Consider the following 144,179-nt stretch of genomic DNA (forward strand, 5'->3'; position numbering starts at 1 on the left):
GTCACCGTCTTGTTCTCGTACAGTCACTGTCCTGTTCTCGGTGTTTCCGTACACTCACTGTCCTGTTCTCGGTGTTTTCGTACACACTCTGCCGTGTTCTCGGTGTTTCCGTACAGTCACTGTCCTGTTCTCGGTGTTTTCGTACAGTCACCGTCCTGTTCTCGGTGTTTTCGTACACTCACTGTCCTGTTCTCGGTGTTTTCGTACAGTCACCGTCCTGTTCTCGGTGTTTTCGTACACTCACCGTCCTGTTCTCGGTGTTTCCGTACACTCACTGTCCTGTTCTCGGTGTTTTCGTACACTCACTGTCCTGTTCTCGGTGTTTCCGTACACTCACTGTCCTGTTCTCGGTGTTTTCGTACACTCACTGTCCTGTTCTCGGTGTTTCCGTACACTCACTGTCCTGTTCTCGGTGTTTCCGTACACTCACTGTCCTGTTCTCGGTGTTTCCGTACACTCACTGTCCTGTTCTCGGTGTTTCCGTACAGTCACTGTCCTGTTCTCGGTGTTTCCGTACACTCACTGTCCTGTTCTCGGTGTTTTCGTACACTCACTGTCCTGTTCTCGGTGTTTTCGTACACTCACTGTCCTGTTCTCGGTGTTTTCGTACACTCACTGTCCTGTTCTCGGTGTTTTCGTACACTCACTGTCCTGTTCTCGGTGTTTTCGTACACTCACTGTCCTGTTCTCGGTGTTTTCGTACACTCACTGTCCTGTTCTCGGTGTTTTCGTACACTCACTGTCCTGTTCTCGGTGTTTTCGTACACTCACTGTCCTGTACTCGGTGTTTTCGTACACTCACTGTCCTGTTCTCGGTGTTTTCGTACACTCACTGTCCTGTTCTCGGTGTTTTCGTACACTCACTGTCCTGTTCTCGGTGTTTTCGTACACTCACTGTCCTGTTCTCGGTGTTTTCGTACACTCACTGTCCTGTTCTCGGTGTTTCCGTACACTCACTGTCCTGTTCTCGGTGTTTCCGTACACTCACTGTCCTGTTCTCGGTGTTTTCGTACACTCACTGTCCTGTTCTCGGTGTTTTCGTACACTCACTGTCCTGTTCTCGGTGTTTCCGTACACTCACTGTCCTGTACTCGGTGTTTTCGTACACTCACTGTCCTGTTCTCGGTGTTTCCGTACACTCACTGTCCTGTTCTCGGTGTTTTCGTACACTCACTGTCCTGTACTGGGTGTTTTCGTACACTCACTGTACTGTACTCGGTGTTTTCGTACACTCACTGTCCTGTTCTCGGTGTTTTCGTACACTCACTGTCCTGTTCTCGGTGTTTTCGTACACTCACTGTCCTGTTCTCGGTGTTTTCGTACACTCACTGTCCTGTTCTCGGTGTTTTCGTACACTCACTGTCCTGTTCTCGGTGTTTTCGTACACTCACTGTCCTGTTCTCGGTGTTTTCGTACACTCACTGTCCTGTTCTCGGTGTTTTCGTACACTCACTGTCCTGTTCTCGGTGTTTTCGTACACTCACTGTACTGTACTCGGTGTTTTCGTACACTCACTGTCCTGTTCTCGGTGTTTTCGTACACTCACTGTCCTGTTCTCGGTGTTTTCGTACACTCACTGTACTGTTCTCGGTGTTTTCGTAAACTCACTGTACTGTACTCGGTGTTTTCGTACACTCACTGTCCTGTTCTCGGTGTTTTCGTACACTCACTGTCGTGTTCTCGGTGTTTCCGTACACTCACTGTCCTGTTCTCGGTGTTTTCGTACACTCACTGTCCTGTTCTCGGTGTTTTCGTACACTCACTGTCCTGTTCTCGGTGTTTTCGTACACTCACTGTCCTGTACTCGGTGTTTTCGTACACTCACTGTACTGTACTCGGTGTTTTCGTACACTCACTGTCCTGTTCTCGGTGTTTTCGTACACTCACTGTCCTGTTCTCGGTGTTTTCGTACACTCACTGTCCTGTTCTCGGTGTTTTCGTACACTCACTGTCCTGTTCTCGGTGTTTCCGTACACTCACTGTCCTGTTCTCGGTGTTTTCGTACACTCACTGTCCTGTTCTCGGTGTTTTCGTACACTCACTGTCCTGTTCTCGGTGTTTCCGTACACTCACTGTCCTGTACTCGGTGTTTTCGTACACTCACTGTCCTGTTCTCGGTGTTTCCGTACACTCACTGTCCTGTTCTCGGTGTTTTCGTACACTCACTGTCCTGTACTCGGTGTTTTCGTACACTCACTGTACTGTACTCGGTGTTTTCGTACACTCACTGTCCTGTTCTCGGTGTTTTCGTACACTCACTGTCCTGTTCTCGGTGTTTCCGTACAGTCACTGTCCTGTTCTCGGTGTTTCCGTACAGTCACTGTCCTGTTCTCGGTGTTTTCGTACACTCACTGTCCTGTTCTCGGTGTTTTCGTACACTCACTGTCCTGTTCTCGGTGTTTTCGTACACTCACTGTCCTGTTCTCGGTGTTTTCGTACAGTCACTGTCCTGTTCTCGGTGTTTTCGTACAGTCACTGTCCTGTTCTCGGTGTTTTCGTACACTCACTGTCCTGTTCTCGGTGTTTCCGTACAGTCACTGTCCTGTTCTCGGTGTTTCCGTACAGTCACTGTCCTGTTCTCGGTGTTTTCGTACACTCACTGTCCTGTTCTCGGTGTTTTCGTACACTCACTGTCCTGTTCTCGGTGTTTTCGTACACTCACTGTCCTGTTCTCGGTGTTTCCGTACAGTCACTGTCCTGTTCTCGGTGTTTCCGTACAGTCACTGTCCTGTTCTCGGTGTTTTCGTACACTCACTGTCCTGTTCTCGGTGTTTCCGTACACTCACTGTCCTGTTCTCGGTGTTTTCGTACACTCACTGTCCTGTACTCGGTGTTTTCGTACACTCACTGTACTGTACTCGGTGTTTTCGTACACTCACTGTCCTGTTCTCGGTGTTTTCGTACACTCACTGTCCTGTTCTCGGTGTTTCCGTACAGTCACTGTCCTGTTCTCGGTGTTTCCGTACAGTCACTGTCCTGTTCTCGGTGTTTTCGTACACTCACTGTCCTGTTCTCGGTGTTTTCGTACACTCACTGTCCTGTTCTCGGTGTTTTCGTACACTCACTGTCCTGTTCTCGGTGTTTTCGTACAGTCACTGTCCTGTTCTCGGTGTTTTCGTACAGTCACTGTCCTGTTCTCGGTGTTTTCGTACACTCACTGTCCTGTTCTCGGTGTTTCCGTACAGTCACTGTCCTGTTCTCGGTGTTTCCGTACAGTCACTGTCCTGTTCTCGGTGTTTTCGTACACTCACTGTCCTGTTCTCGGTGTTTTCGTACACTCACTGTACTGTTCTCGGTGTTTCCGTACACTCACTGTACTGTTCTCGGTGTTTTCGTACACTCACTGTCCTGTTCTCGGTGTTTTCGTACACTCACTGTACTGTACTCGGTGTTTTCGTACACTCACTGACCTGTTCTCGGTGTTTTCGTACACTCACTGTCCTGTTCTCGGTGTTTCCGTACACTCACTGTCCTGTTCTCGGTGTTTTCGTACACTCACTGTCCTGTTCTCGGTGTTTTCGTACACTCACTGACCTGTTCTCGGTGTTTTCGTACACTCACTGTACTGTACTCGGTGTTTTCGTACACTCACTGTCCTGTTCTCGGTGTTTTCGTACACTCACTGTCCTGTTCTCGGTGTTTTCGTACACTCACTGTCCTGTTCTCGGTGTTTCCGTACACTCACTGTCCTGTTCTCGGTGTTTTCGTACACTCACTGACCTGTTCTCGGTGTTTTCGTACACTCACTGACCTGTTCTCGGTGTTTTCGTACACTCACTGTCCTGTTCTCGGTGTTTCCGTACACTCACTGTCCTGTTCTCGGTGTTTTCGTACACTCACTGACCTGTTCTCGGTGTTTTCGTACACTCACTGACCTGTTCTCGGTGTTTCCGTACACTCACTGTCCTGTTCTCGGTGTTTTCGTACACTCACTGACCTGTTCTCGGTGTTTTCGTACACTCACTGTCCTGTTCTCGGTGTTTTCGTACACTCACTGTACTGTACTCGGTGTTTTCGTACACTCACTGTCCTGTTCTCGGTGTTTTCGTACACTCACTGTACTGTTCTCGGTGTTTCCGTACAGTCACTGTCCTGTTCTCGGTGTTTCCGTACACTCACTGTCCTGTTCTCGGTGTTTCCGTACACTCACTGTCCTGTTCTCGGTGTTTCCGTACACTCACTGTCCTGTTCTCGGTGTTTCCGTACACTCACTGTCCTGTTCTCGGTGTTTCCGTACACTCACTGTCCTGTTCTCGGTGTTTTCGTACACTCACTGTCCTGTTCTCGGTGTTTTCGTACACTCACTGACCTGTTCTCGGTGTTTTCGTACACTCACTGTACTGTACTCGGTGTTTTCGTACACTCACTGTCCTGTTCTCGGTGTTTTCGTACACTCACTGTCCTGTTCTCGGTGTTTTCGTACACTCACTGTCCTGTTCTCGGTGTTTTCGTACACTCACTGTCCTGTTCTCGGTGTTTCCGTACACTCACTGTCCTGTTCTCGGTGTTTCCGTACAGTCACTGTCCTGTTCTCGGTGTTTCCGTACACTCACTGTCCTGTTCTCGGTGTTTTCGTACACTCACTGTCCTGTTCTCGGTGTTTTCGTACACACACACTCTGCCGTGTTCTGAATATTCCCGGCTGTCACATGCGCGCCCCCGCCGCTCTCGCTCGCACAATGCGCGTCCTCGCCGCGGCCTCCTCCTCACTGTGCGCGCTCCCGCCTGTGCCGCCGCCCGCGGGGGCTGCTGGGATCGCTCGCCGCCTTGGTAATGTCCGCCATGTTTGCCATGGCGCAGGGAGCGGATCGAGCCAACAAAACCCGGATCTAGGCACGAAGACCCGCCGCCCGGAGCGCCTCTTTCCGCCCCTCACCGTGTCTCGGGGGCCCCATGAGTCGGCGGGGGGTGAGAGCAGGCGGTTTGGGGGGGCCCTTCTGACCGACAATTTTAGGTGTTTTTTTTTTTATTTTTTTATTTTTTTTTATTCCTCGCGCCCCCCTCCCTCTCCCCCGGCCGTGGCGACAATGAGTAAACTGTCGTTCCGAGCGCGGGCACTGGATGCTGCCAAACCGCTGCCCATATACCGGGGCAAGGACATGCCCGACCTCAATGACTGCGTGTCCATTAACCGGGCCGTGCCGCAGATGCCCACGGGGATGGAGAAGGAGGAGGAATCGGTAGGTAATCCTTTTGTCAGACATTTGCTATTCAGGAAAGGCACTTACGCCAGCCGGCTGCGCAGAGCGCGCTCTAGCCTGCCTGGCTTACGTCACGTAGGGGAGGTGGAGTGCCCAGGATGGCGTAGTTGGCGGGAGCCGCCATGTTGTTGCGTCCAGAGTCTACGTCACAGTGTGCGGGCCGCTCTGCGTCTGCGTAACATGCGCTGTGAATAGGAAGTGTGCGTAACTCTGCCCGGCAGGTTTGATAACAGCTGTGAAGGTGTGAGCTGCTGCTCCTGGCCCGCCTGTCAAAGATGCGCTGCAGCAGCACTGATTAAAAGTATTCATTGGCTCATGACTTATACATGCTATTCTGGCTTTATTTCAGTTGTATCTCTGCTATAATAATATTTAACATGAATGTGACATAGTGGAACTTATGCCTGGACCAATGCAGTGCCCACCTACCTCTGTATAATGCCGCTTTCATGCAATTTCACAACTTTTTCTTTCAATGAAAATTTATTGAAATATTGGGATGAGATTTATTAATGCTTTAACCCTTTCAGGAAAGGGTCATTTTTTAATATTTTTTTTATTTTCCTTCCTGCTCGAAGAGCCATAACTTTTAAAAAAAAAAAATTTTTTTTTATATATATACATTTTTCAATACAAATGTTTGCTTTTATTTTTTAGGAGACCATTTGGGTTAGTTTTATATTTTCATAGCTCTGACTTATATGAACACAACAATACCATTTTATTTTTACTCTTTTGAATTTGAGAAGGCAGATAAACTGATTTAAAAACGTATAATTTTTTTAAATTATTTTCTTAGCCCACCTGGATTGCGTTCACTTGAGCTAACATTGACAATTGGCCGACTTATCAGGCTTCATGGAAGGAATGGAAGGACCAAGAGGGCAGCGACAGGGGCCTTTATTAGACCTCGAGCTGCCATTGCAACCCATTGTCATTCAGCAGTCACGTCGTTAGTACTCACCCATTTAAATGCTGTAGTTAGTGATTGACTGTGGCATCTAAATGGTTAAGCTGCTGGCACCTGCCCAGTATAGAGCGGGTTTGCTCCTGAGCCCACTCTACACATGCACCTATACAATGGTGTGTAAAGGGGTTAATCTGAAGATCAGAGCTACTTTATTTTAGTGGTCTAATTCCTAAATTATGTAGGATACGACGACTGATATTGGGGTGCATTCCACACTGATTTCTGCAATTCACAAGGGCATAATTTTATTTATCTCTGTTCCATCTGATCACACAGATTTATTCTCTGTGTCGCTGTGGAATTTGCAGCCAATTATTATTATTATTATTTTTTTTCCTCTATCCTAAGGGCTCGTGCAGATGTCCGAGATCAGACCCCAATGCACAGGCTGTCCGCAGCTCTCCATACATAAGAGCAGTCCTACTGCGGTCGGGAGATCCGCGATCAGTTCGTGCATTGCTGTTCCGATTTCGGACCACTCTGCATGGACATCTATCTGAACGAGGCTTAAAGGGAACCTGTCACCTGAATTTTGCGGGACTGGTTTTGGGTCATATGGGCGGAGTTTTCGGGTGTTTGATTCACCCTTTCCTTACCCGCTGGCTGCATGCTGGCCGCAATATTGGATTGAAGTTCATTCTATGTCCTCCGTAGTACACGCCTGCGCAAGGCAATGTTGCCTTGCGCAGGCGTGTACTACGGAGGACAGAGAATGAACTTCAATCCAATATTGCGGCCAGCGGGTAAGGAAAGGGTGAATCAAACACCAGAAAACTCCGCCCATATGACCCAAAACCAGTCCCGCAAAATTCAGGTGACAGGTTCCCTTTAAAAGTGAAAAGCCACAGAAGAAATTGATATTCTGTGGATTAAAAATCCACACCACAGGTCAATTTGCGCCCAGATTTTTCCCAGTGTGCATATGATATTTGGTAAAACTTTGTGGAGTGTCTGCTCCTTGTTAACAAACTCAATTGATGCCATCCACCGAACGCAGTGTGGGTGAAAAGTTGAACAATAGCTTCTGACAAAATCCTAGCATCTTGTGGGACACATTGTGGCTATTGTTAGGGTATGTATGGACATTTCTGCAACTGTCCTAGTCACCTGAATGAGACTTGCACTAATTACAAATTTTAGGTTTTATGGATGTGCGATATGATCACATGATGATACCGTATATCCTGTTCAGATTTCTGGCTGCACCACTGAAAAACAATCCACAATGGGGAGTGAGTGAGAAAAAAAAGCTGAGGTTGCTTAGATTGTTCACCCCTGGAGACAATTTTTTTTCTACTTTAATGTATGTATTTGGATCTAAAAATCATTTTTGCAGTTTGGTTTATTTAAAACGTTGCAGCTTTGCTTTTAAAGGCCGAGCGTGCGAGTTCACATGCACAACCTCTGGCGTGTATTGGGACTAGAGTTGAGCGAATATGTTCGGGTTGCTTCTTACTCCGTAAGCTATATAGCACTTACCAAATAAGCTGTAGAGGGAACCCGGCTACCTGAATCGCGCCGGCCGATCAGCTGATCTGCGCCGCCGCTGCATGTGTGACAGTCATGACAGATGCAGGGAGAGCCTGTTTGTTGGGCCTGTTTGTTTGGCTCTCCATGCATGTGCTGTGACTGTCACACAGCCGCTGATCGGCCAGCGCGATTCAGGTAGCCGGGTTCCCTCTGCAGCTTATTCGGTAAGCGCTATACAGGTGCATCTCACAAAATTAGAATATCATTAAAAAGTTAACTTATTTCAAGGGAACCTGTCACCCCGTTTTTTCAGTAGGAGATAAAAATACCGTTAAATAGGGCCTGAGCTGTGCTTTACAATAGGGTATTTTTTGTCCCCCGATCCCCTACCTATGCTGCTGAAATACCTTACAAAAGTGTCCTTTTTCGCCTGTCAATCAGGCTGGTGAGGTCGGATGGGCGTGGTCACAGCGCTGTTTCTTCCTCCACATCTTGCTATGTTCCCGTTGGTGGCGTAGTGCTTCTCGCATGCGCAAGTGCCGAATGCACTGCGCAGCTGTAGAAAAAGAGCGCGCTCGCCGCTATTCAGCGGTTTCTCAGTGGGCGCGGCCATCTTCCTGAGGCCGCGCGTGCGCAGATGGAGTCTCCTGCTTCCCAGGGCTTCAGGAAAATGGCCGCTGCGATGTCCATCTGCGCACACGCGGCATCCCGCGGCCATTTTACTGAAGCCCCGGGAAGCAGGAGACTCCATCTGCGCACGCGCGGCCTCAGGAAGATGGCCGCGCCCACTGAGAAACCGCTGAATAGCGGCGACTGCGCTCTTTTTCTACAGCTGCACAGTGCATTCGGCACTTGCGCATGCGAGAAGCACTACGCCACCAATGGGAACATAAGCAAGATGTGGGGGAAGAAACAGCGCTGTGACCACGCCCATCCGACCTGACCAGCCTGATTGACAGGCGAAAAAGGACACTTTTGTAAGGTATTTCGGCAGCATAGGTAGTGAATCGGGGGACAAAAAATACCCTATTGTAAAGCACAGCTCAGGCCCTATTTAACGGTATTTTTATCTCCTACTGAAAAAACGGGGTGACAGGTTCCCTTTCAGTTCTTCAATAAAAAAGTAAAAATCATATAGAGTTTTTACAAACAGAGAGATCTATTTCAAATGTATTTCTGTTAATGTTGATGATTATGGCTTACAGCCAATGAAAACCAAAAAGTCATTATCTCAGTAAATTAGAATGCCTTACAACGCCAGCTTGAAAAAATGATTTTAACATCTGAAATGTTCGCCTACTGACATGTATGCTCAGTAAATGCACTCAGTACTTGGTCGGACTCCTTTTCATCAGTAATTACTGCATTACTTTCAATCAGTATTACTGCATCAATGCGGCATGGCATGGAGGCGATCAGCCTGTGGCACTGCTGAGGGGTTATGGAAGCCCAGGTTGCTTTGATAGCAGCCTTCAGCTCGTCTGCATTGTTGGGTCTGGTGTCTCATCTTCCTCTTGATAATATCTCATAGATTCTCTCTGGAGTTAAGGTCAGGCGAGTTTGCTGCCAATCAAGCCCAGTGATACTGTTGTTTTTAAACCAGCCACAGACTGATCCGCCTCCATATTACGCCTCATTGATGCAGTAATTGATGCAAAAGGAGCCCCGACCAAGTATTGAGTGCATTTACTGAACATACATTTCAGGAGGCCAACATTTTGGATGTTTAAATCATTTTTCAAGCTGGTGTTATAAAGCATTCTAATTTACTGAGATAATGACTTTTGGGTTGTCATTGGCTGCAAGCCTTAATCATTAACAGAAACACATTAAATAGATCACTTTATTTTTAATGACTCTATATGAGTTTCACTTTTTGTATTGAAGAACTGAAATAAATTAACTCTTTGAAACTCTAATTTTGTGAGATGCACCTGTAGCTTGCCGAATAAGAGGGAACCCCAACATATGCGCTCAACTCTAATTGGGACTTATTTCGCCTGTGACCATAAACGGCAGGGACACTTTAGTCACGAAAAATCTGCGCTTTGATTTTCAACCATGATGTGTCATTAGACCAAGCCATTCAGCTTCACCTGATGTCGACATTGATGTGTGACTGTAGGTAAAGAAATACTTGCAATCTGAAGGGAGGTTTTCCAATGTTAGACATTTAGGACGTAACCACAGAATATTCTATGGCTATATTCACACTTTGCGGATTTTGCTGCGGATCCGCAGCGGATTTGACCGCTGCGGATCCGCAGCAGTTTCCCATGAGTTTACATTTCAATGTAAACCTATGGGAAACAAAAAACGCTGTGCACATGCTGCAGAAAAATCCGCGCGGAAACGCTGCGGATTACATTCCGCAGCATGTCACTTCTTTTCTGCGGATTTTCAGCTGCTCCAATAGAAAACTGCAGTTGAAAATCCGCAGAAGAAAACGCAGTAAAAACCGCGATAAATCCGCTGTAAAAACCGCGATGGGTTTTCACTGCGGATTTTGCAATTCCGCTGCGGAAAAATCCGCAGTGGAATCTGCAAAGTGTGCACATAGCCTATAAATGCCTAATGGTTGGTTCAGTCATTCTCTTGATGTGTTGGGGGGGATCCAGACATACGACCCCTTCTCACTTGTCGTTTCCTGTTTAAAATATCATTATTCTATTATGCGATAATTCCCAGAAATGGACTGCAACTTGGGGAGTATTATCATTGGCAAAGACTGGTGTGATATATAGATAGATAGATATATTTATGCTCTTGGACAAACAGTCGTTGGGCCCATAGCTATCCTCGCCATATGCAGGACTGATAAGCTCGGTCCAGCACTCCTGCATTCTCTGTAATAGCCGCTGCCTGATTCCTCTGCCGGAAACTTATCTCTCGGAAATCCAGTCTGCTTGAAGGCCCTCATACACATTAGAGTCAGCTAATAATATCTACTACAGATTGTTTGGGGGTCTTCAGTGCAAATGCACTTTCGGAAAACTTTTCACATGTTCGAGAGACATCTCTGAAGTTTTGATAAGTGGGATCCGAGTGCTAAAACGTTCACTAATCGTTAAAACAAATAGGATTTCCTGACTTGGCTCTTCTCTGTGAGTATGGACTTTATAAACTTTCCTTTTCTCCAGTCCTTATTAGTCTCTGGGAAGAATAGTATTTGGCTAAGACCCCCATACACAGACACTGAAAGATGTCCGAACCCGCCAGCCATCTGATATGTACGGGGGCAGTGACTTTTTGCTATTTTCTCCTTAAAAAACACACTAATGATCAGCTGAGGCAAGTGCTCATGTGTATGGGGTGAGGCAAGAGAGGTCTATTTGCTGAATGAACACTGGGCCTACAGTTGATGGTGGCTTTTTTTTTTTTTGTGCGTGGCGAGTCTTGGTGCCCAGACATTCAACAATCAAAACTTCAAGTTTGTGACCCCGTGAAAAGTTATTCTTCTAAAATTGCACTTTAAGGACCTTTTTATCTTCTTGAGTCAAATAGTGGAGGTGAATGGCAAAAATTGGGTAATCGTCTATTGAAGAATGATGGCATGTGTTGCTGTGAGGAGTAAACAGTGTCTTGCTCACTATCATGTACATTTAATAATGATGGATTTCTGGTGTTGAGCACTTGGTATTCTGCAAAAAATGTTTGCCATGTTGTGCCTCTAGATGTTCACAATCACTTTTCTGAAACTTACCGGTAAATAACTTTCTTTGCTTTTATTTTAATCGTTAGATATAGTCTTTATTAGCTGCTATTGAACAGAGACACGGGTCACATTAAAGCAGTTTTACCATCTTCTTTCTTCAGGAGCTCACCGCTCCTCTAAATCCCAACTTCTTGCTTGCGAGGGAGGTGGGGTGCCACTTCTGGTTCGGACCTGTGGCATAGTTGCGCCTCTGGTCTGAACTGTGCTCGATCATATCCAGTTGGCAGAGGCAGCTTTTCCTCTGTAGCGTCAGACTTGAACCGAAAGTGAGCACGTGCCCACACTTTGCCAAGGAAACCGACCACTCTAAAAGATGGTAGAGGTGGCCAGTAAAATGGGCAACAAGCAGTAAACTCTAGAACTAAAAATTCCTCTATACTTCAGAATGGAGAGGATTTTTAATAAGAGGCACATTTCAAAGTTGCTACATTTTTACAAGCATTTAATTATATCCATTTAATGAGATGAGACAACCCCTTCAAAGGAATCCTGTCAGCAGTCTTTTATTTGCCATGTAGTCTGAGAGCTGCATGATGCAGGTGCAGAGACACTGCGTTATCACTTACTGTGCTGCTTGCTGTAGTTTTGATAATCTTTCTGATAAAACTAGTAACCTGCTGCCAGTTAGTCATGCATATCCATGAGCCTCCACCCCTGATTGTCAGCTGTGTACCCTCTACATGGGCTTGGTGTCGTGGGCAGGGGTGTACAGATCTCAGCATTTAGGGCCCTGCTAGATGTACAGTAGATGAAAGTGATTTTATCAAAATGTCAGCAAGCAGCTCAGTAAGTGACACACTGTTGGGATCAGGGTCTCTCACTCTACATCTTGCTGCGCTCAGATTATATAGAAAACCCTTTTGACAGATTTCCTTTTAAGCTTACCTCTCAAAGCACCACTCCAGCATTTTTCTTTTTCAGTGCTGGAAAGCAGCACCTAATATTATACCCGCGTCTTCAGCTCTTCCCCGCTTCGCTCCGGTCTTGTGCCGTTATCTTGTGACAACATCTTCTAACTGACCGGAAGTCAGAATTAACAATCACAAGCTCTCAGTATAAGTCTAGGAGAGCCTCATTCTAGTTTTGTTCTGGCTCTCATAGATTTGAATTAAAAAGTGACCACTGGCTCGCCCAGCAAACAGTGGAGCGATCCGACCGGTCATAATGTGCTGGAGACTGACCGGAGCGGCACCAACAGCAGAGGAAGGCGGCTTATGAGTAGAGTTGAGCGAATTTGCTCGGGTTCCTGCTTATTTGGCAAGCTATAGCGCTTACCGAATAAGCTGTAGAGGGAACCCGGCGTCCTGGATCGCTCCGGCTGGTCAATTGTGTGGCTCCGCAGCTGCATGGGTCGCGGCTGTATGACAGGCATGGAGAGCCCAACAAACAGGATCTCCATGCATGGCTCATGCCTGTCACACAGCCGCGACACATGCAACTGCGGAGCTCATCGGCCGGTGCGATCCATATATCCGGGTTCCCTCTGCAGCTTATTCGGTAGACGCTATATACCTTGCTAAATAAGCAGGGACCCGGGAAAATTCGCTCAACCCTACTGATGAGCATAAGACCGGGAACAGGGACCACTGCAGTGATGCAATAAAAAAAATGCTGGAGTGGTGTTTTAATATTGTTCTTTATTCAGAACAGTTAAGTTCTTTTCTCCATTACATTCATGCAATGATTATATCTCTTCAATTCCAGAAAAGATTTTAATAGTTTTATCACAAAAAAACATTAACTTTAATTATGTCATCATGCTGCCAAGTAATATCACTTCTTGCATGTTTGTAACTATTTGGGATGTATTTTTCATACTTCAGTATAGAAACTTTCAAAACTAAATTGCACAGTGTGACAACATATCCACGCTATCATGCATGATATCCTTCAGCAGGAGTGTGTGGGGGCGACATAATAAATGTTTTTTTTTTTTTTTCTAATTTGTGCAAAAAACTGCCCTGACTTTGTAGATACGGTGCATTTCCCCTCTTCAATGTGATGTCCTTTTTGGAATCCAGTGAAGACCTGTTCTGTGGCTGGAGTCATAGATCAGTCCTGGATTGAGAAAAGTACACCCCTCGCCCTTTTAGGTTTTTATCTTGTGTTGATGTTAACAGAGACTCAAATGTGATTTTCTGTGTGTGGTGGCAGTAATGCAACATTGTTGCAGACATCATAGTGTAATTATTATTGTATTGTGTCCAGGTGTATACATGGTAACCAGCTTGTGATGGTGCTGCCTGCAGAAGTGCAGCAGGATTGTGTTTTCACATTACGTTTTCTTATGTTCTGGTGGAATAAACTTTGTCACTTTTTCAGTCTTGTTTTATTTCAAAGCATTCTGGATTTTGAAAGAAAAGATAGAAATCCTTTGGCTTCTACAGGTCTAATGCGAGCATATGTTTCTATGGTTATGTTCTACAAACCCTGATGTAGTCTGATCCCAGCAGTCACATCTCCCTGCCACCTATCCCCTAATTCTTAAAGGGGTTTTCCGCTGCCGTTTACCTCTATATCGTAAACAAGCATCTCTGACGTTATGACCACAGACACGATTGGCAAGTATTGGGCTCATGTCCTAATGAAGAGGTCAAATGCACATGTCCCAGCAGGTTTATTAGAAACTCATGTAATCTGCAACTGCTCACCCCCACTACGCCAGTGAGGCAGGATAAGCCCTTTAATAACCTAAGGAAAGTAGAAGAAGGGATAACAGCAGGATGCACAGGGTCTTTATAGTTTCTAATCTAAACATCTAGTTCTGCACAGGAGCTGTGTGCTCAACAGATCATTAACATCTAGTTTACTATACATTTAGTAGGCCATTAGAAATATATGTATGTATGTGTGTAATATATCTCTCTCTCTTAAAATATATAATATAATCTATTTTATCTCTTCTCTCTCTACCAGTGTTCTCCCGTAGTATAACGACCTAAGGCCGGGGTCACACTTGCGAGTTCAATGCGAGAAACTCGCACATCAAGTCCCGGCACTGCCGCCGGCACTCAGGACCAGAGTGTGCGGCTGCATAGAAATACATACAGCTGCATGCTCTGGTCCCGAGTGTCGGCGGCAGTGCCGGGACTTGATGCAAGAGACTCCCGTGAGTTTCTCGCATTGAACTCACACATGTGACCCCGGCCTAACATAGACATCCTCAATCCAAACCTCTCACTCCAAGACATCTCTTGAGCTGCACCAATTCTCCTGAATGTACTACCCAGGACTATTGGACTCTGTGTGAATAAAACTTCAATTTTATTAATATCTAAAACAATTAAATACAACAAAGTGAATTAACACCAATAAACTAAAATACAGAGGCACCCGGTGGAGGTGCCTGTCCCTATATAACCTATCTCATCCTGCCTGACAGCGGAGGTTGGCACCCTATGACCTGGGCTTTGGCGCCCCCGCTCGTCGGCGGCTCTCCCTGTCTGCCCTAATTGATCCTAAAAATGGCAGAGAAGTGAAAAAGGATGCCTAAAAGGGTGAGAAGGTAGTAAAGGAGATATGGAATTTGGCTCTTAATTATTAGCTCCTTAGTAAAATAGAACTAGATATAGCTTGTTTCTTGGCTAAGCTAAATAGATATCATCTTTTGTGAACACCTAATCACTGGCTTCAGAGTTGGCTCTTGTTAAATGGATATCTTCTTATATGGATACCTAATAACTAGATTCAGAATCCTTAATGGTTCAAACCAAATGCTATTCTAATTTGCGAGCCTATTATTTACTATATGTCTATAGATAGACGAAACAGAGCAGAGAAGACTCGACCTGGTGCACGTTTCTGTTTTTTAGGATCAATTAGGGCAGACAGGGAGAGCCGCCGATGAGCGGGGGCGCCAAAGTGCAGGTCATAGGGTGCCAACCTCCGCTGTCAGGCAGGATGAGATAGGCTATATAGGGACAGGCACCTCCCCCGGGTGCCTCTGTATTTTAGTTTATTGGTGTTAATTCACTTTGTTGTATTTAATTGTTTTAGATATTAATAAAATTGAAGTTTTATCCACACATTAGAGTCCAGCGGTGATTACAAGATTAGAACCTCTAATTAGCTATTTCTGTACTGTGAAATTACTACCCAGGACTAGATTAATTCCCAGTAGCCACAGTTTTAAGTGTGCCCTAAAAAATGCATTTCATTAGACTGGCCTATCACCTAACCTCACTGTTCCCCTCTTTGCCTTTGCTAAATTTTCCTCAGAATCTGGTACCTCATATCGTCTATTTACATAGTAACATAGTTAGTAAGGCCGAAAAAAGACATTTGTCCATCCAGTTCAGCCTATATTCCATCATAATAAATCCCCAGATCTACGTCCTTCTACAGAACCTAATTGTATGATACAATATTGTTCTGCTCCAGGAAGACATCCAGGCCTCTCTTGAACCCCTCGACTGAGTTCGCCATCACCACCTCCTCAGGCAAGCAATTCCAGATTCTTACCGCCCTAACAGTAAAGAATCCTCTTCTATGTTGGTGGAAAAACCTTCTCTCCTCCAGACGCAAAGAATGCCCCCTTGTGCCCGTCACCTTCCTTGGTATAAACAGATCCTCAGCGAGATATTTGTATTGTCCCCTTATATACTTATACATGGTTATTAGATCGCCCCTCAGTCGTCTTTTTTCTAGACTAAATAATCCTAATTTCGCTAATATATCTGGGTATTGTAGTTCTCCCATCCCCTTTATTAATTTTGTTGCCCTCCTTTGTACTCTCTCGTTCCATTATATCCTTCCTGAGCACCGGTGCCCAAAACTGGACACAGTACTCCATGTGCGGTCTAACTAGGGATTTGTACAGAGGCAGTATAATGCTCTTATCATGTGTATCCAGACCTCTTTTAATGCACCCCATGATCCTGTTTGCCTTGGCAGCTGCTGCCTGGCACTGGCTGCTCCAGGTAAGTTTATCATTAACTAGGATCCCCAAGTCCTTCTCCCTGTCAGATTTACCCAGTGGTTTCCCGTTCAGTGTGTAATGGTGATATTGATTCCCTCTTCCCATGTGTATAACCTTACATTTATCAGTGTTAAACCTCATCTGCCACCTTTCAGCCCAAGTTTCCAACTTATCCAGATCCATCTGTAGCAGAATACTATCTTCTCTTGTATTAACTGCTTTACATAGTTTTGTATCATCTGCAAATATCGATATTTTACTGTGTAAACCTTCTACCAGATCATTAATGAATATGTTGAAGAGAACAGGTCCCAATACCAACCCCTGCGGTACCCCACTGGTCACAGCGACCCAGTTAGAGACTATACCATTTATAACCACCCTCTGCTTTCTATCACTAAGCCAGTTACTAACCCATTTACACACATTTTCCCCCAGACCAAGCATTCTCATTTTATGTACCAACCTCTTGTGCGGCACGGTATCAAACGCTTTGGAAAAATCGAGATATACCACGTCCAATGACTCACCGTGGTCCAGTCTATAGCTTACCTCTTCATAAAAACTGATTAGATTGGTTTGACAGGAGCGATTTCTCATAAACCCATGCTGATATGGAGTTAAACAGTTATTCTCATTGAGATAATCCAGAATAACATCCCTCAGAAACCCTTCAAATATTTTACCAACAATAGAGGTTAGACTTACTGGCCTATAATTTCCAGGTTCACTTTTAGAGCCCTTTTTGAATATTGGCACCACATTTGCTATGCGCCAATCCTGCGGAACAGACCCTGTCGCTATAGAGTCCCTAAAAATAAGAAATAATGGTTTATCTATTACATTACTTAGTTCTCTTAGTACTCGTGGGTGTATGCCATCCGAACCCGGAGATTTATCTATTTTAATCTTATTTAGCCGGTTTCGCACCTCTTCTTGGGTTAGATTGGTGACCCTTAATATAGGGTTTTCATTGTTTCTTGGGATTTCACCCAGCATTTCATTTTCCACCGTGAATACCGTGGAGAAGAAGGTGTTTAATATGTTAGCTTTTTCCTCGTCATCTACAACCATTCTTTCCTCACTATTTTTTAAGGGGCCTACATTTTCAGTTTTTATTCTTTTACTATTGATATAGTTGAAGAACAGTTTGGGATTAGTTTTACTCTCCTTAGCAATGTGCTTCTCGGTTTCCTTTTTGGCAGCTTTAATTAGTTTTTTAGATAAAGTATTTTTCTCCCTATAGTTTTTTTAGAGCTTCAATGGTGCCATCCTGCTTTAGTAGTGCAAATGCTTTCTTTTTACTGTTAATTGCCTGTCTTACTTCTTTGTTTAGCCACATTGGGTTTTTCCTATTTCTAGTCCTTTTATTCCCACAAGGTATAAACCGCTTACAGTGCCTATTTAGGATGTTCTTAAACATTTCCCAATTATTATCTGTGTTCTTATTTCTGAGGATATTGTCCCAGTCTACCAGATTAAGGGCATCTCTAAGCTGGTCAAACTTTGCCTTCCTAAAGTTCAGTGTTTTTGTGACTCCCTGACAAGTCCCCCTAGTGAAAGACAGGTGAAACTGTACAATATTGTGGTCGCTATTTCCTAGATGCCCAACCACCTGCAGATTTGTTATTCTGTCAGGTCTATTAGATAGTATTAGGTCTAAAAGTGCTGCTCCTCTGGTTGGATTCTGCACCAATTGTGAAAGATAATTTTTCTTGGTTATTAGCAGAAATCTGTTGCCTTTATGGGTTTCACAGGTTTCTGTTTCCCAGTTAATATCCGGGTAGTTAAAGTCCCCCATAACCAGGACCTCATTATGGGTTGCGGCTTCATCTATCTCCTTTAGAAGTAGACTTTCCATGGTTTCTGTTATATTTGGGGGTTTGTAACAGACCCCAATGAGAATTTTGTTACCATTTTTCCCTCCATGAATTTCGACCCATATGGACTCGACATCCTCATTTCCTTCGCTAATATCCTCCCTTAAAGTGGACTTTAGACAAGACTTTACATAGAGACAAACCCCTCCTCCTCTCCGATTTTTACGATCCTTTCTAAACAGACTGTAACCCTGTAAGTTATCTGCCCAGTCATAACTTTCATCTAACCATGTCTCGGTTGTTCCCACTATGTCAAAGTTACCTGTAGATATTTCTGCTTCTAGTTCTTCCATCTTGTTTGTCAGGCTTCTGGCGTTTGCGAGCATGCAGTTTAGAGGATTTTGTTTTGTTCCAATCTCCTCGCTGTGGATTGTTTTAGAAATGTTCTTACCTCCCATCTGAGTGTTTTCCTGTGTCTTCTTTGTTCGAGTCTAATGTTTTTCTTCCCGTCCCCTCTTCTTCTAGTTTAACGCCCTCCGTGCACTTAAGCTATGTTCACACGTGTAGTTTTTCTGCAGGCAAAACCTGCTCTCTTTGGAGTAAAGAAGCTGCTTACAAAAAACCCTTTTTGCTGCATTTTTATAGTCTTTTGCATGCCGATAGTTTAGTGACCCCCATCCCCCCCAAAAAAGAACATGATGCAACTTCCTTCGATTTTCGCACTAAAAACGCAGCCAAACCTGATAACGGTGGTTTTTGTTGCATTTTTGCATTTACTCGTTGCTTTCTATGTGTGAAAAAAAGCTGAAAGAAGTGACATGCTACAAGTCTTACTAACAAGAAAAAAAATGAATGGCAGCAAGGTAATGCTGTTAGCCTGTTATGGTGGATGACCGGCACTTTAAGAACAGCGATGTGAGCTCCGGGTATAGGTGCACAGCATGAACAAAGACTCCATCAAAAATATAAAAGCAGGAAAAGATGCAGCACTCACCCATGAGCTGTGTAAACTAAGTCCTTTATCGAACCATAAGCGGTCTATGGACAAAGTTTGTGGGACAAGTCAGTGCAGGAGGAATGCGGGGAAGGGCTTCAAAAGGCTGAATAGTGGAGTTATTCGGTGTTTTTCTTTTGTGCCTCATACTTTTAATTTGAGCCTTTTCTTTTTTTTTTTTTTTATAAAGCTATAATAAATATTTTATGCATGGTCACCATTGTGGTTGGAGGGGAGGGGGGGGGGGGGTTGCATATTTTAAAGGGAATATGTCACCACTTTTTTGGCATATCCTGTAAAAATCTCATTCAATTCAGTGCCAGCTCTGCATTATACCAGCGCTTTTCATACCCCTTGACTCCCCACCTTTGATCAATAAATACTGTTTATATTCCTCCCACGGTGTATGCAAATCAGCTCTGTCCGATGGGCGGGGCTTATTGTCTGTCTCTCGCCCCTCCTGGTTTGCTTTACGCATTCTTTTCGGGGAATTTGTGCGGCCGCGTATAGTTTTGGCGCGTGCGCATTCAAATGGCCTCTCGCGTGTGCGCAGTGTGCTTTACCCAACTGTGGGCAAAGCATAAAATCATTATTGCGCATGCGCCGGCATACGCCATGGCTTTCTATGGCCCGGAAGTACACAAGTATACTAACGGGCCACAGAGCGCAATCGCTTATACTGGTGTATGCGCAATAATGTTTTCGGCTTTGCCCACAGTTGGGTAAAGCATACTGCGCACGCGCGAGAGGCCATTTGAATGCGCACGCGACAAAACTATACGCAAATGCACAAATTCCCTGAAAAGAATGCGTAAAGCGAACCAGGAGGGGCGAGAGACGGACAATAAGCCCCACCCATCGGACCGAGCTGATTTACATACACCGCGGGAGGAATATAAACAGTATTTATTGATCAAAGGTGGGGAGTCGAGGGCTATCAGAAGCGCTGGTATAATGCAGAGCTGGTACTGAACTGAATGAGATTTTTTACGTGAAAGTGGCGACAGATTCCCTTTAATGTTTTGGATGTTTTTATATATATATATATATATATATATATATATATATATATATATATATATATATATATATATATATATATATATTTTGCTGATGCATTAATTTCATCCTTTTCAAAATCCGCAACATTTTTGCTCAACTGTTCCCATTCCCCAGAGTGATTAAGAACAAGGAGCCCTTTTCCCCTTGCGTTGTTAAAAAGTTGCAAAGATCAAAGACAGGTTTTTGTTTTTTTTTTTTTTGTTTTTACAAGAGTCATAAACGATGTTTAAAAACATTAACGAATTCAACAAGACAAAAAAGTGAATCAAAAAGAACAAACTCTTATTTGTTGCTAAAAATAGGAATCGCTCTGATTAGCGAGCAATAATAATAGTGTCCCCTTACCTCTGTGTGATGGACACGTGCAGCCTGTGGAGGCAGAGGATCCATCCCAGGTGTTGCATGCTGGGAGTTGTAGTCTCGCACCCGCCGGGGCTGTAGGCAGCAGCCGGTGATATTGCGCTCGGCTCCCGCTGTCACATGTAGCGGCGCCGGCTGTCATCACGCTGTGTGTAGTGTGGGGGGCGTGGCCCTGACGTCATCGGCAGTTGTAGTAAGCACTTCCGAATGCAAAGCCTTGAATGAACGCGAACCCCGCCCTGCCGCGCCGCTATTGGCTAGGAGTAATTGTTTGCTGTCACTAGTGACCCCGCCCCTCTCACGTGACCCGCGCCCCTGGGATTGGCGCACGAGAGCTGTCATCGTGTTGTTTTTTTCCGGCCTGTGATCCCAGGCGATCCGATTACTGCACGAAGTTACATAAGTATGTGCACCCCCGGCGGGTGCAGGACGCGCACAGCTCCGCTGCATCGTAGCAGGGGCAGCTTGGCCTCAGGTCTAGTGTGCGATGCTTTCATCAGTCTTTTTGCTAAGAATCTGTGCCTGTATTTTGTGGGTTCTGATTGCACTTCGCATTCAGGATCTGATCAGCCATCATCAGAACCCAGAGCAAAATCTGGTACCTCCTGCCGGAGCCTGGGCTGTTTGATAATGGCCATAGCATCTGATTAAAAGCTTTGGTCTGTGCACAGATAAATGAGCGACAGCTGCATTATAGGGAGCAGAGATGTTGTATTTCTAATATTAATCTTTATATAGCGCCAACATTTTCCGCAGCGCTTCACAGTTAAACCGTTTCAAACACAACAGTCATAAGTAACGGCGGTAACAATAATATTATGATTGAAGCAACATGAGCCGCCCCTGCTCGTGAGAGCTTCCAATCTACAATGAGATGGGGGAGATACAAAGCACAGGTGTGTATTTACAATGATGTATTTACAATGATGGCCCAGCCATCTTCAGGGGGTGGGGGATAGATGGGGATAGTGAATGGGCTACACACACACAAACATAACATGACTTTGATTACTGAATGTGATAGGCCGCTCTGAACAAATGTGTCTTGAGGGAGCACCTAAAACTATGCAAATTATGGATGGTCCTAATTTCTTGGGGTAGAGCATTCCAGAGGATTGGCGCAGCACGGGAGGAGTCGGTAGTGGGAGGTGCGGATTAGTGCAGAGGTTAGTCAAGAGTCGTTTGTAGAGAGCAGCGGACGGTTAGGCCGATAGGGAGGAGATGTAAGGGGGGCCGCACTGTGGAGAGCTTTGTGGGTGAGAACTTGGATCTTATAATGAATTATGACTGATTACAACAAATAAGGAAAACCAGAATCTTTCATTGTAAATGGCGACCTTGGATAAATTTCATAATTTAAGATTGTTGTGATTAGACAGAAATTGGTCAGATGTGTGTAAAGGCTCCATTAGGCCTCGTTCAGACATCAGTGTACGCAGAATACTGTCCAAGTGTCATCAGTGCTTTGGATCACAGTTTTGTCAGTGTTAGTTTTTACCATTCGTGTTAAATTAGTGATGTTCACATGAAATAAATGGCAAAGTTTCCCCGATACATTGCAAAGTTAAGGTTTTTTTAGGACTTTAATATTGATGGCCTGTCCTTGGGATAGGTTGTCAATGTCTGATCATGGGGCTGCGACACCAGGCACCTCCACCGATGGTGTTGGCAGTGGCAGGAGCTGCACAGCAGAGCTCCTTTGATGGAATAGGGTCACAGCGGGGTGCTGCAGCTCTGTCCAGTGAATGAAAAGCAGGCCAGCTCCACGTAACAACAAAATTCTTTATTTAGTGTGAAAGAGTACACAAAATCCAGCGCAGGTAATAAAAATACCATGATATAAAATAAAATATTGACTCATTTCGAGTTAATGAAACCGACCCCTATTGATTTGAATGAGGGGTGAATCTTTAGGCCATGGCCACTATTCCGTTGACAGAGCTGTGCGGTGCAGTTCTGGCAGCCGCGAACATGGGGAACAGCTGATCAGCGGTGGTGCCAGGTGTCACTCCCCCACCGGTCAGACATTGGTTATCTACCGGTATCCTAAGGATAGGCCATCAATGTTAAAGTCCTGGACAACCTTTTAAATCACAATTGACAAACTGATGCCATCCTCGTGCTGTCGGGGATTTCTCACGAACCCATAGACGTGTATGGGTAATATTGATCCGTGACTCCAATCTAAAACAGACATGTCACGGCCTTAGGTTGTAAATGATAACTCTATTGGATTCACTTTTTATTTTATTATATGGGTTGTCTAGTATTTAAAAACAGATATTGTAAGAGCAGGGAATGTGGGAAATAAGCAGTGCTCACCTGTTAAAGTGCCTTTTGCTAAATTATTAATTTCTGCCAAGTATCTCCTCCACATTGCGCTGCTCCGCTGATTCTGGAACAGTTTTTTTTCTTCTGTGCCCCTCCTTTCCAAAGTTATACCACTCCTAGTAATAAAGATGCACTATTATTATTATTATTATTTCCCTTCATCCAACTGGGCGTGTACAACGGGATCTTCTCTGTGGGCGTGGCCATGTTTTCATTGGCCAGTGTTCCAGGAGAATAAGCAATTTCCTGCAAAGAAGTAATGGGGTTTACGCCCAGTTAGTTGAAGGGAAAACTGTCCCAGAACCAGCGACAATTGGAGGAGATACTGTCAAGACGCCCGAGCAAAATGTTGATTTAGTGCAATGATTTTCAGTGCAGTTGTTCTGTCAGCTTAGAACTGTGGACGGCCTGTGTGAACAGGCTTGCACATAGCTGATCAGCGGACGTTTAATGGCCGCGGTAAGGCGGTGTAAATTGGGGCAATACATCCTCTGCTTCTTCAGCACCAGCACTACATTTGGTTCCCATTCGTCTGTTGTTGCAGTGAACAGAACAAACATTTGCCGGCCTCCCAGCTGGTGGTGACTGACTGCAGTGGTCACATAGATAAGCATTACTTCATAGTCTCTAGAATGACAGAGAATGGTTTTGTGTGGGTGCCATATTATAGTTACAAACATAACGGATCCCTAAAGCAATAGTAGAGGCCCCTGGTGCCGGTCTCTGTGCACCATGCATTCGCTCAGCTCTGTCTGGTGTTTCAGGAAAATGTAACAAACTCATTCTGGTTCTCCCATCTATAATACCAGATTCCTGGTAGTTGTTGCCTTCACCTATACAACTGAACAAAGCTGATATATCCATTGTGTCCACTATATATACCGGCCCTGTGGTATATAGGCTCTTCTGTCTGCAGGGTTGTTTCTGTAAATATTTGCCGGAAACTTTTCTTGTGATGAGTCCCATACCAGGACTGTAATCCTCTAGTTCTGCAATTTTCTTTGCTCTTTCACCTTATACAGTGAAATCATGTTTTACAAGTGTGCAACTTTTGTGTTTGTAATTGCCGCCTGTATAAAGCCAGGGTTGTGGGTGCCGGCCTTCCAAATTTCAGCACCTGGTCCTATTGTTCCCCAGGGAGGCTAGCCTCCACTAGAGGTGTCAGTGGCTGACTCCGCTCTTCTAAAAACTCATGTATGATAGACTCCGAGGGCCGATTTCATTGCAGTATGTATGCTAGAATTCTGTAATAAAGCTCCTTCTAAATATCACGAAACTGGGACATTTGGCATTTTTTACACCAGTCCTCTCCAGGTTTGCCAACGTGATCTGAGCTTTGGGCAGGATGGGGTGTAGCAAAGCCTGTTCAGCAAATTAATCAAAAGTTACGCCACTTATAACAGCATAACTTACGCCAGAAATGTTACTCTGGTCCCTGACTGGAGCACATCTTTGGTGAAAACGCACGCCAGTTGTAAGATGTGCCTAATTCATGAAGTGATATGCGCCTCTTAAAGAATTAGTTGCATCTTATTCCAGCGACTTACAAAATGTCAGTCCTAGCGAGACCTGAGCATGCATGAGTATGAGAGCTCAGGTATATGACAAGCTTAATGGGGTTGTCCCCCCCCCCCCCCTCCCCCTGATCAGGCATTAGCAGCTCTGGATATTACACAGGGATTGGAGCTGATGTGTTTTTGCTCCGTTTATTGTTTACATTCAGCCACAACTGAAACCAGCTGATTGGTGGAGTGACAGGTGTCAGACCCCATTCATTTGATATTGATGACTTCTCCTTAGAAAAGGCCATCAGCATCGTAAGGCTGGGAAACCCTTATAAGTGGGTTGTTTGGTGAAAACAGGAGATGTTATAACTTGTTGATCGGTGGAGGTCTAACTGCTGAGATTTGCAGCGGTGGGCCGAACGGGGCACTTTTAACCCTGTTAGCATTGAGTGGCAGTGTTTATGGCTGACTTCAGCTCCAATTATTCCGTGTGGTGCTGCTGGGTGCGTCTTTTTCCTGTAGCACTATAGAGAATGAATGGTGCCTTCGGCTGGACACCCACTGATCAGCAAGTTATCACCTACCCTGTAGAAAGTCGCTTAGTATATCGGCACCTTTTGGGCTGTACATTGATGTGCTTTCGCGCTGTTTACTTTAGTATTTGTAAACTAAAATATGTTCCCTTTATTGAGGCTTCTTCATCATCTCGTGATAAACTGACTTTTCTAGCATCTACCTTGATCTCTAGGTCTCTTTTAAAAAAAATGTATTATCTTTTTATTGATGCTAAGAAGTGTTTATTTGACTGTATATGAATAATTTGTATGTGTGTATGTATGTATATATATATATATATATATATATATATATATATAATTTTGTACAGTATGTGGGCATACAGAGATGATAGCTGTACTTACTGTTATGAGTCATTGTGTATTGCCGCATTTGCCGCATTTGCTTACATACCTGCATGAGCATTTTAGGATCTGTTCACACCATAGGAGCCGAGTGTTGGATTGAATGTCGGGCACTATTGACTTTAATGGGGTCCTGTCATTTCCCTGGAGTACATAGAGCTGTCCTATGTTGTGCTATTTCGTCCTGCCTTTTTGGAGATGTGTGGCGCAGGCTTTAAGGCTATATTCACACGGGTAGTTTTATTTTTTCTGCTGCTTGTTATAGTAGCAGCACTTTCAATGATATTGCATGCACTGTCATCCACATGTGGAGGAGAATATCCACAGTATATTTTTGCTGTAGATTTTCACCAGGGAAATTAGCTTGATTTGCTGTGGATTTTGCTTCTGCACATTCACAATGGTGGTGACCCCTTATGGAACCTTTAATACAGATGTCAGCACAGAATTATTATAAAAATGGTTGACGGCCATACAGGATGGTAAGTCCGAGCTTCTGAGCACACGTGCAGCTTGGCAGCAGCCCTCCAGTCATATTAATGAAGACCTGTCACTCCTCCACACATGTTTGTTTTAGGATTTACTTGTATTTCCCATGATTCTACAATTCTAGATCCTCTTTTTAAATAACTTCATTGTGTCTTTCTTCTTTTATTCCTCTTCTAAATGTAACTGGGTGATAGGGATGTATCCTACAAAGTCCCAGACCGGCAGTACTGATTGGACAAACACTTTGTAGAAACACTGACCTGGTAACACCCAAAATGTAAATTTATTTATTCATTTTTAGAAGGAACAACAGCGGAAAGATGAAACGCCATTCTATGAAAATGTTACTGGTTTGTTATATAGTAGAGTTGGCCGGATGTCCTTTGAAGTTAAGGCAATGATAAACATTTTTACTCTTACTTGGGTGCAGAATTTGCGTTTTGTGTCACGGGACTGGTTCCAGTAATTGCATAATCAAGAAACACTGGTTATGTAATTCTGGGTTCATCCGAGGATTCTCGGCCCAGATAGGAAACGCGAGTCATCACAGCAGGCCGCACATAGATCTGTGACCCAGACAGTGGCCATACGGAGTGTGCGCGATACCCAGTCTGACGCCATAGATATGGGGGTAACGCTGGCAAACTTTCCTCCCCTTCATGGCTGAATGTAGCACGCTTATTATATAGATTATAGGCTATCCTCTCCATCAATACAGCATAGAACCCTATGTATGGAAAACAATACCTATATACAAAGATGGAAAGGAGAAAAATTGGATGAGAAAAAAAAAAAAAAAAAAATATATATATATATATATATATATAAACAAATTTTATAAAATATATATGAAGACAAAAGGTATAATATAATAAAATGCCTTTATTAAAATATATATATATATATATATATATATATATATATATATATATATATATATATATACACACATATACATATAATGGGCAATAAATGGTAACAGCAGAATGTGCCTGTAGCTGGAGGAACAAATATACAAAAATAGAAGCAAAAAATAGCAATAAAGAACGGACGTAAAAGGAGGGTAAGTAGATACAGGATTAAAATACCATATAATGGCTGGAGGTAGAAGTGCTCTGCATAGGTTATACGGAATACAAAAAAGGGTTCATATAGATTGTGTATATAATAAATATATATATGTGAAAAAGGTGTGCAACACACTATGAAAGTGATAAATATAAAAAATGGACATATGCTGAGTATATACAAAAGAGTGCTAATCTGGGCAACTAAATATATGTGTAAACAATATGTGTAAAAATAAGTGTACAACCAAACGTGGGAACTGAGCTAGAAATAGCTCATTAGTATAAAGTGAGCTGTGCAAAAATTAATAAAAATAATTATATAAAAATATATATAAAAAAATGAATGAGTGCAATAATAAAGTAAATACCATGCGCAGTAAAATATGCAGCGCCTAAGAACCAATGTGAAATACACTGTCCATATAATTAAAAAAAAATATATATATATTTATATATGTGAAAGCCGTAGCAAAATGTAGTGCACAGCCAACTATATGCAACCAAAGGTGTGGGGCAGGCAAACAAGCGTAAAGTGCAGTGTGCATATATACCAGGTCAATGGCGGACATTAGTGATACAGCATGAGCCAAAGACCATAGGGCCAAATGCAGAGTTCCATACAAAAGTATATATAGTTACCTCCTCCTAAAAATAGTCCAGTCCTCCAGGTACAGAGCACCCCGACGCGCGTTTCGGACTGTGTCCTTCGTCAGGGGGTGACACAGTCCGAAACGCGCGTCGGGGTGCTCTGTATGGAACTCTGCATTTGGTGTATATATGTATATATGTATATATATATTTCCTCATCCAATTTTTCTTTCCATCTTTGTATATAGGTATTGTTTTCCATACATAGGGTTCTATGCTGTATTAATTTACCGAATGGTCTGCCATTCATCTATTAAGTAGTGGTCTCTCTCACGTGTCTCACTCGGACACATATATAATTTTTAGTCTCTATTATTATTGGTTTTATTTCGCTCATTTGATCTATTATTGTCCGCTACTTTTTCCTATCCTCTCCATTACTAGATGTTTGACTGTATTTTTTTAAACATGTTGGATATTTTAACTCAGTCATTATCTATTTTCTGCTCACGCTCTTTATTGATCGGATGAGTCTGGCTACTTAATGGGGTTTTCCTACACTCGGTAAATGATGTTTAATTCACAATCTGCTCAAGCTGTAATATGAGCTGTTTCCATGTGCATTCATCTCTGTTGAGGCGGCTGTGGAAGTTCTGATAAATTTTTCATATAGGTTGGATGAGGAACATGTTCAGTTGTGGCCAAAAGTATTGACACCCTTGCAATTCTGTCAGATAATACTCAGTTTCTTCCTGAAAATGATTGCAAACACAAATTCTTTGTTATTATTATCTTCATTTAATTTCTTAAATGAAAAAAAAAAACACAAAAAGAATTGTCCTAAAGCCAAATTGGATATAATTCCACACCAAACATAAAAAAGGGGTGGACAAAAGTATTGGCACTGTTCAAAAAATCATGTGATGCTTCTCTAATTTGTGTAATTAACAGCACCTGTAACTTACCTGTGGCACCCAACAGGTGTTGGCAATAATTAAATCACCCTTGCAGCCAGTTGACATGGATTAAAGTTGACTCAACCTCTGTCCTGTGTCCTTGTGTGTACCACATTGAGCATGGAGAAAAGAAAGAAGACCAAAGAACTGTCTGAGGACTTGAGAAACCAAATTGTGAGGAAGCATGAGCAATCTCAAGGCTACAAGTCCATCTCCAAAGACCTGAATGTTCCTGTGTCTACCGTGCGCAGTGTCATCAAGAAGTGTAAAGCCCATGGCACTGTGGCTAACCTCCCTAGATGTGGACGGAAAAGAAAAATTGACAAGAGATTTCAACACAAGATTGTGCGGATGTTTTGTAAAGAGCCTCGACTAAGGGTACCGTCACACTATACGATTTACCTACGATCACGACCAGCGATACGACCTGGCCGTGATCGTAGGTAAGTCGTAGTGTGGTCGCTGGGGAGCTGTCACACAGACAGCTCTCCAGCAACCAACGATGCTGAGGTCCCCGGGTAACCAGGGTAAACATCGGGTTACTAAGCGCAGGACCGCGCTTAGTAACCCGATGTTTACCCTGGTTACCAGCGTAAAAAAAAACAAACAGCACATACTTACATTCTGGTGTCTGTCCCTTGCCGTCTGCTTCCCGCACTCAGTGACTGCCGGCCGTAAAGTGAAAGCACAGCACAGCGGTGACGTCACCGCTCTGCTCTGCTTTCACTTTACGGCCGGCAGTCACTGAGTGCGGGAAGCAGACGGCAAGGGACCTGACGGACACCGGAATGTAAGTATGTGCGGTTTGTTTGTTTTTTTACATTTACGCTGGTAACCAAGGTAAACATCGGGTTACTAAGTGTGGCCCTGCGCTTAGTAACCCGATGTTTACCTTGGTTACAAGCGAACGCATCGCTAGATCGGTGTCACACACACCGATCTAGCGATGACAGCGGGAGATCCAGCGACGAAAGAAAGTTCCAAACGATCTGCTACGACGTACGATTCTCAGCAGGATACCTGATCGCTGCTTCGTGTCAGACACAGCGATATCGTATGGATATCGCTGGAACGTCACGAATTGTACCGTCGTAGCGATCGAAATGGCACTGTGTGACGGTACCCTAACATCCAATCAAGTTCAACCTGCCCTGCAGTCCGAGGGTACAACGGTGTCAACCCGTACTATCCGTCGGCGTCTGAATGAAAAGGGACTGTATGGTAGGAGACCCAGGAAGACCCCACTTCTTACCCCGAGACATAAAAAAGCCAGGCTGGAGTTTGCCAAAACTTACCTGAAAAAGCCTAAAACGTTTTTGAAGAATGTTCTCTGGTCAGATGAGACAAAATTAGAGCTTTTTGGGCAAAAGCATCAACATAGAGTTTACACGAGAAAAGAACACGGTCCCTACAGTCAAACATGGTGGAGGTTCACTGATGTTTTGGGGTTGCTTTGCTGCCTATGGCACTGGACTGCTTGACCGTGTGCATGGCATTATGAAGTCTGAAGACTACCAACAAATGTTTCAGCATAATGCAGGGCCCATTGTGAGAAAGCAGGGTCTGCCTCAGAGGTCATGGGTCTTCCAGCAGGACAATGACCCAAAACACACTTCAAAAAGCACTAGAAAACGGTTTGGGAGAAAGCACTGGAGACTTCTAAGGTGGCCAGCAATGAGTCCAGACCTGAATCCCATAGAACACCTGTGGAGAGATCTAAAAATGGCAGTTTGGAGAAGGCGCCCTTCAAATATCAGGGACCTGGAGCAGTTTGCCAAAGAATAATGGTCTAAAATTCCAGCAGAGCATTGTAAGAAACTCATTGATGGTTACCGGAAGCGGTTGGTCGCAGTTATTTTGGCTAAAGGTTGTGCAACCAAGTATTAGGCTGAGGGTGCCAATACTTTTGTCTGGCCCGTTTTTGGAGTTTTGTGTGAAATGATCAATGTTTTGCTTTTTGCTTCATTCTCTTCTGTGTTTTTTCATTTAAGACAAATTAAATGAACATAATAACACCTAAGAATTTGTGATTGCAATCATTTTCAGGAAGAAACTGAGTATTATCTGACAATTGCAGGGGTGTCAATACTTTTGGCCACAACCGTATTTCCCTTGTTAAGTTGGAATCCGTTAAGGGTTCGGCACAGTGTAGCGGACGTTCAGACGGCGGGTTCATTATGGCCGCACTCACGTTCTTGCCTTGAGGCTTTTTCAGCCTTTTTTGGTTAACCATCTTCTCCAGCTTGCACCTTCTAGACCTCACTTGCCAAACAAGCAATTTCAGGCTTCCATCTCGCTGCCATTGTGTGCGCACCATGAGTCACTATGACCCAGGACACAATACTCTCCAAGTTATATAAGCCAGCAAGTAATGGCCCAAGTATGGAGGAGAGCAAAATGCAATTAAAGAAAATCTCTGAGATGAATCATTGTTTTAATTCTATGGCAGAATGATTGGAAATGTGGTTTTCTTTCCTTTTAAAAACCTTTTTTTACGGCTCATGCACATAATTCTATTACAGAACAGCGTGTACGTCTCCACTTTTGGTGATTCATGTCTGATTTGTTGCACAATGGGACCTCTGTATTTTCTAAAGTTGGGGGTCCGACGGATATTTCCAAGTTTTTCGTATGGTCATGCCATAATTGTGTCATCAGATTATCCCTATAATCTAGGGATTGCATAGAAAGTTTTAGCCCGTTTATACATATCGCCCACATCTAAGCGAAGCTGCAGCTTCCTGTGATTTTACTTGAGCCGCTGCGCTCCATGAGATTGATGCCGGGTCTTGTAAGGCGATTACTAGTTGCAGTTTACAGAGTTGTGATCAAGGACTTCAGGATGTCGGGTGACCTTTGTGTGCACGAGTTCCAAGCAGAAATTATTACTTGAAAACTAATTTAATATAATTTTCAATAACTTAACAAAAAAACTGTCTTTTTTTTCAAGGACTTTTGACAACTAAAATAATTAGCCTGATCCTGCAGACAACCTTTCTTCCATCTGCCCCCTGTATATGTTGTTGTCTGTTACCATGGAAATGCATTGGACTGCAGAGGAGCTGCAGGAACATAAAGATAGGATATGGGCATTTTTTATCAGTAAAGTTAAAGAAATGTACTTGCACCCTGGACCTGCGCCGCTGCTTTGCGTTCAGCCCTGTGTTCCCTGCCGGTCTTGTGGCATAAACAATATCATGTAGCTGGTTTTACCACAATGTGTCTGTTTTAGATCTATCAGGGCACTTCAAGACTGATTTTTGCATGAACTGGGTTTTCTCCGCAATTGTTCATTACCCTGGTCCATATACCCATTCAACTATGCAGGAACTTGGGTTTTTATGACTGACTCAGCCATGAATTCTGTCTAGCCACACCAAACATGCTGACAGGTGACAATACTGCCAGTCTGTAACCCAAGTTTCTCTTAAATTTTAAGAATTGGATCCATGTTTGATCTTAACAAGCCCTAATGGGCCAGACATGGATGCAGTCTACTTACGGTATATGTAAAAGGCTGGTTTCTACAGCACTATCACTTTTTACCATCCTTTTGGTCAATATGGGTAAGTTTATGGAATATTTATCAGCTAATAAGCCCTCATATTTTCATCATAACGAAAATTATTGTAGCAGCCTGATCGGTTGATGTGGGTAGCTTCCTTTGTACTTGGAGAACACAAAGTGGTGGTTCAGATTCCTTTTTAAATGTACTGTAGATACAGATAACCTAATTGACAAAGGAATCAAAAAAATTAGTATTTTTTTTACATTTTTATTAAATGAGAACATTTATTTAATACCATGTCTGTAAATTCTTCCTTTCAGCATCTGATATGGCGTCCTCGTGCAGCAATAACTGCATCTAAGAGAAGAGTCAGGCGACCATACAACTCGGACTGGGATCACAAAGCAATGGTCGGACTGGCAGTCTGCTCTCTACACTGGAGTGTGACCACTACATTGCGTTGCCATCTGTGTCAGTTAGGCTACTTTCACACTGGCGTTTTTTTGGAATACGTCGCAATGCGTCGTTTAGGGGAAAAAACGCATCCTGCAAAGTTGTTTGCAGGATGCGTTTTTGCCCCATAGAGTAACATTACCGACGTATTGACACTTGACACACGTCGCAACCGTCGTGCAACGGTTGCGCCGTGTTGTGGCGGACCGCCGGGAGCAAAAAACGTTAAATGTAACGTTTTTTTGCTGCTGACGGACCGCTTTTTCCAACCGCGCATGCGCGGCCGGAACTCCGCCCCCACCTCCCCGCACCTTACAATGGGGCAGCGGATGCGCCGGAGAAATGCATCCGCTGCACTCGTTGTGCGGCGTATCAAACGCTAGCGTCGGAATCTCGGCCCGACGCAATGCGACGGGCCGAATCCGACGCTAGTGTGAAAGTAGCCTTATGCGGCCGTCTGACTCTTCCCATATTCCAGTGATTGTCGATTGAATCATTCCTCCCTACAGAAAGCTTCAATGTTTTTGGATGGGTTTTGTCCCATGGACCGCTCGCTTCAGGTCCTTACACAACAGTTCATTAGGATTAAGGTCAGGATTGTGACTTGGTCATTCCAAAATGTAACCTTTTATCCTTCTTTAACTGTTCTTTTGTAGAACGATTTGTGCCTTTGGGCTGTTGTCTTGTTGCATGACTTACATTCACTTAAGATTCAGTTCCTGGACAGATGTCCTGACGTATTTTTCTTTTAGAATTTGCTGATAAAATTCAGAACTCACTATTTCATCGATGAAATGACGATGGCCATCCTGGCCAAGATGCAGCCAAAAAAAAAGGCCCAAACCATGATACTACAACCACTGTTCATCATATATGATATAAGGTTTTATTCTATTGTGCGTTCTTTTTTTCTTTCTCCAAATATAATGCTTCTCATTTGTCTCCTCCATCTACAAAACATTTCTACAATATCCTTCTGGCTTGTCCAGGTGATCTTTAGCAAATTGAAGATGGGCAGCAATGTTATTTTTGTGGGGCAGCGGCTTTTTCCTTGCAATCCTGACAAACATGCTATTATTGATCAGTAAACTCATGAACATTAACATTACTTAATGCGAGAGGCCTTCAGTTGCTTAGAGATGACCTTGGGCACCTTAGTGACCTCGTGAACTATTATACGCCTTGCTCTTTATTATTATTAATATACATTTTTATAGCGCCATTTATTCCATGTAGCGCTTTACATGTGAATATGGGGCAAATATAGACAAATACATTAGACATGAGCAAATAACAAGGCACACGGGTACATAAGGGGGGAGAACCCTGCCTGCGAGGGCTCACAGTCTGCAGGGGATGGGTGAGGATACACTAGCAGAGGGTTGGGCAGGTTGTGCGGCGGTTCAGTAAGTTCAGGATCACTGCAGGTTGTAGGCTTGTCGGAAGAGGTGAGTCTTCAGGTTCTTTTTGAAGGTTTCTATGGTAGGCGAGAGTCTGATGTGTTGGGGTGGAGAGTAATTGCTTGAAGTAATAGCTCTTTGATGGTTGATCACTTCTAGGGAGGGAAATAATGGCCTTGAATTCCCTCCACTTGTTCACAAACTGTGACTGTAGATTGTTGATAGAGATGGGTTTTCCAACCCTTCCCACCTCGATGGGCATTAACTTCTCATCTTCTGAGGTCCTCAGAAATGTTCTTTTATCTGTGCCATGATACACTTCCACAAACATGTTTTGAAGTTCAGATTTTGATAGGTCCCTGTTTTGTTTTCCTTCTCTCTAAGGCTGTGTTCACACGTTGCGGTTTTTTCGCGTTTTTTCCCGATAAAAACGCTATAAAACTGCAAAAAAAAAATGCATACAATAAGCATCCCATCATTTAGAATGAATTCCGGATGTTTTGTGCACATGATGCGTTTTTTTCCGCAAAAAAAAACGCATACCGCACAAAATCCGGACATGCTCTATCTTTTTGCGTTTTTTTTGCGGATTTCCCACTCCAAAATGCATTGGGAAGTGTCCGGAAAAAACTGCGGCAAAAACGCGTCAAAACCGCGGCAAAAACGCATGCGGTTTTCTTGTGGATTTCATGCAGAAAATGTCCGGAATTCTCAGGAATTTTCTGCATGAATTCCTGAACGTGTGCACATAGCCTAAAGGTTCAAAACCGGTATTATTGCTACTCACAGATGTGTGATAATTTATTTTCCTCATTTAAAAAAATTAACAGTCTAATATTTTTGACAAAGTGGAAAACCAGCTCACCAATGCAGCAAGATGTCCTCCAGAGCCAGAACACAACCACTGCCATGGACACCAAACGGTTAAGGATAGAGGAGATTCAGCTCAAGACGGATTAAGAAATGTCAGATTTTATTGAAGTTTATTGAATCAATGTGAACCATGATTAAGGATGCCATACACAGCAGATACGCTTAGGTGCTACATGCTGATTGGTGCTTTTTTTTCTCTTATGTTATCACTATTTTAACACCGTAAAGCCTGGAATTTTTCACTCCGTCTTGTGCTGGATCTCCTTTATATCCTAATATTATTTACTCTATTTGATTTGGTACTTTATCTGCTTTTAGAACTTGTGTAACAATCTGGTTTTAGGTCAAATTTATGCAGAAATACCGAAAATTCTGAAAGGTTCACAAACTTTCAAGCAGCACTGTAAAGAAGAAAGGCTACGTTCACATTGGCGTTCCGCCAATGTGCGTCGCTGTTGCGCCGGCGACGCAGCGGCGACGCGCCCCTATGTTTAACATAGGGGACGCGTGCGTTGTTTTGGTGGCGTTTTCGCCACGTGCGTCGTTTCCGACGCTAGCGTCGGACGCAAGAAAACGCTACATTGTAGCATTTTCTGTGCGTCCGATTTTGGTCAAAAACGACGCACGCGTCGCAAAACGCGCGCGTGTTTGCGCGCGTTTGCGCGCGTTTTTACGTGCGTCGCGCGTTGCGTCGCCGACGCAGGGCGGCGCAACGCTAGTGTGAACCTAGCCAAAGAGATTAATCCGGAGTTGTGCAAACAGATTGGAAGAATAACCCTCAGGAAGTATAAAGCCACAATGACATCGGTTATTTCACTATTTGGCTTAATGGGGTATTCCCATCTCCAAAACCCTATCACAATATGTAGTAGATGCAATAATAATATTAACAAATACCTCCAATTAGGAATGTAGTATAGTTTTTCTGATTCGCTATGTCTCTTTCCTCCTGTGCAGGAATTGCAGGACCTTTGGTATCCATGGTTACAACCACTGATCTAGTGAAAGTTAGCTAGTTGCTGGTGGTCGTAACCCTGGATACCTAAGGTCCTGCAATTCCTGCACATAAGCAGAGACACAGCTAATCAGAAAAACTATGCCACATTTCTAATTGGAGTTATTTGCTAATATTATTATTACACCTACTACATGTAGGGATAGGATCTTAGAGATGGATAAACCCCTTTAAATCTTTGACACCTATTCTACAGTTTTTCTTTTTATTTTGTTACATTCATAACCGCGGCTTTTTAGCATTTTCACGTTTTGTTTTTATGTTTAAAATATCACAAGCAATAATGCTTTGTAAGTAATGTATTTTATAATTCACAATAGACTTTAACCTCTTAGTGACCAGGCTAATTTGATTTTTTTTAATTTATTTTTTAGTGGTTGTTTTTTTCATTCTCACATTCAAAGAGCCATAACTTATTTGTTTAATTGACCATACTTTTTTTTTTTTATTGATATAATCTTGATGTATGAGGGGTTTTTTTTCTGCAGGATGGGTTGTATTTATTACTACCGTTTTGGAGGAGATATACTTTATTGGCTAGTTTTTATCAATTTATTGTTTTGGGTAGGAAATACAAAAACAGACAACATAGCTATAAGGGTCCTGACTACGTATAGATAAAATGTAACTTTTAATGATAAGCCTTTTAAAATTGGATCCGGACCATCCACATACGTGACACAAAATACCAAAAGAAAAACATACAAAGTGCTCGTGTTTAACAGTGCTCAATAAAAAAAAATGGTCTGGTCTCACCACATCTCATCGTCCCATATTGAATCCACCATGGACAGGAGCATCTAAGGCAATTTATGTTTGGGGAAGGGACAATATCTAGTCTTCCCTGTCGTGCCCATGCATTGCTCCTGTCCTGACAAGGACAGTCCCCAAACATTTCTATTTATGGGGTACCCACCATGGCCTAGAGTATTGTATGCAATCCCTACGCGTTTCCTCCCTGATAGAAGGGATTCATCAGGGGAATCTAATCTAATATTAGGTATCCAAAGAAAGTGGGAGTTCTATGTATAAGATCTAGTAATAGGGGACTGCAGTGGCAGGTCTCTCCTCTCCCGGCGTGACCATTTGTGTCACCGGCCCTATTGCAAATGTGGCATAGTTAGGAAATACAAAAAGCCTAGAATTATGTATGTAGTATGGTAACGGTAAACAGCCATGGTTGAGTAGGAATCAAACAATACCGAACATATAGGGTTTTTTTTTTTTTGTTTTTTTTTTAATTCAATTAAAATGTTTTGTGAGGCAAAAAGGGATGTTTGTGTTGTTGCATCTTGAAGACTAAACTTTATTTATTTTTTTACCACTGAAGTAGCTATGAGTGCTTTCTTTTTATATCCCCAGTAGTAGTTTTATTGATGCCATTTTAGGGTGCATATAATTTATTGACTTTTTTTTTTTTTTTTTTTTTTTTTTTAGAGGGATGGATTTAAAAAAAAAAAAAAAAGCCACTATCTTTATTTTATTGCCCCGAACCACGGGCAGTCGGGTGTTTGACTCTAGGACGCAGCGATATTTCAGAGAAAACAAAGTTTCATGAGGTGGCTGAGTTGTCAGAGGCAGGTCCCCGACCAATGTCTCCCCACTTAGGACCAGATTACTGACCCCACCTCTTCCTAGGGGTGTGTGATATACGTATATATGCATGATCGTGGATTGCTATGACAGTCGGGGTCTGCTGAAGACCTTGAGCTCTTCTGAAACTCACCCTAAAGCCGGGCTTCAAAGGAGACCCGATCAGCGATTACAGCTTCAGACGATCTGGAGATTGCGGCTTCAAATAAGCTAAGGGTATGTGCACATGTTGCAGATTTTTTGTGCGGATTTCTTCCTTTTTTTACCCCTGGAATGGTTGCAGAAACGCAGCAGAACTGCACAAATGAAGTGACATGCTCCTTTTTTGAATCTGCTGCGCTTTCAGTGCAGATTTTTCTGCACCATCATTTTTATTATGCCATTGATTTACATTGTACTGTAAATCACTTGCAGATCTGCAGCGTTTCTGCGCGGAAAAAAAAGCTGCAGTTCTGCAGGAAATCTGCAACGTGTGCACATACCCTAAGGCTATGTTCCCACGATAAGTTTTTGCTGAGTTGTTTTTATGCTGCGTATTTTCGAGAGAAAAAAAATGTACGGTAAGTAACCCATTTTACTTAACAGGTGCAGAAATGATGCAGAATATCTGCAACATCAATTACTCACCAAAAGCTCATTGTTGGAAGGTAGCCTAAGCAAACTAACAAGAACAGTGAAAAGTGCACAACCCCCGCCCCCTCCCCCCAAAAAAAAGCGTATGTTCAAATCACCCCCATGTTGTCTCGATAAAGAACAAAACTATACACGTATTGTCGCCACTTTTAGAAAGTTCGATCTGTCAAAATATAAAAATAATTAACCCATTCTGTAAACAAATAAAAAAAATTGTTTATTCGGACTCCCATGACAGCACTACGAGAGAGGGGATCCGCCCTTCAGGAACAGGAAACCTACAGATACAAAAGGGCGGCACCTCTCCCCCTGCATCAGTTGGTTTCCTGTTCCTGGAGGGACAGGATCCTACAGATTTCATCTCGTAAGGAGCCCAGGCCGGCCGGTCGAATCTGGTAGCGGGGGGGTCTCCTACCTCGACCGGTGCGGAAAGTCCTGGAGACGCCACGGTGGTCCAGGCTGGACTGCACGTCAGTGGCGTTGGCAGCAGGGAGCAGGGTCCGGAGGATTCCTTGTCTCCGGAAGCCGGCGTTGGTAAGTTTCATTTCCCCCCCCTGAGCAGACGGCGGCAGTGAGGTGCGGTGGTGTGGTTGCGGCGTCGGAAGTGGGCGCCGTCCGGAGCACTGCTGGGCATTCCCGGCGTCCTGCATCGCTCACTGAGCGTTTCCGGAACGCTGGGGCGCCGGGGGTGGAGCCGGCAGGCGCTTCCGGTTTGCGGGTTGACTGCGCATGCGCGGTCTTTCCAAGATGGCGGCGCCCATGGTCCGGTCGCCGGTTCTTCTGTACTACCACCGCTAACCTCCCAGCTGCAGCCTGATCATCAGGAACCAATGGGGACACGCCAGATGGCCTGCTGACCGGAATACAGGGGGATATAAGCAGGTGTTGGCGATAGAACCCTGCTTTTGGCCACAGCTTCATCATGGCAGATGATGGTGAGCAGCAGCCTCAACTTCTGGATAAAGTACGGCAGGAAGCCGTGGGAAAGGATATCAGAAGTGACCAGTCCAGCCGTAAAAGCTCGTCCAGGCAAGGATCTAGAGCTTCGACTGGCAAGGAGCCCCCTCGTGTTCCGGTACCTTTCTCTTTCACGTACACTGGTAAGTGATCTACGTGAATGTTCACTCAGTGACGCGGGCCCCTTATACTTTGTCATTCTAGGGGAAGAGAAGTGCAAAGTCGAAACATAAGGAGTGTGCCCTATGTGAAGTTCCCTTACCAGATTCCTACCCTAAAAAATTGTGTGCCTCCTGTATACAACAGACGGTGAGGTTTACAGGAGTGGAAGGGTTGAGTGACATCAGGCTAGATAGATGGTATCTCCCTTATTGTCCTCCCCTAGGTAGCGGAAGAATCTGCTTCTACGGCTAATCTGCGTGAGATGATCCGTACAGAAGTAAGGGAATCCCTGCGGTCTATGTCCCAGGCGGGAAGTTCAAAACAGAGAGCCTCGGTGATCTCTGATTCGTCAGAGGAAGATAAAGAGGAAGGTTCTTATCGCTCAAATCTCTCTTCCTCGTCATCAGAAGAGGAATCTGGCCGATTCTGTCTGCCTCTGGACCGGGTGGATAAGTTAGTCAAGTCGGTCAGAGGTACGATGGGCCTAGAAGAGCCTAAGACTCAGCTTTCCCGTCAGGAGCTAATGTTCAGCGGCTTGGAACACAAGAAACGCAGATCCTTCCCGGTGATTGATAAGATTCAAGACCTGATTCTCCGGGAATGGAAAAAACCGGAGAAGAAAGGTTCTTTGCCACCGGCTTTAAAGCGCAGGTATCCCTTTGAAGATACGGATGTGGATACCTGGGACAAGGCCCCTAAATTAGATGCGGCGGTGGCGAAGGCATCTAAGAAAGCAGCTTTACCTTTCGAGGACATGGGGTCCCTTAAAGACCCTCTTAACAGGAAGGCGGAGATCTTCCTTAAGGGTACGTGGGAGATGGCAGCCGGATCCTTGAGGCCAGCAGTGGCTGCGACTTGTACAGCCAGATCCCTAATGGTCTGGTTGGAACAGTTGGAATCCCAGCTTAAAGAAGGCGCCTCCAGGAATTCTATTCTAGGTGCGCTTCCAGTGATTCAGGATGCTGCGGCTTTCTTGTCGGACGCGTCTGTGGACTCGGTCAGAATGGCGGCCAGAGCAGCAGGACTCTCCAACGCGGCTCGTAGAGCCTTATGGTTGAAGTGTTGGTCGGGGGATATCCAGTCAAGATCCAAATTATGCGCTATCCCATGTAAAGGGGAATATCTCTTTGGGCCAACCTTGGATGAGCTGCTCGAAAAGGCTGGAGATGATAAGAAGAAATTTCCTAATTTGTCATCAGCTTCTTACCGGCGTCCATTTAACAGAAGGAGATTTGGTCGTGGAAGGAAGCGCGCATCCTCACCCTCTAGAGAAAATTTTAGATGGGAGGATAGACGCAGGAGAGGTACGGGTTACATGTTTCGCCGTTCCTCAAAAGAACGTAAGAAACCAGACCAATGACTAGCAATCCCTGTGGGAGGGAGATTGTCAACCTTCTCTTCCGCTTGGACTAACATCACGAATAGTGTCTGGGTCCGAGGTATTGTATCGGAAGGCCTAAAATTGGAATTTGTTCATTGGCCTCGTGATAAGTTTATGTTAACCCCCTTGCGTTCCTCCACTATTGAGCAGACGGCCTTAGAGTCAGAGGTCATGACTTTATGCCGTAAAAATGTACTGATTGAGGTTCCGGAGTCAGAGAGAGGAAGAGGATTCTACTCTCCTCTTTTTTTGATTCAAAAACCAGACAAGTCGTTCAGGACTATTATCAATCTTAAATCCCTTAATGAATACCTGGTTAATAACACGTTTAAAATGGAGTCAATCAGTTCTGCAATAAAGATGTTGTTTAAACACTGCTTCATGGTAGTTGTGGACTTAAAGGATGCATACTATCATGTTCCTATCCACGAAAACTTCCAGAAGTTTCTACGTGTGGCGGTGTCTATGGGAGGTATTGTTCGCCATTTTCAATTTAGAGCCCTTCCCTTCGGCCTCTCAACGTCTCCCCGGGTATTTACTAAAGTAGTTGCGGAGGTTATGGCGCACTTACGTGAATCCGATATTCTCATTGTTCCTTATCTGGATGATTTCCTAATAGTGGGGAACTCAGTAGACCATTGCCTGGCTCAGGTTAAAACAGCTATATTTAAACTGGAAAATCTGGGCTGGATCATAAATTATGATAAATCCCGATTGCAACCCCTAAAGACCCAGAGGTTCCTAGGGCTGCTGTTAAATTCCGAGTCCCAACAATGCTGTCTTCCGCCTGATAAATTGCTTCATATCCAACAACAGGTGTTAAAAGCAATTAATAAACCATCCATGACCCTTAGACAGGCTATGTCTTTGTTAGGTTCCCTAACTTCCTGTATCCCCGCCGTCCGTTGGGCCCAGTTCCACTCCAGGCCTTTACAGTTTGACGTACTACATTATGATAGGGTCTTACAGGGTTCCTTGCAGGGTCAGATGACATTGAGTCCAGGGGTTCTTACATCTCTTAGATGGTGGCTAGAGGAAGACAATCTGTCAGCAGGAGTTCCCTGGGTGACTCAGGTGACTCGGGTAATCACAACAGACGCCAGCCCCACGGGGTGGGGGGCACACATGGGTGACGTGGTAGTCCAGGGTCTATGGGACCCCCAAATGTCAGCCTCTTCCAATCAGAAGGAGTTGATGGCAATTGAATTCTCAATTAAGGAACTCCTCGTGTATCTACAGGGTCACCATGTCAAAATCCTCTCCGACAACCAGGTGGCAGTGGCCTACGTGAATCACCAAGGTGGAACACGCTCCGAGTTCCTGATGGAAATAGCGGACCGCCTGCTCCGGATAGCGGAAGACCATTTTCTATCTTTAACAGCAGTGCATATAAAAGGGAAGGAAAATATAAGGGCGGACTTTCTAAGTCGAAACACCTTAAGACAAGGAGAATGGTCTCTGAACTCAAAAATCTTCAACCAAATTGTCCGCAGGTGGGGTCATCCAGAGGTGGACTTATTTGCCAGCAAGGACAACAGAAAAACGAAAATATTCTGTTCCTTGAATCCCAGGGAATATCCGCTGGCAGTGGATGCCTTCCTGATCAGATGGGATTTCCGATTGGCATATGCGTTCCCCCCGCTAAACCTGTTGCCTCTGGTGGTCAGAAAGATAAGGGAGGATCAAGCGAGAATCATACTGATCGCTCCGTTCTGGCCCCGAAGAGCTTGGTTCTCCTGGCTCAGGACCATGTCGGTGGAAGACCCCTGGGTACTGCCGGACATCCCGGACCTACTTCATCAAGGTCCGATCAACCATCCACAAGTGAAGGGTCTCCATTTGACGGCATGGTCTTTGAGAGGTCACTGTTAAAAAACAGAGGATTTTCTCCAAATCTCATTGATACCCTTATGAAGAGTAGAAAACTCATAACAACTAAGATCTACTCTAGAACTTGGAGGAAGTTTCTGGCCTCTTCAAATTTTAATATCGAAGAGGGTTTACCAATTAACCAGATTCTAGAATTCCTGCAGAGAGGGCTAGAGCTAAATCTATCCACGAGTACGCTAAAAGTACAAGTCTCAGCCCTAGGGGCCCTATTTTCTTGTAACATTGCTGGTAATTATTGGGTATCAAGGTTCATCAAAGCAGCTAGTAGGTCCAGACCTATACACAGGAATAGGTCAATGCCTTGGGATCTCAATCTAGTCCTCTCTGCTTTGACTAAAGAACCGTTTGAGCCTTTACATTCAGCCTCACTTAAATTACTATCCCTCAAAACAGCATTTTTGGTGGCAATTACATCTGCTCGTAGGGTAGGAGACATACAGGCTCTTTCTAGGCTGTCCCCCTATACAGAGTTTCTACAGGACAGAGTAGTCCTCAGACCAGATCCAGCTTATTTACCTAAAGTGGTCTCAGATTTTCATAGATCTCAGGAGATAGTTCTACCATCATTTCTCCCTAATCCTTCTAATTCCAAAGAACAGTTACTCCATACGTTAGATGTTAGGAGATGTCTCTTAGAATATATTTCAGTCACTGATGCTTGGAAGAGAGAGGAGGCGTTGTTTCTATCCTTCCAAGGTCCCAGGAAAGGTCTTAGAGTGTCAAAGTGCACGTTAGCGAAGTGGATTAGGGAGGCTATCTCTCTGGCTTATACTGCAGGTGGAGGTCCTGTTCCGCAGAATCTGAGGGCACATTCCACCCGGGCCATGGCTACATCCTGGGCTGAAAGATCTGGAGTTTCCATCGACCAGATATGTAAGGCGGCTACGTGGTCATCCCCTTCCACCTTTTTCAAGCACTATAGGTTGGACTTGGGGTTCTCTTCTGATCTCACCTTCGGGTTAAGGGTGCTACAGGCTATAGTCCCTCCCTAAGGTAGTTTACATCTCTGTAATTCTCTCGTAGTGCTGTCATGGGAGTCCGAATAAAGCATTAAGCTACTTACTGGTAGCAGCATTTTTCGGAGGCCCATGACAGCACCCTTAGTTCCCTCCCTATTCACGTGGGGGTTGCACTTCCTATAATGTATATAATGAGATAGATAGATCTCACGTGTGGTATATAGTTCAATATGATGGATTATTTTTGTACATAAACTGTATATAATGTATGTTTGTGTGCTACTAACCGCGGTAGTCCTCTCAGGCTCTAATATACAACTGATGCAGGGGGAGAGGTGCCGCCCTTTTGTATCTGTAGGTTTCCTGTTCCTGAAGGGCGGATCCCCTCTCTTGTAGTGCTGTCATGGGCCTCCGAAAAATGCTGCTACCAGTAAGTAGCTTAATGCTTTTTTTGTTGGTTGCTTCAATCCCACAAAAAATTCTGTAACAAGCGATCAAAACCTCACATCTATCACAAAATGGTATAAATAAAAATGTATCATCCTGCAAAAACAATAAGCCACACAGCTTTATTGACTAAAAACTAAAAAAAATTAAAACGTTACGGGCTTTTGGAAAAAAAGCAACACAACCCAAAAAAATATATTTGCGAACTTTTTTTTTCTTCCCACCACTAAAATAAAAAGAAACTGGAAATGATTGGTATCGCCGTAATCGTACTGAGGAAGAGACTCTTATTCCAAGCTCATTTTTACCACGTATTGTACTTTGTAAAAACAATTCTTAAAAAAACAATATATGGATGTGCATATGTGGACAGAAAAAATAGTTATGACTCGGGGGAGGGGGGGAATAAAGTATCAAAACTCAAATTGGCCTTGTCGTGAAAGGGTTTACAGGCACACACTTCTCCATAACATTGGAGCGTCTGGGATGTCCATTTGCCAAAAATAATCTTTTTTTTTTCAAGCTATGAGTTGGTGTAGATTTAATCTGCAATATGCGTTAGTTTTCTGGTGTAGATTAGTACATTTGCCGTGTGCAGTTTCAACTCATCCACTTTTACCCATCACCAGGGCTGTGGAGTCGGTAAGATAAACCTCTGACTCCCACTCCTCATCACTGGTCACTACTGAGCATGTGCATAAAGTGCAGCACAGATTCATCTCAACTAAAAGCCGAGATCCTGACATCAGGAACTGAACAGACATAGGTTATTTCATAACTTTCCCAAATTCTTATGAAAAAATTGACATCACATCCTACATTGTACTACTGTACCCAATTTATTACATATTTTAGGATTCTGACTCAGTCAATTTCATACCGACTCCACAGCCCTGCCCATCACACTGAATTTTCTGACTTAAACACTAGACAATAGGCATAAAAGAATGATATATTTCCTTTTTGTCTGTAAACCAGCCTTATCAACATCAAGTTGTCACCTATCCAAACAATAGATGTTAACTTGAGGATAGTTGGGGGTCACCAATCTTAAAGGGACACTGTCACCTGAATTTGGAGGGAACAATCTTCAGCCAGGGAGGCGGGGGTTTTTGGATTGAAGTTCATTCTCTGTCCCCCATAGTACACGCCTGCACAAGGCAATCTTACCTTGCGCAGGCATGTACTATGGAGGACAGAGAATGAACCTCAATCCAATATTGCAGCCAGCATGCAGCCAGCGGGTAAGGAAAGGGTGAATCAAACACCCAAAAACCCCGCCTCCCTGGCTGAAGATTGTTCCCTCCAAATTCAGGTGACCGTGTCCCTTTAAGGATAGGGCTAGGAAAGGCCCCTGCTCCTGCCACTCCCATCATTCCCCCTACCTGGGCCATGATACTCAAGCACTGTACTCGAGTATCTCCAGCAGTCTCTTAGGCATTGAACAGTGGGGTTACACGCATGTGCCACCACCGCTCCATTCCGATAAGGCGTTTCACAGCCTAATTCTTGATGTCAACAGGGGGTCTCGGCATTTAAATTTGTAGAAAATCGAAAGGTATTGCCCATCTTCTATATACATGATAAGCCTTAAATATTTACTGTCAACATCAAGTTACAAGTTCGAATCAATCAATAGTTTTTTCGTAAGAGTTCTCTCAAACAGAGACTTGACCGCTCTCGCTGAATTCAGGTTTGGCTGACATATCCAACGTGTATGGAGGCCTTATCCTCACTGGTATTTTTACGTGTTGCAGCATCCTGACTGTACTTTAACCTCCTTATGACTCCGGCAAGTTCAATCTTGAAGGCCTGGCTGCACCGTGATTTACAGAGTGAGGAAATTGTCCATCTCGGGCATTCTGTAATTTAGATTTCTCTTTTCAAGCAGACACTGATGTGACTCATGTAATGTGCAAAATACATCTACTGTGCTGGGGAAAACCAGTCCTGCTCCTGCCTACAGTGGTGGAGACATGTACTCAGCTCCTTTTTCCCACTGAAACATTGTGTATGTAGGTAAGCTGTATCGCACCTTATCTGTGACTATACCAATAAAGATTGTATACTTCTGTACACTGCAAAGAACACCAATGAGATCTGAGCAAGGCAAAATTTCATTGAAGATTTTCAATACACTTCATGGTTTCACCTGTCGACTCCTTCATGGGGCAAGCTTCCTTATCCCTACCCTGATTATATACCTCCCTTATCCCTACCCTGATTATATACCTCCCTTATCCCCGTGCTGATTATATACCTTCCTTATCCCTACCCTGATTATATACCTCCCTTATCCCTACCCTGATTATATACCTCCCTTATCCCTACGCTGATTATACCTCCCTTATCCCTATAATGATTATATACCTCCCTTATCCCTACGCTGATTATATACCTCCCTTATCCCTACGCTGATTATATACCTCCCTTATCCCTACGCTGATTATATACCTCCCTTATCCCTGCGCTGATTATATACCTCCCTTATCCCTGCGCTGATTATATACCTGCCTAAGGGTACCGTCACACAGTGGCATTTTGATCGCTATGACGGCACGATCCGTGACGCTCCAGCATCGTAACAATATCGCTCCAGCGTCGTAGACTGCTGTCATACTTTGCAATGTACGACGCTGGAGCGATAATTTCATGACGTATGTGCGATGTAGAAGCCGTTGGTTACTATGCGCACATCGTATACAATATCGTGCACACCTTTGTTACACCATGTGATCATGCCGCCACAGCGGGACACTAGACGACGAAAGAAAGTTTCAAACGATCTGCTACGACGTACGATTCTCAGCGGGGTCCCTGATCGCAGGAGCGTGTCAGACACAGCGAGATCGTAACTATATCGCTGGAACGTCACGAATCGTGCCGTCGTAGCGATCAAAATGCCACTGTGTGACGGTACCCTTATCCCTACGCTGATTATATACCTCCCTTATCCCTGCGCTGATTATATACCTCCATTATCTCTGCCGCTGATTACCGTATATACCTCCCTTATCCCTGCGCTGATTATATACCTCCCTTATCCCTGCGCTGATTATATACCTCCCTTATCCCTGCGCTGATTATATACCTCCCTTATCCCTGCGCTGATTATATACCTCCCTTATCCCTGCGCTGATTATATACCTCCCTTATCCCTGCGCTGATTATATACCTCCCTTATCCCTGCGCTGATTATATACCTCCATTATCTCTGCCGCTGATTACCGTATATACCTCCCTTATCCCCGCGCTGATTATATACCTCCCTTATCCCTGCGCTGATTATATACCTCCATTATCTCTGCCGCTGATTACCGTATATACCTCCCTTATCCCTGCGCTGATTATATACCTCCCTTATCCCTGCGCTGATTATATACCTCCCTTATCCCTGCGCTGATTATATACCTCCCTTATCCCTGCGCTGATTATATACCTCCCTTATCCCTGCGCTGATTATATACCTCCCTTATCCCTGCGCTGATTATATACCTCCCTTATCCCTGCGCTGATTATATACCTCCATTATCTCTGCCGCTGATTACCGTATATACCTCCCTTATCCCCGCGCTGATTATATACCTCCCTTATCCCTGCGCTGATTATATACCTCCATTATCTCTGCCGCTGATTACCGTATATACCTCCCTTATCTCCGCGCTGATTATATACCTCCCTTATCCCTACGCTGATTATATACCTCCCTTATCCCTGCGCTGATTATATACCTCCATTATCTCTGCCGCTGATTACCGTATATACCTCCCTTATCCCTGCGCTGATTATATACCTCCATTATCCCTGCGCTGATTATCTACCTCCATTATCCCTGCGTTTATTATATACCTCTTATCCTTCGCTGATTATATACCTCCCTTATCCCCGCATTGATTATATACCTCCCTTATCCCTGCGCTGATTATATACCTCCCTTATCCCTGCGCTGATTATATACCTCCTTTATCCCTGCGCTGATTATATACCTCCCTTATCCCTGCGCTGATTATATACCTCCTTTATCCCTGCGCTGATTATATACCTCCCTTATCCCTGCGCTGATTATATACCTCCCTTATCCCTGCGCTGATTATATACCTCCCTTATCCCTGCACTGATTACCGTATATACCTCCCTCATCCCTGCGCTGATTATATACCTCCCTTATCCCTGCACTGATTACCGTATATACCTCCCTCATCCCTGTGCTGATTATATACCTCCCTTATCCCTGCACTGATTACCGTATATACCTCCCTCATCCCTGTGCTGATTATATACCTCCCTTATCCCTGCACTGATTACCGTATATACCTCCCTCATCCCTGTGCTGATTATATACCTCCCTTATCCCTGCACTGATTACCGTATATACCTCCCTCATCCCTGTGCTGATTATATACCTCCCTTATCCCTGCACTGATTACCGTATATACCTCCCTTATCCCTGCGCTGATTATATACCTCCCTTATCCCTGCACTGATTACCGTATATACCTCCCTTATCCCTGCGCTGATTATATACCTCCCTTATCCCTGCACTGATTACCGTATATACCTCCCTCATCCCTGTGCTGATTATATACCTCCCTTATCCCTGCGCTGATTATATACCTCCCTTATCCCTGCGCTGATTATATACCTCCATTATCTCTGCCACTGATTACCGTATATACCTCCCTTATCCCCGCGCTGATTATATACCTCCCTTATGCCTACGCTGATTATATACCTCCCTTATCCCTGCGCTGATTATATACCTCCATTATCTCTGCCGCTGATTACCGTATATACCTCCCTTATCCCCGCGCTGATTATATACCTCCCTTATCCCTATGCTGATTATATACCTCCCTTATCCCTGCGCTGATTATATACCTCCATTATCTCTGCCGCTGATTACCGTATATACCTCCCTTATTCCTGCGCTGATTATATACCTCCATTATCCCTGCGCTGATTATCTACCTCCATTATCCCTGCGTTTATTATATACCTCTTATCCTTCGCTGATTATATACCTCCCTTATCCCCGCATTGATTATATACCTCCCTTATCCCTGCGCTGATTATATACCTCCTTTATCCCTGCGCTGATTATATACCTCCCTTATCCCTGCGCTGATTATATACCTCCATTATCTCTGCCGCTGATTACCGTATATACCTCCCTTATCCCTGCGCTGATTATATACCTCCATTATCCCTGCGCTGATTATCTACCTCCATTATCCCTGCGTTTATTATATACCTCTTATCCTTCGCTGATTATATACCTCCCTTATCCCTGCGCTGATTATATACCTCCCTCATCCCTGCGCTGATTATATACCTCCCTTATCCCTGCGCTGATTATATACCTCCCTTATCCCTGCACTGATTACCGTATATACCTCCCTCATCCCTGTGCTGATTATATACCTCCCTTATCCCTGCACTGATTACCGTATATACCTCCCTTATCCCTGCGCTGATTATATACCTCCCTTATCCCTGCACTGATTACCGTATATACCTCCCTCATCCCTGTGTTGATTATATACCTCCCTTATCCCTGCGCTGATTATATACCTCCATTATCTCTGCCACTGATTACCGTATATACCTCCCTTATCCCTGCGCTGATTATATACCTCCCTTATCCCTGCACTGATTACCGTATATACCTCCCTCATCCCTGTGTTGATTATATACCTCCCTTATCCCTGCGCTGATTATATACCTCCTTTATCCCTGCGCTGATTATATACCTCCCTTATCCCTGCACTGATTACCGTATATACCTCCCTCATCCCTGTGCTGATTATATACCTCCCTTATCCCTGCACTGATTACCGTATATACCTCCCTTATCCCTGCGCTGATTATATACCTCCCTTATCCCTGCACTGATTACCGTATATACCTCCCTTATCCCTGCGCTGATTATATACCTCCCTTATCCCTGCACTGATTACCGTATATACCTCCCTCATCCCTGTGCTGATTATATACCTCCCTTATCCCTGCGCTGATTATATACCTCCCTTATCCCTGCGCTGATTATATACCTCCCTTATCCCTGCACTGATTACCGTATATACCTCCCTTATCCCTGCGCTGATTATATACCTCCCTTATCCCTGCACTGATTACCGTATATACCTCCCTTATCCCTGCGCTGATTATATACCTCCCTTATCCCTGCGCTGATTATATACCTCCCTTATCCCTGCACTGATTACCGTATATACCTCCCTCATCCCTGTGCTGATTATATACCTCCCTTATCCCTGCGCTGATTATATACCTCCCTTATCCCTGCGCTGATTATATACCTCCCTTATCCCTGCACTGATTACCGTATATACCTCCCTTATCCCTGTGCTGATTATATACCTCCCTTATCCCTGCACTGATTACCGTATATACCTCCCTTATGGTTTCCAATCTTTTTTATTTACTTTATCCTATGAGGGAAAAAACAAAGATGGCAGCCCAGGAAAGCACATTTGTTTATGTAATGACCATGGTGGTACTAATGATTTATTCAGTCATTTCTGCATTATTCATCGCTGACGTCCACCTTCCCCCATGACAGACGCTGAGCAAATCATACCGTATATAAGCGAGACCCGACTCTTGGCTCAGCCCTCTGCCCGTCGCCCGCAGGGTCTGTCCGCCATGGGATTAGTATTCATTAAAACAAATGCTAATTTAGATTTTTCTTTCTGAATTAAGGTACCGTCACACTTAGCGACGCTGCAGCGATACCGACAACGATCCGGATCGCTGCAGCGTCGCTGTTTGGTCGCTGGAGAGCTGTCACACAGACAGCTCTCCAGCGACCAACGATGCCGGTAACCAGGGTAAACATCGGGTAACTAAGCGCAGGGCTGCGCTTAGTAACCCGATGTTTACCCTGGTTACCATCCTAAAAGTAAAAAAAACAAACAGTACATACTTACCTACAGCTGTCTGTCCTCCAGCGCTGTGCTCTGCACTCCTCCTGTACTGTCTGTGTGAGCACAGCGGCCGGAAAGCAGAGCGGTGACGTCACTGCTCTGCTTTCCGGCTGACCGACGCTCACAGTCAGTGCAGGTCAGGAGGAGAGCAGAGAAGCACAGCGCTGGAGGACAGACTGCTGTAGGTAAGTATGTAGTGTTTGTTTTTTTTACTTTTAGGATGGTAACCAGGGTAAACATCGGGTTACTAAGCGCGGCCCTGCGCTTAGTTACCCGATGTTTACCCTGGTTACCAGTGAAGACATCGCTGAATTGGTGTCACACACGCCGATTCAGCGATGTCTGCGGGGAGTCCAGCGACCAAATAAAGTTCTGGACTTTCTTCCCCGACCAGCGACAGCACAGCAGGGGCCTGATCGCTGCTGCCTGTCACACTGGACGATATCGCTAGCGAGGACGCTGCAACGTCACGGATCGCTAGCGATATCGTCTAGTGTGACGGTACCTTTAGTCCGCTCGCTGCCTGAAAGGTGATTTGCACACAGTGTAATATCACCGGCCCTTCCACCAACGCAGCTGCTACTCCTATCATATATGGAGGGATCATTACTGAGGATTTAGGATTCCTCCAGATCATATTGATTATCATTATCTTCCATACCAACAGTGCTTCCCGGGTAATTTCCCTTCGCCCTTTGGTTTCTGATCTCTGCCCTTGGGAGTCAGGTTGTCCTGCCAGCCGCTCTGTTTGCACAGCTCTCGTTACTTCTTTCTGTTTGCTCCATTCGGAGGTACCGTTGTTCCCTCGCGTGGTAGCAGGGTAACGCTGTGTATTTTTGGGATAAGTGAAAATTGAAATTAAATAAAACTTCATGCTTCATCTGCTTTGGAAATTGTTCTTTCCTGTTTTCACATTCTTTAATTTTGTAAGAAGCGTTTTCTACCTAAATGTACTTTTATATCGTGGGGAACGAAAGACTCAAGGAGTTGTGTATGGAGGTCCTATAGCCGATTACTATGGGGGCCTCCATTCAGCACTGTATGACATCCAGTGGAACGTGCCACAAATTATATATTTGTCCTCATTAAATTCGAAGGGTGCGATCGCTGGAGGAAGCGGACAATATAAATTAAAACTTAAAGGGCTTATCAGACACAGGATGTGCTGTAAATGTCTGACAGATACAGTTCCCACATCTAGCGCGGGTCCGGCCGTCCCTACCGCCTCTGCTCATGGCAGTGACCCCAATGGGAGTCCTGAAACTGAACTCTTATAAAAGCCAATGGAGACCATCTCTCCACGGGCAGCATTATCTGGGTAGAGGCAAGTCCCACCCTTGCATGCAGTATTAATCAGGACATAAGAATGGTCCTGTAACTTCTAATAAATTCAGCACAAAGTCTAGAACAATAACCATGATAATTTCACAGGCTGGATTGGTCATTTTGCATTTTTTTTTGTCTCCTGACAGCCTTGTTTCTCTGGCCTTTACAGGCCCTCCTGCCTCATCATTATCTTTGTAGAAAGGCAAAATGAGCAATTGTAAGTACACAGTGCTATATAATATGATTGCAATAATAAGAGGGTAAAAACTTTGATAGGAAGAGGAGTGCATATTTAAAGTAAAAATGCCACTAATGTTTTCCATTTCCTTTTACCTAAATGCACCTATTTTGGCCTACAAATATTTTTTGCATTTGGGTTTAATGTAAAAGTTTTGCACCATTTATCTTCTGTAGCCTCTGCGCTGGCTGCAGAATGAGTTATCTGGGAATCCATCAGTGAGCTCTCTGAAGGGCGTTTTATTATTTTATTGTCCTTTTGTTAAAGTGCTTACTAATACTTAGAATTCTGCCTGGAAATACAGTCTGAAATCCCGATTATGTGGTCCTGGTAGCTGGGCCGTTTCCTCCTAGTTAGTGATGTGCAGACATGGGCCGTAGGTGTGTAAGCGCTGCCTCCCCTTCCAGCGGGGGGCTGCACTCCGAGGGCTGCTAGATACCGATGCCAGCCCTCGGCTTTCCATTAATGGCAGGGTTACCTGATGTTGTTTCCCTGTAAGGAGCCGGATGTTTCATTTTGCATTTAGTATGTTTGGGGAAAAAAATTGTATGATCTGAGCTTGGTGATAAATTTAGCAGCACGTTCGGTGAATGGATGAGCCGTAGTGATCAGGCCGTCGGCCATTACAGATTTGTATGGCTTTGCTTCCCCGCATTACGGTTTCTAGTCCGTTGCATGATTTTACATACAAGTTGAGAGTAAGTGACAAATCTGTCATCAGCGATGAATGAATCCGAGGCCGTCACATCACAACCAGCACTGGATCTACTCCGAGCCCTCCAGATAGACGGGCGACGTTCAGTCCTAAAACTATGATGTCCACGTTTTTATCCTTAATGAGAAAACGAGAAATGGTGACAATCTGATGAGGAAATTGTGATGCCGTTCATGACTGCTGTGGTGGTGGGAGATGTCAGGGTGGGGGATGGAGCCGCTACGTGCTGGGATTGAAGAAAAGGATATTTAACTAAGAGCTGAAGCTCCTCCGCCGCCTCCTGCGAGTCTCTACGGGGCGAATGTGGCTGCGGGCATCTAATCGCCTGGGCCGCAGGGTTTAGCTTTTCTGTAGATCTACTCAATGGGGGATCGTGTATAAAAAGTGTAATTTCCACTTCTGCCCCGGACATAGAGGATATGGTGCAGATCGGTCTCCACTACATCAGGATCTCGCATGTAACATCTCACAAATGCAGGAAAGCAGAATTTACAATCACTGGGCATTGCATGTCGTGAGGGCTCATCATATGGGGCGATGTACAGTGCCTGTGGGGGGCACCAAGAGCATAGCGCCGTAATAGGACAAACAGTACAAATAATGGCAAGAAAGAAACACCATAAATAAACACCAGTTTCAAGCATTTTTTTTTGCAATTTATTTCTTGTCATTTTTTATGTCATGGTGAAATAAAAAGAAAAAAAAAAAGGTTGTGCATGTTGAAATTCAGCACACCCAATCGTTTTGTTACCATGGGGGACGGCAATGTGAAAGGTGGCTGCCGGCCTCACTGCCGCCTTCATGTTGTGGACAATTTGTCCAAATAGCTAAGCAAGTGCGCACATGTATGGGGGGTGTCGGAAAGAATGGCTGTCAGCCAAACGATAGTAGTACATGTGACGGCCTATAGGAGCGGTGTTCACACAGGAGATGAGACCCCCGATCGTAGGTGATAAATGTTGTTTATGGCACAACCCCTGTATTGGATGAGAACTGGCCGTCCGTCTGCCACGAAACGTTATCTTTACAGATTTTATCGATATCGACACGACGTCTGCGGCCCCTTTACTCTGAATGTTTTCAGAGGCAAATCTTTATATCCAGAACTATATGGGACTGTATGAGCAAGGCGTCTCCAGGACGGACCATGCACAGTCCTCGCCTTCTCTTTTGTTGCTTCGTCTTCTCAGTGGCAGAATAAGACCTTTTTTTTTACTTGTTTTGGTCATTGATCCACATTGTCAGGATTTCCTTCCCGCTCTGCAGTTTACAATGTAGAGGAGAACACATAAGCAATGTATGCAGAGAGGAGTGTCCGCTCTGCCTTCTGGTCGCCCAGTTTGTGGCGCCATCTGGTGCCAACCATTGTTTCGTTACCGGCGCAGACAAGACAGATACTCAACAGGTGGACGAACGTATCAGGAAGAAATGGGATTGAAGGCTGATTGATGAGGCTCCATCCACTCTGCTGGATTGATCTGCCTGTGCAGTGGCTGCTTTGTATTTATAGCCTCCATATATATCACTGAGGTTACGGGATACGTGTGTGTGTGTGTGTGTGCGTGCGTGCACATAGCGGCAGCTGATTAGCGAGGTGGGGCAATGCCCATGTCCTCCATCTTCACCAATGATTGAATAATCTGTTTTAGGTTTGGAGGAGTTAGTAACAATGTCTGGTAAGGAGATATATATACCGTAATAACGTAGCCCTGCAAAGCGAATTGGACACTGGAGAGGCAAAAAAAAAAAAGCTTTTCTTAAAAACCACACGTTCTCACTCGTCACAGCGCTCATTCGTCAGCATATTGGATGGTGTATGCGGCACGGATGATGGTCGGCAGCACGTCGTCTGATTCTTTCGTACAAGTTTTCCCCGATCATACAAGTAAATCTTCTCCTTTCTTGTTTGTAGGAACATCACTTACAACGCGCTATCTCGGCACAGCAAGTTTTTAGAGAAAAGAAAGAAAGCATGGTCATTCCCGTTCCTGAAGCCGAGAGCAATGTCGTCTACTACAGTCGCCTGTACAAAGGAGAGTTTAAGCAGCCCAAGCAGTTCATTCACATTCAGCGTAAGTCCCGTATTCCCGTGCCATCTTGCCAGTTATCACACAGGCCGCATCTGTTCCTGAGCCACCTGCCCGCTCGCTGGCACAGGAAGCCAAGTCTGCCCGCTCACTGCCTTATAAACATGGCTCTGTTACTGACTGGAAACAGTCTCGTCGCTATCCTCGGTATCTGTGTGATATAACCTGCCACCCAGAAGAGAAGCGACGTCGTGCCTGGCCGTGATATGTAAACCCTGCAGAAATAAAAGGGAACGTTCATGAGAAAGCCATAGACCATTGGTGATTAGACATTAATGTTGTCCATCATGATTGATCGTAAAACACCTGGTATTAAGTATTGTGTGACCGCCCCAAACCAGCATCTTAGAGCTTGTTTAAAACAACCTTTGCTTTACACTTTTGGGGTCCCGCATGGTGTCTTTGTGACGTCACATCGCCATTGCTGCAGCCAATCACTGAGCCTATGTAGACCGCAGAAGCCGCTAAGTTAAATGATTGGCTGCGGCGCTGTCACCGCTGCCGCCAAACAGACACAGAGATGGACCCAGGGATGACAAGTTATTCTTTTTACAACATATAGGTAAAGGTTTTCTGATGGAGGATAACCTCTATTAGCCCCACATACACAGTAGATTAAAATCGACCCAACCTAAAAAATATGGTTAGGATCGGATGATAGTCTAAGGTGGACGGAGGCGTCCCAACTCCTCTATAACAGATGATATCGGAGAACAGAAGGTTGTAGGACGCTGGTTTTCCAATGGCCGATCCTTTTGTTCTCCCATAAGCCGCTGACATGATAGTGGATCTTTTTATGTTTAAGCATTTGTTTTGTTTTTAGCAATTTATTAATTCCGTTCAATTTAACTTGTAGCATTTAATCTGGACAATGAGCAGCCAGATTACGATATGGACTCGGAAGATGAGACGTTACTCAATCGGCTCAACAGGAAAATGGAAATCAAACCACTGCAGTTTGAGATTATGATTGACAGGCTGGAAAAGGCAAGCTCTAATCAGGTAATTGGGGGGCACTTTGTCCAGTGCCAGGTTCACTGGGATGCAGAAAGTAACAAGATGCCAGTAATTGTTGGTTTTGACCTTTAAATCCTGTATCTTTTTTTTTTTTTTTTTTTCTTTTGGGTTACATTTTCAGCTTGTGACTCTTCAGGAAGCGAAGTTGCTGCTAAACGAGGATGATTACCTTATCAAATCTGTGTATGACTACTGGGTAAGAAAAAGGAAAAACTGCAGGGGGCCTTCCCTCATCCCCCAAATCAAACAAGAGAAACGCGATGGTTCGACCAACAATGACCCGTACGTGGCATTCCGGCGGAGGACTGAGAAGATGCAAACGCGAAAGGTCAGTTCCTGCGATAAGCCTGTTTTGTCATGGCAAATTCTGTAATTCTGGATTACCGATTTAGTAAATGTACAAATCCCCGCAGAATCGGAAGAACGATGAAGCTTCGTACGAGAAGATGTTGAAGCTCAGACGGGAGTTTAGCCGAGCCATTACCATTTTGGAAATGATCAAAAGAAGAGAAAAGACGAAGCGGGAACTGTTGCATTTGACTTTGGAAGTGGTTGAGAAAAGGTAAAATATATCCTGATTTTCTGGTCATTAAATCATACACAGTCATAAAGCTAACAGCAGCTGCTCATCATTTCTTATATTTCCTTTATTCTTTTTTATCATAGGTATAACTTAGGGGACTTTGGAGGTGAAATATTGAATGAAATTAAAATTCCGAAAGTCGAGAAGGAGATTCATCCCATTCCAATGTCTCTCCACAATGGCAACCATCACAGAGTTTCTGAAAGCAAATCTAAGGTATAGCACAAGTAAATGCTACTCTTTCCCTAAAACAGCAGCAGGCAGCATTACCTGCACCCTATCTACCTTTACCACACATTCATAATTACATCTTGTATTATACCCCAGAGCTGCACTCGCTAGTCTGCTGGTGCAGTCACTGTGTACATACATTACATTACTGATCCTGAGTTGCATCCTCTGTTATCCTGCAGAGCTGCACTCACTATTCTACTGATGCAGTCACTGTGTACATACATTACATTACTGATCCTGAGTTACATCCTGTATTATACCCCAGAGCTGCACTCACTATTCTGCTGGTGCAGTCACTGTGTACATTACATTACTGATCCTGAGTTACATCCTGTATTATACCCCAGAGCTGCACTCACTATTCTGCTGGAGCAGTCGCTGTGTTCATACATTACTGATCCTGAGTTACATCCTGTATTATACTCCAGAGCTGCACTCACTATTCTGCTGGTGCAGTCACTGTGTACATGCATTACATTACTGATCCTGAGTTACATCCTGTATTATACCCCAGAGCTGCACTCACTATTCTGCTGGTGCAGTCACTGTGTTCATACATTACTGATCCTGAGTTACATCCTGTATTATACCCCAGAGCTGCACTCACTATTCTGCTGGAGCAGTCGCTGTGTTCATACATTACTGATCCTGAGTTACATCCTGTATTATACCCCAGAGCTGCACTCACTATTCTGCTGGTGCAGTCACTGTGTACATACATTACTGATCCTGAGTTACATCCTGTATTATACCCCAGAGCTGCACTCACTATTCTGCTGGTGCAGTCACTGTGTACATACATTACATTACTGATCCGGAGTTACATCCTGTATTATACCCCAGAGCTGCACTCACTATTCTGCTGGTGCAGTCACTGTGTACATACATTACATTACTGATCCTGAGTTACATCCTGCATTATACCCCAGAGCTGCACTCACTATTCTGCTGGTGAAAACAGCTGATAATGTTGATAACATTAATTGCTGATAATTTGTTTCTTGTTAATGGCCGCAGATTATGAAGAATAAGCTATTTCCAGTTAATTTCTAGAGGATATAACAGCAAAAAAATCAGCACTAAGTAATGAGAGCAGTGCAGATCTCATACTCTTCAGTGTGCTGAATATTAGCGCAGGTTACATGTGGAGAAGTTTAAGATCCGCTCTAAACTTAGTGTGATCTGCTGGCACATTCGCTGCAGATTTCTGCCCCATCCAAGGAGCCTCCGTCTCTTATCACGGAGGTATAACAGTGTGCAGCACTTGCTGCAGTCGGTCTGTGCTGCTGTGTAGAAGCACTATCTGCACACTTACACAGAAAACGAGTATACGGTGGTAATTGGTGCTTCTGTGATCCAGAAATTATTAATTCTTAAGGAGTAATTGTTTTTTGTTTGTTTTTTTCTAGAATAATCATCATCCTTCTGTGAAACAGGATATAGAAGTAGTCCGGATAAAGAAGAAATACCCCAAAAAGCCAAAAGCAGAGCCCATCGTGACCCCTCAGCCACAGCCAGCCTCAGAACCATCACCAGTAATTAACAAGAGCGATCTCAAACAGTATGACTTCCACAGCTCCGACGATGAGGAGTTCCCTCAGGTGAGTCTGACACCTGGTTGTCACGTGTGATATGTCCACCTGCAAGGGGAGCGCTCCTCTGATTCACGTGGTCTCTCCAGGTGCCCTCTCCAGTGTCTGAGCCGGAGGAAGACAACGACCCTGACGGGCCCTTTGCCTTCAGGAGAAGAACTGGATGCCAGTATTACGCCGTAAGTCCGTCCGTGTATTTCCCGTTCAAGTGGCAAAGTAAAGTCTTTGGCAGCAAGAAAATAAGTTTTACTCTGTATGGTTTAGAATCAGTCTTGACTTGGCAGACACCATCATTACCTCCATAGTCATGGACTTCACTGATGGTATATGACCAGATATAGCTCATTTTGGGTTTATTTTCATGATCATTGGAGAATTTATACTTTTTTTTTTATTATTGTATATATTTAGCCACAATTGGACCAAATGGACGATCCTTCAGACTTGTCAGGATTGGCTAGGCTTCGGTACAAGCACTGCTTAACCACTCTCACAGTCCCCAGACGGTGCATAGGGTTTGCAAGAAGACGACTGGGCCGAGGTGGAAGGTAAATTGTATATATATTTTTGGCAATGGTTTATTTTGAATTTTTCAGATCACAATCTGAATTAACAAAAAAAAAAAAATAGAAATTTTTGTAATTTTCCCATTGGCCACTGTGGCTTTTCTAGACTCCCAACTTGCTGTTTCAGGAAATCCACATGTACATTAGAACGACTGGACAGACTCTGATCCTGCCTTTTAATGAGCGGGTGTAAGGGTCCTTGTGACCTTAAACTTCTAGGGGATCGTGTGTGACATCGGTGCTGCATCCCTCACATTCTCAGCAATATGTTAATACCTTTTAACTCTTTGCAATTACCCGCCAGTTTGGCTTTTTATCTGAAGTGACTCATAGCAAAACTTTTACTCTTGTGTTTTCAGGGTTATAATGGACCGAGTATCAACGCAGCATGACCCCACCTTACAGCAGCTTGACCCCGAAATGTTGTCTACATCTTCAAGCTCTTCCCAAGTTGCACATTCCCCTCCCGATATCTCACGGACCAATGCTTCCGATAACCATTGTGAAAACAGACTGTCGCTATCTGAAATCTTAAGCAATATTAAGTCGTGTCGACTGCAGTGTTTCCAGCCAAGGCGAATACATTTTCCAGACCGTGATAGTGAAGAATGTACCTCAAGGCTAGTAGAGCGCGCCATGAGCATCAAGCGAGCGTTACTGAACACCAGCAAGAACGGCCTGACAGGTACCACTGTCTTTTTTTCTTCTTTTTTTTTTTTTTTTTTACTACCAATGATCCTTGTCGTTTTTAGTGCTGATCCTTTTTGTAATTACTCAGTGGCTGAGAGGTGAATTGCAGCCACTCCAGGGTTTTGCTAGGATATCACCATAAGGCCGGAGTCACACTGGCACGTTCAATGCGAAAAACTAGCATCAAGTCCCGGAGTTTGCGGCTGCATGTATTTCTATGCAGCCACACACTTCAATCACGAGTGCTGGCGGCAGTGCCGGGACTTGATGCGCGAGTTTCTCGCATTGAACTCGCAAGTGTGACCCCGGCCTAATGTATCACATTTGGGGTCCTTAAAATTCCACAAAGGAAAGGATGGGGAGGAGAAACGTCTGCACGTCTTGAATCCTCTTTTGACAGCTCAGGAATTGATACCCTATTGCTTTATTTCCAGACTTCTTCTATAGGTGAAGTCACATATACTTTGTTTTGCAGTGACGGGGGGCATCACAGAGGAACAGTTCCAGACGCATCAGCAGCAGTTAGTACAGATGCAAAGACAGCAGCTGGCGCAGCTCCAACAGAAGCAGCAATGCCAGCAGTCATCGCAGCAGATACATCCAAACGCACAGGTACCGCACCATTCAGATTTACTGGATACCACCCTGTGCATACAGGAACCATGACGGGACTCCATGCATTCATACCGCAGTTCCCACGCTAACCTTTTTGGCATAATGCAAGTTGGACAGATGGGATGTCCTACCCGGTCTCCTTCGTCTCGCTTGCAGTAGGAGTGGAGACTTTTGTAATATCCTTTCGTGCCCGAAATCACAGATCAAACAAGGTTTCATTAGCACCATCTACTGGTGATTAGAAGTGCTACATTTCCCTTACAATAATATTGGATATTCATTATGCAATATTCAATCCCAGAGATCTATTGTATTTGATGCTGAAGCTGATGTTTATCATCCCAAGGGCTCTGCAAAATCTGACTGCATGTCCAAGACGCTGGACTCGGCGAGCGCCCTCTTTGCTGCATCTGCTGTGATTAATTCACCGACACCAGGACGCAGCGAAGTGAACAAGGATCAAAGTACCGGCCACAGCACCTTGAACGGCATTGTACAACCTCCAGGAGGTAAGTGTGGGCCACGTTTAAAGCCCATTTTTGGGGATGTGCTCAGCCTTTTTGCTGTTTCCTATCAATCTATTTTTTTTCCGCTCTCGAAATTGCATACAGTTACCATATAATATTTCTACACTGTGTTTTCTAAGCACTCTGAATTCCTTGCACTTCACCTGTGTCAGGAGACCAGAATTTAGAAAATGTGTGTGTATATTTAAAAGGGATTGTTTACTACTTGGACAACCTTTTCTCAACCCCAGTAAAAGAATAACACTGATACTTGTCTCTGGTGCTGTTCCAGCGGTGTCAGCACCAGCTCTCTCGGGAATCATGTCACGCAATCTCTGTGGCCCAGTCTTCTCAACACTTCCAACAAATCAAAACATCCAGAAGAAGTGAGAGTAGCTACCCTGTCACCTCCTAGGGATATCCATTATGTACATAGGAGATGAGTGTTGCCAGCGCTGATTGGCCGCAGAGATCACGTGACATAATGTTGCACAATCCCTGGGAGATGCTGCCGACATCGCTGGAACAGCACCAGAGGTGAGTATAAGGCTGCAGTCACACTGTATTTCACATCAGTATTTGTAAGCCAAAACATGGAGTGGGTGAAAAGTGCAGGAGTGGTAACGTGTTTCTATTAGACTTTTTCTCTGAATGTTTATCACCTTCTATTGGCTTACAAATACTGATGTAAAATACTGACCAAATACTGATGGTGTGACCGTAGCCTCAGTGTTATTATTTTACTGCGTGGGGGGTGGTTTAGGGATTCAGAAGGGGTTCTCTGAGTAGTGGACTGCCGCTTTAAAATATATTTATATTTGATATATAAACAATTTGTGCACAATGTTTCTAATACCTAGCTACATATTTCTAATATATAATTTATGAAGGATCCATTTTGGCCTCTTTTTTTTTTTGTCATTGTGCAGTTTGAGCCATTACTCTGGGACTTCTCTAAAGGCCCATGTATCAAGTATAAATGTAAAAGTCATGTTCCTAATCCTGATTTAAGATGGTTCTTGTTCTGATGATTTTTTTATTTTTTTTAGGAGCTACCAAGACGCTGTACTCTGCAAACGTGGCTTTATCATCGAGCCCAGGGCTCTCCACGGTTCAGCTCGTACGGACAGTTGGACACCCCACCACTAACCACTTAATCCCAACATTGTGCACAAGCAGCCCCCAGACCCTTCCTATGAGTAACTCCTGCCTAACGAACACCGTTCACCTCAACAACCTCAGTGTTGTGTCACCTGTCAATGTGCATATCAATACAAGGACTTCTGCACCATCTCCCACAGCCTTAAAACTCGCCACAGTCGCCGCTGCCAGCATGGACCGAGTGCCAAAGGTTACTCAGAGCAGTGCCATCAGCAGCATAGCCAGGTGTGTATGGCAACCTAAACTTCAGGACTCCATCATGGAGCACACTGTCATTCAGCTAACTGCAATAGGTTTCCAAAAATCAGAAAATTGTAGCTATTTACTTCCAAAAACAGCACCACATCCATTTACCGCTTGTGTGTAATATTGCAGCTTGACACAATTTACTCCACTAAAACTGCGATACTGCACATTTACTCGCCGTGGATAGGTGTAATGCTGATTTTGGTAGAAAGTCATGTTTTCTAATCTTCAGTGCATGTTCAAATGTGGCGAGATACACTGATCATTTTCTGGTCTAGATATACGGATGGGAAAAAACTGTAGGGTGTTACAATAGTAAAAAAAAAAAAAGCACTCTACAATATATCCACTGCAGAACCTGAGCTGCGAAGGAGAGCCTAAATCTGCGCCTTGTTAATCGCTGCTCTGGATATTTCCGTTTCCAATGACCAAGTGGTGAAATGTGTGACAAATCTGCTGCAATATCTGTTACAATCCCGCTTGTAGCACATGATGATGCGGATCTAAAATGAAAATCTTGGACATGTAAACACTTTTAATGGGAATGCATCATCAGCCCATTGGACTTAAATCAGGTTTTTATAGTAAATGTATTTATTTTTTTACCAAATTATGGTTTCCGCAAAAATTTTTGCTTGTTAGTATCTATATTAGGAAAAAAAATCAGCTGTTCACACCAGCCTTAGGCTTTATACTAGACTCAGATTACCTATTATTTACAGATGACGCTTTATCAGCCTGATTATTTTTTTCTATAACAATATAGTGAAATATAACCTCTATATACAGCTGATCACCCATTATCCTCCATTAATAGGTGATGTCATAGCTCACCTCGTCCTGTACAATGATTGATAACACCTCTATATACAGTAGATAACACAGGATCCACCATTCACAATAGGTGATGTCACAGCTCACCTCCTCCCTCTTCCTGCACAACAATCTTTACCCAGATGAGAGCATGCTTATTTTATACTTCTACACAAACAAACAAGGTCTGATTCCGCTTATTTCGACTAATGTTCACGTAAAGAACAAGACGTAGGCATCTAATATTAAGCCTAGAAGATTTCTAGAGAGAGAGCTAAAACAAAACATCCATGTATTACACATAAAGCCAGCCTTATGATAAGTGGTCACTTTCTCATGATGCGCTCGGTTTAATTGTCCCTAAAATGTTGTCCTCCTACCCTGACATTGAGAAACACAGGAGCTCTGCTGGAAGCTACAGTTACCAGCACAACCATAGACCATCTGAAGATGCCTCCATCCTAGTAATTAAAATAGGACCCACGGACAAGAGTATTTGGACAGCAAATCACTTGCGGCCGACACTCCCTGATTAAGTCTGGACTAGTCGTGTGTCCCTGAGGGGTGAATGGCCCTTAACGTCCGCCAGATTGTAATCTTAGTTTCGCTAAGACTCTCTGGACATCATAAGGTCCCCAGGAGGGAGAACAGAAATATAATAAAGCTTCAATTATCATGTATATTTGCCAGTGCTTTTATTTTCGGAGATGTCTTTCTCCTGCACCATCAGTATATTTATAGTATATCTTTACAAGGTTTTTTTTTGGGAGGGGGGAGGGGGTGCGGGCTAAGAACATATTTGTAATCACATTGTCAAAGTTTTGTTTCATTTTCTATTAAAGTTAAAACAAAACAAAAAAAACAGCCACCAGTTTTCAGCGCCTGCTGTTTATAGGGCAGTGGTACATAGGTAGGTACACTTGGATTGATTATGTTCTCTGCAGGCTGCAGTCAGTCTTAGGCCATGTTCACACGATCCTTTTTTTCATGCGGAATTGCCGCGATTTTCCCGCTGCGGGTCCGCAGCTGTTTTCCATGCAGGGTACATTACATTATACCCTATGGAAAACAGGAACTGCTGTGCCCACAATGCGGAAAATCAAAAAAAAAAAGCCGCGCTGAATAGCTGCGGGAAAAAAGAAGTACCATGTCACTTCTTTTTTCGGAGCCGCAGCGGTTCTGCACCCATTGACCTCCATTGTGAGGTCAAACCCGCAGTAAAACCCGCAGATGAAAAAAATATCTGCGGGTTTTACTGCGGTTTGTGGTGCAGAACCGCTGCAGCAGGAAGTGCGGGGAAGCGGGCGGAAGTGCGTGGGCGGAGTGTGGCTGCCCCCCCCCCCCCCCCGTGCTTCGATCCCGCCCCCCCGTGCTCCAATCCCACCGCCCCGTGCTCCGATGCCCCCCCCCCCCCCCCCGTGCCCTAATCTCCCCCCCTTATACTTACCCGGCGTCCCAGTGTCCGTCCGGCCGTCTTCTCCCTGGGCGCCGCCATCTTGCAAAATGGCGGGCGCATGCGCAGTGCGCCCGCCGAATCTGCCGGCCGGCAGATTCGTTCCAAAGTGCATTTTGATCACTGAGATAGATTATATCTCAGTGATCAAAATAAAAAGAAAATAGTAAATGACACCCCCCCCCTTTGTCACCCCCATAGGTAGGGACAATAAAAAAAAATTAAGAAATTTTTTTTTTTTTCCCACTAAGGTTAGAATAGGGTTAGGGGTAGGGTATTTTCAGCCATTTTAACCCTAAAAAACTTCCTAGAAAACTGCATAAAAAAAAGGATCAAAAAACGCATCAAAAAAGGACAAAAAAAGGACCTGCGTTTTCTGCCAAGAGCTGCAGTTTTTTAAAAAACAGTCCTGAAAAAAAAAGGATGGAAATCAGGAACGTGTGAACATACCCTTAAGGTGTTTATTTATTTATTTTTTGGCTGCTTACATGAGATTTACGGAAGGTTAAAGAAAAAAAAAAGGGGGTTAATCCCATCTTCCTAAATGGGTATTGTCCTAAAGGACTTGTAAAAGCAAGCAATTTACTCATTATTAAAATGTATCAGTTGTTGAGAAACACAGTTGTTTACAGCTCGTTGCCTAGGAGACTGACCACCACTGAAGGTACACGGTGTGTACAAGCTATTTGCTATTGAGCTTGTAAGCTCTGTGCTTTTGAAATCAGAGCGGCTCTTAAATGCTAGATGGCAGCGGTGGTCTGTATCCAAGGCAACTAGCCGTAAACAAAAGAAAAGTGTTTATATCTCAAGAACAATGGCAAATTTTAATAAGCAGTCAATTGATAAGTGTTTTTGTTTTACTATATCCACCTACGTAGATGGGAATAACCCTTTAATAAATTATTCCTAATAATGTTGCCCACTTTCATTTCTAGTAAACCTGAATTCAGCACTGGGAGTTTTAGCAGGCGCGACTGAACTTGTAGGAAGGAGAAAGATATGAAGTGTCCTGGAATTTTGCAGGATGACTGGGATCCATCACATTGGGTTTTCCCAAGATCACCTGTAGGTTCTGATTAAAGTTGACCGAAGCGGCCATGCATCTTTTAGGGGACATCTCGACTCTTCCCTGACAGATGATGACAGGGGAAGAAAGGATCGGGCATGTTGTGTTTGCACTCTCGGCCTTTTTCTTCCACCAGAGGTGTCTGTAAATGTTTACGGAGCTGGTGGTCGGCCATGTGCCGCTATCTGATGTGTATAATCCGGATACTAACAGATTTTCTTCTCTATTACAGAGAGAACCACGAACCCGAACGGTTGGGCTTGAATGGAATCGCAGACACCACAGTAGCCATGGAGGTGACATAACTGCAGACCATGGACTCGACCTGATATTTTTCAGGCATTTTTTTTTCCTCTTTACAGAAATGCAACCTGCTATGCTCCTCCATGGAACAGAGCGTGCTTAACATGGACCTAAATGAACTATGAAGTGTATGGGACGTCCTCCCAATATACTTATTCTATGTACATTTTGTAAAAATTGGTAAAACAAAACGAAAAAAAATCACTACCTTGTAAAATAGTTTATTTGTATCATTCATATTATTTCTGTTACTTGAATAGTACATATTCATCATCATGCTTTTGCACTTGAATTTGCAACTGAATGGATATAAAAAAACAAACAAACAATCTTTAAATGGGATCATGAGCATGAACCGGGGTCCTGCATCACATGTTTTTAACTATTTATTTTGCCATGTTTACATTTTGTATCTTGTACAAATAAATCCGACTTTGTGTCTAAAAAGAAAAAAAAAAAACGTTAAAGTGCCCCCCTGTTGCTTATGCAGGGAGCGCAGGCGGCCATTCTGCAGGCTGGACCAATTTTGAGCCATGACGGGCGCCCCTCAAAAAAAGCCAATGGCATGGAGAGGCACTTTCGGCTCCGATGACAGAATGGCTGCCTCTTCTCTGCGGCTAAGTGACGGGTCCACTTTAAATATTCATAGGTAGGAAATGAAAAATTCTTTTTTTTATTTTTTTTTTCTAAAGAAAAATGTAAAGTTTTCACTTTATTCATTTCACAATTTGACTTTTTTTGTAATAGTGGCACTTCACCGTCAGACATGAAATTGGAGGCGAAATAGTATTTTCTATGAACTGTTCGAGGGGGGTGGGGGGGATGGGATCGAAACTACATCAAAAATATAATTTACGTAGAAAAACTAACTTTTTCCATATATTTTGAATGTATATTTCTATTTATAATTCCAGTTTATAAGAGCAATCTACACAAAGTCTATAAAAGGAGAGAAAAACCCAATGCATTTGGCGCCCAAGCCGGGCTGTCAATTATTATTATTATTATTTTTTTTTTTCCCCCCCTCCATATTTCACTTTATCCAGAATTAAATATTGGATTCAGCTTTAAGGCCGGAGTCACACTAGAGAGGAATACGGACGAGTGCTATGCGAGAAAAAAAAAAAAATCGCATAGCACTCGGACCAATGTTAATCTATGGGGCAGCTCCGATCATCCGTTGTTTTTTTCTGCCGTATTATACGTGCGACTGAAATCACAGCATGCCCCGATTTGCACCGTATATCGGCCGAGACTCGCCAATGCAAGTCTGTGGGTGCGAGAAAAACTCGCACACCACACGGACCATCAGTGTGACATCCGTATGCAATGTGATTTTAACATGAGCTTTTACATAGAGAGAACTGTTAATAGATGTTACCAGATGCGAGGAAATCATATCCTCTCATTGCAAACGGATTACATACGGATCACTGTTCAGGAACATTTGTGCGATTCTCGGCGGTCAAAATCGGATCTTTGTTTGTTTTGTTTTTTAATTCGGCAAGTGTGACTCCAGCCTAACACTCAGTCTGAGGGGTTTAGGGGATTTTGCATTGCTTAAAATTACAATAAATGGTGGTTTCCAATTGAACCATCCCTGATGCCAACTGGAGGGAGGTGATGTCCGGAGGTTCCCTGTATAACAAGGCAAGTAACGGGTCTGAAATCGTCTGATTCTTAACTGGTGGACACTTTGCTAATGTTTAGTGATTTATTATTATTATTTTTTTATATATACATTTTTTTTTTATTTTTTTTTTTGTATTTTTATACCATTTTTTTTTTCTGTAAATGAGATGTGTAGTGCTCCTCTTATCAGAATGTTCGTCGATGCACTAGTTCAGACAGTTTTCCCTGTTACTTGTTCTTGATGAGTAAAAATTGCAGGGAAATAAAAAGAAAGAAAAAAAAAAAAACAAGCAAATCTCATATTTTGCATAAATTTATTTTATTCTCGGCCATCGTAAAACATTTGAGGTCACAATGAAAAGATGATAAAACCAAAAACGTCCAGTATTTTTTATTTTATTTAAATAAAGTCATTCGTTGTGTAATGAAAAGTTCTGCAACTTTTTCCAACAATCTCTGCTTGCATCAGGAAACCTGCGTCAGTAATTTCCAATTAAAAGGTTTTTCACAAAATTGCAGCTTCGCTTAGTGGTCTGTCTGCTGGGACCCCCAGCTCTGCAGGGCTCCGACTTGACTGGACCGATGGTACCGGTATGTTTGGCTATCAATAAGGGGATATCTTTCAATTTTGGTAAAACTACTTTTTTTCGAAAATGTGGTGCAGCTTTCACTGACTGCAAGCAGAGATCTATAAAAAAAAAAAAAAAAGACATAAGGATGATTTTTTTTAAAAAAAAAAGTTGGAGATTTTGCTGCGCGGCATTTTTGCAATTTTTTGGGGGCTGAGACTAGCAGGTCGGTCTACACAAGAGGCGATGCGGCCACTATTGTTTCAGCAGATTTACTCCAAATTAGAGTAGGTGTAAAATTGTAATATTTCCTGCCTGGGCAACCAAAGAGATGACAAATTAATTAGTGTTTGCACCTCTTAAATTTGGTGCATCTTACTCCATCGCTGCTTCTGGTGCAAGAAACAGTCATAAGTAAATCCTTCCTATGGTCTATTGCAGAATTTTTATTTTTATTTTATTATGCAGCGATTTGAAGACGTTTTATGACTTTGGACCACAGCGCCACTTTTTCAGAGGTTATGTCTGGTAATACATCTTTCAAATGAATACTGCAATACCAGATATTGCCACATAGAGCAGTGGCGCTGTTTTTGGTGAAAAATAAAAAAAAAATCTACTTACATAGAAATCAGAAACTCCCTTTAGAACAATACGATAATTGGGGTATTTACATATGATCAAATAATCACACGCCTGTAAAGCTACTTTATATGTGTAATATAAGTTTGCAGTCGGGTCTGTGGATTATGATGGTAAATGCCCCACCAGTGATCCAACAACAGCCTGACCCACTGGTACCAGATTTAGTGCTGTGAATTATCCATCAGCTGTTCCATGTGACATCGCCAAAACGCACCAGCCACCATTATTTTAGACATCGTTTTCAATTTTTTGTGGAGGTTGTACTTTAACAACCTTGTTCTAAATTAAAGGGATCCTAAAAAGTGTTGCCAAGATATGCCATTCCTTTATGATTGGTAAGGGTCTGACCGCTTGGCCTTGTTCTGATATTAAGGAGCGGACAGAGTGCTGCATTTCCTTTATTTTTTGTCTGCAGGGTCTCTGGCCACCTGGACCTGCGGCGTGGCCCTAAGCGATTGGGGCTAGTTGCACATATGGGGGGATGCATTGGAAAAACTGCTGCAGTGTAAATCGGTGCTGCCATGCCTTGTTCTCTAGAGAGGTCTCGCTCTCCATGATGATAAGGTGATGGTGTATCCCATCACTTTAGGAGATGGGACAAACCCCTTTAATTTAGAATATGGTTAGGGCGCAGCTCTCCTAATCCAAGAGTGACAGCTGCACAGAAAAATATGAAGCTGTCACAACCGTGACGGGAAAGCTGCGACCAGTCCATTTATACGCCCTTGTGATCGGAGGCGGTCTGGCTAAAAATGCAGGGTCCTCAGTGCTAGTTGAGCTCCCTGCTACCGCCTTGTAAAGGGAGCCCACATTGCAGAAGATCCCAGCAAAAGGGGGCTCAGCACTAAATCTGCAATACCTTCAATGGCAGACTCTCAGATTTCAGACCCCCTGCTGATTTCATAGTGATGGCATATCTATCTTATCAAGATTGGAAACCCCCCTCTTAAGCAACTATTTGACAACCTTCATACAACCAGTAGGGGGCGCTGTTCCAGTAAGATTATAAAATATTCCAGTTTATAGCAGAAATCCTCCCGGGCTCATCTAATTCCCAGTTGGATGATATAGTGAAATTTATTTAAAATAAAAAAATAATTAGATCTTTACACTGCTTGTATATTTTCCCCCATTTAATGCTGGGTTATGAAAGATGAACATGAATTTCTTTTCCAGAAATATTTTAATAAAAAGAAATCCTGTCTGAATAATACAGCTGGAAAATCTGTGTTATTATCTGTGGTCGTATCAGACACTAAAACAATCGAATATTACAGTAATTGCATCTGAATATAACATTAATGTGAAGCTGCCGGTGCTCCATGATGGATCGTACAAAAGATAGGAATTGGAGAGGGAGGATGATGGTGGTGGTGGTAGTTGTGACTGGATGGAGCGGTGATGATCAAATGACACCTGGGATATAGAAGGCAGGATTTACAAGGTTGTAGTTTATCCTTTTTACGGTGGATTCAAACATGCAAGAAGAAATGGCTTCATATACTGCAAAGTGAAATAATAGTTTACTTACATGAAAAAGATTAAAAGCACAAATCCTTCCAACATTTCCAAAGATATCAATCGCTACATAAAAAAAAGTATATGGGATATGAATCCACAAGATACCCTAAAATCTACATTATACTCAGCCCCCTCTTATACACAAACACTCAGATTTTATCCAATGGGGGTAGGCTTAACCTTCTGCACACTTACACAGTTTAATATGGGCTCTTTTTTTTTTTTCTTCATTGAGGCTATGTGCACACGTAGGAAATGTGGTGCAGAGTTTTCTGCACAAAATCCGCATCTCCTGGCAGAATCCGCAGCTGTGGATTTGCCGCGGTTTTTATGCGGATTTGCCACTGCGGATTTCTATCATGGAGGGGTGCAGAATCGCTGCAGATCCGCACAAAAGTGACATGCACTTCTTTTAAATCCGCACTGATTTTTCCGCACAGTCTGCACAACTTTTTTTTACCCATTGATTTACATTGTACTGTAAATCACAGTGCGGATCTGCAGCGTTTCTGAGCGGAAAAATCCGCTGCGGATCCGCAGCAAATCCGCATCATGTGCACATAGCCTAAAACTTCTATATTGTTGATGCCATGGGGGCGATTCATTAAGATGGAAGTGCTCACTGGAGTACTCAATGTACGCCGTCGCCAGAAGTGCATTTTGACATGTGGAAGCACTTCCCAAGCCTTTATTCCTCGCCTTTAGCTGGACTGACCGATGCTTTACTGCACAACTTGAAACAAAGAAGCAGTCAGTCAAACAGTAGAGACTAGAGCTGAAACAAGAGGATTGGGAAGTGCTTCCATATGCCCAAAGCACTTCAGCCTCATTTGCTTATCGATTTTAACCCCTCTGTGACCTTAGACGTACTATCCCGTCGAGGTGCCCTGGGCTTATCTGACCCTGGACGGGATAGTACGTCATAGCCGATCGGCCGCGCTCACGGGGGGAGCGCGGCCGATCGCGGCTGGGTGTCAGCTGCTTATCGCAGCTGACATCCGGCACTATGTGCCAGGAGCGGTCACGGACCGCCCCCGGCACATTAACCCCTGGCACACCGCGATCAAAGATGATCGCGATGTGCCGGCGGTGCAGGGAAGCACCGCGCAGGGAGGGGGCTCCCTGCGGGCTTCCCTGAGACCCCCGGAGCAACGCGATGTGATCGCGTTGCTGCGAGGGTCTCACCTCCCTCCCTGCTCAGTCAAGCCCCGGATCCAAGATGGCCGCGGATCCGGGTCCTGCAGGGAGGGAGGTGGCTTCACAGAGCCTGCTCAGAGCAGGCACTGTGAAGGCTGCAGCGCTGCATGTCAGATCAGTGATCTGACAGAGTGCTGTGCAAACTGTCAGATCACTGATCTGTGATGTCCCCACCTGGGACAAAGTAAAAAAGTAAAAAAAAAATTTTCCAAATGTGTAAAAAAAATAAAAAAAAATATTCCAAAATAATGAAAAAAAAAATATATATATTATTCCCATAAATACATTTCTTCATCTAAATAAAAAAAAAACCAATAAAAGTACACATATTTAGTATCGCCGCGTCCGTAACGACCCGACCTATAAAACTGTCCCACTAGTTAACCCCTTCAGTAAACACCGTAAGAAAAAAAAAAACGAGGCAAAAAACAACGCTTTATTATCATACCGCCGAACAAAAAGTGGAATAACACGCGATCAAAAGGACAGATATAAATAACCATGGTACCGCTGAAAGCGTCGTATTGTCCCGCAAAAAACGAGCCGCCATACAGCATCATCAGCAAAAAAATAAAAAAGTTATAGTCCTGAGAATAAAGCGATGCAAAAATAATTATTTTTTCTGTAAAATAGTTTTTATCGTATAAAAGCGCCAAACCATTAAAAAATGATATAAATGAGGTGTCGCTGTAATCGTACTGACCCGAAGAATAAAACTGATTTATCAATTTTACCAAACGCGGAACGGTATAAACGCCTCCCCCAATAGAAATTCATGAATAGCTGGTTTTTGGTCATTCTTCCTCACAAAAATCGGAATAAAAAGCGATCAAAAAATGTCACGTGCCCGAAAATGTTTTCAATAAAAACGTCAACTCGTCCCGCAAAAAACAAGACCTCACATGACTCTGTGGACCAAAATATGGAAAAATTATAGTTTGCAATAAAAAGCGTCTTTCAGTGTGTGACGGCTGCCAATCATAAAAATCCGCTAAAAAACTCGCTATAAAAGTAAATCAAACCCCCCTTCATCACCCCCTTAGTTAGGGAAAAATAAGAAAAATGTATTTATTTCCATTTTCCCATTAGGGCTAGGGTTAGGGCTAGGGTTAGGGCTAGGGTTAGGGATGGGGCTACAGTTAGGGTTGGGGCTAAAGTTAGGGTTAGGGTTTAGATTACATTTACAGTTGGGAATAGGGTTGGGATTAGGGTTAGAGGTGTGGTTAGGGTTACCGTTGGAATTAGGGTTAGGGGTGTGTTTAGATTAGGGTTTCAGTTATAATTGGGGGGTTTCCACTGTTTCGGCACATCAGGGGCTCTCCAAACACGACATGGCGTCCGATCTCAATTCCAGCCAATTCTGCGTTGAAAAAGTAAAACAGTGCTCCTTCCCTTCCGAGCTCTCCTGTGTGCCCAAACAGGGGTTTACCCCAACATATGGGGTATCAGCGTACTCAGGACAAATTGGACAACAACTTTTGTGGACCAATTTCTCCTGTTACCCTTGGGAAAATACAAAACTGGGGGCTAAAAAATAATTTTTGTGGGAAAACAAAAAGATTTTTTATTTTCACGGCTCTGCGTTATAAACTGTAGTGAAACACTTGGGGGTTCAAAGTTCTCACAACACATCTAGATAAGTTCATTGAGGGGTCTAGTTTCCAATATGGGGTCACTTGTGGGGGGTTTCTACTGTTTAGGTACATTAGGGGCTCTGCAAACGCAATGTGACGCCTGCAGACCAATCCATCTAAGTCTGCATTCCAAATGATGCTCCTTCCCTTCCGAGCCCTCCCATGCGCCCAAACGGTGGCTCCCCCCCCCACATATCGGGTATCAGCGTACTCAGGACAAATTGGACAACAACATTTAGGGTCCAATTTCTCCTGCTAACCTTGGAAAAATACAAAACTGGGGGCTAAAATATAATTTTTGTGGAAAAAAAAATATTTTTTATTTGCACGGCTCTGCGTTATAAACTGTAGTGAAATACTTGGGGGTTCAAAGCTCTCACAACACATCAAGATGAGTTCCTTAGGGGGTCTACTTTCCAAAATGGTGTCACTTGTGGGGGGTTTCTACTGTTTAGGTACATTAGGGGCTCTGCAAACGCAATGTGACGCCTGCAGACCATTCCATCTAAGTCTGCATTCCAAATGGCGCTCCTTCCCTTCCGAGCCCTCCCATGCGCCCAAACGGTGGTTCCCCCCCACATATGGGGTATCAGCGTACTCAGGACAAATTGGACAACAACTTTTGGGGTCCAATTTCTCCTGTTACCCTAGGGAAAATACAAAACTGGGGGCTAAAAAATAATTTTTGTGGGAAAAAAATTTGTTTTATTTTTATGGCTCTGCATTATAAACTTCTGTGAAGCCCTTGATGGGTCAAAGTGCTCACCACACATCCAGATAAGTTCCTTAGGGGGTCTACTTTCCAAAATGGTGTCACTTGTGGGGGGTTTCAATGTTTAGGCACATCAGGGGCTCTCCAAACGCAACATGGCGTCCCATCTCAATTCCGGTCAATTTTGCATTGAAAAGTCAAACGGCGCTCCTTCCCTTCCGAGCTCTCCCATGTGCTGCCACATATGGGGTATCAGCGTACTCAGGACAAATGGGACAACAACTTTTGAGGTCCAATTTCTTCTCTTACCCTTGGAAAAATAAAAAATTGGGGGCAAAAATATAATTTTTGTGAAAAAATATGATTTTTTATTTTTACGGTTCTGCATTATAAACTTCTGTGAAGCACTTGGTGGGTCAAAGTGCTCACCACACCTCTAGATAAGTTCCTTAGGGGGTCTACTTTCCAAAATGGTGTCACTTGTGGGGGGTTTCAATGTTTAGGCACATCAGGGGCTCTCCAAACGCAACATGGCGTCCCATCTCAATTCCTGTCAATTTTGCATTGAAAAGTCAAACGGCGCTCCTTCCCTTCCGAGCTCTCCCATGCACCCAAACAGTGGTTTACTGCCACATATGGGGTATCAGCGTACTCAGGACAAATTGGACAACAACTTTTGGGGTCCATTTTCTCCTGTTACCCTTGGTAAAATAAAACAAATTGGAGCTGAAGTAAATTTTTTGTGTAAAAAAGTTAAATGTTCATTTTTATTTAAACATTCAAAAAATTCCTATTAAACACCTGAAGGGTTAATAAACTTCTTGAATGTGGTTTTGAGCACCTTGAGGGGTGCAGTTTTTAGAATGGTGTCACACTTGGGCATTTTCTATCATATAGACCCCTCAAAATGACTTCAAATGAGACGTGGTCCCTAAAAAAAAATGGTGTTGTAAAAATGAGAAATTGCTGGTCAACTTTTAACCCTTATAACTCCCTAACAAAAAAAAAAATTGGTTCCAAAATTATGCTGATGTAAAGGAGACATGTGGGAAATGTTACTTATTAAGTATTTTGTGTGACATATCTCTGTGATTTAATTGCATAAAAATTCAGTTTGAAAATTGCGAAATTTTCAAAATTTTCGCCAAATTTCCATTTTTTTCACAAATAAACGCAGGTACTATCAGAGAAATTTTACCACTATCATGAAGTACAATATGTCACGAGAAAACAATGTCAGAATCACCAGGATCCGTTGAAGCGTTTCGGAGTTATAACCTCATAAAGGGACAGTGGTCAGAATTGTAAAAATTGGCCTGGTCATTGACGTGCAAACCACCCTTGGGGGTAAAGGGGTTAAAGCTGATTCCTCAGTAATGGAGGCAAGGACGGTCTAGCTATGGTTGGACTTGTCTGTGCCATATAAATAATTTAGGTGGTGAAATCCTGCTGACACATTCCCTTTAAATATGTTAGAATGTCTTAGATTATCTTGTTAGATACAATTAATGGGGTTGTCCAAGATTTTATTATTTTTATTTTTTTTAGTTTGTCCTGAAGCTCACCCTCAGTAACATGCAGACTTGTAATATAAAATTAAAAATTCTGGTCTTTCTAATATGGTGTGCTGGGACAGTGACGTCACTGGTAACACTGTATAAAGCCCACATGGTTTTAGCGGTGCCCAGTTTCTGTAATGTCACTGCTGACATTAGTATTTGGGCATTGCAGGAGATCTAGGGTCTCACATGTGCGATCCCCGACTCCTCTCTTACACTATCAGCGGTACAGAAGAAATGGTTGGCTCGTGCATGTGCAATTTTGCTCAGTCACAGGGATCATGAATGAGTGAGGCGTGACATCATCGCTTCCTCTTCTTTTGTAATCGGGACTCCTTTCTGCCCGACTGCGAGTGGGTATTATGCCCCTCATTCATGTATGTATGAGAGATATACACTGCACAATTGGGCTGAAAAAAAGCAATGTGCTGCTGTATAACATCCTGTACTGCAGGAAGAGACAGTATATAAATATAGGCTGAGCAGAGCGATTTACTGCAGGATGGGGCTACAAATAGAGGAGCAATGTTCTGCAGGATGGTACCATATATAGAGGGGCTGAAAGAAGCTATGTGCTGCTGTAAAACATCCTGTACTGCAGGAAGGGACAGTATATAGATATAGGCTGAGCGGAGCGATTTACTGCAGGATGGGGCTATAAATAGGGGAGCAATGTTCTGTAGGATGGTACTAGATATAGAGGGGCTGAAAGAAGCGATGTTCTGCTGTATAACATCCTGTACAGCAGGATGGGACAGTATATAGAGGGATTGAGAGGAATGATGTAATGGAGGATGGTATTGTATACAGAGATCCTGAAAAAAAATGACTGAGCTGAACCATGTATTGCAGGATGGGGCTGAGAAGAGGAATGTACTGCAGGAATGTACAGTAATATAGAGGGGCTGAACGAAAACTATTTACTGCAAAATGTGGCTGTATAACAGGCTTTTAGGCGCCATGATCTTCCGGATAAGGTTATAAATAGAGGAGCAATGTTTTATAGGATGATGCTGTATTTTGACGTTCTGAGAAGATTGATGTGCTGCATGATGTTATATAGACTGGTTGGGTGGAAAGCATCACAGGATCGGGATGAGAGGAGCAATGTTCTGTAGGATGGTACCGTATATAAAGGGGCTGATGCAAGGAATGTACTTTAGGATGGTACTGTACATAGAGGGGCTGAGAAGCGTGATGTACTGCAGAATGGTACAGTATATAGGCTGAGCGGAGCAATGTACTGCACGATGGGGCTTATAAATAGAGGAGCACTGTTCTGTAGTGTGGTACCATATATAGAGGGGCTGACTGAAGCGTTGTACTACATGATGGTATCATACATAGAGGGGCTGAGAGAAGCGATGTACTGCATGATGGTACAGTATATAGACTGAGAGAAGCAATGTACTGCAGGATGCTGCTAGAAATAGAGAAGCAATGTTCTGTAGGATGTACCATTTATAGAGGGGCTGACTGAAGCTTTGTACTGCAGGAGGGTACAGTATATAGAGGGGCTGAGAAGCAATGTACTGCAGGAGGGGGCTATAAATAGAGGAGCAATGTTCTTTAGGATAGTACCGTATATAGTGGGGCTGAGAAAAGCAATGTACTGTAGGAGGGGGCTATAAATAGAGAAGCAATGTTCTTTAGGATAGTACCCTATATAGAAGGGCTGCAAGAAGCGACATACTGCAGGATAACACCCTATATAGAGGGGCTGCGAGAAGCAACGAACTACAGGATGGTATCGTATATTAAGGGGCTGCAAGTAGCGACGCACTGCAGGATGGTATCGTATATAGAGGGACTGAGAGAAGCGACGAACTGCAGGATGGGGATGACTTCCAAAGGTGGACAAAAGTGTAAGCAGCAGGCGGCAGATCAGTGGTGACAAGGGCTGTAATAGTACAGCAATCGCAGCAGAAGAAAGTTGCAGATCCTCGCAGAGAAGATAGCACTTCCTGCTACAGAACACGGGAGAAGGTGAAAGGAATCAAAAGGAAAACATGGGTAGAAAACGACTGTGAAGACACCGTACCGCCACCAGTCCTCGGACCACCGCAGACAATGGTGAAGTTGTGGTTACCTGCATACAATGATTAATCCTGGACTAATTCTGAATATTACAGGCATTTTGGAAGTTTTTTGGATTTTGATGACCGTATCTGAAAACCTACTTTAACCCCTTAGTGACAGAACCAATTTGGTACTTAATGACTGAGCCAATTTTTACAATTCTGACCACTGTCACTCTATGAGGTTATAACTCTGGAACGCTTCAACGGACCACGCTGATTCTGAGATTGTTTTTTCGTGACATATTGTACTTCATGTTAGTGGTAACATTTCTTAAATATTACTTGCGATTATTTATGAAAAAAACGGAAATATGGCAAAAATTTTTTAAAATTTTGCAATTTTTATGCCCTTAACCCCTTCCCGACCTTTGACGCATACGCTGCGTCATGAAAGTCGGTGCCATTCCGACCCATGACGCAGCATATGCGTCATGGAAAGATCGCGTCCCTGCAGGCCGGGTGAAAGGGTTAACTCCCATTTCACCCCATCTGCAGGGACAGGGGGAGTGGTAGTTTAGCCCAGGGGGGGTGGCTTCACCCCCTCGTGGCTACGATCGCTCTGATTGGCTGTTGAAAGTGAAACTGCCAATCAGAGCGATTTGTAATATTTCACCTAAAAAACTGGTGAAATATTACAATCCAGCCATGGCCGATGCTGCAATATCATCGGCCATGGCTGGAAACACTTATGTGCACCCACCCCACCCCTCCGATCGCCCCCCCAGCCCCCCGATCTGTGGTCCGCTCCCCTCCGTCCTGTGCTCCGCTCCCCCGTCCTCCTGTCCGCTTCCCCGTGCACCAATCACACCCCCTGTGCTGCAATCAAACCCCCCCGCACTCCGATCCCCCCCCCGCACACAGCGACCCCCCCCCGTGCTCCGATCCACCCCCCCCCGCACAGCGATCCCTCACCCCGTGCTCCAATCCTTCCCCGTGCTCCAATCCTCCCTCCCGTGTTCCGATCCACCCCCCCCCCATGATCCGATCCACCCCCCCGTGCTCCGACGCCCCCCCCCCGTGCCCTGATCTCCCCCCCCCTTATACTTACCTGGCCGCCCGAGGTCCGTCCGTCTTCTTTCCTGGGCGCCGCCATCTTCCAAAATGGCGGGCGCATGTGCAGTGCGCCCGCCGAATCTGCCGGCCGGCAGATTCGTTCCAGAGTGAATTTTGATCACTGAGATATATCCTATCTCAGTGATCAAAATAAAAAAAATAGTAAATGACCCCCCCCTTTGTCACCCCCATAGATAGGGACAATAAAAAAAATAAAGAATTTTTTTTTTTTCACTAAGGTTGGGGTAAGAACTAGGGTTAGGGTTAGGGGTAGGGTTAGGGTTAGGGGTAGGGGTAGGGTTAGGGGTAGGGCTAGGGTTAGGGTTAGGGGTAGGGTTAGGGCTAGGGTTAGGGTTTCGGTATGTGCACACGTATTCTGGTCCTATGCGGATTTTTCCGCAGCGGATTTGAAAAATCCACAGTGCTAAACCGCTGCCGATTTATCGTGGATTTACCGCGGTTTTTCTGCGCATTTCACTGCGGTTTTACAACTGCGATTTTCTATTGGAGCAGTTCTAAAACCGCTGCGGAATCCGCAGAAAGAAGTGACATGCTGCGGAATGTAAACCGCTGCGTTTCCGTGCAGTTTTTCCGCAGCATGTGTACAGCGATTTTTGGTTCCCATAGGTTCACATTGAACTGTACACTCATGGGAAACTGCTGCGGATCCGCAGCGTTTTCCGCAGCGTGTGCACATACCTTTAGAATTAGGCTATGTGCACACGGTGCGGATTGGCCGCTGCGGATTCGCAGCAGTGTTCCATCGGGTTTACAGTACCATGTAAACATATGGAAAACCAAATCCGCTGTGCCCATGGTGCAGAAAATACCGCGCGGGAACGCTGCGTTGTATTTTCCGCAGCATGCCAATTCTTTGTGCGGATTCCGCAGCGTTTTACACCTGTTCCTCAATAGGAATCCACAGGTGAAATCCGCACAAAAAACACTGGAAATCCACGGTAAATCCACAGGTAAAACGCAGTGCCTTTTACCCGCGGATTTTTCAAAAATGATGCTGAAAAATCTCATACGAATCCGCAACGTTGGCACATAGCCTTAGAGTTGGGTTGGAATTAGGGTTGTGGTTAGGGTTAGGGGTGTGTTGGGGTTAGGGTTGTGGTTAGGGGTGTGTTGGGGTTAGAGTTGTGATTAGGGTTACGGCTACAGTTGGGATAAGGGTTAGGGGTGTGTTGGAGGTAGAATTGAGGGGTTTCCACTGTTTAGGCACTTCAGGGGGTCTCCAAACGCAACATGGCGCCACCATTGATTCCAGCCAATCTTGTATTCAAAAATTCAAATGGTGCTCCCTCACTTCCGAACCCCGACGTGTGCCCAAACAGTGGTTTACCCCCACATATGGGGTACCAGCATACTCAGGACAAACTGCGCAACAATTACTGGGGTCCAATTTCTCCTGTTACCCTTGAGAAAATAAAAAATTGCTTGCTAAAACATCATTTTTGAGGAAAGAAAAATGATTTTTTATTTTCACGGCTCTGCGTTGTAAACGTCTGTGAAGCACTTGGGGGTTCAAAGTGCTCACCACATATCTAGATAAGTTCCTTGGGGGGTCTAGTTTCCAAAATGGGGTCACTTGTGGGGGGTTTCTACTGTTTAGGCACACCAGGGGCTCTGCAAACGCAACGTGACGCCCGCAGACCATTCCATCAAAGTCTGCATTTCAAAAGTCACTACTTCCCTTCTGAGCCCCCACGTGTGCCCAAACAGTGGTTTACCCCCACACATGGGGTATCAGCGTACTCAGGAGAAACTGGACAACAACTTTTGTGGTCCAATTTCTCCTGTAACCCTTGGGAAAATAAAAAATTCTGGGCTAAAAAATTATTTTTGAGGAAAGAAAACGTATTTATTATTTTCACTGCTCTGTGTTATGAACTTCTGTGAAGCACTTGGGGGTTCAAAGTGCTCACCTCACATCTAGATAAGTTCCTTTCGGGGTCTAGTTTCCAAAATGGGGTCACTTGTGGGGGGTTTCTACTGTTTAGCCACATCAGGGGCTCTGCAAACGCAACGTGACGCCCGCAGAGCATTCCATCAAAGTCTGCATTTCAAAACGTCACTACTTCACTTCCGAGCCCCAGCATGTGCCTAAACAGTGGTTTACCCCCACATATGGGGTATCAGCGTACTCAGGAGAAACTGGACAACAACTTTTGGGGTCAAATTTCTCCTGTTACCCTTGGGAAAATAAAAAATTGCGGGCTAAAATTCATTTTTGAGAAAATATTTTTTTTTTTTTATTTTCATGGCTCTGCGTTATAAACTTCTGTGAAGCACTTGAGGGTTCAAAGTGCTCACTACACATCTAGATTAGTTCCTTTGGGGGTCTAGTTTCCAAAATGGGGTAATTTGTGGGGGATCTCCAATGTTTAGGCACACAGGGGCTCTCCAAACGCGACGTGTCCGCTAATGATTGGAGATAATTTTCCATTTAAAAAGCCAAATGGCGTGCCTTCCCTTCTGAGCCCTGCCGTGCGCCCAAACAGTGGTTTACCCCCACATATGGGGTATCTGCATACTCAGGACAAACTGGACAACAACATTTGTGGTCCAATTTCTCCTATTACCATTGGCAAAATAGGAAATTCCAGGCTAAAAAATCATTTTTGAGAAAAGAAAAATTATTTTTTATTTTCATGGCTCTGCATTATAAACTTCTGTGAAGCACCTGGGGGTTTAAAGTGCTCAGTATGCATCTAGATAAGTTCCTTGGGGGGTCTAGTTTCCAAAATGGGGTCACTTGTGGGGGAGCTCCATTGCATAGGCACACAGGGGCTCTCCAAATGCGACATGGTGTCCGCTAACAATTGGAGCTAATTTTCCATTCAAAAAGTTAAAAGGCGCGCCTTCCCTTCCGAGCCCTGCCGTGTGCCCAAACAGTGGTTTACCCCCACATATGAGGTATCGGCGTACTCGGGAGAAATTGCTCAACAAATTTTAGGATCCATTTTATCCTATTGCCCATGTGAAAATGAAAAAATTGAGGCGAAAATAAATTTTTTGTGAAAAAAAAGTACTTTTTCATTTTTACGGATCAATTTGTGAAGCACCTGAGGGTTTAAAGTGCTCACTAGGCATCTAGATAAGTTCCTTGGGGGGTCCAGTTTCCAAAATGGGGTCACTTGTGGGGGAGCTCCAATGTTTAAGCACACAGGGTCTCTCCAAACGCGACATGGTGTCCGCTATCGATGGAGATAATTTTTCATTCAAAAAGTCAAATGGCGCTCCTTCCCTTCCGAGCCTTACCATGTGCCCAAACAGTGGTTTACCCCCACATGTGAAGTATCGGTGTACTCAGGAGAAATTGCCAAACAAATTTTAGGATCCATTTTATCCTGTTGTCCATGTGAAAATGAAAAAATTGAGGCTAAAAGAATTTTTTTGTGAAAAAAAAGTACTTTTTCATTTTTACGGATCAATTTGTGAAGCACCTGGGGGTTTAAAGGGCTCACTATGCATCTAGATAAGTTCCTTGGGGCGTCTAGTTTCCAAAATGGGGTCACTTGTGGGGGAGCTCCAATTTTTAGGCACACGGGGGCTCTCCAAATGTGACATGGTGTCCGCTAAAGAGTGCAGCCAATTTTTCATTCAAAAAGTCAAATGGCGCTCCTTCCCTTCCAAGCCCTGCCGTGCGCCCAAACAGTGGTTTACCCCCACATATGAGGTATCAGCGTACTCAGGACAAATTGGACAACAACGTACGTGGTTCAGTTTCTCCTTTTACCATTGGGAAAATAAAAAAATTGTTGCTGAAAAATCATTTTTGTGACTAAAAAGTTAAATGTTCATTTTTTCCTTCCATGTTGCTTCTGCTGCTGTGAAGCACCTGAAGGGTTAATAAACTTCTTGAATGTGGTTTTGTGCACCTTGAGGGGTGCAGTTTTTAGAATGGTGTCACTTTTGGGTATTTTCAGCCATATAGACCCCTCAAACTGACTTCAAATGTGAGGTGGTCCCTAAAAAAAATGGTTTTGTAAATTTCGTTGTAAAAATGAGAAATCGCTGGTCAAATTTTAACCCTTATAACTTCCTAGCAAAAAAAAATTTTGTTTCCAAAATTGTGCTGATGTAAAGTAGACGTGTGGGAAATGTTATTTATTAACTATTTTGTGTCACATAACTCTCTGGTTTAACAGAATAAAAATTCAAAATGTGAAAATTGCGAAATTTTCAAAATTTTCGCCAAATTTCCGTTTTTATCACAAATAAACACAGAATTTATTGACCTAAATTTACCACTAACATGAAGCCCAATATGTCACGAAAAAACAATCTCAGAACCGCTAGGATCCATTGAAGCGTTCCTGAGTTATTACCTCATGAAGGGACACTGGTCAGAATTGCAAAAAACGGCAAGGTCTTTAAGGTCAAAATAGGCTGGGTCATGAAGGGGTTAAATCAGAGATATGTCACGAAAAATAGTTAATAAATAACATTTCCCACATGTCTACTTTACATCAGCACAATTTTGGAAACAATTTTTTTTTTTTGTTAGGGAGTTAAGGGTTAAAAGTTGACCAGCAATTTCTCATTTTTTCAGCACCATGTCACGTTTAGAGATCCCCTGATGTGCCTAAAAAGTGGAAACCCCCCACAAGTGACACCATTTTGGAAACCAGACCCCTTAAGGAACTTATCTAGATGTGTGGTGAGCACAAAAAAAATCCCCGAATCATGTTCTCTGGGGACTCTGCTACCCCCGGCAACCGAGACCCCAGAGAAAATCCGACTCTGGGGGGCGCTATTCACTTTTTCCACAGCGCCGTTAATTAATGGCGCTGTGGTTTAAGTACCCTTAACTGCCGCCGTTAAGGGGTTACAATCAATATTCTTAAAGGGAAAGGGGACCATACACCATAGAAAAGTAGCTGCCGAGCACCTTCCTCTTACACATTTATTCTCTATGGAGAAAGTGGAATAATCTTTTCTCCTACGCCTCATTGGGGACACAGGACCATGGGTGTTATGCTGCTGCCACTAGGAGGGCACTAAGTTAACACAGAAAGAATAGATCCTCCCCTGCAGTATACACCCTGCTGCTGGCTCCAAGTGAACCAGTTCTTGCTTAGTGTCTGTAGGAGGCACTTGGGTCTGCCTTCAGACCCCACCGTTGTTATTTTAGTTTTTTTTACTTTTTATTCTATTTTTTCCCTTAACGGAGCGAATGGGGGCGACGGATCCTCTCTAGGTTCCGATCTCCCCCGAACCATCAACAGGCAAGTACGTGGAGCGTCCCTCCCGTATCTTTTCCTGCAACGTTGGATGCCAGCCCTGAGTTTACCTTACGGGCGACGGCTCCTTCGCGTTCCGATCTCCCCCCTCCATAGCAGGCGACCACATGGAGTAGCCCTCCATCTACCTCTCCTGGAGCCAGGTGCATAGCCGGACATAATATGTATGGATGACACAAGGCGGCAGAAGCTCTCCACCCCCTCCCTGACTATGGTGACGGTGGATTGAGCACCGGCCCACCGCATCTACCGTGAGTACACTGCGGGGGCCGAGGCGCTGGGAGGTCCTGGCCCCCGGGGTATGGGAGGTCCACACCTTAAAGCCTGGGTCCGTGGGTGGTCCGCAGTGCGGCAATTCAATGACGGAGTGTGGCTTAAGGATGGCGCTAATAGCGGTCGCGGCGCTGCAGGACGCAACCGCAGGTTTAAAATTTAGTCCCCAGCTTTTCCTTCTTACAGGCCGGAGTTTTGGCCACGCCCACCGGCAATTACCACCGCCCACTCTTTCTGGCGCTTCTCGTTCCCTGAGAAGCGCTCTCACTTCCTGATCTCGGCGGCCATCTTGGGACACCCACAGGGCTGATGCTGCAGCGCTGCTCCAGCCGTTTTTGAATCACAACCTTCAGGACTAACGATTTCTGTGCATACACTGCGGACCTCCCCTGGGGACTCGACACAGGATCTGCGTAAGCTGCAGAAACATACCGTAGCTTAAAGGTACCGTCACACTAAGCGACGCTGCAGCGATACCGACAACGATCCGGATCGCTGCAGCGTCGCTGTTTGGTCGCTGGAGAGCTGTCACACAGACAGCTCTCCAGCGACCAACGATCCCGATGTCTCCGGTAACCAGGGTAAACATCAGGTTACTAAGCGCAGGGCCGCGCTTAGTAACCCGATGTTTACCCTAGTTACCATCCTAAAAGTAAAAAAAACAAACGCTACATACTTACCTACCGCTGTCTGTCCTCGGCGCTCTGCTTCTCTGGTCTGGCTGTGAGCGCCGGGCAGCCGGAAAGCAGAGCGGTGACGTCACCGCTCTGCTTTCCGGCCGCTGTGCTCACAGCCAGACCAGAGAAGCAGAGCGCCGGGGACAGACAGCGGTAGGTAAGTATGTAGCGGTTGTTTTTTTTACTTTAACGATGGTAACCAGGGTAAACATCGGGTTACTAAGCGCGGCCCTGCGCTTAGTTACCCGATGTTTACCCTGGTTACCAGCGAAGACATCGCTGAATCGGTGTCACACACGCCGATTCAGCGATGTCTACGGGGAGTCCAGCGACGAAATAAAGTTCTGGACTTTCTTCCCCGACAGCACAGCAGGGGCCTGATCGTTGCTGCCTGTCACACTGGACGATATCGCTAGCGAGGACGCTGCAACGTCACGGATCGCTAGCGATATCGTCTAGTGTGACGGTACCTCAACTCTTCCCCTGCTAGTAAGCGCTCTCCTCAAGGCTATGCTATGCCTCAATCAAAGCCTCACAAAAAGTCTGGGAAAACCCACACTGTTCTTGCTGCATGTACCTCTTGTAAGGTGTCATTACCCCGGGGTCACAATACTGCATTGTGCACAGCTTGTGAACCGCTGACTGCTCAGGAACCACCTGTTACTGATACCGAACCCAGTGACCCTAGTCCCCCTGAGTGGGCTACCTCCCTTAGCCGGTCTATAGCATCCCTGGCCAAAGCGTTAGACTCGTTCCGAGACCCTTCCTCTAACCAAGGCACTATTACGGACGACGCTTCCGATCGCCAGAACCCCTTGTACTCCAGGGGTCGTACCTTGCCAAGGAGCTCTCGTTCTTCCAGGAAAAGGACTCGTGCCATATCCCCAGACCATCACCGGGATTCGGGTTCTGAGAGCTCCATTCCTCGCTCCCCTTCCATTGGGGCTAGTAGAGAACCTGTTTCAGAGGACGATTCGGACACGTCCCTAGATCAGGAATTTCATCACGATCAGGAGACTCAACTCTCTAATTGAGTCAGTGAATAAGGCTTTGAATCTTGAGGAGGAACCTTTATCTAAAACGGATCTAGCCGTGTCCTTTAAGAGGACCAAACGAGCTCAGAGTGTTCGCAACTCATCACGAATTTAAGGAAATCATTGAATCTCACAGGATCCGTCCATATAAACGATTTACAGGGCAGAAGCCCATGGAGTCAAAATATCCTTTTGCCCAGGATCTAAGATTGGTCGCAGTCTCCCCCGGTAGATCCTCCGGTATCGCGCCTGGTGACTAAATCTGTTTTATCCTCTTCAGAGGGCGCCTCTATTAAAAACCCCAACCGATCGTCAGATCGACAATATGGCGCATTCAGCCTTCGAAGCCTCAGCGGCCGCACTCTTTCCATCTTTTGCCGTTACGTGGGTGGCTAAGGCTATGACCCACTGGGCTGAGGTCTTGTCTTCAGCGGTGCTGGATACCAATCTTCCCCCCGAGATAGCAGACCTCGCTACTCAGATAGCCAGAGCTGGAGATTTTGTAGTGACTACGTCCCTGGATGCCGCTAACTGTGCTTCTCAAGCAGCAGCAAACGCCATCACCATCCGGAGGTCCTTATGGCTCAGGGACTAACGTGCGGATTCTGCTTCCAAAAAGTCATTGACTTCTCTACCACATCAGAGCGGTCGCCTTTTTTGGCGAAAAGCTCGACCAATTAATTTCCGACGCCACTGGAGGGAAGAGTAAATTTCTTCCACAACAAAGACCATCGCGGCTCTTTCGGAACCTGCAACCACAGGCTCGGTCCTGATTTTTTTCGTTACAACTCAAACTGGTCCTCTACTTCCACATCTCCCGGTTCCGGCCGGGCACAACGCGGATAGAGGTTCCCAGGCCTCTATAAACCTTCCCCTTCATGGAGAGGCAGGCCTAGGCAGTCGGGATCCAGAGGCTCCAGAACAGGCAAATCTTCCACACGTTGACTCCCTGTGGTATCCGGGGAACACCCTCAAAATAGGCGGCCGCCTACTTTCCTTCGGTGCCGCGTGGCTCTCTGAGAAACGACGGAGTTATTATTCCGGTCCCTCAATGCAAAAGGTTTCAAGGTTTTTATTCAAACCTCTTCATTGTTCCAAAGAAGGACAGTACAGTACAGCCCATACTGGACCTAAAACTGCTGAACAAGTTCGTCAGGGTGCGACGGTTCCGTATGGAATCGCTTCGTTCTGTCATCTCCTCCATGGAAAAAGGCGAGTTCCTGGCGTCTATAGACATCCAGGACGCGTACCTCCACATTCCTATTTTACCTTCTCACCAAAGGTTTCTTCGCTTTGCAGTTCAGGAAGATCACTTTCAATTCGTTGCTCTGCCCTTCGGCCTCACCACCGCTCCCAGGGTATACACCAAGGTCATGGCGGCTGCCGTGGCCATACTCCACACCCGAGGAGTGGTGGTACTACCGTATCTAGATGATATCCTCATTAAAGGTCCCTCTTTCCGCACCTGCAAGGAAACCGTGAACATCACAATAGATACTCTCTCTCGCCTGGGTTGGAAGATAAACTTAAAAAATATATATATATCTTCCCCAGTACCGGCTCAGCGAATTTCCTTTCCAGGAATGATACTCGACTTATCCTGGGGGTTGGTTCTTCTTCCCCCGAAAAGGATCTCAGAAGCTCTCTCAGCCTCGCACTCACTCTCTGCGCTTTAGGGCTCATCTCCACTTGTGAGAAAAACGGACGAGTGCAATCCGATAAAAAATCGGATTGCACTCGGACCAATGTTAATCAATAGGTGACATTCCATTAGCGATTTTTTTCTCAGCCGAAAACGGACTGAGAAAAATCTGTGTCGGCTGAGAAAAAAAAATCGCAGCATGCTGCGTATTGCTGAGATTCTCGGACGAGACTCGCCAATGCAAGTCAATGGGTGCGAGAAAAAAAACGCACAGCACTCGCACCATGCGAGTGCTGTCCGATTTTTACGCACCCGTGTCCTTAAAAAAGCCGGCAATTCAGCGCAGAGTACAGTAAAATCACACTGACAGGTTAGATGAGAGTAGATATATACACATAGAATAGGTATATATACATATACAGTGGGGCAAAAAAGTATTTAGTCAGTCAGCAATAGTGCAAGTTCCACCACTTAAAAAGATGAGAGGCGTCTGTAATTTACATCATAGGTAGACCTCAACTATGGGAGACAAACTGAGAAAAAAAATCCAGAAAATCACACTGTCTGTTTTTTTATCATTTTTTTCGCATATTATGGTGGAAAATAAGTATTTGGTCAGAAACAAACAATCAAGATTTCTGGCTCTCACAGACCTGTAACTTCTTCTTTAAGAGTCTCCTCTTTCCTCCACTCATTACCTGTAGTAATGGCACCTGTTTAAACTTGTTATCAGTATAAAAAGACACCTGTGCACACCCTCAAACAGTCTGACTCCAAACTCCACTATGGTGAAGACCAAAGAGCTGTCAAAGGACACCAGAAACAAAATTGTAGCCCTGCACCAGGCTGGGAAGACTGAATCTGCAATAGCCAACCAGCTTGGAGTGAAGAAATCAACAGTGGGGAAAATAATTAGAAAATGGAAGACATACAAGACCACTGATAATCTTCCTCGATCTGGGGCTCCACGCAAAATCCCACCCCGTGGGGTCAGAATGATCACAAGAACGGTGAGCAAAAATCCCAGAACCACGCGGGGGGACCTAGTGAATGAACTGCAGAGAGCTGGGACCAATGTAACAAGGCCTACCATAAGTAACACACTACGCCACCATGGACTCAGATCCTGCAGTGCCAGACGTGTCCCACTGCTTAAGCCAGTACATGTCCGGGCCCGTCTGAAGTTTGCTAGAGAGCATTTGGATGATCCAGAGAAGTTTTGGGAGAATGTCCTATGGTCTGATGAAACCAAACTGGAACTGTTTGGTAGAAACACAACTTGTCGTGTTTGGAGGAAAAAGAATACTGAGTTGCATCCATCAAACAACATACCTACTGTAAAGCATGGTGGTGGAAACATCATGCTTTGGGGCTGTTTCTCTGCAAAGGGGCCAGGACGACTGATCCAGGTACATGAAAGAATGAATGGGGCCATGTATCGTGAGATTTTGAGTGCAAACCTCCTTCCATCAGCAAGGGCATTGAAGATGAAACGTGGCTGGGTCTTTCAACATGACAATGATCCAAAGCACACCGCCAGGGCAACGAAGGAGTGGCTTCGTAAGAAGCATTTCAAGGTCCTGGAGTGGCCTAGCCAGTCTCCAGATCTCAACCCTATAGAAAACCTTTGGAGGGAGTTGAAAGTCCGTGTTGCCAAGTGAAAAGCCAAAAACATCACTGCTCTAGAGGAGATCTGCATGGAGGAATGGGCCAACATACCAACAACAGTGTGTGGCAACCTTGTGAAGACTTACAGAAAACGTTTGACCTCTGTCATTGCCAACAAAGGATATATTACAAAGTATTGAGATGAAATTTTGTTTCTGACCAAATACTTATTTTCCACCATAATATGCAAATAAAATGTTAAAAAAACAGACAATGTGATTTTCTGGATTTTTTTTCTCAGTTTGTCTCCCATAGTTGAGGTCTTCCTATGATGTAAATTACAGACGCCTCATCTTTTTAAGTGGTGGAACTTGCACTATTGCTGACTGACTAAATACTTTTTTGCCCCACTGTATATATGTCAGGGAGACACATATATATATATATATGTATGTAAACCAGGTCTCATATCATGTCGGGTTTAGGAAGGAGATGGCAAAAGCCGGTAACTGAATTACCAGCTTTAAAGCTATCTAGCGCTGCATTAAATATAAATATATATATATATATATATATATATATATCTATATATATCTATATGTATAGATATATATATCTATATATATAGATATATATATATATATATATATATATATATATATATATATATATATATATATATATATATATATATATATTTATATTTAATGCAGCGCTAGATAGCTTTAAAGCTGGTAATTCAGTTACCGGCTTTTGCCATCTCCTTCCTAAACCCGACATGATATGAGACCTGGTTTACATACAGTAAACCATCTCATATCACCATTTTTTTTGTATATTCCACACTACTAATGTCAGTAGTGTGTCTATGCAAAATTTGGCCGTTCTAGCTAGTAAATTAAGGGGTTAAATGGCGGAAAAAATTGGCGTGGGCTCCCGCACAATTTTCTCCGCCAGAGTAGTAAAGCCAGTGACTGGGGGCAAATATTAATAGCCTGGAGAGGGTCCATGGTTATTGGCCCCCCCCTGGCTAAAAATACCTGCCCCCAGCCACCCCAGAAAAGGCACATCTGGAAGATGCGCCTATTCTGGCACTTGGCCACTCTCTTCCCATTCCCGTGTAGCAGTGGGATATGGGGTAATGAAGGGTTAATGCCACCTTGCTATTGTAAGGTGACATTAAGCCTAATTAATAATGGAGAGGCGTCATTTATGACACCTATCCATTATTAATCCAATTGAATGAAAGGGTTAAAAAAAACACACACATTATTAAAAATTATTTTAATGAAATAAAAACAAAGGTTGTTGTAATATTTTATTTAACGCCCAATCCAAGTACTGAAGACCCTCGTTCTGTAAAAGAAAAAACATAATAAACCAACAATGTACTTACCTTCCGCAGATCTGTAAAGTCCAACGATGTAAATCCTTCTGAAGGGGTTAAAATATTTTGCAGCCAGGAGCTTTGCTAATGCAATGCTACTCCTCGCTGCAAAACCCCGGAGAATGAAGCTAAATATAGCTCATTGATCTATATTTAGCTTCATTCTCCGGGGTTTTGCAGCAAGGAGCAGCATTGCATTAGCAAAGCTCCTGGCTGCAAAATATTTTAACCCCTTCAGAAGGATTTACATCGTTGGACTTTACAGATCTGCGGAAGGTAAGTATATTGTTGGTTTATTATGTTTTTTCTTTTACAGAACGAGGGTCTTCAGTGCTTGGATTGGGCGTTAAATAAAATATTACAACAACCTTTGTTTTTATTTCATTAAAATAATTTTTAATAATGTGTGTGTTTTTTTTAACCCTTTCATTCAATTGGATTAATAATGGATAGGTGTCATAATTGACGCCTCTCCATTATTAATTAGGCTTAATGTCACCTTACAATAGCAAGGTGGCATTAACCCTTCATTACCCCATATCCCACTGCTACACGGGAATGGGAAGAGAGTGGCCAAGTGCCAGAATAGGCGCATCTTCCAGATGTGCCTTTTCTGGGGTGGCTGGGGGCAGGTATTTTTAGCCAGGGGGGGCCAATAACCATGGACCCTCTCCAGGCTATTAATATTTGCCCCCAGTCACTGGCTTTACTACTCTGGCGGAGAAAATTGCGCGGGAGCCCACGCCAATTTTTTCCGCCATTTAACCCTTAAATATAATAGCTAGAACGCCCAAATTTTGCATATACACAGTACTAACATTAGTAGTGTGGAATATGCAAAAAAATGGTGATATGAGATGGTTTACTGTATGTAAACCAGGTCTCATATCATGTCGGGTTTAGGAAGGAGAAAGCAAAAGCCGGTAATTGAATTACCAGCTTTAAAGCTATCTAGCGCTGATTATATATATATATATATATATATATATATATATATATATATATATATATATATATATATATATATATATATATATATATATATATATATATATATGTGTCTCCCTGACATATATATATGTATATATACCTATTCTATGTGTATATATCTACTCTAATCTAACCTGTCAGTGTGATTTTACTGTACTCTGCGCTGAATTACCGGCTTTTCAAAGGAGACCCGTGCGTAAAAATCGGACAGCAATATGGATGTCATACGGATGTTGCGATAAAAAAAAATCGCATGACAGTCGCATGGCACTCGCAGACGTTACATCAGTTTTTTCGGTCCGTAGATCGGACCGTTTTTTTCTCACACAAGTGGAGATGAGCCCTTAGTATGAGAGTTCTCGGCAGGATGGTAGCAGCAATGGAGGCGGTTCCATTTGCTCAATTACACCTCCGCCCCCTACAGCATGCCCTCCTGGCTGTTTGGGACAGGAACCCGTTCTCCCTCGACCATCGGTTCCTCCTTCCCCAGCGAGTCAGACAGTCTCTCAGGTGGTGGACATTGAAATCCTCCCTGAGTCAAGGGAAGTCCTTTCTTCCAGTACATTGGTTAGTTCTGACAACAGATGCCAGTCTTCTAGGCTGGTGAGCGGTGTTCCTTTATCACACCGCTCAGGGCCGCTGGTCCCTCCAGGAATCACGCCTTCCGATTAACATCTTGGAGTATCGGGCAATCAGGTTGGCGCTTCTCCAGTACCCTCCATTTACATCAGTACAAGCCTCAGGAGCGCTGCCCACACGGGTCATTCAGCTATACACAGGCCCACTACGGATGTCACAGCCTCTGTGTGCCACTATCGCTTTGCATTACAAAACAGCATATTCCCAGCCTGTTCCAGGTTAAGCGACAGCTTATATACCAAGGGACTTGCCCTCCTACCCTATGCCTGCCACCTACATATGTATCCTAGCGTGCATCAAGTAACCCCATGAATAAGGCCCGGGAGGGTCGAAACGTTGGGTTTCTATCTGCACTTTTTGTTTCCTTTTTGTGGCAACCTGTTTTGTGAACCAAAATAAACTGGTTATATATTTGCATCATACCAGCTTCAAGTGTGCGGTAATTTTTGATATTGGATTGGTTTTGACATAGTTCATCCTTGTTAGGCTATATTCACACTTAGCGGTTTTTACTGCGGAACCGCCGCGATTTTGATGCTGCGGGTCCGCAGCAGTTTCCATAGCGTTTACAGTAACATGTAAACCCTATGGAAACCGCAAACCGCTGTGCACATGCTGCGGGAAAAACTGCGCGGGAACGCAGCGGTTTACAACCCGCAGCATGTCACTTCTTTGTGCAGAATCGCTGCGATTCTGCACCCATAGGAATACATTGAACCGCTTACTTCCCGCATGGGGCTGTGCCCACGTTGCGGGAAGTAAGCGGATAATGTGCGGGTGGTACCCGGGGTGGAGGAGAGGAGACTCTCCTCCAGGCCCTGGGAACCATATTTGGGGTTAAAAAATAAAAAATCTGGTTATACTCACCCTCTGATGTCCGGAGCTCCTGGGCGCTGCACGCGGCTGTTCGGTCAGAGTTGCTGTGCGACCAGGACCTGCGGTGACGTCGCGGTCACATGACCGTGACGTCACGAAGGGTCCTTCTCCCACAGCATCTTAGGAACCGGACCGCCGGGTGCAGCGCCCAGGAGATCCGGACATCAGAGGGTGAGTATAACCAATTTTTATTATTTTTAACATTACTATTGATGCTGCATATTGCTGCATATGCAGCATCAATAGTATAGGCGGAAACCCGCAGCGGAAAACGCGGAACAAACCGCGATAAATCTGCAGGGAAAACCGCAGTTGTTTTGCCCTGCAGATTTATCAAATCCGCTGCGGGAGAACCCGCAGGGACCCGACGCAAGGTGTGAACATAGCCTTAAGCTCCTACTGCTTTGTTACCGAACTGGTTCACTTAGAGCCAGCAGGAGGGTGTATACTGCAGGGGAGGAACTATTCTTTGGGTTAACTTAGTGTCCTCCTAGTGGCAGCAGCATAATACCCATGGTCCTGTGTCCCCCAATGATTGGCTCGGAGAAAAGGATTTTACGGTGAGTACACAAAAATCTCCTTTCTCCAGATGAGTTTGGCAGTGACTTCTCTGCCTCAAGAACCAAAACATCAGGCAAAAAAAAAGTCATAACCACCTTATCCTTATATCCCCCAATATCATCGTTCAAAGGATGCACTAAATGGTTGACAAAATCAGCTTTAACTTTGGGGAGGGGACTTATCTCTTTCTATTCAGTACCTATATTTCTGGCAAAGAAAATAGTAAACATAAGAGAAAAAACAGACATGAAGCGACCAGGAGCCATTATCCTCCAGTGTCGTCATATTACAGAGCCGCAGCCTCCCTGGAGGCCAGAAGTGCAAGGCGTTCAGTGCTCAGAGACACAACCGACATGAGGAGGCTGAGCCCGACCACCACTAAGCAAGACACAGAAGAACAAGGTGTTCAGTGCTCAGACACATGGCCGAGGTGAGAAAGCCGAGCCCGACCACCACTGAGCAAGACACAGAAGAACAAGGTGTTCAGTGCTCAGACACAAGGCCGAGGTAAGAAGGCCGACCCCGACCACCACTGAGCAAGACACAGAAGAACAAGGTGTTCAGTGCTCAGACACATGGCCGAGGTGAGAAGGCCGAGCCCGACCATCACTGAGCAAGACACAGAAGAACAAGGTGTTCAGTGCTCAGACACAAGGCCGAGGTAAGAAGGCCGACCCCGACCACCACTGAGCAAGACACAGAAGAACAAGGTGCTCAGAGACATGGCCGACATGAGGAGGCTGAGCCCGACCACCACTGAGCAAGACACAGAAGAACAAGGTGCTCAGAGACACAGCCAAGATGAGGAGGCTGAGCCCGACCACCACTGAGCAAGACACAGAAGAACAAGGTGCTCAGAGACATGGCCGACATGAGGAGGCTGAGCCCGACCACCACTGAGCAAGACACAGAAGAACAAGGTGCTCAGAGACACAGCCAAGATGAGGAGGCTGAGCCCGACCACCACTGAGCAAGACACAGAAGAACAAGGTGCTCAGAGACACAGCCAAGATGAGGAGGCTGAGCCCGACCACCACTGAGCAAGACACAGAAAAACAAGGTGCTCAGAGACATGGCCGACATGAGGAGGTTGAGCCCGACCACCAGTGAGCAAGACACAGAAGAACAAGGTGCACAGAGACACAGCCAAGATGAGGAGGCTGAGCCCGACCACCACTGAGCAAGACACAGAAAAACAAGGTGCTCAGAAACATGGCCGACATGAGGAGGCTGAGCCCGACCACCACTGAGCAAGACACAGAAGTAGCAGGTGCTCAGTGACACAGCAGAGGTGAGGAGGCCGAGCCCAACCACCACTGAGTAAGACACAGAAGTGAAAACGTCAATACTGAGCTAAGAAATATCTGATACATTGTTCACAGGTTTTATGAACTGATGAGAACATGATGACTCTGGACGGAGCAGATGGAGGGGCCGTAGCTGGATCGGTAACATGCACAGACCCCCACTTCCACTCAAATGCCAGCAAGGTGGAGGTGGGCCCTGCTATGGGCTGGAATTATTACAGAGGAGCTCGTTGGACTTTTCCGGGTTGACTCAAAATCAACTCCCAAACCTCCGGCCGGTGTTCAGAAGACACTTCTTCTTCCAGCAGTGGAGCAGTAAAATAAAATGTCTGAAGCTTTCAAGAAACCAAGATTGTTCTGCGGGATGAGGCTCCATTGTGGGATTGGAGTCTCTGCTGCTCGGTGCCAGGAAAGGCCTTAAAGATGGAGAATAATGACCCGGCCCCGTCCTCACCGGAGCTGCACCCTAGTGAGAACGTGTAGACCCTTCTTACACAGGAGAATTCCTTGGATCAAGAGGTCGGCACAAAATCACAGAGACTGGTCTGATATTGATCTAAGTGTCAGATCAAACTCGAAAACACAAGTCTGTGAAAATATGACCCTCCGATGCCTCTGTGCCGTCCGCTTATCATGGACTGATGGGAGAAGCTGCAGAAACTCAGAATATTATTAACATACCAGAGAAATCACCTCGGTCTGAATGCGGCTTTAGTCTACGTTCGCACAATGTGCAGATCATGTAAATTAGGTCACTTGCGTTTTTTCCGGGGTTTTTTTTACATACATTTTTATCACATTTTTTCAGCTGCGAGGTTTCGTCTCCTTCTGCGAGGCCATGAATACACAAAGCTGCTTTGTTTCGGGAAGTTTCCTGTGATTAAACGTTATTCATACAGTCGCGGGCGGATTCAATGCGTTTTTGTAGCTGCAAATTTTCCTCATCTCATTCAGTTCTATGGGAAAAATCCGTAAAAAAAAAAAAAAAGCAAAATTTACCACAAGAGGAACGGGGACCCTCTGCGACACCTCTGACCACAACTAGTTAAAAATCTAATCTGAGCCCTGATTGGCTACTGGGGCCGCAAGGACAGATCTGATGTGCCCCATTATTGGGGGGGGGGGGTAATAAAAACTGCAAAAAATACTGAATTTACAGGTGCGGAAACGCCGCAGGTTTTCTGCTTATTTTGATTTTTGGGGGGTTTATTTTTTTTGTAATTTCCGTGTTTTGACGTGTTTGACGGGATGCAACAAGTCAATGGTTCTTTTTCAGTGAAGATTCTGCACATTCGCATTTATTACAACATTTTTACAAGCGTTTTATTTATCCCATAAACGGTAACGTGGGGGGGGGGGGCGCTCATGGACTCACATCCACTACAGGCATAAAAAAAAAGAACAAAAATGGAAAAATGTGATGGGAAAATGGTCGATTTGTAACAGAAATGCAACACAAAAAAATCGCTACAAACATGCAAAACACGGAGTTTACCTCACATGAAGAAAGAACTGCAGGCGATGCTGGCAGCCGGGACGATTTACCTGATGAAAGCAGTGAGGCGGTGGTCTCTCCTCTCTGGGGGTCTCTCTCCTCTCTGGGGGTCTCTCTCGCCGCCGGCGGTGACCGTCTGCAGCCCTCCGGTGTAGGACTCTGTGCACATGGATCCTCCGCACCTGTCAGTCAGTCGCCGCCCAGACTACACGTCCCGTCATGCAGTGCGGGGAGGCGGCGCTGTGGGCGTGGCCCTGTGGGCGGGGCCCTGGATGCAGTGAGGAGGCGGCTGTGGATGAGGCTGGTGCTGATGCGGGATGGCTGCGCTGGCGGCGGCGGCTCCTCACAGGCTCTGACCGCTCACACCGGAGCCCGGGGCGGCTGCAGGGACACCGGGACACATTGATGCGGTAACCGACCCTCAGCGAGGATGGCAGATCCCGCCGAGTGCAGCATCAAGGTGATGTGCCGCTTCCGGCCGCTGAACGGCGCCGAGATCCAGAGAGGAGACAAGTTCATCCCGGGGTTCAAGGGCGACGACACCATCGTGGTCGGGGTGAGTGCGGCGGCAATGTGCGGGGAATGTACGCAGCTCCCTGCGGGCGGCCGCACCGTCTGTGCACAGTATATAGCTGTAATATGTGTGCAGTGTGTGTGCTTCTATGGATGCTATATATATGGATGGAGAATGTGTGCAAAAAACATACAAATATATAATGCGCATATCTAATTATACATTGTGAGCGTGGATATATATATATATATATATATATATATATATATATATATATATATATATAATCTCTATATATATCCACATCAGTCGTATGTATCTGCAGCCTGGATGGACACATCATCTACATACTGGCAGCACCTGCAGGTATATACCATATACATGATCTGTATATAAGGCTGGGTATATAATAGGGTGTAGGAGGAATCCGGTGCAGGGAGGGGTCTGTCTATAAAGTGTATGTGTGTAAGTATATATATATATATATATATATATATATATATATATATATCTATGGGTGCTGGTGGCTGAGGGAGGGGTGCAGATGTCCGCCAGGGCCTGCGGCGTACATTGGCGAGGTGCGCAGTGTATATACATCAGGGCATGTGCTGCACAGGGCTGGTTGCAGTCATCGCGCCTATGTGCTGTACAGATTGTGGGGGCTCCAGGGTCCTGCGCTGTACAGGGGAGGGTGCAGGCATAATGTAACTGTCTATAGAGGGATGGACGCTGTGTATAATGGAGGAGGGTACGCCTTGTGTCCGGATACTAGTGTGTGTATCTATCGCAGGGCCTGGTCTCTAATCACCATGCACCTATGTATAATGTACATGTAGTGGGTACAAGGCCTGTAATGGAATCAGAGCTGCTGATACAAATCTACATCAAATATTGTTCATATTATCTGATAGTCCATGGTGGGTATCAGGAGGGGTGCAGTGCTATTGTGCCTGCATTTAAAGAGATGAGTGCTGTATACACAGTCCGGTGCGTGCACCTCGGCCTTATATGAGATAAATATAAGTGATCTATCATACACAGCCTAGTTGTACATGTCTCATATAAGGCGGATGTGCGTGCACGGTATATACACGCTATTCATCTGTTTCATACATGAGATGTGTACTGTGTCAGTGTAGGACATGGTCACTGTGCTCCTGTATATGACTGTGTGTGACTGATATACGTCCATATTATTATTATTATTATTATTATTATTATTATTATTATTGTGTGGGGTATATACTGTACCTGTCCTATGTATGGGGCTGTTTATTTCAGCTTGTGTATATTTTATACATTCCTCTATATGGTGCGGACATAAAGAGCATGATGACTACAAAATATAATATGGGGAGTGTAGGTGTCGCTGCTTTATATAAGATCCGTCCACGTAAGACAATGATATAACCTCCACTTACATCATGTCCTTCCCTTATATAAGGGGAGGGGGTTTCTGGCTCCTGTATGTGCAGATGACTATACTTTGTGTATGGAGCGCTGGGTGCACTGTTTTTCACTGGGGTTGCAGTGTTAATTAGAGGAGGGGGCTGTCTTTTCTTTTTTTCTTGTATTGATTGTACAGGGGTGGGGGATTCTCAGGCTTCTTTAGATGGGGAGGGGGATGGGCAAAGTGCAGGGGTTGCTGTTGTGCAGTAGGGGTTAACTGGACGACTAGGACAGAGGAGGCCATCAGAGATTTGGGACCTGACCTGCTGACTGGTATGAGGCTGTAGACAGATAATAGCCTGCGGCCGGGTTCTGGGGCCACATGCAGTGCTGGGGGGCCACAGGCATCCTCATTAGGACAGTATGGCCTTCTATAGGAGTGATGTAGTTCGTATTGCGCTCCCTTTTATCTGCCCCGTCCCAGTCATCATGGGTGCATCAGTCTGAGCCACGCTGTTCTGCATTGTGTGCTGCTCCTCATCATCAGATTATTCCCTGGCAGCTGGGGACATTCTGGCTGATTCTGCTGCATCCTCAGAATGAAGTCATAGAGTTGTGAGCATGCTCAGTGCGGCTCCTGCAGAGGACCAGCTGATCCCCACGCGGCTGCCAGGATGTCCGCTCCGTCATCACTGTTCAATATTTTCAGACAATAACGAGCCACAAAAACACCAAAAATGCAACTATCCTATGGGCGAGATATAATAATGACATAAGACAATGTAAATATTTACGATATCTTACCAATAGGGTAAATAAAGCTTCTTGTTTTAGAATCTTTTTAAACTTTCTTTAAAAAACAATAACTTTGTTTCAGCTTCTCACAATATTTAGGATCTTTATTTGCTCTGAGAACAGACAGGAATATTTGTTACATTTGTATCCAGGATATTGATACATTTTACCTACACTGATACATTGTAACTAATCCGCTGATTATGGGGCCATTGTCTACACTGGATACAATTGTCTGTACAGTTTTTAACTCCAGGATATATTCGCTTCATTCTGATGCTTCTTCTCAAGTTCTGTTATTTTTTCCCAGAAAAATCGCCCTTTTTTCTGTTAAAATTATTCCTTTCTGAACAAGAACCAATTGCGCCCCTTAAAGTGATTGATTGCTTTCTGGTGTCATTTGGATCCAGTTTTTGCAGGAGTCCCGTTTTCTATTCCTTCTCTAAAAATGGTACACAGAACACCAGCATGAACTTACGATACTTTTGTCATTTTGTTTATTCACTGAAATATTCAATGCAACTTTTGCAATGATTTAAAAAAAAATGCAGTAAGATAGTGCAATTTTTACTGCACTTTTGGAAAATCTCATTAAAAAAAACGTATGGAGAATGTAAGCACAGATCTTCAAAAGTGAAGGAAATGAAGCCCTGGGAAGTGTCTGTAATGTTGCAGAACTTTTCCTAATTTGTGGATTTTCTCACTAGCATTTGACATAACTTCATGATGGGTGGGATACTCGCTGCCGGGACCCTCTGCAGTTATTGCGTTATGTGAATGCTCTCTTAAAGGGCTCCTCCTGTTCTACTTTATAGAAATCAGTATTTTATTGTATGCACAATTGTAGCAATGTCAAATTTCTTTATCCAACTTTTGTGAACTTGCCCTAAAGTTTCTAAAGTAGTTTTTTTTAAAATTGAACCTATGGTCTATAAACACGCAGAGCTTTTTAAACACTCCGCTGTTCCGCCACGATTGCTCCAGTGGTCACGATCGCCCCGGTGGTCACCATCAGGGTCTGGCCATGAGTTATCTGTGCCTGTGCCGGGCTGAAGGCAATAACCACAGCCGTCTCCTCTCTCTACTGGCAGAATACAGATGCAGGTTTTGGCCCTGAAGAAAGCAGATGTGAGGAATCTGATTTCCATCTTCCTGCTTTTCTTCGTTAGCAGGCTGGTAAAAGGAAGCAATTACTGTAATATACATTGTACAATTTCATTAAACCTGCATTAACGGGACTCGATGGATCCTGTAGTGTCAGATATCCTGGATTTTTAAAAACGTATACAAAATGTATTTGTTGGGATATGTTCACACTGTGCAGTAAAGTTGCTGCTTTTGCTGTCAGCTTCGTGAAACGAAGTGGAGAAAATCTGCAAAAACATCTGAAAATCCCAGATCGAATTTCCTAGTTATTTAGGGTCCAAGCACTAATTACATTTTTGATGCAATTTTTTCAGTCGCTGAAAAAAGTTTTTTTTTTTTTTTTTTTAATACTTACTCCCCCTCCCCAGGTCCAGCGCAGAGTCTCCGCTTTATCCCATTGTCTGTTATCGTCTGCAGCGCTGATGAAACGACGACAGCTCAGCAGGTAGTCACTGTGCTCAGTGTTTCTTCCCAAGTCGACGGTATGAGCTGTGTACAGGGTGATTGGCTGCAGCGCTGTTGTCGTGACATCAGTTCTTCTGACAATATCAGACTCAATGTCGGACATGGGGAGGGGGAGTAAGGCACAGTTTGTTTTTTTGCAGCTGGGAAACAGGTGGTTTATTGATATGGCTTTGACCCCACTCTATCACCCCAGGGCAAAGATCTGCACCTGGGAGGAAGGGTGGGGGGTTCTAAGTTTCAGGGTCTACGTGACAAGTGCCCCCTGTATGTGTCGTGCCCCTTTTGGAGCTGGTAGCCTTTTTCTTGGATCGAGATGACTTTGCTGGCCTCAGCCATTCTCGCCTGCCTGCTTTTGTCACTGTGCGCGCTGGGACTGGGAAGATTAATGCTGCACAATAGGAACGTGCTGGAGCCTGGACCGCTCCTTTTATGTTTCATTTTTGCTTAATGATTTAAATTTTTTTTTTTCAGCAAGGAAAGCCATATGTCTTCGATAAAGTTCTGCCTCCCAACACAACCCAAGAGCAGGTATATAACGCCTGCGCGAAACAGATCGTCAAAGGTAAGCGGATCCTAACTACACGTATATGTCCCTCCGCACCCTCATGTCAGGCTCACCAGGGTTTGGGAAGGTTTTTCCTGTATGTAGCAGGATGCCTGCTCTGCAAGGGTTAAATAATATTGACAGCTGGAGCAGCTCTTCAGGGAGGATTCCCTACAAGCAGCTCCCTGTATCTCATCTTCCCAGATCTGCTGTGCAGGAGCTTGTGGATAATGCCGTCCCCTGATGTGGGATCCTGGCAGTGCTTATTATAGGGTCCCCCGAGAAGGGCGAGACGCACCAGCAGTGTGATGGCAGAAACAGCCGTACAATGCCCACCGAGCATAGTGCATGGTTTGTTTTTGTTAAATGCATCTCTTAATAATTTTTGATTGTTTTTAGAATTTGCAGCTCTAATATATCTATTTATTTCTCACTAATTTATATTGGACTTGCACTTCCTGTTCTTCACATGGGCATTTTCAGCAATACACTGTTTGCATGTTTAGAAGCATTAACTGAGCATGCTCTAATCTGGGCAAATGTCATTGTAAAGAAAGGAGGAGGTGAGCTGTGACATCACCTATTGTGAATGGTGGATCCTGTGTTATCTACTTTATATAGAGGTGTTATCAGTCATTGTACAGGAGGAGGAGGTGAGCTGTGACATCACCTATTGTGAATGGTGGATCCTGTGTTATCTACTGTATATAGAGGTGTTATCAGTCATTGTACAGGAGGAGGTGAGCTGTGACATCTATTGTGAATGGTGGATCCTGTGTTATCTACTGTATATAGAGGTGTTATCAGTCATTGTACAGGAGGAGGAGGTGAGCTGTGATATTACCTATAGTGAATGGTGGATCCTGTGTTATCTACTGTATATAGAGGTGTTATCAGTCATTGTACAGGAGGAGGAGGGGAGCTGTGACATCACCTATTGTGAATGGTGGATCATGTGTTATCTACTGTATATAGAGGTGTTATCAGTCATTGTACAGGAGGAGGAGGTGAGCTGTGACATCTATTGTGAATGGTGGATCCTGTGTTATCTACTGTATATAGAGGTGTTATCAGTCATTGTACAGGAGGAGGAGGTGAGCTGTGATATTACCTATAGTGAATGGTGGATCCTGTGTTATCTACTATTTATAGAGGTGTTAACAGTCAGAAATTATCACATTTGCAGTATCCAGATTAAAAAACCTAGCTGCCATCGTCCAGTAATTGCGCAACACCTGCCCGCAGGGGAACACAGACCTCACATCCAGTCTATATTACTGGGAGAGACACACAGACCTCATATCCAGCCTATATTACTGAGAGGACACACAGACCTCACATCCAGCCTATATTACTGGGAGACACACAGACCTCACATCCAGCCTATATTACTGGGAGAGAAACACAGACCTCACATCCAGCCTAAATTACTGGGAGAGACACACAGACCTCACATCCAGCCTATATTACTGGCAGAGAAACACAGACCTCAAATCCAGTCTATGTTACTGGGACGGACACACAGACCTTACATCCAGCCTATATTTCCGAGAGAGACACACAGACCTCACATCCAGCCTATATTAATCAGAGCAAGACAAGGACCTCACATTCAGCCTATATTACTGAGAGGACACACAGAGCTCACATCCAGCCTATATTACCGGGATAAACACACAGGCCTCACATCCAGTCTATATTAATCAGAGAAACACAAGGACCTCACATTCAGCCTATATTACTGAGAGGACACACAGAGCTCACATCCAGCCTATATTACTGGGAGAGACACACAGACCTCACATCCAGCCTATATTACTGGGAGAGAAACACAGATGTTCCAGCTCCAAATAGATAAAATAGAAAAACTTTATTGGAAAAAATGTAAAAACATGAAAATCACGAGCTCCATAAAGACAACACCATGACCTGCGTGAGTTTGGCGATGTTGGAGCTGGAACATCGTTGTTTTTTCCATTATTTTGCATCGTATCAGGACTTGGTTCCGTGTTCTGCTGGATATGGTGAGCTGGCTTTTTTTCTTTTTCTTTGTATAAGAGACACACAGACCTCACATCCAGCCTATATTACTGAGAGGACACACAGGCCTCACATCCAGCCTGTATTACTGGGAGAGACATACAAACCTCACATCCAGCCTGTATTACTGGGAGAGACATACAAACCTCACATCCAGCCTGTATTAATAGGAGAGACACACCGACCTCATATCCAGCCTATATTACTTGGAGAGACACACAGACCTCACATCCAGCCTATATTACTGAGAGGACACACAGGCCTCACATCCAGCCTATATTACTGAGAGGACATACAGACCTCACATCTGAAACTTGGATTAGGCTGAAACCTCATTACCAGGGAGTCTGAAAAGGAATAACGGAGGGAAGATTTGGGTAAAATTTAGTGCAATTTTATTAACTAAACATAACTGCTGACATACCGTATGTAAAAAATAATAATTTTTCCACGTGAAAGCTGTCCATAGCAGTGGTTGTGCTGCTTACAACATGAAGCTGCGTGGAGACAGAACGATCATATTAATGACTGTTCTTTCCCATCTGTTTTTTTTCCGTAGACATGCCTGATTGGGCCAATAAATGATCGCCGATTGACTTGGCGCCTAATAAATCCCATAGATTTCAAATCTGGGTCCTTTGAGATTTCCATCCTTTTGGTTTTGAAAATAGCGCGATCGTTGGTGTCAAACTTTACGGAAACGTTGGTGGTCGTACGTTTTATTGTAGTCCTATTAAGTTTGGATAAGGACGTGGGGGGAGGGGAGGGTCTCTTCGTCCCACTTTCCGCTTTGTCTCCTTTGTTCGGTGGTGGTTTCCTAAATCTGCTGTACAATGGGTTTCTCCTCGCTCCCTACGTGTTAATTATTTATGTGCACGGCGTCCTCTCACCGCTGACGGTTATCCCTCTCTGCCGTCGTGTATGACCGCGCCGTGTTTCCCACCATTTTCTAGAGGATAATTGCCCCCTAATTACAGGTGGAAACTGCTGTTTCGTGCATAAATTGGGGCAGGTGGGGAGAGAATTTATGCGCATTTTATTTTGTCTGATACGGCCATTATCGACCGCGATCCACACGAAGGAGGCGAGACCTCCGAGATAAATGCCGGGTGGGGGTGGGGGGCTTCCAGCCTCCCGGATCTGATAGCAGGGTCTTCTTTGAATATTGCACTTGGGTGTAAATCGATGATGCCGAAATGTCGCTCTTTGTTCCCTTCTGGAGACATCAATCCCACAGCCGGTGACAGGAGGCTTGTAATATCCGGGGGGCTTTGATTTCGGCACCTGTCAGAGAGCAGAGTCATTTGTGGTGGGGCGGGGGGGGCGGTGACGATCTGACACCAGATGGAATTGCATCTCATTGTCAGAAATCTCAACTACGAGCTAGAAGAGCAAATTCGCCTTTCGCTACCCCCAAGTAATGGCCTAAGGGCTAAAAACGTTCTTTCTTCTCCTTTATTAATAAAGGGATATTCAGGTCTCATCCCTTGTTGCCTATTCGTGGCACAATGATTTGTTCTGCAATTTTCTGCTAGACTTTGTATTTCAAGATCTCTGCTTGCGGTCAGTGAGTGGGAACCATCATGGTTTCCGATGGTCGGTCCAGTGAATGTGGTTGTAGCAGCGATGCTGGGATTCCTGGAAATGATGCTGCACAATATTGTACTTTCTGCAGTGAAGGATCGCATTCAATGACTCCCAGCAGAGATGTTGATTCGTTTAGAAAATGAATAAGATTTTATTTAATATGTTGTGAATGTGAAAGTCCTCTATAAAGGTGAATGGTCTACACCCAGGCAGGGGAAACGTAGGGACATGGCGCCATTGGGGTCCAAACATTCTCCCACTTAGGCAATGGTGGGGGTCTGATCCTGGGAATGGTGGGGGGGATCTGATTCTGGGAATGGTGGGGGGGTCTGATTCTGGGAATGGTGGGGGGTCTGATTCTGGGAATGGTGGGGGGGTCTGATTCTGGGAATTGTGGGGGGTCTGATTCTGGGAATGATGGTGGGGGGATCTGATCCTGGGAATGGAGGTGGGGGGGTCTGATCCTGGGAATGGTGGGGGGGGTCTGATCCTGGGAATGGTGTGTGGGGGGGTCTGATCCTGGGAATGGTGGGGGGGGGGTCTGATCCTGGGAATGGTGGTGGGGGGTCTGATCCTGGGAATGGTGGGGGGGGGTCTGATCCTGGGAATGGTGTGGGGGGGGGTCTGATCCTGGGAATGGTGGGGGGGGGGTCTGATCCTGGGAATGGTGTGGGGGGGGGGGTCTGATCCTGGGAATGGTGGGGGGGGGGGTCTGATCCTGGGAATGGTGGGGGGGGGGTCTGATCCTGGGAATGGTGGGGGGGGTCTGATCCTGGGAATGGTGGGGGGGTCTGATTCTGGGAATGGTGGGGGGATCTGATTCTGGGTATGGTGGGGGGGTCTGATTCTGGGAATGGTGTGGGGGGTCTGATCTGGGGAATGGTGTGTGTGGGGGGGTCTGATCCTTGGAATAGTGTTGGGGGGTCTGATCTGGGGAATTGGGGTGGCCCGATTTCCCGGAATGGGGGGGTCTGATTCTGGGAATGGTGGGGGGGTCTGATCCTGGGAATGGTGGGGGGGGGAGTCTGATCCTGGGAATGGTGGGGGGGTCTGATCCTGGGAATGGTGGGGGGGGGAGTCTGATCCTGGGAATGGTGGGGGGGGGTCTGATCCTGGGAATGGTGTGGGGGGGGTCTGATCCTGGGAATGGTGTGGGGGGGGTCTGATCCTGGGAATGGTGGTGGGGGGTCTGATCCTGGGAATGGTGGGGGGGGGAGTCTGATCCTGGGAATGGTGTGGGGGGGGTCTGATCCTGGGAATGGTGTGGGGGGGGTCTGATCCTGGGAATGGTGGGGGGGGGGTCTGATCCTGGGAATGGTGGGGGGGGGGGTCTGATCCTGGGAATGGTGTGGGGGGGGTCTGATCCTGGGAATGGTGGTGGGGGGGGGTCTGATCTTCGGAATGGGGGGGTGGTCCGATTCCCCAGAATGGGGTGTCTGATCCTGGGAATTTTACAACTATCTGTAAAATCATTTTTCGTTTCTTTTTCCTTTTCAGATGTTTTGGACGGTTACAATGGAACCATTTTTGCCTACGGCCAAACATCGTCCGGAAAGACTCACACGATGGAGGTAATGGATGGCAGAGACCTGTGATGTCGGTGCGATAAGCCGACTGCTGCGACCTCCATCCATCCTAACAATGAAGGTGTTTGAGTCGCCTCCATCTTTCCCTGCTCCAGTCTATGGGGTGATTGTGAGGATTAATGGTAGAGGGGGCCCGCGGTAAATCAGCGCCGTGGATTGCAGATCTCCGACCATCACTGATCACTAAGTGACGGCTTATTCTAGTTATATAACGCGCTCCCTAAGACACCGATCACTTGAGCAGGACCTTTGGTATGATGGTGGTGATCCTCCTCTGTGTGTAGACGGCTTATGTACCTATGTCATGGGCTTTTGGTCGGGATTTCGAGGGCATGTCATGCTTTCTGCGTGACTTTATCCAATAGGTTGGTTTTCTTATATATAACGGTATTTTATGCTTCCTCATGTGATATTTGGGAATAATGGCGACCGCCACGTGGGCTTTCATCAGCTCCTGTCCCATTGACTCTCTTCTCAGGGGAAGCTGCACGATCCTCAGCTCATGGGAATCCTCCCAAGAATCTCCCGGGACATATTTGATCACATCTATTCCATGGATGAAAACCTAGAATTTCACATAAAGGTAAATCTGCCGGTAACGCCGCCTGTAGATGACCGATTACACGTAGACCCTGTGATCGGACTCTGGGACCCCCAAATCCGCACATAGTACCTAAGTAGTGATGGATGTCGCCTTGTCCCCTCGGCCTTCATTCATCCGCACTTTTTCTCTTACAGGTCTCGTACTTTGAAATTTATTTAGACAAAATCCGGGATTTACTGGACGGTAAGAAGCTTATCTGCGCAGATCTGACGGAGCCCTGTGTACCGTCAGCTGTGACGGCCGTCCTGGGGGATGAATCCAGGCTGATGAGTTTTTTTTTTTTCTTTTTTTTTTTTTCTCTGAAATTTTTTCAGAATTTTACAAACTACTGACGATGATTAAACTGTAGAATCTTCAAAATCTGTTCCCATTTTATTTCCATTTTTTTAATTATTTCTCCACAGTGTCTAAAACCAACCTGGCTGTGCACGAAGATAAAAACCGCGTCCCCTACGTGAAGGTACGAGCTGCGTCACCCCGCCGTATAGTAACGTCCGTCCTGACCTCGTCGGGCCGCGTACACATGTAGCGTAAAAGCAGAAAAACCGCAAAGCAAAGTGGATGTGATTTCATGAACACTCCTGCCCATTAAAGGCGCTGGTGAACTGCGTTTTTTTTTTTTAATTATTGCATTTTTTATTCTTTTCCTGTAGACTTCTGTGTGTGCGGATTCTGTCGTGTCTTAACTAAAAAGAAAAAAAAAAGCACCAAAGCAAATATAAAAAAGGGGTAATTACTAGTGATGAGCGTGCGTGCTGGGATGAGGTGTTATCTGAGCATGCTCGGGTCCTAATGGAGTATTTTGGCGTGTCTCACGGCTGTTGAATACCTAGGGATTGCCTAACAGGAAATCCCTGCATGTGTTGTGGCTGTCGAACAGCCCTGAGACATGCAGCCGCGGGGGCACAATCATTTTTTACAGCACGTCGAAATACTTGATTAGGACCCGAGCATGCTCAGATAACACCTCATCCCAGCATTGTCGCTCATCACTAGTAATTGCAGCAGCAGAGCGATCACTATTGGGTATTTTAGTGCAGAAAAGTGCAGCGTTTTTGCACTTGTGAACGTGGATTAGAGCTCGGCAGTCTCTTGGCTTCACTTCTTATAAACGCTTCTATGTCGGCAGACTTTGCAGCTGCTATGGGGGTCCGTGAGTAGAGGGGGGTCCTATCAGCTGTATACGTAGGGCAGAAGTCAGGAGAGGGTTCACACGCTCAGCCCACCCCATAACTGGCGGGTACCGACTACCCTTACCCAGTAACTGCTGCAATGGGAGCCGGCTTCAATCGTGGCAGTTTAACCTTTTAAATGCCGCGGTGATCACTGACCATGAGTGATTAGACGGAGGAGGGCATCCCTCGTCACCTCCCATGGAGTCCCCAGTCTCAATAATCCGATGGGATGTTGACAATGGGACTCATAGCAAAACTCTAAATTGTGGGGGGCTATTGCTGCTGCCCCCCATATTCTCTCGTTTCAGGATGCCACGCGACGGTCTTTGCTTCCGTTATTGAACGTCTCGTCCTATGACACGGTCTGCCTTCTATTTTCTTGCATTTTTTTCCATGTTCAGGGCTGTACGGAGAGGTTTGTGTCCAGTCCAGAGGAAGTGATGGATGTGATCGACGAGGGGAAGGCGAACAGACACGTTGCCGTCACAAGTGAGTTCCAGAAATCCTGCACTGATAGTAATGATGGTATTGCTGCTCCGCTCCATGCAAGTGAATGCAATACCAGGCAAAGCCTGAGAACAGGAGTGGCGATGTTTCTATGGAAGAAAAAAAAAAACAGACCCTTTTACAAACCCCTTTAATTGTAGCCTTCTTTGTTGGATCCTGTAGCTTTTTTTTTAGTCATTTTTGTCATTTTTTCCAAATTGTGAAAGATACAACAATGCCACTTGTGGGGTAAAATGGGAAGAATGTATCAATACTGTGCAAACGTAGATTTAGGCCGTCTTGAAGTGCGACCGATTTGTCACAGCGGTTCATGCGGTATTATACATTTTGCATATTTTACAACTGTCTGGAATAAGTTTTAAAGCTTTTTTTTTTTTTTGTCGTATGTTGCACCGTGTTCAAATATTATGTCTGAGTCCCCGCGGCTGCATGTCTCCTGCAACACATGCAGGGATTGTCTAACAAACGGGCATTCCCTGCATGTGCTGCTGCTGTCGAGACATGCAACCGCGGGGACTCAGACGTAATATTCGTGCATGCCGAAGATACTCTATTAGTACATGAGCATGCTCATATAACGCCTTGTCTGAGCATGCTCGCTCATCAGTAGTTCACTGCACAAATCCACGAATACCCCTTTAACGACTTCGACGATATCGATCGATCCCGGACTAATGTCGGGTCGGCGTTTCCCTTGCAGATATGAACGAGCACAGCTCCAGGAGTCACAGCATTTTCCTAATTAACATCAAACAAGAAAACATTGAGACGGAGAAGAAGCTCTGCGGGAAACTCTACCTGGTGGATCTAGCTGGAAGTGAAAAGGTGAGAGCGCGGGGCGATAATCTACCCCCATGGCCAGCGCTGGGGCGGGGAATATCCTTCTTTCCTCCGGGCAGATTTACTGGATCCGTTACAGTTCTGTCATCCTTTTTAGGTCAGCAAAACCGGAGCTGAAGGAGCAGTTTTGGACGAAGCTAAAAACATCAATAAGTCTTTATCTGCCCTGGGCAACGTCATCTCCGCTCTGGCAGAAGGAACGGTGAGTGCCGGGATCTCGGGTGTGAGTAACAATGGCACAAGATATCAAAGTGGAACGGCCGCTGCCGAGTACTGCAGCACAGCTTCTATGCAGAAGTGTAGGAACTGTTCTGCGGTTCCCGGCAGCGGCTGCTACACATTGAGCGAAGCTCCATTCAAAGTGTTTTTACATCTAGCTGCTACCGGAGCAAATAACTGCTGATCCGCGGGGGTCCCGGGTGTTGGACCACCACCGATCTGCTGTTTGATGACCTATATACAAGACAGATCATCAAATGCCTATGCCCGGACAACCCTTTTAAAACCCTTCATTCTGAGGATCAGTGCTGGATGTTCGACCCCCGCAGATCAGAAAGTGATGGCATATTGTAGAGATCTATATTATTGCTAGGATCCAGCCTCAAAGACCTACCCAGACCCTTTCAATGACATGAATGGTGCTGCAGTGACAGTAGAGGGGCTGCATTGTGACCCTTGTGCTGCATCCCCCTTCTATTGTCAGTGTGGCATATCCATTTATTACGCTGTATCTCAGCCTTGTCCTCTCCGCTTCCTAGAAAAGCCACGTTCCTTACCGAGACAGTAAGATGACCCGGATCCTGCAGGACTCCCTTGGTGGCAACTGTCGGACGACCATCATCATCTGCTGCTCCCCATCCATCTTCAACGAGGCCGAGACTAAATCCACGCTCATGTTCGGCCAGCGGTAAAAAGTCCATTTCTATACGGCTCGTAATACCGCGCCGCGGCTCGCTCTCGTCCTCGCCGTTAATTAGAGCATCTCTTGTACCAGGGCCAAGACTATTAAGAACACGGTGTCTGTCAATCTGGAGCTGACTGCCGAGGAGTGGAAGAAGAAGTACGAGAAGGAGAAAGACAAAAACAAGTCACTTAAGAACATCATTCAGCATCTTGAGATGGAATTGAACCGGTGGAGAGGCGGTAAGGAAAATTGCTTTAAAAAATGGAGAAGCATGAAGAACACATTTTGAGTTCATTGTAATTTTTTTTTTTCATAAATGAAAAATAGAAAAAAAACTTTGTAATATATCTTATCGGAAAAATCAGCTTCTTTTTCCTCCAGGACTGATCAAAATTCTCAATTCACGGGTGAAATGTGTCTTCAGTGAAAACAGACTTTCCCATTACTGAGATAGGACTTCAACATTAATTACTGAATGCATGGACCAGCAGTAGCCATGACTCTGATCAGAGACTGCGATGATCCAAGGCTTTTTTTTGCAGCAGTAATTTTCCCCTATGCTTTTTTGTTTTTTGCCACTAGATGGCGATCTGCATGCAGTTCTATGCACTGACGTAGGAGCCGCATAGCGATAAGTCGCCACCTAGTGGTGGAAATGCGGAAGTAAAGTTTTACCTTTAATAAATGTCGGGGACGGAGCAGCTATGTGTTCAGCCCTGACTTTTCTTCCGGGACATACTGTGCTGTTGGCTAATAGCCGACAACACAGTCCCAGTGGCCACCACGGCAATATATGGAGATCCACTCTCATTATTTGGGTTTAGCGCCATGCAGCTAAAGGACAGAATTATTCATTGGCGGTAACGTAATGGTCTATGTGTGCGTTTGGCAGTATAAGAGGGAGACCTATTAACATATAGGGCGGTTTAAAAAACAAAATGCAATTCTTTTTGTTTTTTCCTTCGCTCGTGTTACGGTCATGTTTTATGAGGTCGGCTCTGTCTGGGGCGGGGGAGGGGGTTCTCGCTCACTGTATAGCGGTGGATGTTTTTCTCTGATTAGTGCAATGATGTTGCCATAGCGATGCCGTCTGCTGAGAATATTCCGCACAGATGTGATTAGGGCTTCAGTGGGATCTATCACGTATGACAAAGCAGAGTAGATTTCCTTGAAGTTTCTCCGTCCCCATAGGAAGTAAAAAAGGAAATAGAAATCAATAAAAAAAAATAATGGAAAGATATATTATATATTTTTATTACGTACTACGGTATATATTTTTGTATATATATATATATATATATATATATATATATATATATATATATATATATATATATATATATATATATATATATATATATATATATATAATTTTTTTCTTAATTTTTTCATTACTTAACCTGCAGCTATTTAAACCTTTTAGGAGTGATTATGACCAATAAGATTAGAAATCTATCAAAATAATTTGCATTTTTGTTTTTCAAATTTGGGAGAATCCCATAAGAGAAGATTTTTAGCTGCATTTTCTGATTGTATTTACTTCTGTTTCCCTCCCGCACTTTTCTACAAAGCTCTGAATCCTCTGTTCACAATCTCATACTCAGACCTTGGCTTCCTGCAGCTACCACTAGAGGGAGCTCACAGAAGACTAATGGTGATGTGTACAAATACTAATGCAGAGAGCTCCCTCTAGTGGTTGCATCATGAATTTGTATTATTTCTCTTTCTGGTAGGAAGTAGATAAGCAGTCGATTTGTAGTTCAGTAATGTTATTAAGAGAAAAAAAAACCTGTTTCCTTTATAAATTATTTCGGTCTGTTACTCTTGTTCTGTATCTGCTATAACGATCCTTTGATGATAGGGGAAGCTGTGCCGGTGGATGAACAAATGAGTTCGAAGGATCAGAAGAGCCTGGAGCCATGCGACAACACTCCCATCATCGACAACCTGTCCCCGGCCGCTGCCTGCATCTCATCCGAGGAAAAGAAGAAATACGACGACGACATCACCTCATTGTACCGCCAGCTGGATGACAAGGTTGTGGCGCTGCTCGGTCTGGTCCATAATGGGGGTCAATGGCGACATTTAACATGAGGCAAATGTAACACACATGAATAAATGTCAATGAATTTCTGCTCACATGATCTGAACCATTTAATCCGCTTATTAGGATGAGCATTATTAGGTTTTCCTCCACTTTCTGCAGGTCCTGGTGGTCCCTCTTATCCGGCTTCTCGCTGCTTCTGTGGTCCCAGCTCCGCGGCAGCAGACGATGCGCATTATCTCGGCTGCTTTTACTCTTCCACTTTGTGCTCCAGTGCTATAATTAGTAGTAATGATGGCCGCTGCTTCATAATTATGTGTTTTTACTGCCTGATAATTGTAGCCATTTGCAGATGGGATGGTGAGAATAGAATATATCGTCAGATTCCCATGTATCACTCCTGATACTAATTGGGAAATCCCTTAATTAAAAAGCAAGAATCAGTTTCCTTTCTTCTTAAGGCAGGCGATCTTCTTGGGCTCTGGAAGGAACGGGACAGAATACTTACTATTCCTAGAAGTGTTTGCTGTCTCTCTGTACTTCTCTGTATGCTTAGATTCATTCTGCACCATCAGACAGCACCATATGGCGGCACACTCAGATTTCAGTCAGAACGTGCAGGAGATATGAAAGGGTTATTGCCAAATTTCCAAGTTTGGATGCTGGTCCCTGGGGGTCAATCTGCTGGGACCCCCAGCAACTTTAACATAAGGGCTCTAGAATCCAGACGGTGTGCATGTATACCCTCCCCTCCACTCTAGAATCCAGACAACGGGGGTCTGAACCCTCATCCTGAGTGGAGCGAGGGTGTGCATGCATACCATCCCCTCCGCTCTAGAATCCAGACAACGGGGGTCTGAACCCTCATCCTGAGTGGAGCGAGGGTGTGCATGTATACCCTCCCCTCCGCTCTAGAATCCAGACAATGGGGGTCTGCAGCCTCATCCTGAGTGGAGCGAGGGTGTGCATGTATACTCTCCCCTCCGCTCTAGAATCCAGACAATGGGGGGGGTGTAGCCCTGTCCTGAATGGAGCGAGGATGTGCATGTATACCCTCCCCTCCGCTCTAGAATCCAGACAATGGGGCGTCTGTAGCCTCGCCTGAGTGGAGCGAGGGTGTGCATGTATACCCTCCCCTCCGCTCTAGAATCCAGACAATGGGGGGTCTGTAGCCTCATCCTGAATGGAGCGAGGATGTGCATGTATACCCTCCCCTCCGCTCTAGAATCCAGACAATGGGGGGTCTGCAGCCCCATCCTGAGTGGAGCGAGGGTGTGCATGTATACCCTCCCCTCCGCTCTAGAATCCAGACAATGGGGGGTCTGTAGCCCCGCCTGAGTGGAGCGAGGATGTGCATGCATACCCTCCCCTCCGCTCTAGAATCCAGACAATGGGGGGTCTGCAGCCCCATCCTGAGTGGAGCGAGGGTGTGCACGCATACCCTCCCCTCCGCTCTAGAATCCAGACAATGGGGAGTCTGTAGCCCCGCCTGAGTGGAGCGAGGATGTGCATGCATACCCTCCCCTCCGCTCTAGAATCCAGACAATGGGGGGTCTGCAGCCCCATCCTGAGTGGAGCGAGGATGTGCATGTATACCCTCCCTTCCGCTCTAGAATCCAGACAATGGGGGGTCTGCAGCCCCATCCTGAGTGGAGCGAGGATGTGCATGCATACCCTCCCCTCCGCTCTAGAATCCAGACAATGGGGAGTCTGTAGCCCCGCCTGAGTGGAGCGAGGATGTGCATGCATACCCTCCCCTCCGCTCTAGAATCCAGACAATGGGGGGTCTGCAGCCCCATCCTGAGTGGAGCGAGGATGTGCATGTATACCCTCCCCTCCACTCTAGAATCCAGACAATGGGGGGTCTGAACCCTCATCCTGAGTGGAGCGAGGATGTGCACGCATACCCTCCCCTCCGCTCTAGAATCCAGACAATGGGGGGGTCTGTAGCCTCATTCTGAGTGGAGCGAGGATGTGCATGCATACCATCTCCTCCGCTCTAGAATCCAGACAACGGGGGTCTGAACCCTCATCCTGAGTGGAGCGAGGATGTGCATGTATACCCTCCCCTCCGCTCTAGAATCCAGACAATGGGGGGGTCTGTAGCCTCATTCTGAGTGGAGCGAGGATGTGCATGCATACCCTCCCCTCCGCTCTAGAATCCAGACAATGGGGAGTCTGTAGCCCCGCCTGAGTGGAGCGAGGATGTGCATGTATACCCTCCCCTCCGCTCTAGAATCCAGACAATGGGGGGTCTGTAGCCTCATTCTGAGTGGAGCGAGGATGTGCATGCATACCCTCCCCTCCGCTCTAGAATCCAGACAATGGGGAGTCTGTAGCCCCGCCTGAGTGGAGCGAGGATGTGCATGCATACCCTCCCCTCCGCTCTAGAATCCAGACAATGGGGGGTCTGTAGCCCCGCCTGAGTGGAGCGAGGATGTGCATGCATACCCTCCCCTCCGCTCTAGAATCCAGACAATGGGGGGTCTGCAGCCCCATCCTGAGTGGAGCGAGGATGTGCATGTATACCCTCCCCTCCACTCTAGAATCCAGACAATGGGGGGTCTGAACCCTCATCCTGAGTGGAGCGAGGATGTGCATGCATACCCTCCCCTCCGCTCTAGAATCCAGACAATGGGGGGTCTGCAGCCCCGTCCTGAGTGGAGCGAGGATGTGCATGCATACCCTCCCCTCCGCTCTAGAATCCAGACAATGGGGGGTCTGCAGCCTCATCCTGAGTGGAGCGAGGATGTGCATGCATATCCTCCCCTCCGCTCTAGAATCCAGACAATGGGGGGTCTGCAGCCTTATCCTGAGTGGAGCAAGGATGTGCATGTATACTCTCCTCCGCTCTAGAATACAGACATAGGGTGGTCTGAAGCCTCGTTCTGACTGGAGCGAGGGTGTGTATGCATACTCTCCCCTCCGCTCTAGAATCCAGACAATGGGGGGTCTGCAGCCTAATCCTGAGTGGAGCGAGGGTGTGCATGCATACCCTCCGCTTTACAATACAGACATAGGGTGGTCTGAAGTCCCGTCCTGAGTGGAGCAAGGGTGGTCTGCAATTCTGCATTTCTCATTTTACATGCAGAAACAAAAAATTGTTGTAAAAGATTTTAGTCTTGGAAATGACACATTGGGCAGTGGTCTGCACACTTTATTGCTTTCCATCTTCAGCTCATATTGGAGTGTAATGGCTGCACATTTCTGGCTGACCAATGTTATCACCTGTGACTTTAAATGGTGTGCTCTGATAGCACAGCGGCGCTCCGTCTTTGTAATGTCGGCTCTGACCCATAATAGCAGTTATATCGGGTCTGCAATGTCCGCAGATATTAATATTCCCCTTTATTTATTCATAGGATGATGAAATCAATCACCAGAGTCAGCTCGCCGAGAAGCTGAAGCAGCAGATGCTGGACCAGGACGAGGTGAATGGCGCTTCTGATGGATGTGGTGGTGCGGTCATCACTTCTACGGCCGGCGATCTGCGGACGGTTGGGCGAAGTCCTATGAAATATCTGCTCTTCGTTTCTATGCTCTTGTGGAGTTAATCAGTATGTGCTCTGAACCCAGAGCCTGCCGGTCACCAAAAGTCTATTATTTACCTGTCTGTGCAGGGGATTTGCAGTATCCAAAAAATGGCGCTCCAATAAAAATAAAAAAAAACACGTTAGTATTTTGATTTTTAACCCCTTCCCAGGACATGAAACCACGTCCTAGGGAGGCTGCAGGCTCAGGAACTGTTACACAGCCAGCATCTGTCTCTAAAATGAGCCATCAGCGCACGGCTGAAGCCCCCCATCCCCCTCCGTCACCGCCATCTTGGTGCTTTTTCCGTTTTACGGCAGCATAATAGTACAATTTATGAAAGCATCGAAAGTTCAAGTGCCCTATGGCGATGGGGGAACTAAAACAAAAGTGAAAAGTTAATTAAAAAAAAGTTTTAGAAGCTTTGGAAAAATATAAATGTTTGAATCACAAACATGTTTGTTTTTTGTTTTTCCATCCAAAAAGAACAAAAAAAACACATTCTGTATCAGTGTCCAGTCTATCAAAATACAAAATTATTTAACCCATAAAGTAAACACTTACAAAAAATAAAAACTGAGGCTATAAAATTCCTGTTTTTTTTGTTTACTGCACTATCAAAATTAAAAACAAAACAAAAAAAATGAAATAAAAAAATTAGCAAAACATTGTAATTCCAAAATGGCTACCTGAGAACCACAGCTCGGCGTGCACACAAGTCTTCATGCAGACCCTTGGCTTGGAATTTCTTCTTTTATTTTTCTTTTACAAAGTTAAGAATTTTTTTAGCTACCACAATAATTAAAAAAACAAGAAACAAACTAGAAAACCTATACAAGTTTGCTATCGCCACAATCACTGTGACCTGCAGAACCATATTTCCCGGTCATGATCTTCATAGAACCAAAACCTCAAAAAACAGTGATGGCATTGTGTTTTTTTTTTTTTTTTTTTCACTTAGATTTTTTTTTACCACTTTTTCCAATACATTAAAAGGTAAAATGAGTTTAAAACTACAACTCATCCTGCAAAAAATCAACAGATCATGGGCTCCTTGCTGTCGGGACCATCTGCGTGGTCAATGTCCTCTGCAGATTTGCATTAAGTTGCAGTTTTTTCCACCATTGATAGATTTCTTTTGTATGATATAACGTCCAGAGTTTTTCATGGATAAAAGGAAAGAGTCCTGTTTTTTCTTTTTTTGTGGGGTCTCTTATATTATATATAGTTTTTTTTTTTGTTTGTTTGTTTTTTTTTGCTTTCACAGCTCCTGGCTTCAACACGCAGAGATTATGAAAAAATCCAGGAGGAGCTGACGCGGCTTCAGATTGAGAATGACGCCGCCAAGGATGAAGTCAAGGAAGTTCTCCAGGCTCTCGAAGAGCTGGCTGTAAACTACGACCATAAGTCTCAGGAGGTGGAGGACAAGACCAAAGCCAACGAGCAGCTGACAGATGAGCTGACACAGAAAACGGTAGAAGCTCGATCTGTTATTATTTATTATTATAGCCCCATTTATTCCATGGCGCTTTACATGTGAGGAGGGGTATACATAATAAAAACAAGTACGATTATCTTGAACAAAACGAGTCAACCACTGGTAGAGGGAGAGAAGACCCTGCCGCGAGGGCTCACAGTCTACAAGGGATGGGTGAAGAAACTTTAGGTGAGGGTAGAGCTGGTCATGCAGCGGTATGGTGGAACGATGGTTACAGCAGGTTGTAGGCTTGTCTTCTCTAATGGTGGAGAAGCTAGTTTTAGAGGAGGAGGGTGGAGTACTTATAAGGAGAAGCTGTGGGGACTGTTTGTATGTGATAAAGTGCTCGTTGGAGTGGGATCTTTTCCATCTCTACTCAGCAACCCTGGACTCCTGCCTCGGTTCTTTTAGTCAGGCTGGTGTGCCAGGGTTGCCTGTTGATTGTGCGAACTTTAGTGTGTGCGAGGGGGGCGATCTATTCGAGAGTTGTAGCTGTAGTGGTGTTATATAAAGTGGCAGCAGCCTCGTGTAAGGAACCTATGTCTGCAAGAGAGAAAAGAGATTCAGAAAGTGTGTGAAAATCAAGATGTACGAGATTTCTGCGAGGGTGGGAACTGTGCCCCTGGAGAGGAGAGAGAAGAGAATGTGAGTCGCTTGTGGTCAGATTGAGAGCTGAATTGGAAAGGTCACATTGTGAATGGAGGGGGTGAAGATGAGGTCCAGTGTGTGGCCATCTTTGTGAGTGTCTGTGTAGGACCATTGAGCGAGGCTGAAGGAGGACGTGAGAAATAGAAGGTTAGAGACAGCTGAGTGGGAAGTGTCGATGGGGATGTTGAAGTCACCCATGATGATAGTAGGGATGTCAGCGGAAAGGAAATTGTGTAGCCAGTTGGTGAAGAAAGTGGTGGCTGGCCCTGTTTACAACCAGCTACTGTTTTTTTTTTTGTTTTTTTTTTGCTGATTAACCTTGGTGCACATTATAGAAGTATCCTCTTGGTTTTTAGATGTCTTGCTCATGGATAGGTAGGAGGTTCCGTTCACACACGGCAGGTTTGTTTTGCAGATATTCTCTCAAAATATCGTCTGAAAATAAGTTTAATTAATCTGAATTTTTGAAATTTCTGCAACACTTCTAAATGCAGAGAAAGTGCTGAGGTCTCGTACAACAAAGTGCATCTGTCAAAAAATATTCAATTTATAAATCCTCTGATAATTGGAAAGATCTCTCGCTTGCTTTGCATGAATGGAAAAGACGGAAAACATGTCCACAGGTGCACATCTTATTGCTATAGAAAGTTTAAAGGGATACTCTATTTATAATAAAGGGAAAGTCTATCTCCAAGATGTGGAAGTCTGACCTGTGGGACCCACACGGATCCTGCATATGTGCAGATGGATCTGTTCACTTGACTACATAGTTCTACAATGCCCAACACCTCTGCAAAAAAAAAAAAATTAAATGTAGCCTCTATATTCCCAGGGTCCCAGAGGTGTTAATTTTATAACTTGGGCATAATCTTTGAATGAGCCGTGCTCCAGTGTCAATGACCCGGACAATGGTTTCCTTCTAGTGACAGCAACCTGATCTTAAGAACAGTGTAAACTTTTTATCAAAACTTTGACAAGTTCTAGAACTTTTTTTTTTAATATCGAGGGAACATTTTTTTTTTTTTTTAAAGCTCGGAATCGCACATATAGCTTCAGTCCTTAACAATCCGGTGACTTTCCTTGTTCACAGACCAGTCTGATCGCAACACAGCGTGAACTTCATCAGCTGCAAGAACTCAGCAGCCACCAGAAGAAGAGGGCGACCGAGATCCTAAATCTGCTGCTGAAGGACCTGGGCGAGATCGGCGGCATTATCGGCACGAATGATGTGAAAACGGTAAAGATCTCTACTGCCGGGAGGCTCCTTTGGATGGATTGGGTGGTCTCAATAATTCATAGAAACATTAAAGGGGTTTTTCAGGACCTGGAAGCATCACTCCATTTCACAGGTCGTGTGAGTTTTGTAATTCTGCCCCATTCACCTGCCGAAGTGCAATCCGAGGAAGAGGCCAGGGATGGCACTGTTTCTCGAGGTTTTTCGAATTTTGCACAACCCCTTTAAGACTCATTTGGCAAATTTATTGAGGTTAGCTCTTTGCTCCGGGTGGTGTCCTACAAACCATATACATCTCTTTTTTGTTTGTAGCTGGCCGATGTGAATGGCGTCATTGAAGAGGAGTTCACCATGGCTCGTCTGTACATTAGCAAAATGAAGTCTGAGGTCAAGTCTCTAGTAAATCGCAGCAAACAACTGGAGACGGCACAGATTGAGGCAAACCGCAAAATAAATGCCACCGAAAAGGAGCTTGCGGCATGTCAGCTGCTCGGCTCCCAGGTAGGTAGCTTTCGTAGCCAAAATATGTGCAGGAGTAGCTCTACACCCCGGCCCTGAAGCCTCGAGGGGCCCAAAAGTTCTTCTCTTTTTTTTTCCCCCAAGTCCCCTATCATAGATTAATTCTATAGCATTCCCGCAGGTTGTCTTTGGTACTGCAGTGATTTAAATTTACTGAACAAGGAGAGATGTTACCCCTTAGACCTCCCGACCCCGTCAGAGACCTCATCTAGCCAAATCCGACCTCTTGCTTGGCACTGATGAGGCGGCAAACACCCCGAAACAAGTGTCTGCAAAAAGAGTGGTTTGTCTTTTATCCGAAGTCATATGATAAGGCTTGTTAAAGGGACGATATTGAGTTTTAGGATTGTTGCCTTGCACAATTGGTGGCGCTGAAGTTCAGGTCCTCCTCCTTTTTGAGAAGACATTTGGCAGAAATGTGAAGCCTGTAACTCGTTTTTTCTTCTTTCGTTTGAAGCTTTTACTCATTTTCGCCTTTTTCTTATTTATCCGCCAGCATGAAGCAAAGATCAAATCTCTGACCGATTACATGCAAAACGTGGAGCAGAGGCGCAGACAGCTGGAGGAGGCGCAGGATTCTCTTAACGAGGAACTGGCAAAACTCCACGCACAAGGTAATCTGCCAGCTCCAATTATACAGTAGCTTATCAACGCCGAAAATTCTGTGCAATTCCTGAGCTCTTCTGCACACGGTGCACATTTCCCCCAGTGACGGCTTTTTGGTCCATACCTCTAGATGATAGGAACTTCACTCTTCACAGTTTCTGCTTCCTGGTTCCTTCTAAAGAGAAAACAATTTGTAGAACAGTTTGGGGATTATGATGATGGATCAGTGGTTTTCAAGGGAATGTGTGATCAGAACATTATCTATTGTTTAAATGGGGGTTTTACAGTATGTTTAGATACATTTTTTTAAACTTTTTGACTGTTTTTTCATTATATATTTATATATTTATGTTATATTTATATGTTATATCAGTGATAAATATTAATATTATATTTATTATTTAAATTAGATTTTTATGTTAAGTATATGTTTAAGCATAGAACCCCACCTAAAAAATGTGTGTGTGCATATTATATATATATATATATATATATATATATATATATATATATATATTGTATATGAAAAAGGCAATCAAAAAGTTTAACAATATATTTAAACATAAATCCCCATTTAAACAATATAGTATATATCATTGATATAATATAAATCATTTTTTTATAATAGCAAGTAAATAATAATAAAAAAATATATATAATGTATAAAAAAAGAAATAAAGTAAAACTCTTGATTTTTGTCACTCTCTGGCCACTAAAGATATTTTAGATTACTACTTTCTGTTGTTTCAGGAAATCTACATGTACATTAGGCACAATGGTCAGACTCTGACCTTATTTTTTTTTATAATGAAGCATCTAATGAGCGTGTGCCAAGGTCATTGTAAAGGGAGGGGGAGGTGAGCTGTGACATCCTCTATTTTGATTGGTATCAGCTGTGTATGGAGTTGTTACCTGTCATTGAAACTCAGCCTCTGCTGATAAGGAGACTGCTGAAAAGTCTTCTTTCTGTAAGAAGATGAAGCATGAGTCTAATATCGCCTGTGAAAATTGCAAGATTTTAATTTTTTTTTTTATAAAGGGCATCGGTCACCAGGTTTTTACTACCCCATTCAGGGCAGCATGATGCTGGGGCAGAGATGTGCGGTTTTGATAAAATCTCTGTTTTCTCTGCTGCAGATTTACCAATTCTTTGAATATTGAGCTCTGTATAACCCCGCCCACACAACTGATTGGCTGCTTTGTGTACGCTGTGCATAGGCATAAAGTTGCCAATCAGTTGTGGGGGCGGGGTTATACAAAACTCATGCTAATAAGCTGATAAAACTAAAAAGTAGAACAAGCAACCCAGTAAGTGACACATCGCTGGATTCAGGGCCTCTTCCCCTACATTATGCGACTTTCAGCTACAGATTGTAATATGAAAAAAAAAAAATACATTTAACACAAAAACCAGATTTAAACAATGGGTCACTTTCTGAGAATATATTCCCTTTCATCTTGGAAAACTAGTCTGCACAGGAATGGGGCTATTTTGACGATTTCAGCAATATAATGAGCTTGATTGGTCCTTCACACTCTTGATTGGGGATGGTATCTGGGTTTGGACTTCTATAGTATACCCATCGGGGGCCTATCGTATGGAAATTCCAATTCTTTTATTGAAAGGGGGTCTGTACTTGGTGCAGTCCCTGCAGAAATCGACTGTAATCTCAAGGACTAGCCTGACAATGAGTGTTCAGTTTCTAGACAGTGCCTCTAGAGGCCACAAGAAGCATTACGCATTGTCCATTCACATCAATGGGGATAGGACAGGACAAGTCCTCCGGGGCGAGAGACGCTCTTTACAACTACTTTCTAGTTTGGCCAAGAGGTGAAGATCCTGAGCAAAGGACCCCCTTTACTAAGAAACCCCTCTTCTGACTCAAAATATCCTCATTAGGGTATCCAAAAATGGGTTTGCTTCTGTAGTGTTTCTCTGCATTAAAGGGGTTGTCACTAGTGATGAACGAACATTCGGGGATAAGGTGTTATATGAGCATGCTCCAGGGTTAACAGAGTGTCTTCGGCGTGCTTGAAAAATAGCTGCATGTCTCGCCGCTCAACAGTCGCAACACATGCAGGGATTGTCTAACATTTTCGTCAGAAAGGGATGAGTATAATGTATTCACCAACGTTTATCTGTTTGCAGAAAAAATGCACGAAGTCTCCTTCCAGGATAAAGAGAAGGAGCACCTGACCCGTCTCCAAGATGCCGAAGAGATGAAGGTCGGTCACGTCCCGTTTTATTACCAACGTATGATGGCATCTTTTTTTATCAGACTATTGCAGGTGTAGAATAGGAATTAGATAACCCGTCGGCAGCGTCCTGCAGATTGTTTTTGTTTTGTTTTTTTAACCCTAAAAAGTTGCATTTTTATGGTCCCGTGGAATGTAATAAACCCTACACAGGTGTCCCGCACCGCCCCGGAGCAGATACTTTGCTCCTTTACTGACTGCTCGGAATAGAGAACCTTTTATTTCTTACTGTTTAGCCCCTTAGTTGGTCAAAGAGATCTCTCGCTGTATATTAGGGTCACCGGGTGCGAGGAAACGCCACGAGGACTTCAAAAAAGGGGGCACCCAGTGTACCCTCCCAGCAGGCATGGCATACCGCAACCTGTGCCCTCGTGACATAATGTATCAGTATAAATTATAAGCCTAAAATAACCACGCCAAAAAGTTATCTCTTATAGACGTTAAAAAAGGTAGTAAAAATTTGTATTAAAAAAAGACAAAAAAAACCACAATCTTGTATTATGAATTACAATTCCTGCCCGAACTTTACATCATCTTCATCTTTCATCTTTATTTTTATATAGCGCTAACATATTCCGCAGCGCTTTACAGGTTACACACATTATCATCGCTGTGCCCGATAGGGGATTTAGATTGTGAGCCCAATCAGTATGTCTTTGGAATGTGGGAGGAAACCGGAGAACCCGGAGGAAACCCACGCAAACACGGGGAGAACATACAAACTGTTTTTACATGAAAAAAGCTGAAATTTGTAGGTGTCTGTTCAACCATGATAACCTGAGGAATCGATATAACATTAGAATGAGTATTTAGAGTCAATGCTACAAAAAATGTTCCCCAAACTGCAAGAATTCTAAAGCCAAATAAATATAAAAATAATAAATTAATAAAAAGTAGAGAGGCAAAAAAAATAAATAAATGGCCTCGTTCATAAGCGATTGTGCGTTCATGTGATGCATTATTTTTGCTGCAATTTGCCAAAAGTGCTGGAAATATGCAGCGATTTTTACCTTCGTTTTTTGAAAAATCGCAACAACAAAAATGTATATTGAGAACACATCATATGAATAAGGCTAAACAAGAGGAGATGTGGAGTCCTGCAGCTGCATTGAAATATTATTATTGAAATATTATGCATGTAATATTTGGAGTTAGAGGGGTTGTCCATTTATGGCGACTGTTTTTTTTTTTTTACCCCCTTTAATGCATGTATTTGGGGCCAAAAATCCTTTTCGTAATTGGGTTGCATTAAAAATGTTGCATTGTTTGGCTTTTACAAATTCTTTGTTTTTCTACACATTCAACTTTGATCATAAATCAGCTGAGAGGGGATGAGAAAAAGACATAAATCAGTTACAAGCCCCCTGTCGGACCGCTGGGATGAGCTCACTGACTGATTATCAGTTCACTCATTCCGCAGCCAGCAATAGACAGACAACACAGGGTCTCTAGGATACAAACAGGGCAACTTTTATTTAATGGAACTTAATTGCAAAAAATGCCTCAACCCCATGCATTTAAATAAAGAAAACATAAAGTCTTCTCCTTTTATAATGATGTAATAACGGCGCCATAAATAAATCGCTATGATGCATAGTGCATAGTCTTGTGCTTTAATTTGAGGATGGATATTCTCCTTTTATTGTGTCACCATTGGGCAGAAAACGCTGGAGCAACAGATGGAAAGTCACCGAGAAGCGCACCAGAGGCAGCTGTCTCGCCTGCGCGATGAGATCGAAGAGAAGCAGAAGATGATCGATGACCTCAAAGAGTAAGTGCGGAGACGGCGGCACTATTGGGGCATTAATGGCGGCATTCCGTGCGATAAACATCCCTTCTTCATCATGACATCCAAAAGGAGAGCTAAACCAAGAAATGAAGGGTACAGGAAAACCGGATATAGTTGTGCCCCCATTATTTGTAGGAGGCAAATAACTTTGTAGAGACCCTGCGGAAAGCATGAGGGTTAACACCTTACTTCCCAGTTCCATTTTTGGCTGGGAAGTGACTAAGAGGTGGGGCTTGGCCAACGGAACACTGCTGTACTGCAGGCAGGCCAGAGGGGAGAGGCTCCTGCTGCAGCCGATTATCTCATGTATAGTATTATAACATTTTATAACTTATTTCTGCAGAGTTTGTGACCTTGACCACAATTACAAGACTCTTTGTCATACATGGGGCATCTGAGTTTTATATGGTGTCATGAAGTGAATTTCACTCTTTTTTTTATTTTTTATTTTTTTGCATCGCTTTTTATAGCCTCAACCAGAAGCTGCAGCTCCAGAAGGACAAACTGACCTCAGACTATGAGAAGCTGAAGGCTGAAGATGAGCAGAGAGAGATGGAACTGCAGAAACTCATGTAAGTGCCGTCTGGAGCCTCGGATCAAGCCGTTTAGGCCAAGCTCAGCCCTATAGTGGGGAAAACAAAGGGAATGTCTGGGCCCAGCCTTAAAAGAAATTGGCGGAGAAGTTCTGCAGTGCAGCCCCATTATACAACCACACTGCCTACATACTGGATACCCGTGCTTCTGTGCTAGGTATTATGCTGCCCCTTCTGGTCTGGAGCGGTAGTGCATATCACTAGGAATGGAAAGTGATGATATTAATGCACACGAGAAACAGGAACGAAGTAAAAGTTCACAATCAGATGTATGAATTGTTACTCGGGTATAAAATGTGGAGAGGGTTTTTCCCATAGGTGAAGCGAATGGTGGTATTATATGATCTAGACTGCTATACTGGGTGATTGCCTGTGTCTTGTATCCATAGGGAGCTTAATGAGAAGAGGGAGCAATCACGGGAAGATCTCAAAGGCCTGGAGGAGACGGTGGTATGTAACATGCACTTCTCACTACACCCTCTCCTTCCCCAGTACAGGCCCAAGGTTCTTCCCCCATTAGTCACATCAGGGCAGCTTCCATTTTCCAGATAAACGCCTTAGTCGCTTCCCCCATTAGACAAATTACAGCTTCCCCCAATTCTCCAGTATAAGCCCTACATTACTTTCCCTATTAGTCACCTTGTTTCCCCCCATTAGTTACAGTAGGGAAACTTCCATTTTCCTAGTACAGGGCTTTTATGACTTCCCCAATTAATCACATTTGGGCAAGTTCGATTTCTCCAGTACAGGCCCTGCCTCACTTTCTAATATTATTCTCATCAGGTCCAGTCCACATTTCCCCAGTACTGGTCCTTCATCACTTCCCCATTACACACATTAGAGCTCCTCCTTAATTCTCCAATACAAGTCCTCCATTACTTCCCCTATTAGTCACGTCAGGGTAACTTTCCGTCTCTCCAATACATGCCCTCCCTTGATTTCCCCTGTCAGGTACATCTGTTTCCCTAGTACTAGTACAGTCCCTACATCATTACCCCCATTAGTCACATCAGGGTAACTTTCTATTTCTCCAATACTTGTACTATCTTGATTTCCCCGTTAGTCATATCAAACCAACTCCCCATTTTCCGAGTACAATATACCATATATATATATATATATAATAAATCACCACCACCCCCCCCACTAGTTACCTCAGGGCAACTCCCTATTGCCCTAGTATAAGCTCTACAGCATTCCCCTATTAGTCACATCAGGGCAATTCATTGCTTAGTACAGGCCCTATATTGTTCCCCATTAGTCACATCAGGGCAGCTCCCCATTTGCCCAGTACACACTATGTATAAATCATGTGCCCCATTAGTTACATCAGGGTAACTCCCTATTACAGGCCCTACATCATTACCCCCATTAGTTACATCAGGGTTACTCCCTATTACAAGCCCTACATCATCCCCCAGCGGGCAGCATGGTGGCGCAGTGGTTAGCACAGCAGCCTTGCAGCGCTGGGGTCCTGGGTTCTAATCCCACCCAGGACAACATCTGCAAAGAGTTTGTATGTTCTCTCCGTGTTTGCGTGGGTTTCCTCCGGGCACTCCGGTTTCCTCCCACATTCCAAAGACATACTGATAGGGATTCTAGATTGTGAGCCCCATCGGGGACAGTGATGATAATGTGTGCAAACTGTAAAGCGCTGCGGAATATGTTAGCGCTATATAAAAATAAAGATTATTATTATTATTATCCCCCCCATTAGTCACATCAGGGCAGCTCCCCGTTTTCCCTCTCTTAATATGCTCCTAATATGTAATAATCCCAGAATGTCTGACTCTTTCCTCTGTAGGCTCGGGAACTCCAGACGTTACACAACCTGCGCAGACTCTTTGTTCAGGATCTCACCACCAGAGTGAAGAAGGTTTGTGTTTTCCACCATATTTTCCATTTGCCATCAATGTCAAAGTCCCAAAACCCCTAAAGAAAAATGCAGCAAGTTTACAGGTGACCCCACAGGGAATGCAAAATCTTAATATTGAGGTGTATTTAGCCCATTAACAAACTCTGCTCCACCCCAAACTCTGCTCTGCTACCACCACACATAAAATTCCATGCAAGTGAACGGGAGCTGCACTTCTATAGTGTTTGGCTTTGTTCACACTGTGGGGTATGTTTTTATTCTAAAATTGGTATTTTCTTCATTTTTCTGGACATTGGCCGTGCAGTGTGAGCGGCACCTTCCTTACATGGCCGCTGTCTCCGCTCTTCATCATGACAGCCATGAGTGTTTGTTTTCTGCTCCTTTCTTCTGCTGGATTAAGCTCTTGCTGTGTTTGCAGAGCGTGGAGTTGGACAGTGATGACGCCGGGGGGAGCGCTGCGCAGAAACAGAAGATCTCCTTCTTGGAGAACAATCTGGAGCAGCTGACAAAAGTTCACAAACAGGTGAGAGTTGAGTGCCGCTGACTGACGAGCTGTTATACGCGATGATCCGCAGCGCAGCACATCTAGGCGCGCGTTTATGGTACGTCCACTAGGTGTCGCCAGTCCAGAAAGCAACGCAGATCGGTATTGCAGCCGACCCCTTACCTTATAGCCAGGGGTGAGGAATCTTTTTTTTTTTTTCTACCAAGGCCCATTTGGATATTGATACCATCCTTCGGGGGCCGTACAAACTCCACCCACAAAGTACATCCTGACTCTGGCACTGGGGTCTGGACGTAATCTTTCATTGCATGCCCTTCAGTGTTCAGTAGTGAGCACTGCATGTGTGTGTGCTAACAGAGCAAGACCACATTAATGAGCGGGTTGTAATCAAAATACACCTCCCTGCCCAAGAATGCGGTCCCTGAGAGTCTGCCCGGGGGCCTGATAAAAGGTCATCGAGGGCCGTAAATGGCCCTGGGGCCTGAGGTTCCCCACCCCTGCCTTAAAGGAAATGTGTCATCAAAATTACTTATTGTTTAAAGCAGATTTTTATGTTAAATATATTTTTATATCAATTTAGCTAATAGTTTTTTTTTCCAGTAGTCTGTTTAAAAAAAAATAAAAATATTCAGATATTTCTCACTAGCCACTAGGCTTAACATTAGATTCATACTATACTCGCTATTTTCAGCAGACGCATGGACATATTTTCTGGGCATGCTCTGATCTGGACAAATGTCACTGTACAGGAAGGGGTGGAGGTGAGCTGTGACATCACATATTGTGAATAGTGGATCCTGTGTTATCTACTGTATATAGAGGTGTTATCAGTCATTGTACAGGAGGAGGAGGTGAGCTGTGACATCACCTATTGTGAATGGTGGATCCTGTGTTATCTACTGTATATAGAGGTGTTATCAGTCATTGTACAGGAGGAGGAGGTGAGCTGTGACATCACCTATTGTGGATTGTGGATCCTGTGTGATCTACTGTATATAGAGATGTTATCAGTCATTGTACAGGAGGAGGAGGTGAGCTGTGACATCACCTATTGTGGATGGTGGATCCTGTGTTATCTACTGTATATAGAGGTGTTATCAGTCATTGTACAGGAGGAGGTAAGCTGTGACATCACATATTGTGAATAGTGGATCCTGTGTTATCTACTGTATATAGAGGTGTTATCAGTCATTGTACAGGAGGAGGAGGTGAGCTGTGACATCACCTATTGTGAATGGTGGATCCTGTGTTATCTACTGTATATAGAGGTGTTATCAGTCATTGTACAGGAGGAGGAGGTGAGCTGTGACATCACCTATTGTGGATTGTGGATCCTGTGTGATCTACTGTATATAGAGGTGCTATCAGTCATTGTACATGAGGAGGAGGTGAGCTGTGACATCACCTATTGTGGATGGTGGATCCTGTGCCATATACTGTATATACAGTGGGTACAGAAAGTATTCAGACCGCTTTAAATTTTTCACTCTTTGTTTCATTGCAGCCATTTGGTAAATTCAAAAAAGTTCATTTTTTTCTCATTAATGTACACTCTGCACCCCATCTTGACTGAAAAAAACAGAAATATAGAAAGTTTTGCAAATTTATTAACAAGGAAAATCTGAACTATCACACGGTCATAAGTCTTCAGACTCTTTGCTCAGTATTGATTAGGAGCACCTTTTAAGCTAGTGCAGCCATGAGTCTTCTTGGGAATGATGCAACAGGTTTTTCACCCCTGGATTTGGGGATCCTCTGCCATTCTTCCTTGCAGATCCTCTCCAGTTCTGTTTTTTTTTTTTTGTGGTATTGTCGTGATCAAAAACTTTTTTTACTTTCTTGATTTTTTTTTTTTTTTTTTTTTAATGATGTTTACTGATCTGGTTCATATATGGAGTGATTTGAACTATTTTGGTTTTTTTTTGTCTTCTTTTCATTTTTATTGTTAGTTGAAGCTGCGATCGTCTGATCTCTTGTGTTACATACAGCAATATCACAGCATCGCTGCATGTAATAAAAAACGCGGTCTCTTTTGAAGCCTGGCCACAGGAGCAGTATACCTACAGAAATCAGATTCATCTCTGGCCCCTTATTTACCATATTTTGCCCTGCAAGTTTTGGACGTGTCGACGCCACGAGCCTCCCCCGCGCGCGTCGATACCACGATCCTCCCCTGCGCGCGTTGATGGCACGAGACTGCCCCGCGCGCGTCGATGCCACGAGCCTCCCCCGCGCGTGTCGATGCCACGAGCCTCCCCCGCGCGCGCTGATGGCACGAGACTGCCCCGCACGCGTCATATCCTCTCCAGTGAATTTCTTGGCTTTTTCTTGCAGCTAGTCCGTGATAACGCAGATCTGCGCTGTGAACTTCCCAAGTTGGAGAAACGTCTTCGGGCCACAGCTGAGCGGGTTAAGGCTTTGGAAGGCGCTCTAAAAGAAGCCAAAGAGAACGCCATGAGGGACCGCAAGCGATACCAGCAGGAGGTGGACCGCATCAAGGAAGCAGTGAGGGCGAAGAACATGGCGCGGAGAGTGCACACGGCCCAGATTGGTGAGCACCGACGCCGCAAACCAGTGGTAACACCCAGATCTATCACTGAGCAGATCTCACTGTGACCGTAGATGGCGGATTTATGCGGTTGTGATCGGAGGTGGAAATAAGTATCAGCAATAACTATTGTACCCGTTGTTGCCTTCCTGGGCGGTGACGTCGGCAGCTCGACTTTATGATAATTAGACGCTTTTGTGTTTTATTCTAGCAAAACCAATTCGCCCCGGACATTACCCAGCATCCTCTCCTACCGCTGTACACGCCATCCGAGGAGGCGGATCCGTGCATTCATCTTACTACCATCACTCAAAATAAAGGACAAGTAAGTCTACGGGTCCCATCCATTATTGCACTTGCAGCTTTTCTTGTCTTGTTTTGGGCGGTTTTCGTCTTTGTTTTTCATTTGCGCCTAACTCTTCCTTTAATTTTTACCATTTTTAAAAACTGTTTTATTTGTTTTTATCTTTTTAGAATATATATATATAATAATTATATATATATTACCGTATATAAATTTTTGTCACCGTGAAGGGATGTTCTGTACACACTGAATATTTGCCACAATTTAGCAGAACATGCGACTTTTTGCTCTAAAGTCACAAAAACTATTAAATACCAAAATAATTACCCTTTTTATGTTTTGCAAAATGAATGAAACGTGATTATTGGTGATTATTAAGCAACAAAAAGACAAATGATGGCCCTAGGTGTCTGAAACGTCAACCATTAGGGTATGTGCACACGTCCGGAATGCATGCAGAATTTTCCTGAGATAAACCTGAGGTTTTCCGCAGGAATTCTGCTTGCGTATTTTTTGCTTTTTTGCGCGTTTTTTTCGGATTTTTTGTGTTTTTTTTCCAGACACTCCAAATGCCATAATATACTGGGAAATCCGCATAAAATCCACAAAAATAATGAACATGATGTAGATTATATATGAACTGTAAAATGGTGCCAAAAGAGGATATCAGTCTCGCCTACCTTAACTCTTTTATACCACATAGGACCACTAGGCGGCAGGATTGCTTAAAGTTTTTTTCATTTTATGCCTTTAAAGGGGTTGTCCGGCACTTTATGTGACTACGGATTTGTAAATCCCCACATCGTACGCACTGTGTGCTGTGACGATTCTCCAGTGATGGCGGTGGGCGCGTAACTGCAAGTACGTGATTTCCATACGTGCGGTCACGTGCTAACTAGACTGTAGCTGGCCTAGCTCAATGCAAGTGTATTGAAGTGATACAGTCTAGTCGGAATGTGGCCAAAAGTAGCTGATGACCGGACAACCCGTTTTATTAAAAGGTGTAGATGGGTTTCTCAGATACGTCATCTCTGAGCCAGCATTTTAACATTAAAGGGAATCTTTCAGTAGATTTTTGCTACCCCATCTGAGAGCTGTAAAATGTAGGTACAGAAGCCCTGATTCCAACGATGTGTCACTAACTGGGCTGCTTGCTACAATTTTGATAAATTCCCTGTTTTATCTGCTGCAGATCTAGCATCTCTCTGAATGCTGAGTTCTGTAAAACCCCACCCACATCACTGATTGGCTGCTTTTTTGTGTAATTGTCAGAAGGCTGTCAATCAGTGGTGGGGGCGGGGTTGTACAGAGCTCATGAATATGGAGGACTACCTGTCAGCAGGTTTAACTAGTCCTCTAGTGATAATCTCCAGCTGATAAAACTGTGATTTTATCAAAACTACAGCAAGCAGCCCAGTAAGTGATACATCACTGGAATCAGGGTCTCTATCTCTACATCATGCTGCTCTCAGGTTAATTGGCAAAAACCTGTTGAAAGGTGCTCTTTAGTAAGTAGTTCTGTTACTTGAAGTGAAATTAATAAATAATTTATTCTGGTATTTGCCAATTTCAAGGGATATGAAGCCTTAAAAGGAATAAGAGGGTCTGTAGGGTCTAATCTTTACAGAACTAATGTTGCCCATATTTCTGAACTGTATATGATGTTGCAGCTCCTCGACATTCACTTGAATGGATTTGAGCTGTAATTTCAATAGTGTTCTCTGTTATCAGCCATATCTAATGATTTTCAGTGGGATAAATAAATGGCTAGTTCCCTGCCCCCATGGTGTGCAGGTGTGACTTCAGGTGAGGATTACGGTCCCTGTGGCTCAGCCGTACCTGGCAGTTACCTGAATCCCCCTGGTTATGACCTCCTTGTCCATTGCGGGTGCATTAGTCTGTGCGCCCTGGACCTTGTCTATCACATGCCGATCTCAGGTCACTGGTCGGAGTGTTTCCTTATTAATTCTCCCTGGGGAGAGGAGTTTGGATTAGTAATTGCTCAGTGCAATCTCTGATGGCTGCCTGGTTAATATTTAGCTGTAATAACCAGACAGACGGCTCTACCACCGGGGCTCGCACAGGAGCACAGTGGGGTGCGGAGACCCCAAAAGCCTAAGCTCCATCACAGTCACACTCACTGACTCTGGCGCCCAACAAGTATGGAGCCATGATGGATCTCCTGTTCACAGATCCTAGCAGTAAGGGCGCTATTAGAGGGGTATATACCGACACTGCAGGAGCGCAGCGTGCACTCGGTGTAGGAGCGGGTATGTTCCAACTATTCTCTGAAGCGAACAGCAACCACAGACTGGCAGGAGCCAGAGATCAGAGCGTGTCCCTCACCCACACGGCGTGCTCCCCGCTGGACTCCTCCAGTGTCGGTGTGAGATGGCGAGCGCTGTCAATCAAGATACAGAGGGCGGAACGGTGCACCGAGACGTTGGTCACACCAAGGGTGCACTGAGGTGCCCTCATTTACAGAAGGCTTAAAAGTGCAACTTCACTGCTAAAACGTGTATTATAGGCATGTTTCTTATCAGCTCCCAGTACATCTACTACAGTAGATGTTTAAGTAGCAGAATTTGCAATTTATGCGCCTTTAAGGCAAAAAAAAAAAAAATAATCAACAAAAATTAGGCTCTGTTGGGGCATATATAAGAGTTTAAGAGACGCTGAATCCAAACTCGCTACATTGTTGCCACCGCGGAATTTTCCTTCTTTCCTCTCATCTTGCATGGTTTATATAATATACATTGAATCTGTTGGAGATCTCGGACAGCGGCTTTTAGCTCCGTCCATAATGAAACCTGCTTTTCTGTCTCCCAACAGATGAGAAGATCATCGCTAAGCATGTGGCGCCTCCAACTTCACGCTCGCCGGTCGTACACATGTCGTCGCACCTTTCTGAGCTCTTTACAATCATGAAAACCAGCCCTGACTCTCACACTTCCTCCAGCGTCGTCCATGTCCAGAGTCATGCTTCTCTCCGCCTATGTAATGTACAGAACATGTTCATTTCCACAATTCTGCCGCTGTGACCTTAAGTAACCGGCTGTACCGCCAATTTAGGTGCTGTTGTTTTGTTCCATATTTGCTTTCGGGGTGAAGTATTTACCCTCTGATGGGGTCGGATGGCCTAATTATTGGGTCATAAAGTTATTAAATGAGGTTGTTACTTAATTGTATGCATTTTAGGCTAAAACATCGTTTGTGCAATTGGGTTTAGTTAAAAATGTTTTCCTCCCATTGCCTCTTGTTACACTGTGTATTAAAGGCTGTAGAATGAGTTAACTGAGAATCTGTCAGTGAGATGAGATTGATCAGCTTGTAATATTTTTATCTTTTTTTTTTTTTTTTAAACTTCTTTCAGCTGGCCACAGACCACATCAAGGTTGAAGAGCTTATAAAAGCCTTATTATAACATTTTTTTTTTTAACGAAACCTAATTGTAAAAATGATTTAGCTCCAAATACATGAACTCTGTCACCCGCAACAATCAGGGAATTTTTATCCACGTTGCGGGATGGCGTGACATTCGGACGAGCGACTACCTCTCCATTCATTCCTTATGGGGCTGTGGAAATAGCAGAGCGCAGCGCTTGGCAGCCTCATAGGGAATTAATGTGAATTATGAATGTGTATTATGCTTATATTTTTTACTGGGATAAAAGTGCCCCGTTCTGCTTATTGGTGCGGTCCCCAGCGGTCGGACCCTCAACGATTTAAAAAGTTATCATTTACCTTGTGGATAAGTGATAGAATAGTTTTAACTGGACTTCCCCTTTAAATCCCTTTTTTGGGGCTTTTACATGCTCTTTTTTTTTTTTTCGTTACACTTTCAACTTTGATGTGGTCTATGGTCATAAATCAGTCAAGAGACTTCCAAAAAAAAGAGCTCTCTTTTAAGACTGTCAGAACAAAGTCACTGATGGATTCTCAGTTAACTCATTCTGCAGGAACTCTAGAAACGGTGCAAAATTATTAATGAAACCCAACTGCAAAAATTATTTTTAGACCCAAATCATGCATTTAAGTAAAATAAAAAAAAAAATAATTGTCCCATTTAAGGTGACTAACAATTAATTGGCTGCTGAAATCTCAGAACCTGGCACCTTTTACAGTTGTTTACAATGGGTTAATATTGTAACGTTGTAACCGACGTAAGGATGTGTTAAAGTGGAGGACGGCGGACGATTTTATGGGCAACCCCATCTTTATCAGCCAAACATCATAATATTGACTCACGGCTATGGAACCTCGGGATATAGATTCGCGGTCACAGCGTGATACTTTTATTTATTAATTTTCCAAGCACATTGCAAAAGAGATATGAATGTATCCATCAAGCCCTTCACTAGGGGACGCTTGACACCATTTACAAAGATGACTTTTATGCCTTCTTTCTAACCCTTATGTGCCAGTTTAAAAATAAAAAAAAAAACACAAAAAAAGTTTCCTAAACAAGTAACTGCCAACGCTAGAGTCCGTACCTTTACCTACAGAACTTAGGACTTATATTAGACCGTTTGCAGTGAAAGAAGTGGAAACTGGTGGAAGGGTTTGTCCTGTACTATATGCTCTTGGTCTACAATATTCTAATAATTTCTTGTATCCTTTTTTTTTTTTTTTTATTTGTTTGTTTGGAATTTTTTTGTGAATATTTTCAGGTTTTTTTATATTAATTTCTAATGTAAATTAAGCTTATACTACATATAAAGCAGGTACAAGTCTACCCCATGACGTTATAAGAGGGGAAATGGAATTATATATTTTTTTGGGAGGTGCAAAAAAAAATAAATTAAAACACTCCCCCTCCCCTCCCCCCTCAGCCATTAAAAATTTTAATTGGATGCTCCAGGACTACAAGAAAGATCCTTAGGATTAAGATTGCACTTTAAAGTCAGCCAACCCACCAATTCCAATTTCGTAGGGATGGGACGGCCATCTAACGTGTTGAGGGGTCTCCAGACTTTAACCCAACAAATAATGTTGGGGGAGAGCGATCCGACCTGTTGAATTTCAGCAGCTGATCCTTTTGTTTGACAGGAAGATGAGCCGATGGCAGATTATTCAGACAGCGGCTCTCTCATAAGGAGCGCCGAGTTTCATTTGTATGGGAGAGTCGAGCTTTATGGATCCGAATCTCAGCATCCCCAACATTCAACTGATTGAAAGAGATTCAGTGCGTCAGAGAGACACGGCTCCTTATGTCAAAGTACAGAGCTGTGCCTGGATGCTGCCCCATCAGTCTGCTAATTATCAGAGATAATGAAGATAGGCCATCAATTTTGTAGTCCCTTTAAGGAGGACTTTTGCACCAGATTTTAAAAATTAGAACTGAGCACCTCTTCCAATTGGCGCTTCTCCACTGATTCTGGAACAGTTTTTCTTTTTCTTCTGCGCCCATCCTTTCCAAAGTTACGCCCTCCCATAATAATGGTGTCAACTTCCTCTCCTACCACAGAACTTCTCTGTGATCGTTTGCTTTTTCTTCTCTTGTTCCTGGCCAATCAAAGTACGGCCACGCCCACAGAGAAACCCTGTGGTACACGCCCACCCACATGAAGGAAAAATTCACACTTCTTATTTCCGGGGGTCATAACTTTGGAACGGAGGGGCACAGAAGAAAAAGAAAAACTGTTCCAGAATCAGTGGAGTAGCGGCAATTGGAGCAGTTACTCAGTATACTTTTAAAAAAATCAAGTGAAAGTTCCCCTTTAAGGAACAAATATCTGATGTAGAAACCTTAATCATTTTCACTTGGGTATTTGTATTGCTAAATTCTAAAGAATAATTTTAATTCTTAAATATTTTATTTTTTAAATATTGCTGCTCTGGATGCGGCTTATCTCCCCTGAAAACAAAAGTATCGGCCATATGAAATTTTATCTGTATGATCCTTTTCTTCCATGATATTTTCTATTTTCTATAGGGGGGAAAGTCGCGAGACCCCCCACCCCTCCCCCAATAGAAGTTAGATATTCGACCAGTCCAGTCAAAGTCGACAGGTTCAGTCTACTTTTATCTGATGTGTATGTGGGGCCTTAAATTTGCTTCCTTAGAACCGTATAAGGACTCAGGGCATTTGCCACCATACTAAGGACCTCCGAACCCGGCCTAAGAATTCGGTTTGTGGCCTATTGGAAAGACAACTCTTGATTTTTCACCATCGATGCTAGTATCTGATCAGCCAGTCAGATTTTCTGGTTCATCGTGAAATATTTTTCAGAGTTGGAAATTCATCGAGTTGAACAGAAGTATAAAAGTAAAGTTGGGTTTTCCTAAAGACGGCACCTACAGGTTGTGTCTGGTATTGCAGATCCGCTCACTTCTACTGGTAGCGGTAGACGTGACATCACGAACCGCACTCCTATTCAGAAGTGAGCGGAGTCCGAATATCCCTTTAAATAGAGCCAAACTGCAGTACTACACACAACCCATGGGGTGACGCTCTTTTTGTAAAGCACAATCCTGGACAAAACCTTTTTAAAGCCAAGAATTTAACCCTCATAAACTGTTACCGCCACAAACTTAAGTCAACTCTTTAAAATGCGTTCACTTTTTAAATATTGCAAGAAGTTATGGGAATTTATCAAACAATTCTAAGCCATTTTTTTTCCCCCCAGAATTTCTTTAAGAAAAAAATAAAAATAAAATGTTTACCTTTTTTTAATTTATTTATTTATTTAAATTATTCATTATAAATTTAATCGATTTCAAATGACTTTATCCACTCGCACTGTAATTACAAAATCTGTTTAATTTTCTGTTTTTTTTTGTGTATTTAATTTTGTAAATGTATATATGTTTTGTTTTCTTTTAGAAACAAACTTTTTTTTTTTTCTCCCCCCCCCAATATTCATCGTTTGGAATAGATGAAGAAGCTTTTTGTAGCGCTTTACATGTCCGATTGTGATTGTGTCACGTGTATGTGTATCGTAGCATTCATTTTCGGGAATAAAATAAAGGAAACGTCATTTTCAGATTTGAAGATCTAACGTAAGGAAACATCAGAAAGTCGCTCTATAAAGAACTTTTTTTTTTTTTTTTTTTGCATTTTGCCGACAGATTGATCTGTAACTAATTTCATACTATTCTGGCTGCAGAGGGTCTTGCAGGAATCCCCCCCCCAGGATATGACTCCAGCTGTTACTAGTCTATGACAGATGTATGATACACTGGCAGATTGCATGATATTTTATCTGAAAATGTCAAACTAAAAAAAATAAAATAAAATTGAATTACAGTTTACATCCTGCGTCAGGCCCTTCTTTCAATAAATTATGGGTTGAAAGCACGAAATAGAAAATTTATTGCAGATGTGACTGATCCTGGTGACATGTTCTTACGTAACAAGACTCTAATGTTTTTTTTTTCAGTGGGTTGACTGACAAATCGGAAATATCCCTTCACCCATAATCTCATCTATGTCACATTTCCCCAGAGATCTCTCCATACACAATGAAATCCATAAAAATATACAGTAGAATAGATTATTTTAAAATTAGCAAAAGTTTTTCAAACTTTTTCTGCACTACTCATTGGCAGTGTAACGCTACTTCCTTTTTTTTATATGGTCGCTATTAAATGTGATGCCAGTAGGTTTGGACGATAGGGACAGAGCAAGGGTTATGGTGTGGGTCGGTGGTGATTTCGAGGAAGGGTTATTTATGTTTATTTTTCTTAATCTCATGTCCTGTCCATTTATGTAGGACATGCCCCCATTTATGCTCTTTCAGATACCCATAAATACAGACACTAGACCAGACCCCTAAACTAACACATTACCCAAACTAGACGGCCTGATCTAATACGGACCCCAGATGAGACTTCGTAAACTTATACCAACCTCAGATCAGACTACATAAACTAATATCGACTCCAAACCAGAATTACTAGACTAACACGAAGTCCAGACTAGACTTCCTAAACTAATATCCAAGCCATACCAGACTCCCTAAACTAATACTGCCCACAAATCGAAACCCCCTAAACTAATACCAACCCCATATCAGTCGCCCTAAACCAATACCGAACCCAGTCCAGACGCTGAACTAATACGTCCCCAGATGAGACTTCCTAAACTAATACCAACCTCAGATCAGACTACATACACTAATATCGACCCCAAACCAGAATCACTAGACTAATACCTCACACAAAATGAGAATGCTTGGTCTGGGGGAAAATGTGTGTAAATGGGTTAGTAACTGGCTTAGTGATAGAAAGCAGAGGGTGGTTATAAATGGTATAGTCTCTAACTGGGTCACTGTGACCAGTGGGGTACCGCAGGGGTCAGTATTGGGACCTGTTCTCTTCAACATATTCATTAATGATCTGGTAGAAGGTTTACACAGTAAAATATCGATATTTGCAGATGATACAAAACTATGTAAAGCAGTTAATACAAGAGAAGATAGTATTCTGCTACAGATGGATCTGGATAAGTTGGAAACTTGGGCTGAAAGGTGGCAGATGAGGTTTAACAATGATAAATGTAAGGTTATACACATGGGAAGAGGGAATCAATATCACCATTACACACTGAACGGGAAACCACTGGGTAAATCTGACAGGGAGAAGGACTTGGGGATCCTAGTTAATGATAAACTTACCTGGAGCAGCCAGTGCCAGGCAGCAGCTGCCAAGGCAAACAGGATCATGGGGTGCATTAAAAGAGGTCTGGATACACATGATGAGAGCATTATACTGCCTCTGTACAAATCCCTAGTTAGACCGCACATGGAGTACTGTGTCCAGTTTTGGGCACCGGTGCTCAGGAAGGATATAATGGAACTAGAGAGAGTACAAAGGAGGGCAACAAAATTAATAAAGGGGATGGGAGAACTACAATACCCAGATAGATTAGCGAAATTAGGATTATTTAGTCTAGAAAAAAGACGACTGAGGGGCGATCTAATAACCATGTATAAATATATAAGGGGACAATACAAATATCTCGCTGATGATCTGTTTATACCAAGGAAGGTGACGGGCACAAGGGGGCATTCTTTGCGTCTGGAGGAGAGAAGGTTTTTCCACCAACATAGAAGAGGATTCTTTACTGTTAGGGCAGTGAGAATCTGGAATTGCTTGCCTGAGGAGGTGGTGATGGCGAACTCAGTCGAGGGGTTCAAGAGAGGCCTGGATGTCTTCCTGGAGCAGAACAATATTGTATCATACAATTATTAGGTTCTGTAGAAGGACGTAGATCTGGGGATTTATTATGATGGAATATAGGCTGAACTGGATGGACAAATGTCTTTTTTCGGCCTTACTAACTATGTTACTATGTTACTATGTTACCGACCCCAGATGAGACTGGCTAACCTAATGCCGACCTCCAACCAGACTTACTAAACTAGTATCAATCCCAGACCAGACCACCTAACCTAAAACTGACCCCAGACCAGACCACCTAACCTAAAACCGACCCCAGACAAGACTCCCTAAACTAATACTGACTACAAACCGAACCCCCTAAACTAATATCGACCCCACACCAGACTCCCTAAATAGTGATGAGCGAATATACTCGTTGCTCGGGTTTTCCAGAGCACGCTCAGGTGACCTCCGAGTATTTATGACTGCTCGGAGATTTAGTTTTCATCGCAGCAGCTGCATGATTTACAGCTACTAGCCAGGCTGAGTATATGTGGGGATTCCCTAGCAACCAGGCAACCCCCACATGTACTCAGCCTGGCTAGTAGCTGTAAATCATGCAGCTGCCAAGATGAAAACTAAATCTCCGAGCAGTCATAAATACTCGGAGATCACCCGAGCGTGCTCAGGGAAAACCCAAGCAACGAGTATACTCGCTCATCACTATCCCTAAACTAATACTGACCCCAGACTAAACTTCCTAAACTAATATCGACCCCACACCAGGCCCCTTAAACTAATATTGACCATAAACCGAACCCCCTAACCTAATACTAACCCCATATCAGTCGCCCTAAACCAATATCGATCCCAGTCCAGACTCTGAACTAATACGGACCCCAGATGAGACTTCCTAAACTAATACCAACCTCAGATCAGACTACATACACTAATATCGACCCCAAACCAGAATCACTAGACTATTACCGACCCCAGATGAGACTGGCTAAATGAACTGACCCCAGACAAGACTCGCTAAATAAATACCGAGCCCAGATGAGACTTCCTAACTTAATACCGACCTCCAACCAGACTTCCTAAACTAGTATCTATCCCAGACCGCCTAGCCTAAAACCGACCCCAGACCAGACTCCCTAACCTAAAATCAACCCCAGACCAGACCCCCTAACCTAAAACCGACCCCAGACTAGACCCCCTAACGGTAACCTAAAACCGACCCCAGACCATACCCCCTAACCTAAAACCGACCCCAGACCAGACCCCCTAACCTAAAACCGACCCCAGACTAGACTCTAATACAGACCCCACTCCTCAAACCAGTTCTCTTAAACTAATAAAGCCAAAAATCAGCCTCTGTAAACTAGTACAGCCCCCAGACTCTGCAGATTCTCATTTCTGAGAGGAGAGGTAGTATATTATCTGTGGGTACATTATCATTAAATGTTGTATCCGCCCAATTACTTAGTGACACCAACTGTGGAGGCCGATCTTCATGTGTTACAGTATATCGGGCATGTGATGGTAGACTAGCTGGCAGCAAACATGAAAAAGTGTCAAAAGTGGAAGCGTTTAGGAAGCGCAGTGGAGACCATCTAACGTTACAGAGCGGGGGGCCGAGTACTGAGGAGCAGGGGGCAGAAAAGTCACCAAAGATGTGCTGACCCCAATACTGCAGAGTCCAGACCTCCTCCTCTGGTATTAACATCAGGACAAACACTGCGCCCGCTGGGAGCTTCATGGCCGATCAGTTGTATGCAGCCGCACATCACCAAGCACAATGCTGAGTGTCGGATGAAGTGGTGTAAAGCAAGACATTCGGGACATTTGTAGCTTCCAGCTTTCTGGGAACAGTTTGAGGAAGACTCTGTTTTGTTCCTGATCAGTGTGCCCAATGCACCAGCTCCATACAGACATGGAAGTGGGAGTTTGGTGGGAAGAGCCCAGACCCCAACCCTATCCAACATCTTTATGATGAACCAGAGCGCAGACTGTGAGCCCGGCCTCTCCCGAATATCAGTGTCTGACCCCATAAATGCTCTTCTCTGCTGCATGAAGCTGCAAGAATTCCCACAGAGGCCTCCGAAATCTCATAGCTATCCTTCCCAGAAGAGCGGGAGCCGTTATTTCTGCAGAGGGGCCGACTCCACATCAGTCTATGGATGTAGGATGGGAGTTCAGAAAAAACTTCTGGGTGCAATGTGGAGGGGGCACATACATTTGTCCATATAGTGTATCTATAATATACATTTTGGGGTTTTGTTGTATTGTGTGTCAGTGAGTCTTATATTCTTTTTCCTGCTCATCTTACAGCAGATCCTGCACTGACAGTGTCATGGTGAATGCTGGCTCCTTGCCCGCTCACATTAGCCTTGTCATCCACCATCATCCACTTGCTTTATCTCTGACATGTCACTCTGATGGATGGGGCGAGTACAACGTAATTTCACTTTTTTTTTTTCAGCTTTGCATGAAACCGGTAAAACCTCCCAGTATTTTCCTACTGCCGTATTTCCTGATGGCGCAGATCTCCAGGCTCGAACGATCAATTTCTTTCCCGTAAGTGCCGCCTTTGGCTGTGGCGTACAGTCACCTCCTAGCTGATGCCTCTGGGCACCGTGGCTTTGTATAGGACTTTGTGCCGCGAGGCTGGATATGGAATAATTCTGCGCCCAGTCCTCACGTCATCGCTTTGCTTACAGTCCGGCTCTGGTTACCTCTCATCCAGGTCTCGGGTTTCCTGCACAATGTTTTATCTATGTGACTCTTCCACGGCTCCTGAGACTGAAACACTTTATAGTTTATGGGAAAGTCAGGTGCGATAGGTAAAGGGATTACCCAGGTATAATATACTTTGTGTCTGTATAATAAAGTGAACAATGCTGTGTCTTTTCCCATCCAACACTCCGTTCTGATTAATTTTATACATTATTTTAGGGTAAACGTTCTATTTCGCTGATATAGAGCTCCAAATCTAATATTTTGCCACATAGATGAAAATTCTATAATTCTGTTTGCCTGTAGTCACCACTAGAGGGAGCTTTTTGCATACTGTGTGTGGCACTGTGTCTTCAATATACATTCACGATGCACAGAGCTCCCTCTAGTGGAGGCTGCAGGTAGCCAAAGTATTGAAGAAAAACAAGAGCTACCTCTGTTATGTAATGTTAGCAGATGTAAAACAGATTTTTTATTTATGTACTTTCCTGGAATAGGACAAGAGTTGTTTCCAGTTTGTAAGATTACTGCCTTGCAAGTGATTGATGACACTGATACATTGAGGTGTTACTTTGCAGAGAGAGCGCCATGGTATAAGTGTATGTGATGTCACCTGAGCATCAAGAAAACTGTATAATTTGATGGTTTGTTGACATTCATTGAAACAAACAAAAAAAAAAGGATTGGTGAGAATGGCTACTTTTTTTCTATAATGTTTTTTAATGGTTCGGTACTGACTCATATTTCTTTCTTGCATATTGCAGCACATGGCTCAGTGGTTAGCACTGTATGGTGGCTCAGTGGTTAGCACTGTATGGTGGCTCAGTGGTTAGCACTGTATGGTGGCTCAGTGGTTAGCACTGTATGGTGGCTCAGTGGTTGGCACTGTATGGTGGCTCAGTGGTTAGCACTGTATGGTGGCTCAGTGGTTAGCACTGTATGGTGGCTCAGTGGTTAGCACTGTATGGTGGCTCAGTGATTAGAACTGTATGAATGCTCGGTGGTTAGCACTGTATGGTGGCTCAGTGGTTAGCACTGTATGGTGGCTCAGTGATTAGAACTGTATGAATGCTCGGTGGTTAGCACTGTATGGTGGCTCAGTGGTTAGCACTGTATGGTGGCTCAGTGGTTAGCACTGTATGGTGGCTCAGTGGTTAGCACTGTATGGTGGCTCAGTGGTTAGCACTGTATGGTGGCTCAGTGGTTAGCACTGTATGGTGGCTCAGTGGTTAGCACTGTATGGTGGCTCAGTGATTAGAACTGTATGAATGCTCGGTGGTTAGCACTGTATGGTGGCTCAGTGATTAGAACTGTATGAATGCTCGGTGGTTAGCACTGTATGGTGGCTCAGTGGTTAGCACTGTATGGTGGCTCAGTGATTAGAACTGTATGAATGCTCGGTGGTTAGCACTGTATGGTGGCTCAGTGGTTAGCACTGTATGTTGGCTCAGTGGTTAGCACTGTATGGTGGCTCAGTGGTTAGCACTGTATGGTGGCTCAGTGGTTAGCACTGTATGGTGGCTCAGTGGTTGGCACTGTATGGTGGCTGTGGTTGGCACTGTATGGTGGCTCAGTGGTTAGCACTGTATGGTGGCTCAGTGGTTAGCACTGTATGGTGGCTCAGTGGTTAGCACTGTATGGTGGCTCAGTGGTTAGCACTGTATGGTGGCTCAGTGGTTAGCACTGTATGGTGGCTCAGTGGTTAGCACTGTATGGTGGCTCAGTGATTAGAACTGTATGAATGCTCGGTGGTTAGCACTGTATGGTGGCTCAGTGATTAGAACTGTATGAATGCTCGGTGGTTAGCACTGTATGGTGGCTCAGTGGTTAGCACTGTATGGTGGCTCAGTGATTAGAACTGTATGAATGCTCGGTGGTTAGCACTGTATGGTGGCTCAGTGGTTAGCACTGTATGTTGGCTCAGTGGTTAGCACTGTATGGTGGCTCAGTGGTTAGCACTGTATGGTGGCTCAGTGGTTAGCACTGTATGGTGGCTCAGTGGTTAGCACTGTTGCTTTGCAGCGCTGGGGTCCTGGGTTCAAATCCCAACATGGACAATATCTGTCAGGCCACTCGTGACCGATAGACAACGCCAGAAGCGTCTTACCTGGGCCAAGGAGAAAAGAACGGGACTGTTGTCAGTGGTCCAAGGTGTTGTTTTCAGATGAAAGTA

General features: G+C 44.4%; 2 protein-coding genes across 2 annotated transcripts; both read left to right on the top strand.

The window, feature by feature from the left end:
• The first annotated feature begins 4,735 nt into the window (after window positions 1–4,735).
• EPC2 (enhancer of polycomb homolog 2) lies at window positions 4,736–66,237 on the top strand. The gene is made up of 14 exons (XM_069732893.1): window positions 4,736–5,180; window positions 54,776–54,935; window positions 55,807–55,952; window positions 56,089–56,295; window positions 56,381–56,529; window positions 56,634–56,766; window positions 58,194–58,385; window positions 58,466–58,555; window positions 58,788–58,924; window positions 59,302–59,627; window positions 60,108–60,244; window positions 60,594–60,756; window positions 61,803–62,139; window positions 65,725–66,237. Exons 1-14 carry the CDS (start codon window positions 5,028–5,030, stop codon window positions 65,795–65,797), a joined length of 2,403 nt encoding a protein of 800 aa, XP_069588994.1. The 5' UTR covers window positions 4,736–5,027; the 3' UTR covers window positions 65,798–66,237.
• Window positions 66,238–96,387: 30,150 nt separating this feature from the next.
• Window positions 96,388–137,419, top strand: KIF5C (kinesin family member 5C). Its single transcript, XM_069732892.1, has 26 exons — window positions 96,388–96,695; window positions 100,920–101,010; window positions 106,117–106,190; window positions 106,684–106,788; window positions 106,944–106,992; window positions 107,214–107,269; window positions 108,386–108,473; window positions 109,192–109,316; window positions 109,429–109,533; window positions 110,090–110,238; window positions 110,326–110,474; window positions 112,097–112,272; window positions 115,642–115,710; window positions 117,078–117,284; window positions 119,026–119,172; window positions 119,482–119,670; window positions 120,185–120,302; window positions 122,444–122,520; window positions 124,212–124,321; window positions 124,810–124,911; window positions 125,322–125,382; window positions 126,737–126,808; window positions 127,227–127,331; window positions 129,648–129,864; window positions 130,073–130,186; window positions 132,998–137,419. The coding sequence occupies exons 1-25, from the start codon at window positions 96,570–96,572 to the stop codon at window positions 130,177–130,179; spliced, it is 2,874 nt and encodes a 957-aa protein (XP_069588993.1). The 5' UTR covers window positions 96,388–96,569; the 3' UTR covers window positions 130,180–130,186; window positions 132,998–137,419.
• Window positions 137,420–144,179: the final 6,760 nt, after the last annotated feature.

This window comes from Ranitomeya imitator, chromosome 7 (assembly GCF_032444005.1).
Source record: "Ranitomeya imitator isolate aRanImi1 chromosome 7, aRanImi1.pri, whole genome shotgun sequence".
NCBI classification, from domain to species: domain Eukaryota; kingdom Metazoa; phylum Chordata; class Amphibia; order Anura; family Dendrobatidae; genus Ranitomeya; species Ranitomeya imitator.

Coding starts and splice junctions, on each gene's coding strand:
- KIF5C (XM_069732892.1), top strand. CDS start 96,570: ATGGCAGATCCCGCCGAGTGCAGCATCAAGGTGATGTGCCGCTTCCGG. Junction 96,696..100,919: donor ACGACACCATCGTGGTCGGG/GTGAGTGCGGCG, acceptor TTTTTTTTTCAG/CAAGGAAAGCCATATGTCTT. Junction 101,011..106,116: donor CGCGAAACAGATCGTCAAAG/GTAAGCGGATCC, acceptor TTTCCTTTTCAG/ATGTTTTGGACGGTTACAAT.
- EPC2 (XM_069732893.1), top strand. CDS start 5,028: ATGAGTAAACTGTCGTTCCGAGCGCGGGCACTGGATGCTGCCAAACCG. Junction 5,181..54,775: donor TGGAGAAGGAGGAGGAATCG/GTAGGTAATCCT, acceptor TCTTGTTTGTAG/GAACATCACTTACAACGCGC. Junction 58,386..58,465: donor ACGATGAGGAGTTCCCTCAG/GTGAGTCTGACA, acceptor TGGTCTCTCCAG/GTGCCCTCTCCAGTGTCTGA.